Here is a 115834-nt window from a genome sequence, read left to right on the forward strand (position 1 = left end):
TTTTCTGACAACTGATTCCCAGTATTTTATCTTAACTTAACAGTAACAGCTATTTACTTGTAATACTAGTTGGCAAAGCTGAAATCTGTTATAATTCATTCTAGATTGTGTCTCTTGATAAATGCTTGTTTTGGTAAGTCATTTTATATACTCTAATTTCAGCATTGACTTAACTGTTTGAATTCAGTAAGTGCTACTTGTTGGGGTAGTTGAACATGGCAATGCTAAAAATCTAACTGAAGATGGATGTCATTGTAATCACATTCAGATCACCTCAAATGGAGACACTGATGATTATGTGTTCATAAGTGCTTCTCTTTGGGGTTGTCTTGGTAGTGAGTTCATCATCTGTCATATATCTGAACAAATGCAGAGACAGGCTATTTCACAATTCTTCCCAACACTAGTAAATGCATTTATCTGGCACCAGAACTACCCAAGCAATAAGCACTGACTTGAGTTATGTATGCAGTAAGTGCTATTGTTAGGGTAGTTTTGCTGACCTCTAAAGTGCAGGATTTCCTCCATAAAGAAATGTTTAAAAGGGATATTCTCCTTGGTTACTGGTTAAACAATGCTGAAATTTTTCTAAGTCATTCCTATTACTCTAACTTTAGCATTGACTTGAATGTTGAATTCAGTAAGTGCTACTTGTTGGGGCAGTTAAACATGACAATGCTACAGACTATAAATGAAGATGGATGTCATTGTTATCATATTCAGATCATCTCAAATGGAGACACTGATGATTATTGTGTTCATAAGTGCTTCTCTTTGGGGTTGTCTTGGTAGTGAGTTCATCATCTGTCATATATCTGAACAAATGCAGAGACAGGCTATTTCACAATACTTCCTAACACTAGTAAAATGCATTCATCTGGCACCAGAACTACCCAAACCCAAGCACTATACTACTACATACTATTATGTCGAAATATTCCTAAAAATTCCTAAAAGTCATAAAAAGTCATAGCATAGTATGTCGAAATATTCCTAAAAAGTCGTAGTGTAGTATGTCGTAACAAGTCCAGATTTATAAATCTTGTTGTAAAACAAGAAGAATCTAAAGTCCTCTGGAGAATGCGGGCGCTGATCCCACTACCTCTCGCATGCTAAGCAAGCGCTCTACCATTTGAGCTAAGTCCCCTTTTCAAATAAAGCCATAGTATGTCAAAAATTCATAAAAAGTCATAAAAAGTTATAGTACAGTATGTCGAAAATTCATAAAAATTCATAAAAAGTCATATTATAGTATATCAAAAAATTCATAGCATAGTATGTTGAAAAAATTCATAGTATAGGATGTCAAAATATTCATAAAAAGTTATAGTATAATATGTCAAAAATTCATACAAGCCATAGTATAGTATGACAAAATATTCATAAAATGTCATAAAAAGTCATAGTATAGTATGTCTAAATATTCATAGAAAGTCGTAGTGTAGTATGTCATAAAAAGTCCAAACTTGTAGTTCTTGTTGTAAAACAAGAAGAATCTAAAGTCCTCTGGAGAATGCGGGCGTTGATCCCGCTACCTCTCGCATGCTAAGCAAGCGCTTTACCATTTGAGCTAATTCCTCTTTACATAAAAGCCATAGTATGTCAAAAACTCATAAAAATCATAAAAAGTTATAGTATAGTATGTTGAAAATTCTTAAAATTCATAAAAAATCATAGTATAGTGTGTCAAAAATTCATAAAATTCATAAAAAGTCGTAGTATAGTATGTCAAAAAATTCATAGCATAGTATGTTGAAACAATTCATAGTATAGGATGTCGAAATATTCATAAAAAGGTATAGTATAACATGTCAAAAAGTTATAGAAGTCATAGTATAGTATGACAAAATATTCATAAATTGTCATAAAAAGTCATAGTATACTATGTCTAAATATTCATAAAAAGTCGTAGTGTAGTATGTCATAAAAAGTCCAAATTTGTAGTTCTTGTAAAACAAGAAGAACCTACAGTCCTCTGGAGAATGCGGGCATTTATCCCACTACCTCCCGCATGCTAAGCAAGCGCTCTACCATTTGAGCTAATTCCCATTTTCAAAAAAGGCCGTAGTATGTTGAAAAAAGTCATAGTATAGCATGTAAAAAAATTCTTAAAAGTTATAGTATAGTATGACAAAAAATCATGACAGTCATAGTTTAGTATGACAAAAAATGAATAAAAGTCATACCCTGATCTGTAATTTAAGTAAGTTTTATCTTGAAGCTTTTGATTGTTCTTTAGGTTTTTATCTGCTTTAACTATTACCGGTAATGGCTCTTTACAGTGAATATGCAAAAGAAGATGTTCACAAGTTTAGACCAGGTAAATGGTAAATGCTCAGCCCATATTCAAAAACACCGAAACGTACTCACTTAATGCTATTACCAATTTTCTAATAATCAATGCCAGAGAAAAATGTCAAAGTGTGATAACATATTTAATAAAGTATTGGCTTTTCCTTGCAAAGGTTTTTTTCCCAATAACATTTACAAGCATACCGTTAGTTACGGTCCCTGTGTTTGTCATGATGTGGAAAGTTGACAATTGCAGGTAGTGTGGCCAAGTGGTCTAAGGTGCTGGATTAAGGCTCCAGTCTCTCTGGAGGCGTGGGTTCAAATCCCTCCACTGCTATAGGCATATGGAAGCCAACCAGTGTGGTTACAGCTGTGTCATTTGGACTGAACTGGGTGAAGTAAATAGAATCATCCATCAATCACTGGGATGGGTGTTGGGATTGCTCCTTTTTAACCTGAGGTTCAACAATTTGTCATTATCATTTTGGCCATAACCATGCTACTAAAAGAGATTTTATCAAACCAGGTTGGGCAAGTAACCTTTCAGCTGACTTCTTGTAAAAAAAGCAACTCAACTCAAAGAAAGCTACTGCAATGGCTGGGAATCGAACCAGGTCAACTGCTTGGAAGGTAGCTACGCTCACCACTTTACCACCATCACTTGGCAATACAATGTTTACTTCAAATCTTGTAATACATCTGGGCGTTGAGACTGAAAACGCTCTCTATCACTGAAAGTCCCTCCAGGGGGTCCTGTGTTATCACATTCACAAGAATAGGAAGTGTGTGTATATGTCCTATCTCCCTTCGATAGCTCAGTTGGTAGAATGGAGGATTATAGAGGCATCAAGCTGAAATCCTTAGGTTGCTGGTTCAAATCCGGCTCGAAGGAGAAGGTTTTTTCCAGAGTTTCCCTTCAGGGATCAATCAAGAATTTCTGATTCTGATGTAGAGATGGACGGACGACCCAAAAGCATAATACTTCTTGCCAAGACATAACAAGAAACAAAAAAACAGGCGGCGGAGATAGAGTTAAGCCCTGACAGAATAGAGAACTACAGACAAAAGATGTGAAATAGTGCCAAGTGTGACCAGAAGAGTTGGAAAAAAACTAGAACTTTAAAGTACAACATTTCTTCAAGAACTCTTTATTGTGCTCACATTGAACCTCATTTATGAAACGTGCATACGACCTAAAACTGGCGTAGGACGGGCGTATGCCGATTCCTACGCAAAGTTTGGCAATGTATGTGGAGTACATAAGTCTCCACATACTCAGTCTCATAATCTGAAGGTCGTGAGTTCAACCCTCACACGGGTTAGGTGTTTTAAAAACACAACTGATGCTGTAAATACAGCGTCTGTCAGGTGGTTGAATACTGGCACAAGTACATGAATGAAAGTTGTGATTCTGTGGTTATTTCTGAGATTGAGACAACGAAAGGCATTCTTTAAGGGTGCTAGCATACCAATGACTCATCACAGTATAAAAAAACGCAGATGTGCCTTCATTAACAATATTGTGTTATCTCATAGGTACAGGAAGCCACCTGTCTCCATGAATGTATTTCTTAACATTTATTTCAGTCTGAGTTACAAGATTTGCAGTGAACGTTGTATTGTCCAGCAGAAAGGCAACAGGTGTGTTACTTTTCGACTATGATTTATATCGTAGCAGTGCAATCATTTTGCCTAGGTTTGACTTCCAGCCACCACAGTTGCATTTACAGGTTTTGAAGCTATATACAACAACAACATTACATGTTTTACCCAGGTTTCTTCTTTTATTCAGTGATATTTCAATTTCCTTGCGGGAGTCATCCCAAAAGGATTAATAAAGATAAGTCTATGTCTATCTCAAAAAAGTAGTACAAATCTGAAAATCTTCAGGGGATGTAGCTCAGTGGTAGAGCTCATGCTTTACATGTATGAGGACCCGGCATCTCCAGCAGGTATTATGGTAGAGTCTTTAAAAGAGCTGCAGCAGATATTACCTCCTGTGGTAATCTGACTGGTAGGGTTATGGAACGTAGTGGTAGACTAAGACCTCCTGTGACACAAACTAAGCGGTCAGCTCTGTCTTTTATACCTCAGACTATCAGACAGCAAAACAAGCACTTTAAATGTACATTTTTTACAGTTTCTATTTTACCGTATTTATGTACTTGCACTGTAGTATATTTGTTGTATTATACTCTGGTTTTTATGGGTGTTACGGCGGGTATGAGCACTGTAGTTTCCATTTTTATGGACGAAATAAACTTGACATGCCATTAAGTTTATTCTACAGCAAGCGGAGACATTTCACGTCAGACACTTGCAGCAACAGACACTTTGTTAGACATCAACAGACTGGAAATAGACTTAAGTTTGCCAGTGATTGTTGCTTTTTTCATCTTTGTTGTTATTTTTGTGTGCCTTTAATGTCACACATGTGGATATTATGAAATAAACTGCATAGAAAACCTTTCTAGCAAGTTTAAAGGTTCCATGGTGTAATGGTTAGCACTCTGGACTCTGAATCCAGCGATCTGACTTCAAATCTCAGTGGAACCTGGTTTTTAAGCCACAGCACAGGTGAAAAAGATCAACCTTTCAACTTTCCACATCTAGTTTAAAGTGAGCTTACAGGTTTAATGTCCTTGGCCATTTAGACTGTAAACAGTACATTAGTGGGGGCATGTTGAGGAGTCACCTGGTTGTTAATGTAATCGGACGGAGCGCCAAATTTGACAGTATTGACTGGAAGTGATAGGCTTTGAGTAACATGGGGGATACACACTTTGCATTCAGTCTCGTAATCACTATAAAAATTAGGGATCACTGAAATTTGAACTTGTGTTGCTGCAGTCAGAGTATACAGTGCTCATCCTGAATGGGCCAGTATAGTGCATCAGAACTGCTTGTTGAATGGTCTATTAGCTTTGGAACCCCCCTTTCCCCACAGCTTTCAATTGTCAGATATGGATGGGGGAGTGGGCACTGTGTCCAACCTTTTCTGTGTAAAAAAAAACACTAAAAAGTCTCTTGGATTAAAGACAAAACCTCTGCGGAGAACCTTTTACCAAATCCAGGTGCCCTTGGCATAGTTCTGATCTTTTGGGGTTTAGCATGGATCAGGAACCAACACATCTGGACTCAATGTGGGCATTGTACGGCAATATTTGACACATTTAGACCATGAAGACAGTTATCAGTTTATTTCCCATCTGGCAGGTGTAATTGTGGACACAGTTGGACTTCGAGAGCCGAACCTAATTCTGATTCCTAGTACTAAAATATCATTAATACAGATCATAGTGATATTTACGTTGATACCTCAAGTTACGGAAGTTACAAAGGGTAAAAGGACTTATGTGTCAACAGGATTTGGAAAAACCGGTCCATGCTTTCATCTTCAGTAGACTTGACTACTGTAACGGTGTCTTTACAGGTCTCCCTAAAAAATCTATCAGACAGCTGCAGCTGATTCAGAACGCTGAAGGCTGAAGACCTTTCTTTTTGATGTTGCCTTTCTTTAAATGGTTGTTAATTTCTTTAATGTTTGATTTTGTATACTGCACTGTAACTTTTATTCTTGTGTTTTATCTATTTTTATTTTTAACTATTTTTTTAACTATTTTTGTGTAAAGCACTTTGAATTGCCCTATGGCTGAAAGGTGCAATACAAATAAAGCTTCCTTGCCTTGCCTTGAATAGGATATCACTATTAGTGGAAATCGGTATTTCTCTGCTTTTTAGGTTGCCGTGGCGGAGTGGTTAAGGCGATGGACTTGAAATCCATTGGGGTCTCCCCTCGCAAGTTTGAATCCTGCCGACAAAGAAAGCCATCCTTTAATGGTGGTCACACATCCTTCTATGGCAGATGTACCTTCATACAATATTGTAATACCTCATAGGTACTGGAAGCCACTGTTGCATCTCTGAGCATTTATTTTCAGTCTCAATGACCAGATGTGTTGCAAGATTTGCAGTGAACGTTATATTGTCCAGCAATGGTGGTATAGTGGTGAGCATAGCTGCCTTCCAAGCATTTGATATGGCTTTGATTCCAAGCAGGTATTATGGTAGTCTTTTAAAAGAGCTGCAAAAGTTATTAATTTGTACTGTAGTATATTTATTGTTTTATGCTCCAGTATTTAGGTGGAACCATTTCATTTCAGAAACTGAAATCCCTGAGGCCTGACAGACTCCATTACAGATGGTACCATCAATCAGAAAAAAAAGAGCCTATTTCACAAGTACCTTGGGCAGTTCTGAATGACTGATGGGGATTCCTAAGCATTTCAGTCCCATGTGTACAGACAAGATTAACAACAACATCGCCACGTCAGAAAAGTTTCTGGTGTGCAAAGACCAAGAAAATGCCACGCTAACGCCACACAGGAGGCCTTACCCCTGACTTCCACCAGCTGCAGATCCACTCCGCTTCGTGTCTGCTCCATGATCACGCGATATAACAGGATGTAGTTTCTATAAACAGAACCAATAAACCAGATGAATGAACTAGATGAAACTTGCATTGTTCTGAATTTAATGTGTTTTAATGTATCATCTTAAGCCTGTATTAATGTAGTGTTTCTGTGTAAATGCAACATGCCTTTTTCATTTGCTACCAGGGCTTAATGAGTGGCATGGGAAAGACATGATGATGGGATGCAAACAGAGGTAATCGCTGCAACAACAATGTGTTGCTGGATTTGAACCCATGATCACCTGTTTACCAAACAGGCAGTTTAACCAACTAAGCCACAGCACCCCCTTGAGAAATAAAAAACAGAACAGGGACAGAGGTAGTTTTTATGTGATGTAGGCTATGATCGGTATTATGCAAATCACACACTATAAATATGGTAGAGAAGCAGAAACAGATAATGTCAGTAAAGTCAGATATTTTAATAAGTGGAAGAAACAATATGATTATATTATTAGAGTCTACTTGAAGCTTTTTATATTTGTCTCTCTCTCTCACCCACACACACACACACACACACACACACACACACACACTGTACTACCACGTTGTTCTGCTTCCATCTCCTCCCAGCCCTTGACATTTTGCAGTCCCACTCCCAACACACACAGACACACACACACACACACACACACACACACACTAGGGCTGCACGATATTGACAAAATGTGATATTGCAATATTGATTATGAATACTGCAATATTGATATATTTTCTGATATTTTTATCATATGTAAAATTACTAAAAAGATTCATAACAAATAAAACAAGTTTTCTCACATCAAAATGTTTATTTCTACTGACAGTCTGCCATTGCGCCACAAGGTCTACTTAATAATGCATATACACATCAACTTTCTTTTTGATTAATGCAAATACACATCAACTTTATTTTAAGCTGCAGTTCTGGAATGTTAAGTTGCAGTTCTAGAACAATAGGTTGAAGTTTTAGAATTTGAACATACATTGTCACCAGACTTTAGTGTGATGTGAGGAACAGGAGGTCAGCACAGGCCATGATCGTAGAATGCAGGCACATTTTAGTCTGGTAAATTTCAGGGATTTTTACACTGGGATGGAACTGCTAATCTTGCGATTGACAGACGATCTTCCCCAATACAGCCACATTATACAGTTCAGAACTCAGGCATTCACACTCACTAAAACACCACCGCCCAACGTGGGGCTCTAACCCACGACCCTGAGCTTAAGAGTCTCATGCTCTACCGACTGAGCTAGCCAGGCCTTTCTTAAGTTATGAGTTGCAGTCCAAAACCTTTACTTAAAACGTCTGAAATGTTACAGTTCTAGAATGTTACTTGGCAGTTCTAGAAAGTTAGATTGAAGTTCTAGAATGTTAAGCTGCCATTCTACAATGTTAGCTTTAAATTCTAGAATGTTAAGCTGCAGTTCTAGAATGTTAGGTTGAAATTCTAGAATGTAAAGATGCAGTTCTAGAAAGTTAAGCTTTCATTCTAGATATTTGAGTTACATTTCAAGAACAATAGGTTGAAGTTTTAGAATTTTTATAAGTTGCGTTCCCAACTGATAATCTTGTAATTGACAGCCGATCTACCCCAATACAGCCACCTGATACTAAAATAATAATAATAATACATTTTATTTAAAAACGCCTTCCTTGGTACTCAAGGACGCCGCACAGGAAATTCATAAATTAAGAACAGCAAAACAAATACTATACAGCAAAACAAATACTATACAGCAAAACAAATACTATACAGCAAAACAAATACTATACAGCAAAACAAATACTATACAGCAAAACAAAACCAGTACTATACAACAGCAAAACAAATACTATACAACAGCAGAACCAATACTATACAGCAAAGCAACAGAAAAGGCAGAGCAATAGACATTTAGGTGGAATAGGCAGTTTTAAACAGATGTGTTTTTAGTTGAGATTTGAAATGGGGGAATGAATCAATGTTTCTGAGTTGGGGGGGTAGTGAGTTCCAGTTACGGGGAGCAGAGCAGCTAAATGCTCTGCCCCCCATGGTGGTGAGACGGGGGGGGACAGAGAGGTTTATGGAGGAAGAGGATCTGAGGGAGCGGAAGGGAGTGGGACACTGGAGGAGATCAGACAAATATGGGGGGGGGCGAGGTTGTGGATGGCCTTGAATGCTAATAGAAGGATTTTGAATTTGATACGGAACTGGACTGGGAGCCAGTGGAGCTGGTGGAGGACAGGAGTGATGTGGGTGATGGAGGGGGGTTCGAGTTATGATGCGGGCAGCTGAATTCTGGACCAATTGAAGTTGTGGAGGGATTTGTGAGCGAGACAGAAGAGGAGAGAGTTGCAAAAGATCGAACCCCGATCTTCCGCGTGACAGGCGGAGATACTGTCCATTATACTAACGAGGAATGCCCAAGCTTAATATTTGGCACATCAAGAAATAGGTGCCGCTATTCCAACATTTAGGCCACAGTCAATGCATGTAGAAATATTTATGTTTACTACATATTTGCTGTCGTTCAAATACATGACAAAGCATCTGTGACTGAATCTAGTTTAAAATCTCTATTTTGTAGCATTTTGAACATTTGCAGTAAAATAAAAATGGTGCATTTTCCCACAAATATGCCAAATAAATTTGTTTTGTCAGTTTCCGTAGTGTAGTGGTTATCACGTTCGCCTAACACGCAAAAGGTCCCCTGTTCGAAACAGGGCGGAAACACATTTCTTTATTTGTACTGACTTTGCACAATCAAACTCTGCGAAGTTAAACTCTCCTTAACCTTCACGGAAAAATCTCCCTGACGTGAAATCGTGGCCAGGCCTACCGAAGTTTCCCCAGTGCAGTAGTCATCACATTCAGAGATTCAGGAATATCCTGTCTAAAATTGATGCAGAAAAACTAGTCCACGCATTTGTTACTTCTAAGCTGGATTACTCCAATTCTTTATTATCAGGTTGCTTAAAAGAGTCCATAAAGATTCTTCAGCTGATCCAGAATGCTGCAGCACGTGTTCTGATAGGAACCAGGAAAAGAGATCACATCTCTCCGGGTTTAGCTTTTCAGCATTAACTTCCTGTAAAATCCAGAATGGAATTTAAAATCTTTCTTCTCACCTAAAAAGCTCTTCATGTTCAAGCACCATCTTGTCTTAAAGAGTTCATTGTACCTTATTACCCCACCAGAGCACTGCGCTCCCAGAATGCAGGGTTCCTTGTTGTTCCTAAAGTCTCCAAAAGAAGAATGGGAGCCAGAGTGTTCAGCTATCAAGCTCCTCACCAGGTTCCCGTTTGGGTTCAGGAGGCAGACTCCGTCTCCACATTTAAGAGTAGGCTTAAGACTTTCCTCTTTGATGAAGCTTATAGGTAGTTCTGGCTCAGTTTTTCCTTGCCTCTTTTGCCTAGTGATTGGTCTTGGTGGGAATTTTCGGGTTTCTGTAAATAACATCACAGAATATGGTCTGGACCTGCTCTTTTATGAAAAGCGCAATGAGATAAGTGTTGTTGTGATATGGAGCTACGTAAATAAAGAAAGTTGATGTGTATATGCATTTATTATAAAGAAAGTTAATGTCATAATGAATTGTGATGATAAATCAAAAATGATTGATTGATGTGTGTATGCATTAATATCAAAGAAAGTTGATGTGTATATGCATTAATATCAAAGAAAGTTGATGTGTGTATGCATAAATGAAAAAGAACGTTGATGTGTATATGCATTAATATAAAAGAAGGTTGATGTGTGTATACATACATCTAAAATTAAGTTGATGTGTATATGCATTAGTCTAAAAGAAAGTTGATGTTTATATGCATTAATATAAAAGAAAGTTGATGTGTATTTATATTAATAAAAAAGAAATGTGATGTGTTTATGCATTTATTAAAAAGAAAGTTGATCTGTATTTGCATTAATCAAAAATTAAGTTGATGAGTACATGCATTAATCTAAAAGAAAGTTGATGTCATAATGAATTTTGATGAAGACAAAAGGAATGGTGATGATATAATAAAAAGAAAGTTGATGTGTATATGCATTAATGAAAAAGAAAGTTGATGTTTATATGCATTTATTAAAAAGAAAGTTGATGTGTATATGCATAAATATAAAAGAAAGTTGATGTGTATATTAGTGGTGGTCCGAGTATCCGGCTGAAACGAGTATCCGGTACGGATAAAGCACTTTTGCCGAGTACAAGTATAATACGAGTAATATGAGTCAATATCCGTGCTCGGATTGAATAAAACTCCTCAACTGGCCGCGCAGCGTTCTGTGATAATCACAGCACCCCCCCCCCCCCCGCCTACAAACCCGCTCGGATCAATCACACACACAGAACATGGAGAAATGTGCTCCCTCGGCCTCTCTCTCTCTCTCTCCCTCTCTCTATCTCTCTCTCTCTCTCTCTCTCCTGCTCCGTCAGTCAATTCGGTCTGCGGATCTGTTCCGTTAACGTTTAGGGTTTCTTCAGCTTCAGGTTTTTTTTAACTTCGTTTGTAGTCCTTACATAGTAACCAGTAGATTTCTGGTGAACGTGGGGTTTGTAGTCCTTACATAGTAACCAGTAGATTTCTGGTGAACATGGGGTTTGTACTCCTTACATAGTAACCAGTAGATTTCTGGTGAACGTGGGTTTGTAGTCCTTACATAGTAACCAGATTTCTGGTGAACGTGGGGTTTGTAGTCCTTACATAGTAACCAGTAGATTTCTGGTGAACGTGGGGTTTGTAGTCCTTACATAGTAACCAGTAGATTTCTGGTGAACGTGGGGTTTGTAGTCCTTACATAGTAACCAGTAGATTTCTGGTGAACGTGGGGTTTGTAGTCCTTACATAGTGACCAATAGATTTCTGGTGAACGTGGGTTTCAGACATGCTGCTTGTTTTAAATGCAACTCCCGTTGCGTCTCTGCCATCGGAGATTTTTTTTTTACTGTCAGCTGCCCCCGCCCTATCTCTCTTTCTCTCTCTCTCTCTCTCTCTCTCTCTCTCTCTCTCTCTCTCTCTCTCTCTCTCTCTCTCTCTCTCTCTGTGTCTCTCTCTTACTCACACACACACACACACATACCTGGTGTGGAAATAAATAAATAAAAAAGAACCAAAACCAAAAAAAATCACACTGATCATAAAAAATTTTAAAGTTAAAAAAAGAAAGTTATATTGAGTATGAAAACTCTTGTTCATTACATTTTACTTCATAATTGCAACCCCATGTGTTGTATTCATTGTTGCAAAACGTTCTGTATATAGTTTGTTTGTTACCATGACAACACCATTGATCTGAAGCTCGATGCTGTCATGTAAATAGTTTTCAAATCAGCAATAAATATAACAATTTCTGATCAACTCATATCAATTGCATGCTTAAAATAACATGCCGGTTAATAAATGCATATAGACATCAACTTTCTTTTTATTATATCATCACAATTCATTATGACATCAACTTTCTTTTATATTAATGCATATACACATTAACTTTCTTTTTGATTTATCATCACCATTCATTATGTCATCATCACGATTCATTATGACATCAACTTTCTTTTTAATAAATGCATATACACATCAACTTTCTTTTAGATTTATGCATAAACACATCAACTTTTTTTTAAATAATTGCATATATACATTTTGATTGAAAGACAAGAACTCATCAATAAAATTTGAAATAAGTTTGCAAAATTCTTTGTCTGCCAATAGAAGAGAGTTAAATCTCCAAAGACGTGGGCTACGTTTATAGGTAGAAAGTTGCATATCTAATAATAAAGGTGAATGGCCAGATATTACAATACCTAAATAGTCAGAGGAAAATACACCTGCATTAGGCGTACTGTCAATAAAAAAGTAATCAATCCTAGAATATGAATGATGCACCTGGGAAAAGAAAGATAATTTTTTAATGGTGGGGTTAGGAGATCTCCATGGACCAACAAGACCATTCCGTCTCCTAAAATCAGAGAATGTTATAGACATAGCAGATTGAGTCAGATTTTGAGGATTAGAACAATCCAAGATTGGGTCAAAAACACAAATTAGATCCCCACCGAAGATCAGCAGGTGTGTATTCAAGAAGGGAATGTTACTCAGCAATCTGTTGGCATATTCAACATCATCGAAGTTTGGGGCATTTACATTTACAAACAAAACCCTCTTTTGTGAAAAAGTACCAGCAACCATGAGGTATCTGCCATTCCTATCAGCAATAACATCAGTGGATGAGAACTGAACTTTTTTGCTAACTAAAATGGCGACTCCTCTAGCTTTTGAATTAAAATTTGAGTGGAAAACTTGAGCCACCCAAGGGCAATGTAACCTACGGTGATCTTTGAAACATTCTGTAACAATGAAATCTGCACACAATGGCTCGTGGACCATCACCAGGCTTGGGTTTGGGTTGGAGGGTCCGGTGGGACCTGTCCAAAAGCGGCTCTTTTTCCAGACCCAACGCTTCCTTCAGTAAGGCGGCTACACATAACTGCACATATACATAAAATCTATTTTTGATTAATGCATATACACATTCATTATGTCATCATCACTATTCATTATGTCATCATCACTATTCATTATGACATCAACTTTTTTTTATAGATTAATGCATATACACATCAACTTTCGTTTTAATTAAATGCATATACACATCAAATTTCTTTTTTATTAATGCATACACACATCAACTTTCTTTTAGATTAATGCATGTACACATCAACTTTCTTTTTGAATTATGCATAAATACATCAACTTTTTTTAGATTTATGCATATACACATCAAATTTCTTTTTAATAAATGCATATACACATTCATTATGTCATCATCACTATTCAATATGACATCAACTTTTTTTTATAGATTAATGCATATACAGATTAACTTTCTTGTTATTATATCATCACCATTCATTATGTCATCATCACTATTCATTATGACATCAACATTCTTTGATATTAATGCATATACACCTCAACATTCTTTGATATTACAGTATTTCTGAGCTGCTAAAACACATTTTTTGAACATTTCTCTCGCTTTCCCAAAACCTTAAACACAAATCACCAAACTTAAGCTACACTGTCAAAACCTTTGACTTGTCTTGCTATATCAAACAATTGCTTCAGAACTATGTTATCTTTACCCAAAACCAAACACTGTTTTCAGATATCACACACATCCAGCTAATGCATAAACACTACACAGCAGTCATTACACACTACAGAGATAAATGCAAAACACTGCACTCAAAGCAGAGCAGGGGAAAAATTTGATATATTATGAAGTGCTTGCACAATCCTGCACACAAATAGTCACAAACAAAATATGTAGCAGATCGATAGCAATGTCTTGGAATCATTCTGCCTCAGCATCATGCCTCTGGGCATGGTCAGGCCACAGGACCTCATCAACGTCACAGGCAATCCTGTCCCTTGCTAAACAACGGGGAAAGAATCCTTTAGCATGACGAATCCAACCTTGAATCGATTCCACTCCAATGTTGTCACATGCTGCATCCATTGACTGAAGGAGATTTTCCTGTGCATAAGGAGTTCTGTCATAGACCTTCCACCTCCATGCAGAAAAAAATTCTTCAATGGGATTAAGGAAGGGCGAGTATGGTGGGAGGCACACATTTATAAAACGTGGGTTATTTTCAAACCACTCACGGATTCTAGGACCACGGTGAAAGTTCACATTGTCCCAGATTACCACGTACATGGGATGCTCTGCCTGCTCATCACCTCTCTCTTCACGTCTCAGTAATGCTTCCTGTAGAGCATACAGAAACGTTATAAGATGGGCAGTGTTGTAAGGTCCTAAAGTCACATGGCGGTGAATAACCCTGTAGCTGCTGATGGCAGCACATATGGTCACGTTGCCACCACGCTGCCCTGGCAACTCTACAATGGCTCGTTGACCAATAATATTGCGGCCTCTCCTTCTCCTCTTGGTGAGATTGAAGCCAGCTTCATCCAAGAAGATGCACTCATGAGGCCTCTCCATGGAATCCAGTTGAAACATTCTCTATAGAAATGAGAAAAAGTTCATTTTTGATATAACGTAAATGACATAGCATTCCAGGCTTCATGACTCTGTATACATGTGCTGCATTACATTCAACACAGTAAAGATGTACAGTAACTCAATAGTGCTTTACAATCTCTGGACATTACGTATTACTTACTTGTACATATTGATATCGTAGCTCTTTTACCCTCTCAGAATTTCTCTCAAATGGTACTCTGTAGACTTGTTTGAGACTTATCAGGTTGCGTTTCAGGACACGGTCAATTGTGGAGAGACTCACACTGTTGATTCCTTCAAAGTTCTCGTTGTCTTCCTCAACTCGCTGTTGTATTTCTCGCAGACGAATGAGATTATTTTGAAGGACCATATTGACAATAATGGTCTCCTGCTCTTGTGAGAATATACCTCTCCTTCCACCGGCATGTGGCAGTCTTTCAATTCTAGCAAATAAAACATCTTGTTAGAATTGTACAGACAGACCTAATGCAATGTAACCAAATATGTAAAATACATAAAATATATATTTTTATGTAATACTATTATTAGTTTTACTGTAATACTGCAAGAAAAGGGCCAATTTTTAGAGATGTTACAGTAATTTACTGAGACATTCCACAACTGTACATACTGTACTGTAAGTTTGAGGGACCACAAATGATAGTACACTTACCGGTTGTGTTCTCTGAATGTCCTGACAATGGAGGCCACAGAGAACCTGCTTATATTGGTTGAACACGTAGTCCTGCTTCCCTCATACTCATTCCATGAACCAGAACATGGTGTATGATTGTTGCTCTAATTTCATTGGAAATGATGGCTCTTGTTCTTCCTCCTCCTCCTCCTCTTCCTCCTCGTCTCTTCTTCCTCCTCCTCTTCCTCCTCCGTTCTTCTTCCTCCTCCTCCTCCTCCTCCGTCTCTTCTTCCTCCTCCTCCTCTGTCTCTTCCTCCTCTGTCTCTTTCTCCTCCTCCTCCTCCTCCTCTTCCTTCTCTTCCTCTTCCTTCTCGTCCACGTCCACGTCCACGTCCACGTCCACGTCCACGTCCACGTCTACTTCTACTTCTACTTCTACTTCTACTTCCACCTTCTCTCCTGCCCTCCATTGTGAAAATCACACATCCCATTTGGATTTGACCTGGCTTTATATCCCCATTACTGATTGGGTGCAACACATTACTGATTTGAAACAGGTGTGTTAAATTTTGAGTGCTTGTGTGTTACCGATGACAACAGTGTGTTACTTTTGGGGTTGTGTTGTGCCATTCTGAGTTGAAGTGCACCAAAATGCTACATGTGCTTTTTGAATGACAATGTGTTTACAGTTTTGCACAAAGAGCGATTCCGATTTGCTAGCTGTGTCTAACCACATGAGAAGTGTTTAAAGTTCTACAAACTGTGTGCTTCAATCAATAAAGTGGTTTGTACACTTGCAACTTTGGTTTTGCGAATGGATTTTAGTGTTTTAGCAACTCAGAAATACTGTAATGCATGTACAAATCAACTTTCTGTTCATTGTATCATCACCATTAATTATGATATCATCACTATTCATCCCTTCTCTCCAAAGCCAGGAGCATATCTGGCCATGTTCATTGCTCAAGCAAAGCCAGCAACAGATTACATGAGCTCCAAACACAGTAGAACCTCCCCCAGCACACGCTCATAACAGATGAAAAAACAAGGTGGAACAATACTTTCTACATGCTCCAGCGGCTGTTGGAGCAGCGCAGGGCTTGGCATTCTAACATGGGTAAAGATTCTACAATCATCTATCCAAATGAGTGGGGGTTAGCATCAGACATGCTCACTGTTCTTAGTCCTTTTGAGGAGGTCACACGGGCGCCCTCAAAACCCAGCGCCTCCATCTCTGAGGGCATCCCCCTCCTTTTTTTTTCATAAACTGTAGATTCTATAAAGCTACTCTGAGATAGTCATTTATTTTTTAAATTTGAATTTTTTCAACAAAAGAAATAAAATGCATGTGCAAAACACAATCTATGATCAATACAGTATACTGTCTATTGTGTAAGGGCATACCTGACACATCTAAAATATTGCAGTTTCTGTAATTTCAGCTGATGATAGAGTTTTTTTTGTCATTGTGTTATGATTGACTAAATGTTCCTGTTGGAAGAGAACGTGTGTTAGTGTTTGGAATAATTATTGTATTTTGAAACATGTTTGCAGTGTTTTGTTAGACATAGTGTGTAGTGTTACTGTATTATTGTATTTTGAAAATTAGTTTTGGAGTTTAGTTTACAATGTGGGATTTTGAGCACGAAATTAACTGTTTTACCAGTTGTGTGTTTTGGGTGTGTTGGTGTAATCTATAAAAAAAGTTGATGTCATATTGAATAGTGATGATGTCATAATGAATAGTGATGATGACATAATGAATAGTGATGATGTCATAATGAATAGTGATGATGACATAATGAATAGTGATGATGACATAATGAATAGTGATGATGTCATAATGAATAGTGATGATGACATAATGAATAGTGATGATGACATAATGAATGTGTATATGCATTAATCAAAAAGAAATTTGATGTATATGTGCAGTTATGTGTATCTGCCTTACTGAAGGAAGCGTTGGGTCTGGAAAAAGAGTCGCTTTTGGACAGGTCCCACCGGACCCTCCAACCCAAACCCAAGCCTGGTGATGGTCCACGAGCCATTGTGTGCAGATTTCATCGTTACAGTGACTGCGTTGACATTCTGCGCCGCGCTAGAGAGCTCCGACAGATGAAAGTCAGAGACTTGACCGTCTCACTCTTCCCGGATCACACTGCCAAGATAGCTCGGGCTCGGGCTGCTTTCAACGAGGTCAGACGCCAACTTCGTGGCATTGTCGGTGCTCGATATGGTCGGATTCATCCAGCGCGACTTCGCATCACATACAACGGTGTTGAGAAGGACTTTGTTTCTGCGGATGAAGCCAGCGACTATGTCAAAACTTTGATTTCTGGGTGAGCTCTAGTAGCTTTTCAGATTTTTGTTCTATTATTCCTTAGTTTGTGGACTCACCAGCCTTATTTATCTACATGTTCAGTATTTGTTTTCAGTAGATTTTCAGGTTTTCTGGCTTGCTACACTAACTAGGTTAGTGTCACTGTTTGTTTATAGCAGGTATTGTTTTTTTCCGTCAATCTTACTGTATGTGATTAACATAATATATATATTTTGTATTTTGTACTTCAGATATGATCAGCACTACCTCATTTTATGCTTTCTCCATCTGATAGTACAGGACTGAGGGCCTACTATTATTTGTCATTTTGCATTTTTACGTGCTTTACCATATTCATGTGCATACTGTTAAACAGTGTTGAGATCGGCGGGAGTTTTTTTTCTCTCTTACCTTTGTCTATTCTGCATGGTCTCCGGGTTTTCAACGCTATTGTGGACAACTTTTGGTTATTGTGGGAAACACAAACGCTGTCTCCTTTGTTCTATGGTTATATGGGGACTTTGGGGTATTTGTGTTGGGGGTATGTTGGGGGGTGGGTGTTCCACCTGGCTCACTATGACCATTTTCTTTTTTTTATGTTATTTGTTTTATTTAAATGGGTTAATGGCATTATAGATCCCAGCATAGCTGGGTCAGGCACACCTCTCAGATTTATCAGTTGGAATATCAGAGGTATGGGAATCCTGTTAAGAGATCTAAGGTTTTTGCACACTTGAAACGTTTAAACTCTGATATAGTATTCTTGCAGGAGACTCACCTTCGCGTCAAAAATCACCGTAGGTTACATTGCCCTTGGGTGGCTCAAGTTTTCCACTCAAATTTTAATTCAAAAGCTAGAGGGAGAAACAACCTCACATTGCCATGAAGATCCATCTCGACCTGAGGTCATAACCAGGGAACACATTGGGCAGTGGTGCATTGTGAATTATGATGGCGATGCCTATCCAGGAGTTATTATTGAGGTTGAGGAAGATGTAAAAGTAAAATGCATGCACAAGAACGGCACAAATAAGTTCCGCTGGCCGACTCTAAGAGACGACATTAGCTGGTATGGAGAAGATCAGATTGTGTGCTTCATGACAGAGCCACAACCTTTGAATAAGAGATCTATGCAACTGGAGAAGACGGTGTGGAATTTTGTTGAAAAACACCTGGGTTGTTGGTCTGCTTAGCTTTGCTATGAAATCAAAAAAATGTTAATGCTGTTTCTTTAAAGTGTAATACATCTCATGATTGAAGGTGGGGTGAGGGTGAGGTAAATGAGTTACTTTTCAAATTTATTGTCCAGGGGTTTCATGACCACTCATTTGTTCTTTTAAATATTGTCCACCCTGTTACCAACATTGTTACCTGTGTTTTTTTATATTCATGAAATAAAATCAATAAATATTTTGCATATCTTTGTTGCAGAAAATGAACTGGCAAAATCAAATATCATAAACATTTGACCAAATTCCATAGTTTCCTATTTTCTTCTAAAATAATTGTGTGGACATTCCCATCTAGTCTGAAATCAGAGCATGTATTTTATATACAGTGTGTGTTTATTAAAACCTTTTTAAACTAACTTTTCAGGGGCAAGGTGAGGGACACTTGAGCTCTTAGAAAATGTAAATATTATAATAACTGTCCATTAAAAACATTCATTAATAGAGATGGAAATGTCCAGTAACGCGGGGGGACATGTGTGTAAAAACGTGCAACAAATCTGATTAAAATTCTGATATCATAACATCCTGAGCTGGCCCAATATATTTTTCTCATAGTTGAACATGTCCTTCATCAGATGAAATTATAAAATCAATGAAAATATTGTATTTTTTTAGGCAAGGTTACCACCCTCAAATGGCACCATTTGCTAAGAATGACCCATATACACATCAACTTTCTTTGATATTAATGCATATACACATCAACTTTCTTTGATATTAAAGCATATACACATCAACTTTCTTTGATATTAAAGCATATACACATCAACATTCATTGATGGACAACCTTTTCTTTGGGAACACTGCAGCAATCAGCCTAACATCCATTTCTCGGACTCTAGCTAAACACAGAGTCCGAATGAAACAACTACACAAAGTTCCTTTTGAAAGGAACAGTGAACGCATCAAAGAACTCCGTCACCAATACGTCCAGGTAAGGTTATGCAACACAGTCATTACTGTAAACTACTCTTTAAACCTGGAGTACATTAGGACATACAGTAGATATACAGTACAGCACAGCAGTTACATACACTGTGTCTAATTTCTTTCAGAGTCATGGAGTTGGAGGCCAATCAAGTCCCATATGAAATTATCTATGGTGACGAGGCTGGCTTCAACTTGGCGAAAAAGGCGTTTTTTTTTTCTTTTCAACAAAAGAAACAAAATGCATGTGCAAAACACAATCTGTGATCAATTCAATATATTGTCTGTTGTATAAGGGCATCCTTGACACATCTAAAATAATGAAGTTTTTGTAATGTCAGCTGATGATAGTGTTTTTTTTTGTCATTGTGTTATGATTGACTAAATGTTCCTGTTGGAGGAGAACATGTGTTAGTGTTTGGAATAATTATTTGATTTTGAAACATGTTTGCAGTGTTTTGTCAGACATAGTGTGTTGTGTTAGTGTATTATTGTATTTTGAAAATTAGTTCTGGAGTTTAGTTTACAATGTGGGATTTTGAGCATGAAATTAACTGTTTTGCCAATTGTGTGTTTTGGGTGTGTTGGTGTGTTAAGAGTTTAGGAAACTTGTTAAATGTATTGAAAAATCTGTCATAGCAATTGTAAAAAAACTGTAATATAAAAGAAAGTTGATGTGTATATGCATTAAAATAAAAAGGTGATGTGTATATGCATTAATCTAAAAGAAATTTGATGTGTTTATGCATTAATCAAAAAGAAAGTTGATCAGTTTATGCATTAATCAATAAGAAATTTGATATGTATATGCATTTATTAAAAGAAAGTTGATGTGTATATGCATAAATCTAAAAGAAAGTTGATGTATTTATGCATAATTCAAAAAGAAAGTTGATGTATATATGCATTAATATCAATGAAAGTTGATGTGTATATGCAGAAATCTAAAAAAAACTTGATGCATATATGCGTTAATCTAAAAGAAAGTTGATATGTTTATGCATTAATAAAAAATTAAGTTAATGAGTATATGCATTGATCTAAAAGAAAGTTGGTGTGTGTATGCATTAATAAAAAAGAAATTTGATATGTATATGCATTTATTAAAAAGAAAGTTGATGTGTATATGCATTAATCTAAAAGAAAGTTGATGTGTATATGCATTAATCTAAAAGAAAGTTGATGTCATAATGAATAGTGATGATGACATAATGAATAGTGATGATGACATAATGAATAGTGATGATGACATAATGAATGTGTATATGCATTAATCAAAAAGAAATTTGATGTATATGTGCAGTTATGTGTAGCCGCCTTACTGAAGGAAGCGTTGGGTCTGGAAAAGGAACCGCTTTTGGACAGGTCCCACCGGACCCTCCAACCCAAACCCAAGCCTGGTGATGGTCCACGAGCCATTGTGTGCAGATTTCATCGTTACAGTGACTGTGTTGACATTCTGCGCCGCGCTAGAGAGCTCCGACAGATGAAAGTCAGAGACTTGACCGTCTCACTCTTCCCGGATCACACTGCCAAGATAGCTCGGGCTCGGGCTGCTTTCAACGAGGTCAGACGCCAACTTCGTGGCATTGTCAGTGCTCGATATGGTCGGATTCATCCAGCGCGACTTCGCATCACATACAACGGTGTTGAGAAGGACTTTGTTTCTGCGTCAAAACTTTGATTTCTGGGTGAGCTCTAGTAGCTTTTCAGATTTTTGTTCTATTATTCCTTAGTTTGTGGACTCACCAGCCTTATTTATCTACATGTTCAGTATTTGTTTTCAGTAGATTTTCAGGTTTTCTGGCTTGCTACACTAACTAGGTTAGTGTCACTGTTTGTTTATAGCAGGTATTTTTTTTTCCGTCAATCTTACTGTATGTGATTAACATAATATATATATTTTGTATTTTGTACTTCAGATATGATCAGCACTACCTCATTTTATGCTTTCTCCATCTGATAGTACAGGACTGAGGGCCTACTATTATTTGTCATTTTGCATTTTTACGTGCTTTACTATATTCATGTGCATACTGTTAAACAGTGTTGAGATCGGCGGGAGTTTTTTTTCTCTCTTACCTTTGTCTATTCTGCATGGTCTCCGGGTTGTTCAACGCTATTGTGGACAACTTTTGGTTATTGTGGGAAACACTGCTGTCTCCTTTGTTCTATGGTTATATGGGGACTTTGGGTGTATTTGTGTTTGGGGGTATGTTGGGGGGTGGGTGTTCCACCCCGGCTCACTATGACCATTTTCTTTTTTTTATGTTATTTTTTTTATTTAAATGGTTAATGGCATTATAGATCCCAGCATAGCTGGGTCAGGCACACCTCTCAGATTTACCAGTTGGAATATCAGAGGTATGGGGAATCCTGTTAAGAGATCTAAGGTTTTTGCGCACTTGAAACGTTTAAACTCTGATATAGTATTCTTGCAGGAGACTCACCTTTGCGTCAAAGATCACCGTAGGTTACATTGCCCTTGGGTGGCTCAAGTTTTCCACTCAAATTTGAATTCAAAAGCTAGAGGAGTCGCCATTTTAGTTAGCAGAAAAGTTCAGTTCTCATCCACTGATGTTGTTGCTGATAGGAATGGCAGATACCTCATGGTTGCTGGTACTTCTTCACAAAAGAGGGTTTTGTTTGTAAATGTAAATGCCCCAAACTTCGATGATGTTGAATTCGCTAACAGATTGCTGAGTAACATTCCCTTCTTGAATACACACCTGCTGATCTTTGGTGGGGATCTAATTTGTGTTTTTGACCCAATCTTGGATCGTTCTAATCCTCGAAATCTGTCTCAATCTGCTATGTCTATAACATTCTCTGATTTTATGAAACGGAATGGTCTTGTTGATCCATGGAGATCTCGTAACTCCACCATTAAAAAATTATCTTTCTTTTCCCAGGTGCATCATTCATATTCTAGGATTGATTACTTTTTAATTGACAGTACTCTTAATGCAGGTGTAATTTCCTCTGACTATTTAGGTATTGTAACATCTGACCATTCACCTTTATTATTAGATATGCAACTTTCTACCTATAAATGTTGATGTGTACATGCATTAATGAAAAAGAAAGTTGATGTCATAATGAATTGTGATGATGACATAATGAAAAGTGATGATGACATAATGAATGGTGATGATAAATCAAAAATTAAGTTAATGAGTATATGCATAAATCAAAAAGAAAGTTGATGACATAATGAATGGTGATGATATAATAAAAAGAAAGTTAATGTGTATATGCATAAATCTAAAGAAAGTTGATGTGTATATGCATTAATATCAAAGAAAGTTGATGTGTATTTGTATAAATCAAAAAGAAAGTTGATGACATAATGAATGGTGATGATATAATAAGAAAGTTAATGTGTATATGCATAAATCTAAAAGAAAGTTGATGTGTATATGCATTAATATCAAAGAAAGTTGATGTGTATATGCATAAATCTAAAAGAAAGTTGATGTCATAATGATTTGTGATGATATAATAAAAAGAAAGTTGATGAGTATATGCATTTATTAACCGGCATGTTATTTTAAGCATGCAATTGATATGGGTTGATCAGAAATTGTTATATTTATTGCTGATTTGAAAACTATTTACATGACAGCATCGAGCTTCAGATAGAGAGGGGGCGGGGGGCGGGGGGGCAGCTGACAGTAAAAAAAAAAAATCTCCGATGGCAGAGACACAACAGGAGTTGCATTTAAACCAAGCAACATGTCTGAAACCCACGTTCACCAGAAATCTACTGGTTACTATGTAAGGACTACAAACCCCACGTTCACCAGAAATCTACTGGTTACTATGTAAGGACTACAAACCCCACGTTCACCAGAAATCTACTGGTTACTATGTAAGGACTACAAACCCCACGTTCACCAGAAATCTACTGGTTACTATGTAAGGACTACAAACCCCACGTTCACCAGAAATCTACTGGTACTATGTAAGTACTACAAACCCCACGTTCACCAGAAATCTACTGGTTACTATGTAAGTACTACAAACCCCACGTTTACCAGAAATCTACTGGTTACTATGTAAGGACTACAAACCCCACGTTCACCAGAAATCTACTGGTTACTATGTAAGGACTACAAACCCACGTTCACCAGAAATCTACTGGTTACTATGTAAGGACTACAAACCCCACGTTCACCAGAAATCTACTGGTTACTATGTAAGGACTACAAACCCCACGTTCACCAGAAATCTACTGGTTACTATGTAAGTACTACAAACCCCACGTTCACCAGAAATACTGGTTACTATGTAAGTACTACAAACCCCACGTTTACCAGAAATCTACTGGTTACTATGTAAGGACTACAAACCCCACGTTCACCAGAAATCTACTGGTTACTATGTAAGTACTACAAACCCCACATTCACCAGAAATCTACTGGTTACTATGTAAGGACTACAAACCCCACGTTCACCAGAAATCTACTGGTTACTATGTAAGGACTACAAACCCCACGTTCACCAGAAATCTACTGGTTACTATGTAAGGACTACAAACCCCGTTACCAGAAATCTACTGGTTACTATGTAAGAACTACAAACCCACGTTCACCAGAAATCTACTGGTTACTATGTAAGGACTACAAACCCCACGTTCACCAGAAATCTACTGGTTACTATGTAAGGACTACAAACCGAAGTTAAAAACAAACCTGAAGCTGAAGAAACCCTAAACGTTAACGGAACAGATCCGCAGACCCGACTGCCTGCCTGACGGAGAGAGAGAGAGAGAGAGAGAGAGAGAGAGAGAGAGAGAGCGCATTTCTCCATGTTCTGTGTGTGTGTGATTGATCCGAGCGGGTTTGTAGGCGGGGGGGGGGCGCTGTGATTATCACAGAACGCTGCGCGGCCAGTTGAGGAGTTTTATTCAATCCGAGCACGGATATTGACTCATATTACTCGGATAATACTTGTACTCGGCAAAAGTGCTTTATCCGTACCGGATACTCGTTTCAGCCGGATACTCGGACCACCACTAATATACACATCAACTTTCTTTTATATTTATGCATATACACATCAACTTTCTTTTTAATAAATGCATATAAACATCAACTTTCTTTTTCATTAATGCATATACACATCAACTTTCTTTTTATTATATCATCACCATTCCTTTTGTCTTCATCAAAATTCATTATGACATCAACTTTCTTTTAGATTAATGCATGTACTCATCAACTTAATTTTTGATTAATGCAAATACAGATCAACTTTCTTTTTAATAAATGCATAAACACATCACATTTCTTTTTTATAATATAAATACACATCAACTTTCTTTTATATTAATGCATATAAACATCAACTTTCTTTTAGACTAATGCATATACACATCAACTTAATTTTAGATGTATGTATACACACATCAACCTTCTTTTATATTAATGCATATACACATCAACGTTCTTTTTCATTTATGCATATAAACATCAACTTTCTTTTAGACTAATGCATATACACATCAACTTAATTTTAGATGTATGTATACACACATCAACCTTCTTTATATTAATGCATATACACATCAACGTTCTTTTTCATTTATGCATACACACATCAACTTTCTTTGATATTAATGCATATACACATCAACTTTCTTTGATATTAATGCATACACACATCAATCAATCATTTTGATTTATCATCACAATTCATTATGACATTAACTTTCTTTATAATAAATGCATATACACATCAACTTTCTTTATTTACGTAGCTCCATATCACAACAACACTTATCTCATTGCGCTTTTCATAAAAGAGCAGGTCCAGACCATATTCTGTGATGTTATTTACAGAAACCCGAAAATTCCCACCAAGACCAATCACTAGGCAAAAGAGGCAAGGAAAAACTGAGCCAGAACTACCTATAAGCTTCATCAAAGAGGAAAGTCTTAAGCCTACTCTTAAATGTGGAGATGGTGTCTGCCTCCTGAACCCAAACGGGAACCTGGTTCCACAGGTGAGGAGCTTGATAGCTGAACACTCTGGCTCCCATTCTTCTTTTGGAGACTTTAGGAACAACAAGGAACCCTGCATTCTGGGAGCGCAGTGCTCTGGTGGGGTAATAAGGTACAATGAACTCTTTAAGACAAGATGGTGCTTGAACATGAAGAGCTTTTTAGGTGAGAAGAAAGATTTTAAATTCCATTCTGGATTTTACAGGAAGTTAATGCTGAAAAGCTAAACCGGAGAGATGTGATCTCTTTTCCTGGTTCCTATCAGAACACGTGCTGCAGCATTCTGGATCAGCTGAAGAATCTTTATGGACTCTTTTAAGCAACCTGATAATAAAGAATTGGAGTAATCCAGCTTAGAAGTAACAAATGCGTGGACTAGTTTTTCTGCATCAATTTTAGACAGGATATTCCTGAATCTCTGAATGTGATGACTACTGCACTGGGGAAACTTCGGTAGGCCTGGCCACGATTTCACGTCAGGGAGATTTTCCGTGAAGGTTAAGGAGAGTTTAACTTCGCAGAGTTTGATTGTGCAAAGTCAGTACAAATAAAGAAATGTGTTTCCGCCCTGTTTCGAACAGGGGACCTTTTGCGTGTTAGGCGAACGTGATAACCACTACACTACGGAAACTGACAAAACAAATTTATTTGGCATATTTGTGGGAAAATGCACCATTTTTATTTTACTGCAAATGTTCAAAATGCTACAAAATAGAGATTTTAAACTAGATTCAGTCACAGATGCTTTGTCATGTATTTGAACGACAGCAAATATGTAGTAAACATAAATATTTCTACATGCATTGACTGTGGCCTAAATGTTGGAATAGCGGCACCTATTTCTTGATGTGCCAAATATTAAGCTTGGGCATTCCTCGTTAGTATAATGGACAGTATCTCCGCCTGTCACGCGGAAGATCGGGGTTCGATCTTTTGCAACTCTCTCCTCTTCTGTCTCGCTCACAAATCCCTCCACAAACTTCAATTGGTCCAGAATTCAGCTGCCCGCATCATAACTCGAACCCCCTCCATCACCCACATCACTCCTGTCCTCCACCAGCTCCACTGGCTCCCAGTCCAGTTCCGTATCAAATTCAAAATCCTTCTATTAGCATTCAAGGCCATCCACAACCTCGCCCCCCCCCATATTTGTCTGATCTCCTCCAGTGTCCCACTCCCTTCCGCTCCCTCAGATCCTCTTCCTCCATAAACCTCTCTGTCCCCCCCGTCTCACCACCATGGGGGGCAGAGCATTTAGCTGCTCTGCTCCCCGTAACTGGAACTCACTACCCCCCCAACTCAGAAACATTGATTCATTCCCCCATTTCAAATCTCAACTAAAAACACATCTGTTTAAAACTGCCTATTCCACCTAAATGTCTATTGCTCTGCCTTTTCTGTTGCTTTGCTGTATAGTATTGGTTCTGCTGTTGTATAGTATTTGTTTTGCTGTTGTATAGTACTGGTTTGTTTTGCTGTATAGTATTTGTTTTGCTGTATAGTATTTGTTTTGCTGTATAGTATTTGTTTTGCTGTATAGTATTTGTTTTGCTGTATAGTATTTGTTTTGCTGTTCTTAATTTATGAATTTCCTGTGCGGCGTCCTTGAGTACCAAGGAAGGCGTTTTTAAATAAAATGTATTATTATTATTATTTTAGTATCAGGTGGCTGTATTGGGGTAGATCGGCTGTCAATTACAAGATTATCAGTTGGGAACGCAACTTATAAAAATTCTAAAACTTCAACCTATTGTTCTTGAAATGTAACTCAAATATCTAGAATGAAAGCTTAACTTTCTAGAACTGCATCTTTACATTCTAGAATTTCAACCTAACATTCTAGAACTGCAGCTTAACATTCTAGAATTTAAAGCTAACATTGTAGAATGGCAGCTTAACATTCTAGAACTTCAATCTAACTTTCTAGAACTGCCAAGTAACATTCTAGAACTGTAACATTTCAGACGTTTTAAGTAAAGGTTTGGACTGCAACTCATAACTTAAGAAGGCCTGGCTAGCTCAGTCGGTAGAGCATGAGACTCTTAAGCTCAGGGTCGTGGTTCGAGCCCCACGTTGGGCGGTGGTGTTTTAGTGAGTGTGAATGCCTGAGTTCTGAACTGTATAATGTGGCTGTATTGGGGAAGATCGTCTGTCAATCGCAAGATTAGCAGTTCCATCCCAGTGTAAAAATCCCTGAAATTTACCAGACTAAAATGAGCCTGCATTCTACGATCATGGCCTGTGCTGACCTCCTGTTCCTCACATCACACTAAAGTCTGGTGACAATGTGTGTTCAAATTCTAAAACTTCTATTGTTCTAGAACTGCAACTTAACATTCCAGAACTGCAGCTTAAAATAAAGTTGATGTGTATTTGCATTAATCAAAAAGAAAGTTGATGTGTATATGCATTATTAAGTAGACCTTGTGGCGCAATGGCAGACTGTCAGTAGAAATAAACATTTTGATGTGAGAAAACTTGTTTTATTTGTTATGAATCTTTTTAGTAATTTTACATATGATAAAAATATCAGAAAATATATCAATATTGCAGTATTCATAATCAATATTTTAATATCACATTTTGTCAATATCGTGCAGCCCTAGTGTGTGTGTGTGTGTGTGTGTGTGTGTCTGTGTGTGTTGGGAGTGGGACTGCTAAATGTCAAGGGCTGGGAGGAGATGGAAGCAGAACAACGTGGTAGTACAGTGTGTGTGTGTGTGTGTGTGTGTGTGTGTGTGTGGGTGAGAGAGAGAGACAAATATAAAAAGCTTCAAGTAGACTCTAATAATATAATCATATTGTTTCTTCCACTTATTAAAATATCTGACTTTACTGACATTATCTGTTTCTGCTTCTCTACCATATTTATAGTGTGTGATTTGCATAATACCGATCATAGCCTACATCACATAATAAACTACCTCTGTCCCTGTTCTGTTTTTTATTTCTCAAGGGGGTGCTGTGGCTTAGTTGGTTAAACTGCCTGTTTGGTAAACAGGTGATCATGGGTTCAAATCCCAGCAACACATTGTTGTTGCAGCGATTACCTCTGTTTGCATCCCATCATCATGTCTTTCCCATGCCACTCATTAAGCCCTGGTAGCAAATGAAAAAGGCATGTTGCATTTACACAGAAACACTACATTAATACAGGCTTAAGATGATACATTAAAACACATTAAATTCAGAACAATGCAAGTTTCATCTAGTTCATTCATCTGGTTTATTGGTTCTGTTTATAGAAACTACATCCTGTTATATCGCGTGATCATGGAGCAGACACGAAGCGGAGTGGATCTGCAGCTGGTGGAAGTCAGGGGTAAGGCCTCCTGTGTGGCGTTAGCGTGGCATTTTCTTGGTCTTTGCACACCAGAAACTTTTCTGACGTGGCGATGTTGTTGTTAATCTTGTCTGTACACATGGGACTGAAATGCTTAGGAATCCCCATCAGTCATTCAGAACTGCCCAAGGTACTTGTGAAATAGGCTCTTTTTTTTCTGATTGATGGTACCATCTGTAATGGAGTCTGTCAGGCCTCAGGGATTTCAGTTTCTGAAATGAAATGGTTCCACCTAAATACTGGAGCATAAAACAATAAATATACTACAGTACAAATTAATAACTTTTGCAGCTCTTTTAAAAGACTACCATAATACCTGCTTGGAATCAAAGCCATATCAAATGCTTGGAAGGCAGCTATGCTCACCACTATACCACCATTGCTGGACAATATAACGTTCACTGCAAATCTTGCAACACATCTGGTCATTGAGACTGAAAATAAATGCTCAGAGATGCAACAGTGGCTTCCAGTACCTATGAGGTATTACAATATTGTATGAAGGTACATCTGCCATAGAAGGATGTGTGACCACCATTAAAGGATGGCTTTCTTTGTCGGCAGGATTCAAACTTGCGAGGGGAGACCCCAATGGATTTCAAGTCCATTGCCTTAACCACTCGGCCATGGCAACCTAAAAAGCAGAGAAATACCGATTTCCACTAATAGTGATATCCTATTCAAGGCAAGGCAAGGAAGCTTTATTTGTATTGCACCTTTCAGCCATAGGGCAATTCAAAGTGCTTTACACAAAAATAGTTAAAAAAATAGTTAAAAAATAAAAATAGATAAAACACAAGAATAAAAGTTACAGTGCAGTATACAAAATCAAACATTAAAGAAATTAACAACCATTTAAAGAAAGGCAACATCAAAAAGAAAGGTCTTCAGCCTTCAGCGTTCTGAATCAGCTGCAGCTGTCTGATAGATTTTTTAGGGAGACCTGTAAAGACACCGTTACAGTAGTCAAGTCTACTGATGATGAAAGCATGGACCGGTTTTTCCAAATCCTGTTGACACATAAGTCCTTTTACCCTTTGTAACTTCCGTAACTTGAGGTATCAACGTAAATATCACTATGATCTGTATTAATGATATTTTAGTACTAGGAATCAGAATTAGGTTCGGCTCTCGAAGTCCAACTGTGTCCACAATTACACCTGCCAGATGGGAAATAAACTGATAACTGTCTTCATGGTCTAAATGTGTCAAATATTGCCGTACAATGCCCACATTGAGTCCAGATGTGTTGGTTCCTGATCCATGCTAAACCCCAAAAGATCAGAACTATGCCAAGGGCACCTGGATTTGGTAAAAGGTTCTCCGCAGAGGTTTTGTCTTTAATCCAAGAGACTTTTTTAGTGTTTTTTTTTACACAGAAAAGGTTGGACACAGTGCCCACTCCCCCATCCATATCTGACAATTGAAAGCTGTGGGGAAAGGGGGGTTCCAAAGCTAATAGACCATTCAACAAGCAGTTCTGATGCACTATACTGGCCCATTCAGGATGAGCACTGTATACTCTGACTGCAGCAACACAAGTTCAAATTTCAGTGATCCCTAATTTTTATAGTGATTACGAGACTGAATGCAAAGTGTGTATCCCCCATGTTACTCAAAGCCTATCACTTCCAGTCAATACTGTCAAATTTGGCGCTCCGTCCGATTACATTAACAACCAGGTGACTCCTCAACATGCCCCCACTAATGTACTGTTTACAGTCTAAATGGCCAAGGACATTAAACCTGTAAGCTCACTTTAAACTAGATGTGGAAAGTTGAAAGGTTGATCTTTTTCACCTGTGCTGTGGCTTAAAAACCAGGTTCCACTGAGATTTGAAGTCAGATCGCTGGATTCAGAGTCCAGAGTGCTAACCATTACACCATGGAACCTTTAAACTTGCTAGAAAGGTTTTCTATGCAGTTTATTTCATAATATCCACATGTGTGACATTAAAGGCACACAAAAATAACAACAAAGATGAAAAAGCAACAATCACTGGCAAACTTAAGTCTATTTCCAGTCTGTTGATGTCTAACAAAGTGTCTGTTGCTGCAAGTGTCTGACGTGAAATGTCTCCGCTTGCTGTAGAATAAACTTAATGGCATGTCAAGTTTATTTCGTCCATAAAAATGGAAACTACAGTGCTCATACCCGCCGTAACACCCATAAAAACCAGAGTATAATACAACAAATATACTACAGTGCAAGTACATAAATACGGTAAAATAGAAACTGTAAAAAATGTACATTTACAGTGCTTGTTTTGCTGTCTGATAATATATGTCTGGTATAAAAGACAGAGCTGACCGCTTAGTTTGTGTCACAGGAGGTCTTAGTCTACGACTACGTTCTATAACCCTACCAGTCAGATTACAACAAGAGGTAATATCTGTTGCAGCTCTTTTAAAGACTCTACCATAATACCTGCTGGAGATGCCAGATCCTCATACATGTAAAGCATGAGCTCTACCACTGAGCTACATCCCCTGAAGATTTTCAGATTTGTATTACTTTTTTCGAGATAGACATAGACTTATCTTTATTAATCCTTTTGGGATGACTCCCGCAAGGAAATTGAAATATCACTGAATAAAAGAAGAAACCTGGGTAAAACATGTAATGTTATTGTTGTATATAGCTTCAAAACCTGTAAATGCAACTGTGGTGGCTGGAAATCAAACCTGGGCAAAATGATTGCACTGCTACGATATAAATCATAGTCAAAAAGTAACACACCTGTTGCCTTTCTGCTGGACAATACAACGTTCACTGCAAATTTTGTAACTCAGACTGAAAATAAATGTTAAGAAATACATTCATGTATTTCCTGTACCTATGAGATAACACAACATTGTTAATGAAGGCACATCTGCGTTTTTTTATACTGTGATGAGTCATTGGTTTGTTAGCACCCTTAAAGATTGCCTTTCGTTGTCTCAATCTCAGAAATAACTACAGAATCACAACTTCCATTCATGTGCTTGTGCCAGTATTCAACCATCTGAAAGTCACTGTATTTCCAGCATCAGTTGTGTTTTTAAAACTCCTGCCCCGTGTGAGGGTTGAACTCACGACCTTCAGATTGTGAGACTGACGCGCTGCCTACTGCGCCAACGAGGCTATGAAAACACTTTCGATGGTTGGGAAGATTTCGTAAAAACTAACAATTTGGTCTTCAATCTTAATAAAAACAATGTATGTGGAGACCTATGCACTCCACATACATTGCCGAACTTTGCGTAGGAATCGGCGTACGCCCGTCCTACGCCGGTTTTAGGTCGTATGCACGTTTCAGAAATGAGGTTCAATGTGAGCACAATAAAGATTTCTTGAAGAAAGGTTTGTACTTTAAAGTTCTAGTTTTATTCCAATTCTTCTGGTCACACTTGGTACTATTTCATAACTTTTGTCTGTAGTTCTCTATTCGGTCAGGGCTTAACTCTGTCTCCCCCGCCTCTTTTTTTGTTTCTTGTTATGTCTTGGCAAGAAGTATTATGCTTTTGGGTCGTCTGTCCATCCGTCAGGCCAAAGAAACAGATACTAGCATGTAACTTTGCAAATCAGTGGCTCACCCTGGCCGCCATTAAAGATGCCATTTGGACCTCCAGAAACTTCCTGGTAAGAAAGCACATGCAGATCCCATTCCCTCAAAACCTGAATCACAGATTTTCCAGCACCTGGACTTGATCAGACTGGGAATATGCCAAAGAGATGTTCACAAGTTCAGCCGAGGTAAATGCTCGGCCCACATTCACACAGACCTAAAACTACTCATTTAACGCTGGTCACAATTTTCTAAAATAAACAATGTCAGAGAAAAATTGCAACGAGTGAAGGGTGTTGATAACATTTTTTAACAAGGTATTGGCTCATTATTGCTTCAGTAGTCTCCTTCAAGATTCTTCGAGGTAAGCAGGAAGCTCACATAAATGATAGTTGCAAGGTCTACCAAATGTTTAACTTTGCAACCCGAAAACTGTCCCTCAAAATGTGAATCTCAGAATTTTCCTTCCCCTGAACATAAACAGCAGAGCAGAGTGGCGCAGCGGAACCGTGCCGGGCCCATAACCCAGAGGTCGATGGATCAAAACTATCTTCTGATAATTCCTATGCTTTGTTTCAGCATCAAGTCTATTTCCAGTCTGTTGATGTCTGGCAAAGCATCTGTTGCTGCAAGTGTCTTGAGTGAATTGTCTCTAGCTGCTGAAGAGTAAACTTTATGGCATGTCAAGTTTAAAATGGAAACTGCATTGCTGATACCTGTCGTAACACCCATTAAACTGGAACATAATACATTTGATATTTATACAAATATTTATTTTGCACATTTACGTAGGTGAAACGATTCCTCACAGTGGTGCTGGAGGCCAGGGTGATGCCATCCAGAGTAACTATATCTTTGGATAATGTGTCACGGAGGTGCTTGGGCCCCAGAGCAATAACTTCAGTTTTATCTGAGTTTAACATTAGAAAATTACAGGTTGTTTGTCTCTACAACTCTCAATAAGTTATTTACACTGCTGAAAAGCATGTCACATTTTTAAATTACCTTCACTGCTAAAAGCATAATAAAGAAAATGTAAAATATTTCTATAAAATGAAATAGTGTAATTTTATAGAGATGTTTTTATTTTTCCATCTTATTTCTATGCTTCTATAACATGAACTAACAATTTTATTCACCTACAGTAGCACTACTGCTGTTGTTTTACAGCAGACTACGGCAAATTCAAAAAATACAGTAAATAAATGTAAATTAAATGTTCCTACCCATAATTCAATTTCAATTTTTATTTATAGTATCAATTCATAACAAGAGTTATCTATTCAATTTCAATTCAATTTTATTTATAGTATCAATTCATAACAAGAGTTATCTCAAGACACTTTACAGATAGAGTAGGTCTAGACCACACTCCAGAATTTACAAGGACCCAACAGTTCTAGTAGTTTCCTCCAGAGCAAGCAACAGTGCGACAGTGGCGAGGAAAAACTTCCTTTTAGGCAGAAACCTCGGACAGACCCAGGCTTTTGGTAGGCGGTGTCTGACGGGCCGGTTGGGGTTAGAATGAAGAGTGGCAATAAAAATAGAAAAAAATTAGTAGTTTGTAGAAGTTCTTTGTAGTAGTTCATGGCATAGCAGGACGCTGTGCGGCATTACAAGGCACAGCAGGACGTAGACACTTATCTCAAGACACTTTACAGATAGACCACACCCCAGAATTTACAAGGACCCAACAGTTCTAGTAGTCTCCTCCAGAGCAAGCAACAGTGCGACAATGCAATGCATATTACAGTAATGAACCGGAAAAGAAAGTTATCGTATTTTACGGTAAGTAACTGTAGAAATTACAGTAAAGTCTAACCGTGTTGGGTACGTAACTACAGCTCTAATTTAGGACCAATGTTGGACATCATACAGATCTTTCTGCAGACCTTAACCAGCTAAATACCAATTCCCATACCGGGAGTTGAACCCGGGCCACCTGGGTGAAAACCAGGAATCCTAACCGCTAGACCATATGGGACTGAGTCCACATTAATAACAGGGATTTAATGAATCAATTCATAGTCTGGCTGGAAACAGGGCTTCTCTTGAATGTGAACAAAGACAGTCAGGATTCAGGTTTTCCCAGCCACCCTGTCTAGTTATAGTTTTATAATGTTTAATTATAGAGACGCATATCATGTCTAGTTATTAGCATTATATGGTTTTTGACACATGCATATCAGGGCATAGGGTAAGTATGTAACTACAGCTCTGATTTAATAAAGGACCAATGACACAGATCTTACTGATCTTGCCGCAGACCTTCACCGGTTAAATACCGCTTTCCATACCGGGAGTTGACAGGTCTCACAGGCCTTCTCTTGAACGTGAATGAAGAAGCTTCTTAAGAAAGTTTTATCTTGAAGCTTTTGAGTGTTCTTTAGGTTTTTATCTGCTTTAACTATTACCGGACAGCGGGGGCACGGAGCAGAGCAGAGAGGCCGTTAGGGAGGAATCCTCCTCCGTGTTCAGCTCTTTTTGAACTGGCAGTAAAAAACTTAACGTTGGAACTTTATGACAAATAGAAATGTTGACAGGTTGATTTCTGTTAATAACAAACACAACTATAGTCAATAGAAAAAGAAAATATATATATGAAAAGCAGTCTTGGTTCATCTTTCCACTGTTAAATGCACCTCTCCATATTTCCTGACATTTCCCCCCCCCCCCCATTGTTTTGCTTTGGTTCCACTTTTGTGCGCTCCCCGGGTCATTGGGGCCAACTTGCATGGGGGGGGGGGGGTTTGGACCCGTCATAACTGTTGGCAGTTCTAGTTATTCCTGACTTGTATTTCGGTTAACCCTCTGGGGCCTGAGGTTATTTTCAGAGACAGGATATTAGCAGCATTTTTTTTCCTCTGAGAGATGTCCCTAAGATTGAGTAATCAAAAACAAAATGGTGTCTTACAAACAATAAGTGTTGCTAGGTTACAACCCTGTCTATATATTTTCATCTAGCAAGCTAAGATAACTCGAGCAGACAGTGTTGAATAAGTTTAATAAACAACTTTGATTTGATTCTTTGATACTTGTTGGCACATTGGTAATTACAGATAATGATTTTCATTTTCATTGAAAGATTTTTTACAGATAATTTTTAAAATCTGCTTATACACATATCAGTAAACTAGCACATTTATCGGAACATTTGTATTCTTCATTTCATTGTTTATTGATAAATATACTTGATTAAAATCTACTAACCAGGAGAGAAGGGGGGGGGGGGTATATCATTTTTTACCCAGATCCCAGTCCTAACATTCAGAAACAGAGTTGGATCTGATACATATATTTACCTAAGTGTTAAATGATGAAAAATATGCAGAAAGCACCTACAATGGAATTTGATATTAGTACTGATGCATTATGCGGAAACTTAATGGGTTAATTTAATGAAGCTGAATTTGAACAACTTAATAGATGTTTTATAATCTCTTTAACAGTTATTTTTATTTTAGAAACTTAAAATTTGTTAATGTAAATTCTGAAAAGCATAGAATTTGTCAAAGTAGCATAAAATAGGGCTGTTGGTGAGTTTGCAGGTGCAGTGAACATTTCCATGGTAACAGGGAGTTCCACCAATCAGAAATGTCACATCAAAGGAATGCTTTTGATCCTTTAATGCGGATCAAAGGTGCTTACGATGTTCCATCTACACCATTTAATGCATATGCACATCATCTTTCTTATTGATTAAAATAATTTAATGATCCTCAGTGGGGAAATTACAATTTACACTCTGTTACTAATCACACACAGGGCTGAAATACACACCCACAGGACCTGTTCATGCACACGTGAGAGAACTGCAGTAAGGGCATTTGACCCCGATGTGATTTGAACACGCAACCTTCTGATCTGGAGTCAGACGCGCTACCATTGCGCCACGAGGTCTGCTGATTAATGTATGTACACATCAACTTTCCTTTTGATTAATGCATATCTGTTCTTTATATATATACACATATGCATATATGCCTATACGTTATACGCCTATACGTTCTTTTTGAGTAATACATACACACATCATCTTTCTTTTTCATTAATATAATTTAATCTATAATATTTATTAATCCCTAGTGGGGAAATTACAATTTACACTCTGTGTACACTTTGTTAGTAATCACACACAGGCCTGAAACACACTAACACACACAATCAGGATCTATTCAAGCACTAATGGAGAGATGTCAGAGCGAGTGGGCTACCAGCTGGACCAGCGCCTTGAGCGGTTGGGGGGGGTACCTGGCAGTTCCCAGGATGTGAAGTGGCATCCAACCACACTCTGTAATTTGGTCCGCATGGGGACTTGAACCGGCGACCCTCCGGTTCCCAACGCAGCTCCCTACATGTGCCAACGTTCTATTTTTTACAGTGACATATCTGATTGTAACGGCAAATGTCAGGAAATATGGAGAGGTGCATTAAGACATCTTTTTAAAGCAGATGGACTTTTCCTTAAAGGAGAATTCCAGTCAATTTCAACACGTAGCTCTGTAGTTTGTACATTAGGAGGTCTGTCAGTGGAGAGAGAAATGAAACCAATCGGTGGTGTCTACCCCGTGTTATCCTCCTGCTAGAGTTAGCACCCAACAGCCTTAAACAGGGACAGTTAGTTTAAACTTGTTTTTAGCCTCTAAACAACCAATCAACCTCACTGAATACCAAACTGATTTTCACAAGTTCTTTTGCTGCAAAGGTCATACATGTAGCTATGATACAGGACACATGGTTAGGCGTATTTTAATATTCATAGTGGGTAGTAATAGAATATTCTGATATGATATAAAGTCACCAGACGTCTGAGATCAAAACTGGGAACATAATCCCTGAAAATGGAGAAACACGGGGACATTTCCAGTTTGACTATCAATCTGATTGAAAAACCTAATGTTGTGTCTTTAAAAACAGAACAGGGACAGAGGTAGTTTTTTATGTGATGTAGGCTATGATTGGTATTTTGTAAATCACACACTATAAATATGGTAGAGAAGCAGAAACAGATAGTGGCAGTAAAGTCAGATATTTTAATTTTAATTATAGAAACAAAATGATTATATTATTAGTCTACTTGAAGCTTTTTTTATTTGTCTCTCTCTCTCACTCATACACACACACACACACACAGACACACACTTTGCTACCACGTTGTTCTGCATCCATCTCCTCCCAGCCCTTGACATTTAGCAGCCCCACTCCCAACACACACACACACACACACACACACACACACACCCACACACACACACACACCAACACACACACACACACACACACTAGGGCGGCACGATATTGACAAAATGTGATATTGCAATATTGATTATGAAAACTGCAATATCGATATGTTTTCTGATATTTTTACACGTGTAAAATTACAAAATAGATTCATAACAAATTAAACTATTTCTCTTACAACAAAAGGGTTATTTAAACTGACATATCGAAGTGGTCCAACACCCTGAGCGGTTTGGGGGTTCAGTGCCTTGCTTCAGAGCACTTGGCAGTGCCCAGGAGGTGAAGTGGCATCTCTCCAGCCACCAACCCACACTTTGGTCCACATGGGGACTTAAACCAGCAACCCTCTGGTTCCCAACCTAATTCCATACAGACTGATCTACTGCCCCCCCTAAACATTTGATCCCGACATAATTTGAACACACAACTTTCTGATCTGGAGTCAGACACGCTACCGTTGTGCCACAAGGTCTACTGATCAATAAATATACACATCAACTTCCTTTTAGATTAATGCATAAACACTAACTTTCTTTTTAATTAATGTATATACACATCAACTTTTGTTTTGATAAATTTATAAACATCAACTTTTGTTTTGATAAATGCATATACACTAGGGATGAGCGAGTACAGCATTATCTGTATCTGTATCTGTTTACCACATGAATTATCTGTATCCGGATCCGTACTCGGACTGGGCGGGGCCTAAACCGGAAATGGTCAGATTTAACCCGGAAGTGGGTCGGGTTCTCTTGAAATGGGCGGGGCTTTAACCGGTATGTTATTTAAGCATGCAATTGATATGAGTTGATCAAAAATTGTTATATTTATTGCTGATTTGAAAACTATTTACATGAGAGCATCAAGCTTCAGATCAATGGTGTTGTCATGGTAACAAACAAACTATATACAGAACGTTTTGCAACAATGAATACAACACATGCGGTTGCAATTATGAAGTAAAATGTAATGAACAAGAGTTTTCATACTCAATATAACTTTCTTTTTTTAGCTTTTTATTTTTTTATGATCAGTGTGATTTTTTTTTGTTTTTGGTTCTTTTTTCTTTTTTTTTATTTCCACACCAGGTATGTGTGAAATGTGTGTGTGTGTGTGAGTCAGCTGACAGTTAAAAAAAAAAAATCTCCGATGGCAGAGACGCAACTGGAGTTGCATTTAAACCAAGCAGCACGTCTGAAACCCACGTTCACCAGAAATCTACTGGTTACTATGTAAGGACTACAAACCCCACGTTCACCAGAAATCTACTGGTTACTATGTAAGGACTACAAACCCCACGTTCACCAGAAATCTACTGGTTACTATGTAAAGACTACAAACCCCACGTTCACCAGAAATCTACTGGTTACTATGTAAGGACTAAAAACCCCACGTTCACCAGAAATCTACTGGTTAGTAGGCTCGTTCGAGATGAACTGCGCCTCGCCTGTAAAGTGGACGAGAGCAGGCGGCAGCAGCGGGGGGCGGTGACAGAAAGCTGCGGTAAAGTCGGACAGTTTCCAGCCGATTCCAGCCGCCTTCAGGCTGGACAGGAAGTGACAAAAACACTGTGGTGCGATTCCGATTTAATAAAATATAATCAGACCCACATATCACCTTGTACACAGTCTCCAGTTGTTTTAATTATGACAGAGTAGCTGGCAAAGTGCTCTACATGCGATCTGTTGCTGATTTTAATGAACAACACACTGTAGATGATACATGATCTTATCAGATTAGTCTGTCTGACTTCTAAACGTCTCTATCAGCCACACAACATGTGTTCTGGACAGAATACGTCTTTAAATCAGACAAATAGTAATTAAAATCCCTCCGATTCAAAAACGATAAAAAAGTTTATATAAAACGTCATCATGTTGTAAACCAATCAGCTGTTAAATCAGCTGAGAAGCCGGCGTTTCCCAGCATGCTCTGGGTCCGCCTGGGTCCGCCTGGCTCTTGCAGTCGGTGAAAAGCAACTGCGCCGCCTGCGTCTCAGAACTGCGGACGCCTTGCTCTCGTGAGATTTCCGTTGCCCACGTGTGCATGACGTCAGAGCAAGTCGGGATCAAGTCGGACACAAATCTAACCGGCATGCAACGGGCGCTGATCGCCGGTGATCGATTCTGCGCAGACCTGGCTCATCTCGAACGAGCCTACTATGTAAGGACTACAAACCCCACGTTCACCAGAAATCTACTGGTTACTATGTAAGGACTACAAACCCCACGTTCACCAGAAATCTACTGGTTACTATGTAAGGACTACAAACCCCACGTTCACCAGAAATCTACTGGTTACTATGTAAGGACTACAAACCCCACGTTCACCAGAAATCTACTGGTTACTATGTAAGGACTACAAACCCCACGTTCACCAGAAATCTACTGGTTACTATGTAAGGACTACAAACCCCACGTTCACCAGAAATCTACTGGTTACTATGTAAGGACTACAAACCGAAGTTAAAAACAAACCTGAAGCTGAAGAAACCCTAAACGTTAACGGAACAGATCCGCAGACCTGAGTGACTGACGGAGAGAGAGAGAGAGAGAGAGAAAGAGAGAGAGAGAGAGAGAGAGAGAGAGAGAGAGAGAGAGCGCATTTCTCCATGTTCTGTGTGTGTGTGATTGATCCGAGCGGGTTTGTAGGCGGGGGGGCGCTGTGATTATCACAGAACGCTGCGCGGCCAGTTGAGGAGTTTTATTCAATCCGAGCACGGATATTGACTCATATTACTCGGATAATACTTGTACTCGGCAAAAGTGCTTTATCCGTACCGGATACTCGTTTCAGCCGGGTACTCGGATCACCCCTAGTATATACCTTCACAAAAGTGCTTGTTTTGCCACTGAGAGGCTCTGATTATTATTCTAAATTTTTGACAACTTTATGGAAAGGATTTTAAGGAGGTTGACCTTTTGGTTGAAGAGTAAGATTCTTTTTTAAACATAAAAAAATCCACGTAATTAAAATTGCTAAATCCATCAGACTCCATGTGAATAAACAGTAATTTTAGCATCGTAAAACACGCACTTCATTCAAAGTCGAAAGAAACTAAATAAAACTATGAAAAGCCGTTTTGGGTCGTCTTTTCACTTCTCCAACCATCACAGCTCTAGTTTTGGTTTAATAAACTCCTAGTTACCGACCTACAGGTGAAAATATCTCTGCTCTAAACACGTTAAATTAATTTACACATTTATAGTGTGATGTGTATATTCTCATAATGTATTACAATATATTTTGTTTTCATCCCTCAAAAATAAATAAAATAAAATGATAAAGTCTTATAGACTGGAATTGTCTACGGTGTATGACATCACAGCATTCTATAACACATCAAAAGAACTACTGGCCAATCAGCTGTGAGTTCACAATGACCTCATCAGTGAGGTCACAAAACGTCCATAGAGGACCTTATAAGTACAAGCCATGTTGAGTCTTTAAGTTCAGGGTCCTGCTCCGGGTAGCTGGAGGCCAGCGGCTTCGGCAGAGACTAGGCGCTGCGAAAGCAGTTGGTCTTTGGAGGCCTCGCTGCCAGAAGACTAGGACCAGATGCTGCTAAAGCAGTTGGTCTTTGAGGCCTCCTCGTCTGAATCCGCCGACCTCCAGTCAGCCAGAGCAGAGGGCCCGACCTGCTCCGCTGAGGAACAGATACCAGCTCTGGGGGCAGGGGCCAGGGACCAGGGTAAGTGGTTTAGAAAGGTATTAGGGATCATGAATGTGCTTCAGCAAAACTAAAAACAAGTCTGAAAAAAAAAGCCCATAGTGTCACACCACCTTGTGTGTGTGTGACCTCTCAGGTCATCTGGGACAGGTCTACTTTCTGTCCCCAGAGTCAGAACTAAACAGGGTGAAGCAGCTTTCAGTTTCTATGCTCCTCATATCTGGAATAAACTCCAGAAACCTGTAGATCCGCTGCTACTCTCAGTTCTTTTAAATCAAGGCTGAAGACCTTTCTTTTTGATGCTGCCTTTCTTTAAATGACTGCTCATTTCTTTAAATTTCTTATGCTGCACTGTAACTTTTATTCTTGTGTTTTATATGTCCTAATGTTTCTATTTTGTTTTTAACTGTCTATTCATGTGTTTTATTGGTTTTTAATGCTTATGATTTTTAACTGTTTGTACTTGTGTTTTATCTGTTTAACTGATTTTATGTAAAGCACTTTGAATTGCCCTGTTGCTGAAATGTGCTATACAAATAAAGCTGCCTTGCGTGTGTGTGTACTAAACTATGACTTTTTATGACATTTTATGAATTTTTGTCATACTAAACTATGACTTTTATGAATTTTTGACATGTTATACTACAACTTTTTATGAATTTTTGACATACTATACTCTGACTTTTTGAATATTTGTCATATTATACTATGACTTTTTTTGAATATTGTCATATTATACTATGACTTTTTTTGAATATTTGTCATATTATACTATGACTTTTATGATTTTTTGACACGTTATAATATGACTTTTATGATTTTTTGTCATACTAAACTATGACTTTCATGATTTTTTTGTCATACTATACTATGACTTTTTATGAATTTTTCGACATACTATACTATGACTTTTTAATGACATTTAATGAATTTTTGTCATACTATACTATGACTTTTATGAATTTTTGACATACTACACTATGACTTTTATGATTTTTTTCAACATACTATGACTCTTTTTGAAAGGGGGAATTAGCTCAAATGGTAGAGCGCTTGCTCAGCATGCGAGAGGTAGTGGGATCAATGCCCGCATTCTCCAGAGGACTTCAGATTCTTCTTGCTTTACAACAAGCACTATAAATCTGGACTCGTTACTTATTAATATTGTTACTTGTTACTTGTTAATATTTCAACATATTATACTATGACTTTTTATGTTTTTGTCGACATACTATCCTATTACTTTTATGACTTTTTTGAGATACTATACTATGACTTTCATGATTTTTTGTCATACTAAACTACGACTTTTTACAGATATTTTGACATACTATACTATGCCTTTTTATGATTTTTTTGTTATACTAAACTCTGACTTTTAATGACATTTTATGAATTTTTGTCATACTAAACTATGGCGTTTATGAGTTTTCGACATACTATACTATGACTTTTTATGAATATTTTGACGTACTATACTATGAGTTACTACGAGGCTTTGAATTAATTAATTTGTGGATGAAAATATTTCAAACTGAATCATTGTTTTTTTTGACACACACACTCAAGCACACGCACACAAACAAGCACACTCTGTTCTCCAACAAGAAATAAGGAAGAATAAAAGGATCTGTCTCTGTCTTCATGATATCAGGTTGGCAATAATGAGCCAATCCCTTATTAAATTTTTTATCAACACCCTTCACTCTTTGCAATTTTGCTCTGACATTGTTTATTTTAGAAAATTGTAACCAGCATTAAATGAGTAGTTTTAGGTCTGTGTGAATGTGGGCCGAGTATTTACCTCGGCTGAACTTGTGAACATCTCTTTGGCATATTCCCAGTCTGATCAAGTCCAGGTGCTGGAAAATCTGTGATTCACGTTTTGAGGGAATGGGATCTGCATGTGCTTTCTTACCAGAAAGTTTCTGGAGGTCCAAATGGCATCTTTGATGGCGGCCATGGTGAGCCACTGATTTGCAAAGTTACATGCTGGTATCTGTTTCTTTGGCCTGACGGATGGACAGACGACACAAAAGCATAATACTTCTTGCCAAGACATAACAAGAAACAAAAAAAGAGGCGGGGGAGACAGAGTTAAGCCCTGAAAGAATAGAGAACTACAGACAAAAGATGTGAAATAGTGCCAAGTGTTACCAGAAGAGTTGGAAAAAAACTAGAACTTTAAAGTACAAACCTTTCTTCAAGAACTCTTTATTGTGGTCACATTGGCCCTCATTTCTGAAACGTGCATACTACCTAAAACCAGCGTAGGACGGGCGTACGCCGATTCCTACGCAAAGTTTGGCAAAGTATGTGGAGTACATAAGTCTCCACATACATTGTTTTTATTAAGATTGAAGACCAAATTTTACGAAATTTTCCCAACCATCGAAAGCGCTTTCGTAGCCTCGTTGGCGCAGTAGGCAGCGCGTCAGTCTCATAATCTGAAGGTTGTGAGTTCAACCCTCACACGGGGCAGGTGTTTTAAAAACACAACTGATACTGGAAATACAGCGACTTTCAGGTGGTTGAATACTGGCACAAGCACATGAATGGAAGTTGTGATTCTGTGGTTATTTCTGAGATTGAGACAAGGAAAGGCATTCTTTAAGAGGGTGGGGAGGCGTCTACCTCAACTGGTTGGGGGTGAGAGAAAGAGACAGAGAGAGAAGAGACATGGAGAATTGTAGCAGAGGGTGTCGAGCAGGGACATGGAGGCAGCAGGTGACTCTAACCACCGATCTAAACTCCTTAACAGTAGGAGTAGGGCAGGTCACCACTACATCGTAATGATTTGTGATTATGCAACACGTTACCCAGAGGCTTTCTCCCTCAGAAACACCAAGGCTAGACAAGTGGCCAATAGTTTACTTCAACATTTTTCCCGGGTAGGGGTCCCCATAGAAATCTTAACCGATCAGAAAACTAACTCAACATTGAAGGAGATATACCCCCTGTTAGGGATCCGGGGCATTAAAACAACACCCTACATAGTTTGTGGCTTCATAAACAATATTGTATTATCTCATAGGTACTGGAAGCAACCCGTCTCCACCAGTGCATTTCTCAATGCCCAGATGTGTTACAAGATTTGCAGTGAGTGTTGTATTGTCCAGCAGGGCAACAGGTGTGTTACTTTTCGACTAGATTTACACCATAGCAGTGCAAGTGTGACGGTTGTGGGACTACTCTAATGGTCCTCTACAGCCAGTCTCGCTGAGTTGTGTATGTGAGGCTGCGTCTGCGTCTGCACATGGGAAAATCAAGTGAAATCAGGGCGAGTACGTCGACACCACGGAGACACAAACCCACAGCAGTTATCAGAAGTTCTGCTCATTTATTCTTAAATGTCTGTGATCGTATAGTGGATTTTTTTACAAGAATTATAACAAAAATGGTTTCACAGTCATCTAAAATTAAATAAAATCCTAACCTCCCAAATTTCTATTGTATGCCAATACAATATTTTAAACAGTAGGCTACCGCATCTCCAACACCAGAATACAGCACCTACATTAACACTATACATTTTCATTTAACATTGCACATACATAAAAGTCAACAACAAATTCAATAACTGTTACCTGCACATGGGAAAATCAAGTGAAATCAGGGCGAGTACGTCGACACCACGGAGACACAAACCCTACACACACACACATTGAGTTAGCCAGAAGCAATGTAAAGTTAGCTAACTTAACATTTGGCTCTAAATTCAAAACGAATGCTTCAAACGACGACAAACTAACGGCATTGAGCGCTAAAGTACAATACAAAAATAATACAATAAAATTAAACATTGTGTAGTGGCTTTAAAACGTTTTTTTAGCTAATATTGTCTCTGCAGCGTGTAACATGCAACTTACCACAGCAGTTATCAGAAGTTCTGCTGTGGATTACCCATAATTCCCTATCTTCAACCCTGCGGCGCATTGAGAAAGTGACACCAGCAGGTGGCGCTGTTCCCATATATGCAGGAATTTAACAACCTATTTACAACCCTTACACAAGCATTTTGCCAAGGCTCACTTTCCAGCCACCGCCATGTTTTGAAACCATATACAACATTACATGTTTTACCCAGTTTTCTTCTTTTATTCTGTAGTATTTCAATTTCTTTGCGGTAAGTCATCCCAAAAGGATTAATAAAGATAAGTCTGAGTCTGTCTCAGAAAAAAGTCAACAAATCTGAAAATCTTCAGGGTATGTAGCTCAGTGGTAGAGCTCCTGCTTTACATGTTACATGTTACCCCTAAGTGCAAACAGCAGAGCAGAATAGCACAGCGGAAGCGTGCTGGGCCCATAACCCAGAGGTCAATGGATCAAAACTATTCTCTACTAAATCCTATAGCAGAGGATGGTTCCTTGAACTTTCCCTGCAGTATAGCGACCCCTGCCGACCTATTACCTAAAACTACTCATCTCTTCCCCATTGACTCCTCCAAATGACGCGTCTGCTTCTGAAGCATGAGTTTCTTGAATAAAGTAAAGATTGAGTATGCTGAGATCGAGTATGGTCACGTGACTGCACAACGACGTTTGATTGGTGAAACACAGTCATGTGGTAGAGCCTTCAGCGGAAGACTCTCTCTCTATAGCTCTCTCTGGAGCTGCTTGTCAAAGATGGATGGATGGTTGGAACCCTGGTCACTAGCTCATTGTAATCTTGCATGACAGGCAATCCTGTAGGAGGCGCTGTAGCTTAGTGGTTAAAGCACCTGTCTTGTAAACAGGAGATCCTGGGTCCAAATCCCAGCAGTGCCTCATTATCAGTTAATGTTTATGTTATCTGCACTACAAAGAGTGTATATATTTGTTATTTGTTTTTGCTATAGTGCTTAACAAGCATTATATAATTTTGCCCAATTGTGGCGTGTTGAGGGGCAATAAATATCTAAAGTGAAATGGATTGGACCCATTTTTTAATGCTTTTAAACCTTGTTGTTGGGGCTGAACGTGGCCCAGGTGTACACCATGACCCTGTGACATCACTGTTGGGTGGGGTTTCAGGTGCATGTGATGCTGACTGAGGTCAGAGGTGAAATGAACATGAACTTTACAGGCCAAGGCACTTTGGGCGCTGACTGTGTGATTTTAACATCTTCGATGCTGCTGTAATAAAAATTAATACATTTATTATTTGATATTAGTTGACTATATTGGGATATGCAACTGAAGGAAGAATCTTTATGCCTTTGCATTTTGGATGCTTTTCTGTTGTTTAGATATGGCTACATTCACATAAAGTATCCAAAGAGTACAATACTGCACTCTGTTCAGTTGTTTACACCAAGTTCCTCGTAGCGGCTAATCCAAGTTTATCCCCAGAGGAGATGTTGACACACCAACAGAGGTAATCTCTCCAACAACAATGCTGCTGCTGGGATTTGAGCCCAGGATCTCCTGTTTACTAGACAGGCACTTTGACAAACTAAGCCACAGCACCTCCACGAGTACCAACCGTGTTAAGTCTTAATTTATTTGGTGCAGAGACTACCTCTGTTTGCGTGTCATCATCATGTCAACCCAACTCCCGATAAGATACCCTGGTAGCAAATGAAAATGGCATGTTACATTTACACAGAAACACCAATAACATGCCCACAAGGTGTTCTATTTGCCTGATAACTAATGAAATTAATTAAAAAATGCACTACTTTGGCTCCACTACAGTTCTGTGTCAGTCAACTGCTCCATTTCACTCACCACAGAGTGAACTTTAACCAACTAAGCCACAGCACCTCTGGGGATGAACACGTTTCAGTAAACGTTTTAGACACCTCCCTATTTGTTATCTCTTCTTCATGCCGTTCATAACACCTATCACACAAGATCGAGTAATTTGATTAAATTTAGTACCCCTCTTACCTCTACTACCTTTGGACGTAATGCCTTCCGCTTTGCAGCAGTACATGACTGGAATACACTACAAAATACCCTGAAACTTACATCTCTTATCCAATCTCCACCTTTAAGCAAAACCTCCAAAATTACATTGTTGACTCTTGTTCCTGCTGACAATCATGAACCATATTTATACACACATATCTAAGCTCTTATTCTCTTTCTTTCTTCGTTGACTGTCTTTTTTTTATTCAGTTGCTTGTTTTATGTGTCATGTGTTTGACTATGTAAAGTTGTACAGTATGTTCATATCTATTTCTGTAGCCTCTTGGCCAGGTCATGTTTGTAAATGAGAATTGGTTCTCAAACAGTTTACCTGGATAAATAAAGGTTAAATAAAAAACAAACAAAAAAAAAAAACTGAACAGAGTACAGTGGAGTATTGTGCACTTCGGATACTTTAAGTGAATGTAGCCATGTTTAAACAACAGAAAAATATCCAAGATGCAAAGGCATATAGGGAAGGATGATATTTTGAGAAATTACAGTTTATTGGCGGTTGACCTCAACTGAGGAGGTAATAGAGCGGTGGAAGGTGATTCTTCCTTCAGTTGCATATCCCGATATAGTCAACAATATCAAATAATTAATTTATTAATTTTCATTCCAGAAGCATCGAAGACGTTAAAATCACACAGTCAGCGCCCAAAGTGCCTTGGCCGGTAAAGTTCAAGTTTATTTCACCTCTGACCTCAGTCAGCATCACATGCCTGAAACCTCACCCAACAGTGATGTCACAGGGTACTGGTGTACACCGGGGCCACATTAAAAATGCCCAAAGCATTAAAAAATGGGTCCAATCCATTTCCCTTTAGATATGTATTGCCCATCAACAGGCCACAACTGGGCAAAATTAATTATGGTTGTTAAGCACTTTAGCAAAAATAAATAACAATATATACACTTTGTAGTGCAGATAACATAAATATTAACTGATAATGAGACATTGCTGGGATTTGGACCAAGGATCTTCATTAAGTGAGAACCAGGCACTGTTGGGATTTGGACCCAGGATCTCCTGTTTACAAGACAGGCGCTTTAACCACTAAGCTACAGCACCTTCTACAGATAAGCCTGTCTTGCAAGAATACAATGAGCTAATGAACAGGGTTGCTTCCATCCATCCATCTTCGTCCAGCAGCTCCAGTAGAGGACCCCTATGAACTCCAGCAAATTAAAACAGCTGAACGTGTCCTTGAGCGACGCCTCAGGACTCACTGTTGATAGGCAGGCCTACCGAGAACAACAGAAGTCTTATGCAAGGACCTTGAGAGATGAGAGACCCTTTCCCATCATGCCATTTCTCATGGAAAGCCATGGAAAGCTTAAAACACAGTCCTAATTTAGTCCTCCTCAACAGTTAACATAGCGTTTGCTGTGTGGCGTGTCTGTTTTTATTTCTCTCATGTTAACAGTATTGACCAATACGGTAGGCCATCTAACCTCAGCTGACACTCTCACGCCATGCAGGCAGTGTGCAGGAGCCCTAAGCTTCCAAGGTAAGACTGAAATTCATGATAATAAAACCTTTATAACCTTCACACTAAAGTTGCAAAAACACCTCCAATAAAAGGCTTTTATTCGCTTTACATGGACACATGTAATGTTAGGGTACAATACAACATCACATGTCACTTTAGTGATCTAAAAAAATCAGGCAATAACTGGGTTGCACATGTTAAGTATCGGCAACCATGTGGTAACACTTCATACCGTGATAACCAGGCACTGCTGGGATTTGGACCCAGGATCTCCTGTTTACGAGACAGGCGCTTTAACCACTAAGCTACAGCGCCTCCTGCAACTAAGCCCGTCTTGCAAGAATACACTGAGCTAGTGAAAAGGGTTCCCTCCTTCCATCCATCTTAGTCCAGCAGCTCCAGCAGGGGACCCCAAACTGCCCTTTGCCGAGCCACATAAACCAGCTCCGACTGGGGGATCCCGAGGCGTTCCCAGGCCAGGTTGGAGATGTACTTCCTCCACCTAGTCCTGGGTCTTCCCCGAGGCCTCCTCCAAGCTGGACGTGCCTGGACCAGCTCTCTACGGAGGCCCCCAGGAGGCATCCTTACCAGATGACCCAACCACCTCAGTTGTTTACACCGAGTACCTCCATAATGGCCATGCATCCGTGTTCATCCCCAGAGGTGCTGTGGCTTACTTGGTTAAAGTGCCTGTCTAGTCAGCAGAAGTACCTAGGTTCAAATCCCAGCAACACCTTGTTGTTGCAGAGATTACCTGTACTTGTTTTTAAATTGCCTACTAATCAGATTTTGTTGTGGGCGGGGCATTAAGTCTAACTCAGTGGTGAGTGAAATGGAGCAGTTGACTGACACAGAACTGTAGTGGAGCAAAAGTAGCGCATTTATTAATTCATTTAATTAGTTATCAGGCAAATAGAACACCTTGTGGGCTTGTTATTGGTGTTTCTGAGTAAATGTAACATGCAATTTTCATTTGCTACCAGGGTACTTTCACAGGGATTGGGCTGACATGATGATGACACGCCAAAAGAGGTAATCTCTCCAACAACAAGGTGCTGCTGGGATTTGAACCCAGGATCTCCTGTTTACTAGACAGGCACTTTAACCAACTAAGCCACAGCACCTCCATAAGTAGCTACCCTGTTAAGTCTTAATTTGTCTTTTACCTTGTATAAGCTAAACATACAGTATACTGACTGGCAGTATTGGGAGTAATGGCTCAGCTCGCCTAGGCTTGGCGGATCAATCCTATCCAGTCAGTCTGCAGAAGAGGTAGAAGTACCTGGCAGGTCTCTCCCTTCAGCAGTTTGAGAACGCCAGCCCACTCCTTCCCATTGGTGCTGATCATCCACATCTCACCCCCATAGAGCCAGTGAAGCTCGGTCCACCAGATGGAACACTCAACATTTGAACCAGACTGGGGGGGAACGTTTCAGAGCCCAGCACGGATCGTGGAGCAACAGCTACGGCAGCAACAGTACCTTTTGACGTCCACTGTTCCTTCCAACATGGAGCTCTTCCAGATTGTTGAGAATCTCTTGCAGCATGTCTCTTGCAGCTGGATGTTTTTTTTATTTCGGATTCTGATGTAGAGATGGACAAACGACTCAAAAGCATAATACTTCTTGCCGTGACATAACAAGAAACAGTAAAAAAAAAGGTCGGCGAGATAGAGTTCAAGACCCTTTTTTCAGGACACCCAAACTTTGTCGCTCAATATGGCAGGAATTCTATGCATCCAGGGCCAAATGTTTTACCATTTTATCCACTACAGGCCCCTAAGGAACTTTACATGTGTTGACAATAAAGATGCTCACAAAACGCTGCACTTGGAATTGCGTTTCTCATGCACATTCATGTCCTCTTAAATACAAAGAACTGCTAAGTTCTTTATTCCCAATATAAACTCTTAGACATTAGTTCCAAATGAAAATACTAGTTGTCAGAACTGGGATTTGAACCCACACCTCCAGTGGAGACTGCGACCTGAACGCAGCACCTTGGACCACTCGGCCATCCTGACTGATCCAACAGATCTTCAGTAGGACCTGTCTCAAAAATCATAATATAGTAAATTAAACATGTCATGATATAGTAGGTTCTCAGTCATGAGAACCTGCTATATCATGACATGTCTGACGGGGCGCTACCTATACCATCCAAAGACTGAGACTGCAGCAATATGTTCAATGCCCGTATATGTTTAATGTATTCATATTTTCGTTATTTTCACAATGTTTATTCTTCTCATCGGGTAGGATTGCATTTTTCTTAGGCGGCAAATTCCCCTGGGCCTGGTGGTATCTGGCTGCACCAGAGCACCTGGGATGTCAGGCTTTAAATCCCCACCTTTGAAAAGTGCCGCTTCTTAGCCGGATTATGTCTGGCCTTGTCATAAATAATAGAGGCGAGGCCTCAAAACTGAGAATATATTGGGGCGTGATATTTAAATTACAATCGTTTCCAGCCGCTGCATTTATCAATGTACGATCATTCTTACGCTCTGATTGGTGTGATACAAACGTTTCATGAATCTCACGTGAAGCCTGTCGTACGTTAGGTTAATAAATGAGGGCCATTAGCTCTAAGGATGTGCTTCAATACATAACTGAAGTGGACACACTAATGAGTAGTACAATGGTGCAATCTGTTTACCTTGTCATAAGCTAAAGCCTTTGTCCAAGCTACAAGAAAACAAGGCGCTCTTCTGCAAACGCACAGCTGGGAGTGCTTGAGAGTCCTTTGAGGTGCAGCGTGATTTTAGGCTGAGATGCTTCGGGTGTGTTAAGGTGTGAGCCCAAATAGTCGTCGAACGACAAAGACAAGACAGCGATCAGGTGATAGAACCGGGGTATTGATGTCCCATCCATGCAACCGATGGATATGATCAAAACCTGTAAACAGCCCAACCACATCACTGGAAAGTCAGCATTACTATAGGACAGGGTAGTGGATGTCAATTTTTTAATCTGCCAGAACATGACTTGCCACTTTTCATGGGCTGTCAACAACTTTTCCAGCAGTTATATCATCTCACCATGGAAATCAGAGTTAGCAGAGGATGGTTTCAATCCATCGACCTTTGGCTCCATTGTGCCACAAATTTAAAGTGCTTCCCTCTAGGCGTTCAGGGATATTGCATTCACAAGAATCGGATGGACAGACATGAGGACACAGTCACCTTGACATTGAACCTTTGACCTCCAAAATCTCATCAATTGATTTGCGAGTTCAGATGAATGTTTTTGCAAACTTTGAAGGAACACAAACATGGGCGTTGTGATAAGATGGTGTTGTCTATCGTTGTTTCTGAGATCAACAATACCTTCTAAAGTTGAATAGCTATTGCATAACCGGTATTATTAGAGAAGAGCTCTTGTTGGCACTGTAGGCGGACAATTTAGAAAATTAAGTTACTTTAAACTTTAAACTGTTACATCTCCTCTGAATCACCATCTGCAAATTTCCAAGCCTCGTTGGCATGCCGACCACCATCTACAGCAGGTAAATCGCTGGTTAGCTATGCATGAGTACCTCATATCTTTTACCAGGTTCAAGTGGTTAATAGTTATGGTCAATGAAGCTTCATTAAGCTTTCTGAACAATGTTCTTCATTTTCTGAACTTATTCACTCAGTAGTGTTTTATTATTGGTTGTGCATCTGTGATTGCCCTAGAGGTGCTCTCAGTCCAGCACCTCTCCCCCTCATCTTTGTTAGTTTTACACTGTCCAGCATAAATTGCTGACACCATACCTCACACTCATCCATGCATACACCTTGCATACATGTATGCAACCTTTGCACACAGTCTTTTGTCTCCCCTTTTCATGGGGTCATTACAAAGCATCTAGTGTTGATCTTAGCCTTTGTGTGAGTACATAGGTCTCCACATACATAGTTTTTATTAAGATTGACGACCAAATTGTTAGTTTTTCTTAAATTTTGCGAACCATTGCAATGCCTTTCAAGTGTTTTAAAAAACAAAAAAACACTACTGCTGCTGAAAATACAGTGACAGGTGGTTGAATACCGGCACAAGCACATGAATGGAATTTGTCATTCTTTGGTTATTTCTGAGATTGATACAATGAAAGGAATTATTTAAGAGTGGTAGCAAACCAATGAAAAGGGTTATAGAACATAAATGGTATGTCCTTGGACATACAAGAGCTCAGGTATGTCAAATGGACAATTCATCTAGTAAAATGTGCAACTCTACACCTGAACAGGGACTTGAACCCTGGACCCTCAGATTAAAAGTCTGATGCTCTACCGACTGAGCTGCCCAGGCTTCTGAAACAGAAAACTGTGGGAAAAACAATCTCCTGAATTACGAATTAAAGTGCAAGTAAATGAAGACCATTCTTTCTTTTTCGCTCAACACGACACCAGCACCACAGCACTTAGCCCTCGTGACAAGAAAAATGCACCAGATGACCTTCTATCCAAGCAGGGAGATGAGTACAGAGATTTGGGTGCTTGCAAGATGGACGTAGGTTGCCTATTGTACATTTAGACTTACCAGCAACATTATTATGATGCAAACCTGCTTGAAAAACAGCCACAATTCTTTTTTAAAGACTTATGGATGGAACACAAACAATATGGCAGTATCTGAAGTGTTCAAGAACCTCAACTCTACACCTGAACAGGGACTTGAACCCTGGACCCTCAGATTAAAAGTCTGATGCTCTACCAACTGAGCTACCCAGGCTTCTAAAATAAAGGACTGTGGGAAAAACGATCTCCTGAACTACAAATTAAAGTGCAAGTAAATAAAGACCAAAAAGCTGCTGCCATGATCACGGTCTTCTGGACAGCAGGAGGGTAGACCATAATTTGCACATTGCCTGAGAACACCAAATGTTATTGCACAAACTGGTTGAAAATTGGCTAAATTGGCCAAAACGATTAAAAAACTCAAAGTCAAAACTCATCATGGCCACTAGCAGACTGTGAACATCCTGCAAACCTGCATGACAGATGACAACAGTGAGCACTTCATACATATCCCAGAATCAAGCTGTTGCCTTACCAGGGACTTGAGCTGTGGTATTCTTTTTTGTCCAAAATGTTGATAACCTAATGCAATTTTACGGCTCTAGACAAATAAACTTTATTGCTAGTGGTTACAATAAAACAACTCTCCCTCTGGTTCCGCTTCTATACTCTTAGTGTCCTCATGCGGAAGCACTATACGTAGTTTGATCAAAAGCCCTCGTGACTGAAAAAATCCACCAGATGACTTGCCATCCAATCAGGGAGATCAGCACAGATATTTGGGTGCTAGCAAGATGGATGTAGGTTGGCCATTGTTCATTTAGACGTACCACCAACATTGAGCTACCCATGCTTCGAAAACAGAGGTCTGTGGAAAAAACAATCTCCTGAACTATAAATTGAGGTGCAAGTAAATGAAGAAGATTAAGCTGTTGCCATGGAAGGAAAAATCCACCAGATGACTTGCCATCAAAGCATAGAGATCAGCACTTCATACATATCCCACAATAAAGCTTTGGCCATACCGAGGACTTGAGCTGTGGTATTCTTTTTCACTCAAAACATTGATAACCTAATTAAAACAACACAGCTTCAGACAAGTAAACTTTACTGCTGGTGGGTACAAAAAAACAACTCTCCCTCTTGTTCCACTTCTATACTCTTAGTGTTACGGTTAGTAAGACCCAGAACCATAGAGATACAAAAGGCACGCAGACAGGATAAGGTTCAGGTAGTTTAATGAGTGCGGAGGGGTTCGAACACCGGTGTAGACAGGTGGCTGGTCGGCGTGAGGGAGGAAGGCAGCTCGGAGGGACAACGGATGGATCTAAGGAGAGGCAGAGTTAGTACTAGAATACAACAAGAAACAACAACACAGGCGCAAATGACTAGGAGCCCAGTTACCACAATAGTGCATGTAATGATCTGGCGTTGAAGAGGCGGTCAGCCCGGGTTTATGTATTGCAGTGGGTGATGAGTGTTGAGGAACAGCTGAGTGGATGACGGAACGTAGATGGAAAGCCACGCCTCTAGATCCCCTGGAACGCCCTCACGGCAAGACAGACAAGACACACAGAAGAAAGGGAAGACACGACACAGGTTGGGGAATGCACCAGACCACAACACTTAGCCCTCGTGACAAGAAAAATGCACCAGATGACCTTCTATCCAAGCAGGGAGATGAGTACAGAGATTTGGGAGCTAGCAAGATGGACGTAGGTTGCCTATTGTACATTTAGACTTACCAGCAACATTGTTATGGTGCAAACCTGCTTGAAAAACAGCCACAATTCTTTTTAAAGACTTATGGATGGAACACAAACGATATGGCAGTATCTGAAGTGTTCAAGAACGTCAACTCTACACCTGAACAGGGACTTGAACCCTGGACACTCAGATTAAAAGTCTGATGCTCTACCGACTGAGCTACCCTGGCTTCTAAAACTACTGGCTGTGGAAAAAATAATCTCCTGAACTACAGATTGAAGTTTAAGTAAATGAAGACCATTGAGCTGTTGCCATGATCACGGTCTTCTGGACAGCAGGAGGGTAGACCATAATTTCCACAATGCCTGAGAACACCAAATGTTATTGCACAAACTGGTTGAAAATTGGCTAAATTGACCAAAACGGTTAAAAAGCTCAAAGTCCCAACTCATCATGGCCACTAGCAGATTGTGAACATCCTGCAAACCTGCATGACAGATGACGTTAGCGAGCACTTCATACATATCACACAATCAAGCTGTTGCCTTACCAGGGACTTGAGCTGTGGTATTCTTTTTCGCTGAAAACGTTGATAACCTATTGCAATTTGTGGACAAATAAACTTTATTGCTGGTAAAAACAATAAAACAACTCTCCCTCTTGATCCGCTTCCTCTTGACGGGAAAAATCCACCAGATGACTTGCCATCCAAGCAGGGAGATCAGCACAGAGATTTGGGTGCTAACAAGATGGATGTAGGTTGGCCATTGTTCATTTAGAGATAGCACCCGCATTGTTATGATGCAAACCTGCATGAAAAACAGCCACAATTCTTTTTAAAGACTTGTGCATGTTACTTACATGATACAACAGTGTCTGAAAGTGTTCAGAATTGCCAAAGTGTACAACTCATCCAGCTCATCCAGAACTCGGACAATTTTGCTCAATTTGGCCTTAATTGTTTCTGGACATCTGTTCTTTTTAAACAGTTAAAAAGCAGGCCGGTTAGCTCAGATTGTTTGAGTGTGGTGCTAAAAATGCTAAGCACCGGCAGACACTTTAGGGGTTCTAAAATCACCTAACCCTACGCCCAAGAGCATCTGTATCCACTTTTTTTATGCACAAATTGGCCATCAGCGCAAAACAAGTCTCAATCTCTATAGCTCTACTTTCCACGTCTTTTGTAGGAAGGCCAAAAACATACAGTTGTAAGGTTGTCTGCTCAGTAAGTGCAAATATGAGTCACAGGTAACTGATGTGCCTAGCATTCAATCTATTTCCTTCAACAAAAGCTAACTGGCCACCTAATTAGTCTGCTGTGCGCCTTCAATATCATATCATATCAATATTATGTGGATATTATGAAAGAAACTGTCAAGCAAACACTTGCAACACTTTTAAAGGTTCCATGGTGTAATGGTTAGCACTTTGGACTCAAATCTCAGTGGAATGTGTTTTTAAGCCACAGTATAAGTGAAAAAAATCAACCTTTCAACTTTCCACATTTAGTTTAAAGTGAGCTTACAGGTTTAATGTCCTTGGCCATTTAGACTGAAAACGGTATGTTGGTGGGGGCATGTTGAGGAGTCACCTGGTTGTTAATGTGAAGGAGCTCCACATTTGACAGTATTGACTGGAAGTGATAGGCTTTGAGTTACATGGGGGATACACACTTTGCATTCAGTCACCATAAAAATTAGGTATCACTGAAATTTGAACTTGTGTTGCTGCAGTCAGAGTATACAGTGCTCATCCTGAACGGGCCAGTATAGTGCATCAGAATTGCTTGTTGAATGGTCTATTAGCTTTGGAACCCCCCTTTCCCCACAGCTTTCAATTGTCAGATATGGGTGGGGGAGTGGGCACTGTGTCCAACCCTTTCTGTGTAAAAAAAAAACACTAAAGAAGTCTCTTGGATGAGAGACAAAACTTCTGCGGAGGACCTTTTTACCAAGTCCTGTTGCCCTTCAAGGTTCAAGGAGTCTTTATTTTCAAGATGGCGGCTTAAGGGACAGTCGGGACGAGGGGCGCTGGCGCTTATTTTTGCCTATTTCTCCAGTTTATACTCTGCAAAAAGCGACAAGGCAGTCTCTTCTCGTCGGCTAAACTTGCGATGAGTATTAGTGATTATTTTTTAAGACCGTCTGAGAACATGCCACGAAGGAAAAACGTTGTGACGGAGACGACAGGGGAATCGAGCGGAGAAGCTAATAAGGCTACTGGCGGTTTGGCTAGCGAAAAGGTTTGCGACTCTGAGAGGATGGACCCAGCTCTTCAGGAGGTGATTCGTGCGGTAACCGACAACCTTACGAAGGTTTTCGAAGACAAATTAAGGGACCAACTTGACCCGATATCGAGATTTATGCATGATTACCGAGAGCAGCTTCAAGAACACGAGAGGCGCATCGCAGAGGCAGAGTCCCGTATCTCCACCGTGGAAGACGAAACAGCCCCTGTCGTTAATAAGCTGAAGTCACTGGAGAGACAGGTGAAAGAGCTCACGGATCACATTGATGACATGGAAAATAGGGGTAGGAGACGAAACATACGCATAATTGGGCTCCGAGAGTCTACGGAATACGCGGAGGGAATGATCCCGCTTTATTCTTTGAGAAGTGGCTCCCAAAAGTGCTGAACATCCAAACGGAAACCGGGAAGCTAAAAGTGGACAGAGCTCATCGCACCGGAGGTCCAGTTCCCGCCGCTGGCCAAAGGCCACGTCCAGTCCTGGTTAGGCTGCACAACTACCGCGACAAGGAGAGGATCATGCGTGCGTCTTTGGAAAAGGGCAAGAATGGGCAACCCCTGGAGCACGACGGTGCCTCTGTGATGATTTTTCAGGATTTCTCAGCGGCTGTTGCACAGAAGCGTAAAGGCTTTGATGGCGTTAAGAAACGTCTGAAAACCGTGGATGCCAGCTACAGGCTCCTCTACCCCGCCAAGCTTAAAGTCACTCACCGTGGTACTACAAGTATGTATCAGACCCCAGCTGAAGTTGAACGATTTCTGGATATGCTTAAATAAGCCCCGCTGTCAGCGCCATGGGACACATAGGTACTTCGTTTTACTGTTTTATACACCTATGTGAATTCAATTATTGTGATGAATAGTATTCTTATGCGGAGACATTATGCTTGTCGTTATATATTACTTTTTGTAAAATGGGTAAATAATGGTTCTTATTATCCAAGCGCCGGCCCCCCCTTTTCTTTTTTTTCTTTTTTTGGTTGTTGCTCTTGAATTAGCTAAACAGGTGACTGTTTGTTGTCAGAAGACCTACACACTTGTTGGCAGTTAGCTAGTTTTACTGTTTGTTACATGTTATTCCAGCTCTTTTTGAAGTATGGAGGAGGAGGGAGGAGAGAAAAATGTTCGACCTCATTATACCAAAGAAACTATGTCAGAGTCCACGCGCCTTGTTTTTATAGCTAAATGCTATTATGTCAGCACTTAATATTTGTACATGGAATGTTAATGGCATTCACACACCTCTTAAACGGAGAAAGGTCTTAACATATCTTGAGAGGGCACAGGTTCAAGTAGCTTTTTTACAAGAAACCCATTTGGATGCGAAAGAACATGCAAAATTGCAACAGGGTGTTTTCAATCAGGCCTTCTTTTCCTCCTTTACATCTAGAAGCAGAGGTGTTATCATTCTGATCCGGAAAAATGTACCATTTAAACTTATGGATTGCATAAAAGATGCCGGTGGGAGATATATTATTGTGAAGGGTATTCTGTTTGGGGAGGAGATCGCCTTTATGAACGTCTACTTCCCCCCTGGTCAACCAGGCAAATTTCTAATGTCTGCTTTTACAAAACTGGTGGAATTGAACATCAAGAATACAATTGTGGGTGGAGATTTTAACTGTCATCTCTCCCCCTTGGTTGATAAATCCCCATCTGGCAAATGTCGTATTTCATCTCAGGCCCAATTGGTTTTGACTTTGTGTGAGGAGTTGGCATATATTGATGTGTGGAGAACACAACATTTAACAGATAAGGAATTCACATTCTTCTCCAAAGTACATTCTTGTTATACAAGAATTGATTATTTTTTTGTCCCCAGGCAGTTCCTACCATCAGTCATTTCTAGCTTAATCGGTAACATAATATCAGACCATGCGCCTGTGTACATTAAATGTAACGTTGGAACTGTGGCCAGTTGATCAAGACGGTGGCACTTTGACTCCTCTATTTTGTATGATGGAAAATTTAAAACTTATTTTGCAGAGGAATTCAAGCATTTTCTCTCAGTTAATGCAGCATCCACCGATGATCCATCATTACTGTGGGAGACCTCCAAAGCTTATTGCAGAGGCCTCATTACTACTTTTACAAATGGTAAAAGACGCAGGCAAGCAGAACAAAGATTCATTTTGGAAGCCAAATTGAAGAAGGCTGAGCAAGTCTATCAAGTTAGACCCTCCACAGAGAAACTCAAAGAAATCCAGACTCTCCGCTCTGCGCTAAACTGCCTGCTAACAAATGAAGCAGAGAAAAAAATGAGATTTGCAAAACAAAAACTACATGAACACGGTGACAAGCCTGGGAAATATTTGTCATACGTGATCAAAAAGAAATCAGACTCTCAAAATATAGCATTCATTAACGACAGGAATGGCAAACAACTCTTTGACTCAGATGATATTAACAACACCTTCAAAAGATTTTACGAAAATCTCTACGAGTCTCAGATCTCTAATGACACTACAGAGCTAATGGACACCTTTTTTCCAACTTTAACCTTCCTTGTTTGACAGAAATCCAAAATCAACATTAGACAGTCCTATAACCATTAAGGAAGTCACGGAAGCCATTGGAGGTCTGCAGTCTGGAAAAACAGCAGGGCCTGACTCTCTTATTGTAGAATTTTACAAGGAGCTCATCACCCTACTGGTCGAACCGCTGCTACACATGTTTAACGACTCTTTTCGAAAAGGTCACTTGCCCATGTCATTGAGGGAAGCCAACATATCTCTAATACTTAAAAAAAATAAACCACCGGAAGATTGTGCCTCGTACAGGCCAATTTCCTTATTAAATGTAGACTTAAAGATCCTTTCAAAAATATTAGCGAAACGTTTGGAGATCCTACTCCCAACACTTATCAATGAGGATCAAACTGGCTTCATTAAGGGACGTTGCTCCTTTAATAACATGCGTAGGTTGCTCAACGTGATCCAGTTCTTCAATCAAAGTGCAATGCCTGGTCTAGTTGTTTCCCTAGACGCCGAAAAGGCATTTGATCGCGTTGAGTGGTCATATCTTTTCTACACTATGAGAAAGTTTGGCCTGGGGATAAATTTTGTTAATTGGATCAGAATACTTTACAGCGAGCCTTGCTCAGCTGTTATTACTAATGGTTTACGATCGCCAAATTTCCGGGTGCAAAGGAGAACACGCCAAGGCTGCCCCCTATCGCCCCTGCTTTTTGCTCTGGTTATGGAGCCTCTGGCAGAGGCGGTGCGGACCCATGGGGGGATATGTGGTCTGACCATTGGGGAGAGACAACACAAGATTACTTTATATGCTGACGACGTGCTCATATTTCTATCTCAGCCTGAGGACTCTATCCCGCATCTCATAGAGACCATTAACAGGTTTGGGGACTTTTCGGGCTATAAAATCAATTTCAACAAATCTGAGGTCATGCCACTAGGCACATTAAAACGTCAACCATCTATACCTGCTCCATTTCCTTTCACTTGGTCCCCAGAAGGATTTTCATACCTGGGAATAAGAATTACCCCCTCATTTGACAAAATGTATAAGGCCAATTTCATCCCCTTATTTGAACGGATTCGGTTGGACCTTGAAAGATGGAGAGCGCTGCCTCTCTCGTGGTTGTCTCTTCTAAAAATGAATGTCTTGCCCAGACTTCTATATCCCATACAAATGATTCCAGTTCTTTTTCTCCGTAAAACAATTAAGGCTCTAAATGGGTGCTAAGTTCTTTTATATGGGCAGGAAGGAAACCACGCTTAAAAATTTCTACACTGTGCCTCCCGTCCACGAGTGGAGGCCTTGATCTCCCGGACATACGAAAGTATCAGATCAGTGCTCACATGCGTGCTGCTGCTGATTGGACAGGGGGCCTGCTTCTCTGTGGCTTGATATAGAAAGCTCTATGTCCAGGTTCCTTTAAAAAACTTACTTTTTTTGGGAAAAACTATACTATAAAAACGTACTGCAGTAACCCCATTACTATTAACACTGTGAGGGCATGGCAAATGGTCCAAAAACTTGAGGACAGGTTCCAAATTATATCTCCTCTTACACCTATTTGTGATAACCCGATGTTTCTACCTGGCGCCATGGACTCTGGCTTCAAAATATGGTCAATAAAGGGAATTCGTACGCTTTCTGACTTGATGGAAGGTAACACATTATTATCATTCTCCCAACTATTGGATAAATATGATATTGGGAGGCAGGATTTCTTTCGTTATTTGCAAATTAGAGATTTCATACAGAAAAAAAAACGCACTCGATGTGGACCAAACAATTTCAGTGTGTGAAAAACAGCTTTTTTCCCCCAGGGTAAAAACTTCAAAGTCTTTTACAACTTGCTGAAAGAGCACCCCTTACCAAATACATTTCACCTAAAAGAAGTTTGGGAAAAGGAATTGCAGTGGGCAATAAATCAGGAGGGATGGGATGAGGTTTGGAAGAATGTAAAGTCTTTAAGTATTTGCAATCGGGTTAAGTCCATACAATTTAAAATTTTACACCGTGCGCACATTTCTCCTTCTCAGCGAAGTAAATTCAATGCAAGCCTCTCACCATTTTGTCTAAAATTTAAAGTGGATATTGGTAGTCTTACACATTGTTACTGGTCCTGCAGGGAAATTCAACATTTTTGGCATATAATTAAATGTGAATTAGATAAGATTTTCTCTGTTTGCACACAATTTAACCCATTGTATTTACTACTTGGTTTAACCGACGCCGGTATTACTGCTAAATATCAGCGTCAACTCTACAGAATGCTTACTTTTTGTGCAAGAAAATGTGTGGTATTGAATTGGATTTCTGACAAAGTACCAAGTAAATCACAATGGCTAAATATAGTACTGGACTATATATCTCTGGACTACTTGACGAGCAAACTGCACGATAAAGAAAATAACTTTTATAAAGTTTGGGAACCTTTTACTTCTTATGTAGGTTTTGAAACTTCGGTTCTTCTGAGAGGATTTGTAATTTGAGGATGACCGAATTGTAAACATCTGAAATGTTTTGGTATAGACCATTTGTTTTCCATTGCTGTCTTTTTTTTTTTCCTTCTTTTCTCTTTGGTAGGTATGTATATGTGTACGCATATGCTCGTATAGGTATGTAACTTTAAGAGCTAGATTGTTCTCTTGTTCTTGTACTGTATTTGTTTGTCAAAACGTTGAAAACCAATAAATATATAAAAAAAAAAAAAACTAAAATTCATAAATTTAAATCATAAAATTTTAAACCCAGGTTATTTTTGTTAATAGAAACTCATTTCTGATAAAGAAACTTAACATGTAAAATTTGAAGTGTTGATCCCAAAGTGATCACCTTTTTGTGCAATTGTTTTAGTTTGGAGGCATGCATAAAGTAATGGCAAAAAGAAACAGTTGTGCTTCCAGGCAGATTAAATCATTCATAGCTTAGAATTTATCAGAGAAGTATGGTAAAATCAGTTCAGTTTAATATCACCACAGATATAAGTAGGTACATGCAGAAACATGTCAAATCAGGTTGACAAGGTAACAGGCGTCAGGTTGGCGGCCTGGTCGCCCAGCGTCAGGTTGGCGGCCTGGTCGCCCAGCGTCAGGTTGGCGGCCTGGTCGCCCAGCGTCAGGTTGGCGGCCTGGTCGCCCAGCGTCTGGTTGGCGGCCTGGTCGCCCAGCGTCTGGTTGGCGGCCTGGTCGCCCAGCGTCTGGTTGGCGGCCTGGTCGCCCAGCGTCTGGTTGGCGGCCTGGTCGCCCAGCGTCTGGTTGGCGGCCTGGTCGCCCAGCGTCTGGTTGGCGGCCTGGTCGCCCAGCGTCTGGTTGGCGGCCTGGTCGCCCAGCGTCTGGTTGGCGGCCTGGTCGCCCAGCGTCTGGTTGGCGGCCTGGTCGCCCAGCGTCTGGTTGGCGGCCTGGTCGCCCAGCGTCTGGTTGGCAGCCTGGTCGCCCAGCGTCTGGTTGGCAGCCTGGTCGCCCAGCGTCTGGTTGGCAGCCTGGTCGCCCAGCGTCTGGTTGGCAGCCTGGTCGCCCAGCGTCTGGTTGGCAGCCTGGTCGCCCAGCGTCTGGTTGGCAGCCTGGTCGCCCAGCGTCTGGTTGGCAGCCTGGTCGCCCAGCGTCTGGTTGGCAGCCTGGTCGCCCAGCGTCTGGTTGGCAGCCTGGTCGCCCAGCGTCTGGTTGGCAGCCTGGTGTGTATCCCCCATGTAACTCAAAGCCTATCACTTCCAGTCAATACTGTCAAATTTGGAGCTCCTTCTGATTACATTAACAACCAGGTGGCTCCTCAACATGCCCCCACCAACATACTGTTTACAGTCTAAATGACCAAGGACATTACACCTGTAAGCTCACTTTAAACTAGATGTTGAAAGTTGAAAGGTTGATCTTTTTCACCTGTGCTGTGGCTTAAAAACAGGTTCCACTGAGATTTGAACTCAGACAACTGGATTCAGAGTCCCCACCCATTTCATGACAACCTAACCCACTTCCAGGTTAAATCCTGTCCACTTCCGGGTTTGGCCAGATACAGATACAGATAATTCATATGGTTAACAGATACAGATACAGCTGTACGTGCTAATCTTTATTAAACACTTCTTGAGTTAACCTTCCACTTTTTTTTGCCTTTTTACGTACATAACTACAGCTCTGATTTAATACAGGACCAATGTCAGAGATCGTGCAGATCTTTCACCAGCTAAATACCAATTCCCATACCGGGAGCTGAACCAGGGCCTGGGTGAAAACCAGGGTTTTCCTTACTATTAGAAGTCTTTAAGAGCAGCAACCAAGACCTTTTGGACACCACTTAGGCCAAATGAATGTAAAATCAAACCAACTGAACGCTTTCTCAGATCTACTGATTGTAGTTTCCAGAGGACTCCTTAAGAATGCATGTAAAGGTTATTTAGGCAGAATCCAGACTTCTAGACCATATGGGACTGACACGTTGAATAATAACAGTGATTTTATGAATACATCCATAGATATGCCAGGAACAGGGCAAATACATATAAATACAATGATACATATATCATTGCATGAGTTAGATTCGGGGAAATGCATATCAGGGCATAGGGCTAATACAGCTCTCATTTAATACAGGACCAATGACACAGACCTTGCTGCAGACCTTCATCGGCTAGACATCGATTCCCATACCGGGAGTTGAACCCAGGCCACCTGGGTTAAAACCAGGAATCCTAACCGCTAGACCATATGGGACATTAATAACAGGGAAATGATTACATGAATCAATTCATAGGCTGGCTCGAAACAGGCCTTCTCTTGAACGTGAAGAAGCTTCTTAAAAAGTTTTATCTTGAAGCTTTTGAGTGTTCTTTAGGTTTTTATCTGCTTTAACTATTACCGGACGGCGGGGGCACGGAGCAGAGCAGAGCGGCCGTTAGGGAGGAATCCTCCTCCGTGTTCAGCTCCATTTTGAACCTGTAAGCTCACTTTAAACTAGATGTGGAAAGTTGAAAGGTTGATCTTTTTCACCTGTGCTGTGGCTTAAAAACAGGCTCCACTGAGATTTGAACTCAGATCGCTGGATTCAGAGTCCAGAGTGCTAACCATTACACCATGGAACCTTTCAAAGTGTTGCTAGTGTTTGCTTGGCAGTTTCTTTCATAATATCCACGTGTGATATTGAAGGCACACAACAATCACAACAAATCAGAGAGCATTTAGGGGATATAGCTCAGTGGTAGAGCGCATGCTTTGCATGTATGAGGCCCCAGGGTTCAATCCCAGGCATCTCCAACAAATGTTGTCCTGACTGTAAGAGAGCTCGAAGAGCTCTTATCGCGATATGAAATAATGCAGCATGAATTAGAAAACAATAAATTGTATGTTTAACTTAACAAGTGTCTACCAACTCTGCACTTTACCCATGTCCTGCTTTACTCCTTTGACATTGAGCAAATTTGTATAGCACAGTGTTGTGGGTTGTAGTGACCTCCTTGTGTTCATGGTAATTAATGAAAAAATCTGTCTCAATGACCAGATGTGTTGCAACTTTGCAGTCAAAATTGCATTGTCCAGCGATGGTGGTATAGTGGTGAGCATAGCTACCTTCCAAGCAAATGACCGGTGTTGGATTCCCAGCCATCGCAGTAGCTTTCTTTGAGTGATGTTACTTTTTAACTTTGATTTATACAATAGCAGTGCAAGCATTTTGCCATTGTTTGATTTCCAGCCACTACCAGGTTTTGAAGCAATATACAACATTATCATTACATATTCCACCCAGGTTTCTTCTCTTATTCCGTGTAACACAAAAAAAGTTTAAAAAATCTGAAAATCTTCAGGGGCTGTTGCTCAGTGATAGAGCACATTTTCAGTCTCAATGCCCAGATGTGTTACAAGATTTTCAGTGACTATTGTGCTGTCCAGCGATGGTGGTATAGTGGTGAGCATAGGTGTCTTCTAAGCAGTTGACCTGGGATCAATTTCCAGCCATTGCAGTAGTTTTCATTGTGTGGTTACTTGCTTTATTTGTGAAGATTAGCCAGAAAGGTTACTTGCCCATCCTAATTTGATAAAATATTAGATCTCTGTTATGGTATAAATAAGGGCGCATATCAATCAATCAAGCTGCCTCCATGAGGATCCACAGACACAGTCAGTGCACTACGATTTGCACTTTGCCCTTGTCTGGTAACTACTACTAACCAATTGAAAAGTTTATGAACATTTGTGCTAACAGATATATGCGTTTCAAGTTGTCGTGGCCGAGTGGTTAAGGAGATCGACTAGAAATCCATTGGGGTCTCCCCGCGCAGGTTCGAATCCTGCTGACATCGAATGGCATTCTTTTAGAGTGAGAGCAAACCACATCACAGTAAACCTAATTTCCTTGTGGGAGTCATCCCAAAAGGATTAATAAAGATAAGTCTATGTCTATTTATGAAAAAACCTGAAAATCTTTAGGGGATGTAGCTCAGTGGTAGAGCTCATGCTTTACATGTATGAGGACCCGGCATCTCCAGCAGGTATTATGGTAGAGTCTTTAAAAGAGCTGCAACAGATATTACCTCCTGTGGTAATCTGACTGGCAGGGTTATAGAACGTAGTGGTAGACTAAGACCTCCTGTTACACAAACTGAGTGGTATGTGGAAGCTTGCTGGGCCCTCTTTTATACCTCAGACTATCAGACAGCACAACAAGCACTTTAAATGTACATGTTTTACAGTTTCTATTATACTGTATTCATGTACTTGTACTGTAATATATTTATTGTATTACGCTCCAGTTTTTATGGGTGTCATGGCGGTTATGAGCACTGTAGCTTCCATTTTTATATTTATTGAAACTTGACATGCCATTAAGTTTACTCTTCTGCAAGTGGAGACATTTCACATCAGACACTTGCAGCAACAGATGATTTGTTAACAGACTGGAAACAGACTTAATGCTGATAGCATAACAAATAATAGAGAATGGTTTTGATCCATAAACCTCTGGGTTATGGGCCCAGCACGCTCCCGCTCTGCTCTCAGGGGTTAGAAAATCTGTGATTGACATTTTGAGGGAAGGTGGCCACCAAGGTTCCAACAGCTTACGGTTGTAAAGTTAAACATTTGGTAGACCTTGCAACTATCTTTTAAGTGAGCTTCCTGATTAATCCTACATTGATCATTCACATGCAACACTTCTGATTGGCTGGTGTTTAATGCAAAGAAAGTCTGGAGCATTTATTGTAGAGAATAAGAAGGCTGACACTGAAGTATTGAGACAACAGTGACTGAAAATCTAATTCAATCTACATATCGGTCTTCTTAAAGATCTAAATAGATTTTCTCACCTCAGAGTCATCTGGAGCACGTAACGATTAGCTTCTGTCCCTCTGAACCCTGAGTGACAATCACTCTGCAGTGAATGAGATGCAGTTCCCCCCCCCCCCCAGTCTAATCAAGACTATACTTTCAGGGATCATTTTAAGAGTTTTTGACTTGAGGAATGTGTTTCTAAAGTGTTTGGTCTCGCTGACCACGATGATGAGTCGTGATATTCCTTTCTAAGCGTGAAGCTGACAGAGAGTAATGATTCATTTCATATGCTCTCTGTCATTGATGATCGTTGTTAGCTTCTTTATGGAGTATTGAGGAAGGGAATATAATCAGAGTGGTATTGGTAGATATGTGGAAATTAACGGTAATACACACACAGTAGGCATCCACTAAAGGTTGTGTCGTTGCTGCTGACAGATTCAGATCATTATTCTAAGTGTGTGATAACATTACGGGTTTCACCAATTGTTGAGCCTCAGGTTAACAAGGAACAATCTAAGCAAGGTGATTGATGGATGATCCTAGTTACTTCACCAAGTTCAGGCCAAATGACACAGCTGTAAGAGACCACATGGGTTAGCTTCAAGCTTTGTAATATATGCAAATGGCAGCTGTGGGATTTGAACCCACGCCTCCAGAGAGACTTAAGCCTTAATCCAGCTCCTTAGACCCCTCGGCCACACCACCTGCAAGTGTCAGCTCTCCACATCGTGACAGATACAGGCACTGTAACTAATGGCATGCTTGTTAATGTTATTGGAAAAAAAACCTTTGCAAGGAAAAAGCCAATACTTTATTAAAAACTGCAAATACTTTAGTACAAAATGTTATCACACTTTGCCATTTTTCTCTGGCATTGATTTTAGAATATTGTAACCAGCATTAAGTGAATAAAAAAACAAACATGCAAAGCATGCGCTCTACCACTGAGCTACATCCCCTGAAGATTTTCAGATTTTTCTTTTTTCTGAGATAGACGTAGACTTATCTTTATTAATCCTTTTGGGATGACTCCCGGATGGAAATGGGAGCCCAGATTCCTCTCGGGCGTGCCGCTCACGGACTTGCCCGTGTAGAGCTGCATGTGCCGTGCGTAGCTGGAGCCGGCGTCGCAGGCCACCCAAGACTTGAGTCTGTACCTTGCGGGCTTGCTGGGCATGTTACGGTGGCCGGGAAGTGCAAAACAACATTACAAAGTCTGAAACACTTTTACAAAGATCAAGACAAATTTACATTTAAAAAACAAATTAACAAAACGCAAAACACTTTTACAAAGAACAAAACAAATTTACATTTAAAAAACAAATTAACAAAACGCAAAACACTTTTACAAAGAACAAAACAAATTTACATTTTAAAAAACAAATTGCTCCTCTTTATTGTGGGGTGCCCCAGGGTTCAATTCTTGGCCCTATCTTGTTCTCTTTATATATGTTGCCATTAGGAGCTATAATCGAAAAGCACAACCTGTCATTTCATTGTTATGCAGATGACCTGCAAATTTATCTGCCTATACAACCCAATGACAGTGTTGCACTAAACTGCCTCCTAAATGGCATTAATGATATCAAGTTGTGGCTATCTCGCAATTTCCTGACCCTGAATGAGGACAAGACCGAATGTATTATCTTCAGTACTAAATACATGTCAAACAATCAAACTTTAAGTCTGGGAGCTCTGACTTCATGCGCCAAGCAAACTGTAAAAAATCTGGGTGTGACATTTGATTGTAGCATGAAATTTGACAAACAGATAAGCAATGTTGTCAAAACAAGCTTTTTCCAACTTCGTCTCCTGGCTAAAGTAAAGCCTTTTCTTAACAGGCACGATTTGGAAAAGGCTATTCATGCCTTTATTAGTTCACGTCTCGATTATTGCAACGCTCTTTATGGTGGCCTCAATCAAAAATCCATCGCACGTCTGCAGCTTGTGCAAAATGCCGCTGCTCGCTTTCTCACAAATACTTCTCGGAGTGCACACATCACTCCCGTTCTTTTTACTCTACACTGGCTTCCGGTGCGTTTTAGAATTGATTTTAAAATTGCATTGTTTGTTTTTTAAGCCCTAAATGGCCTTGCCCCAAAGTATTTGTCCGAGCTTTTAACTTTGGGTGGGCAAAATCGGTTGTTGCGGTCTTCCAATCTGCGGACTCTAGAAGTCCCGAGGTCGAGGTACAAGCAGTGGGGCGATCGGGCTTTCGCTGTTGCTGGCCCAAAACTCTGGAACAAGCTCCCGCCAGACATTCGCATTATAACGGATGTTGTTCATTTTAAATCAAAACTTAAAACTTATTTATTTAGAATGGCTTTTAATACACAGTAGTGGTGTAACAATTCTTCTTCTGATGATTATAGGTTACTTAATCTGTCTGTTTTTTTTATGCTTTGTCTGTTTGTTTGTTTTGTTTGTTTGTGTCTCACGTGAATGTTGTGTTTGTTTTCTTGATGATGTAAAGCACTTTGGACACCTGCTGGTGCTGTAAAGTGCTATATAAATAAATGTTGATTGATTGATTGATTGAAATTAACAAGACTCAAAACACTTTTACAAAGAACAAAACAAATTTACATTTTAAAAAACAAATTAACAAGACTCAAAACACTTTTACAAAGAACAAAACAAATTTACAAACGACAGATTCTTCACGGAAAGGGAATGTTCCACACACCGGAAGTGACACGAAGTAATACGGAAGTGACACGGTGTTGTTGGTGAGCGCGGGCAATTCGCGTTGTAGTTGTGGAGTAAATGGCGTAAATGAAGTTTATGGTGACCGAGCATGGACTGCGACCGAGGGATATTTTGCCCGTTTTGTGGCAAACACATTAACGCGGTTTTGCTTCACGTGTGGCCGGTGTTTGGAGTTTCTAAAGGACGCGGACCAGACGGAAACACTTGAAACGCAGGCGTCGTCTCGACAGCCGGACAGTGTTAATCAAAGTAAGTGTAGCAAAACAAAAAATGCTATCTATCTGGGGCCATGTGACTAAAAGTCAGTAATGCTATGATTTTCTTGAGCGGCTGCTGACTTTCTATTTTGAAACGGAACTCTGTCCATTTCAGCCGAACATCCATGCCCATCATACAAACAGTTCATGGAGTACAGAAGCTCCAAGTCTAAAGAACGACAGGCTTTTAACTACGGGCCAAAACGAAGAAATAGGCCTAAAGAAAGAAAAAACGTCCAGGTAAGTTTGACCGTCCTATACAATTTTGCAAAGCTCTATATGTATTTGTGTGTATGTGTATATTTATTTTACCTACGTATAAATTATTTATATATTTATTTTACTAGATAAACGTAGGATTGATGGTGCCACATGGAACTGATTTAAAACCTCTAAGAGGGAAAACGCTCCCGGTATTTACAGACCCAGAAGTAGCAGCACCCGATCTACTGAAACAAGCTGTGCAGAAAATGAGAACATTTAACAAGGACATGCACGAAGGACCTTATGTCCTTTTGTATCCAGACTGCTCAGAGGTGGTCCATGTGCCCGGGTCAGAAAGGCCATTCAAATTGGCAGAATATAAAAAGGAAATAGGAAAGGCATATTCCAGGATCACTTTTTTCATTTGCCTAGAAAAACACTATAAAGGAGGTTAGTGGATCTCATGATTTCATATTTTTTTACATATTTAGATACTCTGCTGGAGAATAGATAATGGTTGTTTGATTTATTATTTTGAGTGGATGATACCTCAGACTCTGATTCTGAAATTGTCATCACAACAAGGAGCAGAGCCGAATTCAATCAAGCTGACACTTTGGTACATGAGTTACTTCTCTTTTTTAAAATATGTATGTATTTATGTAAATATTTGTATTGTATTACTTTATTAGATGTACATTGGATTTTAAGCATAAAATATGTCCTGGTCTATATTTCAGTGGTAAAAGTGGCTTGTTTTGATTATTTTGCGGTACTATTATACAGTAACACAGACAACCATTCAGCATTGATTTATGGTGTATGTGGTAATGGAACAACAATAGAAGCTATTGATAATTTTATCAATTTCCTCTCAGGTTTTTGAACCAAAAAATCGAAGTACTCCTAAACACAAACTAGAAGATGAAAGGTAGGTGTTGCACGCTTGGACACAAAGAAACTTTCTGGCTTGCATGGGTTGAAATTATTTCTTTAGTTCTTGACTGGAAATAATAATTAATTTTATTGGGTTACAGTGCTTTCAACCAGCAGATATTTCACTACTCATTCACATACACATTAAACATTTATATTGCTATTTTTGGAGATGTATTGTTCCACTTTTGCTCACCTGGAAATACAGAAACCCTGCACATGAGCTCAACGTTGCTACATGCTATTGACTGTTTCTGTAACTTGCTCCCTACCTAAAGGACACACAGCTGCCTGTCTGAGCTTTACTTAACAGAATAAACCTACAGAAATACAGTTTCTCTTTCAGGTGAATAAACACAAATGACACAAATTAACCAAACTATTAAAAATATGAGAATGATCCAGACCTTTATTGAATTGGCGCAGTCAACCTGAACCAATTAAACAAACTTTTTTTCTGAACTTTGTCAGGGAGTCAAATAGATGTAATGAGAGACAGTGTTTTGTATCTAGTGATAATCAACCAATAGGAATTTGGGCTGCATACATAATGTTTACATGATTTGACTATTGTATGCTGGAAGGACACTTGCTGGTTTTAAGATGTCCACAACACCCACTCTAGCCCAAAGCACCCTGGCCACTAGAAAAGACCCACCTACTACTATGTGTTACTCAAAACTACATTATAGTCTTTATCATGGAGCTAATCATTTTGTGTTTTTATCATGTTTCAGACAAGCACCAGGACATTCAACAATTCAGCCAGGACAGGTAATAAGGGAGACTGTGGCTGCATGACATTTCTTGCTTCCAATGTTGTTGTTGTTTCAGACATTTTAATCTGTTTTTCAGATAGTAATATCTGATGCTGAGGATCTGGATCAACCTGAAACAAATCCAGAAAAAATTCTTGCTACAGGTAAGTAAAAAAATAAAAATAATGACTGACATAATTTATATTTACTGATTACACGGGGAAGGCATTTTTGTTTGTAAGATGTTTTGACATGGAAATGGTCATTACCAACAGTAAATACACAGACCTGTTTTCACCCAATGTTGAGCCAGAGGATGAAGAGCCTGTTGCTGTCAATGTGAAGAATATCCAACACACAGCAATGTAATATGACAGCTTTTGACTATAGCACTCCATTATTTTACAGTGCAATAGTTCTGGTATATCTGGAATATTCACAAATGAAGTCACTTTTGTCATTACAGGGAGGAGACGGACATTTCATTACCTGACATCGTGGCAAACCTGTCGCTTCCTATTGATCATAAAAGAGTCAGTCGGTTCAACATCTCAAGGGCTAATGTTTGGGATGGGGCAGTCAGAGGTTTCAAGCGTACAACATATTCTGAAACCTGTGACATGCTGGTCAAATTCACTGATGATACTGGTGTTTTGGAAAAGGGAATTGACACGGGTGGTCCAAGACGAGAGTTTTTAACTCTACTAATGAAACACCTAAAACAGTGATTCCCGAAGTGGGGGTCGCGACCGCCAGAGAGGGGGGGTCGCGAGTTGATTTCCAGAAATAAAATAAAAATTTAAAAACGATTAGAAATAGCATGTTAGCCATGATTTTAACACAAGATAAAACTAGTGGATACATTTAAAATAAAACCAAGCAACTAAATAAAAAGGGAACAGCTGTTTTGATTTTCTTTCTTTCCGAGTAGCGGTCTCCAACATTAACACTACAACTGCCGGGATTCCAAAAGTAGGCTACTGGAACCGCAAGACTCTAAACTCTATAATCTGTCATGATAAATACCTAATTGCAATTTTAATGCAGGTACTGTGTTAGGATATCTTTAGAAAAACGAAATAACACCAAAATGTACAATTTAACGTGTTTAATTATACACTTGAGTTGCCCAGGTACTTCAATAACTCATAACATGGCATAGTAGTAAAACGTAATTATTCCATTCACATCTGAAAAATATGGTATGTAAACATGCAAATAACACCTAAAAGTATTTTCTTTGAACATTTATAACCTAACCTAACCTGTCACTGCCTCCGTGTTGGTGTCTGCCGTAGTGCGCATTGCTCCTCGGACCGCGTCCCCCCCACCCCGGGGTTCGGACCGCGCCCCGCTCCCTTTCCTCCTCTAAACTCGTGTCTCAGCTCCTCTGCCAGTTGCTGCCTGAACTTCCTCCAGACAATGTCCCTGCTGGTGCCCTCCTTGGAGAGGATGTGTGTGATTCCAGGCAGTTTGAGGATGTATAAAGTTGTATAAACACGTAGGCAGCCACCGGCCATCTAGCTCCGTGTCCCGCTCCGTCCACAGAGCGAGCGCCCGGCGCTGCCTCCTGGTCCAGAACGGAGTCCATCCCCGCCGTACTCACGGTGGTAGCAGCGTTACCAACCCGGGCTTTACCTTCGCCCCATCGCTGATGCCCACAGTTGTTACTCCAGACCGATTAAAACCAACACCACGAAATGCCGAATACTGTAAGGCCGAAATAGGTAAAAGGGATTTTTCTTTTTTTTGGCCTAGTGTGTAATGTATATAAAAACTATTTTAAATTAAAATATAGAGCTTTTTAACTTGCTGTGCTCCAAACATACTGCACATCCACCTCATTAGGTGAGATTAAGTTCAAATTAAAGTAATGAGTAAATTACTGTAGAATAATGTCATGGCTGTTGTGTTATTTTGTGTTGTCAATATGCTCATGTTTGGATACGCCTGTAGTGCGTGCGCGGTTGCGCGCAATGTTTATAGTGGGGGGGTGGGGGGGGGGGGGGGGGTCGCGAGTCACTTGCACCGTTACTTTGGGGGTCGCGGGCTGAAAGTTTTGGGAACCCCTGACCTAAAAGACCGGCCCATTTTTGATGGACCAGAAGGACATCGGTTCTTGGTCTACAATGCAAATGGTATGCATATGGGTTAGATGTGTACTATAGGCTACTAATGGTTGGTTAATGATCATTGACCATATATATCACATGACATATGCTTGTATATTACAGTATATAATGCATTTTGTTATAATTTTGCATTATGACTTCATTCACAGCTGTTAGGGAGGATGAGTACTACCTGGCAGGAAAGATGATTGCTGTGTCAGTTGTGCATGGAGGTCCAGGACCCCATTTCCTGTCAGAAGATCTTGTACATTATCTTTCAGGCCAGCCTTCATTCAAAGCACCAATTAATTTAATAACTGATGAAGACATAGGGAAAGCTTTGCAAGAGGTGAGAATAGCATAAGGGCTACAGTATGGTATGGCAGAGTTTTACATAGTTCCTGCAGTGTTTTGAGACAATGTTTAATTCCTATATCACGTGCAGAATTTGTTTCATTGATTTATTAGTCTTTGATGCTGTAAAATTACACCATGCTATGTATGTCATTAAAAATAGGCTACGAGATATAGTGCATACAGTTATTGACTGGGGTGTTTGTCTTTTCATGTCTTTCAGATTGAGAGTGCTGCTTCATTGGATGCTCTGCAAGAATGCATGATGAGACACAGCACAATGTTACAGACAGCAGGTTGTCTGAGGCACGTGGCTACTGTCGAAGAAAAGAAAGAAATCGTGTCCGACTACCTTCAGTGGTATATTATTGACCGCAACTCATCTGTAATTGACAGGTAAGATTCTTTTTATAAATGTTATGTAAGATTTTTTAGTTAAATGCCTCATTGTCTCCATGTTTGGTTTATGCAAACATGTATATCTGTTATCAATTTGTCACTGTGACAGAATTTGTACCTTAGTGTATTTCAACTATGTGATGTCGCTTCCTTCTGTCTTGTGTCACACTACAGTGCCTTCATTAAGTCTGCACATCTTATATATTCAATTAAAAATAGATATTAATCTTTTTCCTCATCAATCTACACACAAAACATCATAATGACAAAGCAAAAACAGAAATTAGATTCTCTTCCTGACTAACTCCATAAAGTTCAAGAGGAAAATAAGTCCAGTTACCCCTTAAAGTTATCCATCCACATCTGCTACACATCTGGCTGCAGAGTGATGGTTTGAGGCTCACTTGATCCATCAAACCCTTGATGACTGCTGCTTTTTATCCAACCACCTGCTCAATACTGTACCAGTGTCACTTACATCTGAATCTATTCCTGCCCTCAGTTCTCATAGAGATCCAGTCACACGCAGAGGTTTTAGTGTACTTGTCCATGAAAATATATACAGATATAAAGAGTGTGGGGATGTTGATGGGTGTGTAAAGGCTGTAGCTTCATACACGAGGAATCCAGGCTGGAATTACTTCCATAGGTGCTCAATACTGTACCAGTGTCACTGAGAAAAGGCTCACTAACTTCTGCAAATGTGATATTTCAGTTTTTTTCTTCTTTTTTTATTAAATTTGCTACAATTTTCTCAAAACCTGTTTTTGCCTAGCTTATGATGTATTGTGTGTAGACTGATGACGAATAATATTTTAAATGAAATCTCTAACTCAAAGTTTTGAAACATTGCATGGGCTGTGTAGACTTTCTGAAGGCACTGTATAAGTGCTCAAGCCACATAGCCATTCCAGTCTTTGTCGTTTAAAACTTAGATTGTAACAATTAACTTTTAATGTGCAATGCAAAAATAGTTTTTTTTTTAATTCAATGGTCAACAGAACAATTTCCTCCCAAATGTTTAAGGTAGATAGTAATTGAAGAGAACATTTGTTTTCTTAGGTAATTTAAATTGGCACTATACAACAGTGAATCAATGTTTGTGTTCACCATGTAGATTCAGAGATGGTCTTTCAACCCTGGAGTTTTTGACTGCACTACAGCAACACCCTACTTTGCTGGCCCCTGTTCTGTGCCACTCTGAAAAGCGACTCACTGCTTTTGAACTTGAGAAACTCTTCAAACCTGACCTCAGTCCATCAGGGAGTAATCGACGACTTAAAGAAAGTCAACCCATGGCCTATTGGGCAGATTATCTCCTTGATTGTGAAGGTTTGTTAGTTTGTTTTTTATAACAAGTTAAGAAAACGCATGCCAAAGATTTATCTGAATTGTTTTTCTTTGTAGAAGGCCAGGCTGCTGTGTCTGTGGAAGATGTTTTGATGTTTGCTACTGGGCTGTCTTCACTTCCCCCATCTGGCTTGGAACCACCGCCACAAATAGAGTTCCTGAATGACTCTGCGTTCCCCATGGCAAACACATGTTCAAACTCCTTGAGATTACCACTCCTAGACTCATTCACTTTGTTTAAGTCACAAATGGACTTTGGAATTCAAAATAGTCCAGGATTTGGCTGTTTCTAAGCTATATGATGAATGACTCAGAGTTAAAGCTGTTGTTAAAGGTGCACTTTAAAGTGAAGTTGCCAAAGTTGATTTTATAATGTAACAGTATGTGAGCATGTTTTTTTTTTCTCAGTTAACATTTTAAAAATGTTTTAGATATGTGACTGGGATCCCTTAATTTGTCACTGTTTTAGATGAAGAAGTACTTAAAAGAAGTTGTTCTTTACTACAAAATTTTAATAAATATTCATTATTATTTTTGATTAATTTACTTTACACTTGAACAGCAAAGCTGTGGGTGACAGATTCGTAAACATTATGTTCAGACAGGGTTCCACCACTACAATAAAAACTCCCTTTTTGATCCTTTCATAGCTGAGCAATTTCTTTTAGATTCATGTACAGTTCTGATGCAGACTCCCAGTTTTCTGGCTTCAGTAACTGATTGTGGTCCATGGCAAAGTCCAAGTACTCCTGCATGTTTGGGTCCCCACAAGGAGTAATGAACAGGCTAGCCTCAGGAAGGGCATCCAATTCAGCCTGTTGAATTGGAAATGCACAGTCTCTGGAACCAAACCTATGTTAAATAGAAAACATAATTGCATTTGTTTTCATTTAAACTAAAACGTTAGATTAATACTTTTACCTATTTATCACCAATGTATCACCTGTGTGGTAAGTAGTAGAGTTCATTGGGCACTCCTCCTGGACATGCTGCTGTTCTGGAAGGGCGAATCCTGTGACTGTTCCACAGTCTCACACACTCATCTAAGTCCTTCTGAATAACCTCACCGAAGCAGTATCTCAAGAGACACTGGTGCTCATGACTCCCGTTAAAGTATCCGGCATCTCTAAGGTCCGTAAATAACTCCATCCAGAACTGAGACCTATAGAAACGGATAGACATTTTAGTTAAACCTTTAAGTGTATACACGTTGGAATAATAAAATCAAAGATTAGTTGTAATTAAATTTATGGGTTGTGCATCTTTTGGTCATTCAATTTTCTTTTCAGAAACTACCTTCCTTATATTTTTTCAGATATTTTTATTGTGCTCGTTTTTTCTTTTTCTATTACTCGTTCCAGAGAAGAAAATCGAATGACCAAAAGATGCAATGAGCCTTTATGAACGTTCACTCATCTCCCCTTTCTAAATATAGACCACCAGGACTCAATACGCTGGTTATTTATAGATGAGCCGTACATGTGACTGGACGCTCCAGAGTAGTAGTCACTGTGATGGTAGCGTAGGGTACATTGAATTGCAGCCATTATGCCGTTCTCAGTGCCGCAATCAGTCCTCAGTCTCATGGGGATGACACCGAGGTTTTGCACACATGACATGAAATAGTGAGCAATCACCGTTGGGTTATTATTTGTTGGTCCACATTCAAGCCACAGTACTTTACGTGAAAATCCATCTATGCATCCCAAATGGCCACACCGAATGGCTTAAGTTTATCATAACCATCTGCGTGCCACATATAGTTAGGTCCCATTGAGTGGTAGGTTCTTCTTGTAAACCTTCTGCGTGTTCTGCTCTCACACCCTCGAGGATTAAGCTCCCGGAGCAAATTCATCACATCATCTCTCTTCACTCGAAGATTGTACTTTTGTTTAAGTACCTGCCACATCGTGCGGTAGCCAAATAGTTATCCAGGTCCACGAAGTTCCAATCTGATGGCGTTACTCACGGTGTTTGGAGAGGAATAATCCTTTCGGCGGTACAACCCGGCTTCGTTCAGTTTACTTTTAAGAGTCCTCAAGCTGATGTTTACACCGTGTAGGCTTGACATCATGTCCACGATTACAGCGTAGGAATGGCCCTCGTTAAAATACTGAACGCAATGATGCAGTATGTCCGGTGTTTCCGTCTGGTCCGCGTCCTTTAGAAACTCCAAACACCGGCCACACGTGAAGCAAAACCGCGTTAATGTGTTCATGTGTTTGCCACAAAACGGGAAAAATATCCCTCGGTCGCAGTCCATGTTCGGTCACCATAAACTTCATTTACGCCATTTACTCCACAACTACAACGCGAATTGCCCGCGCTCACCAACAACACCGTGTCACTTCCGTATTACTTCGTGTCACTTCCGGTGTGTGGTACATTCCCTTTCCGTGAAGAATCTGTCGTTTGTAAATTTGTTTCGGGACTTGTAAAAGTGTTTTGAGTCTTGTTAATTTGTTTTTTAAAATGTAAATTTGTTTTGTTCTTTGTAAAAGTGTTTTGAGTCTTGTTAATTTGTTTTTTAAAATGTAAATTTGTTTTGTTCTTTGTAAAAGTGTTTTGCGTTTTGTTAATTTGTTTTTTAAATGTAAATTTGTCTCGATCTTTGTAAAAGTGTTTCAGACTTTGTAATGTTGTCTTGCACTTCCCGGCCACCGTAGCATGTACTGACAGAAGACGCATCGACCTTGTGGAAGTAGCGTGTCCAAACAAGAAGATGGAACATGATGGAACGAGATGGAAGAATAAATTAAAATTTTTTAGATAACACAAACACACACACACACACAAAGAAAGACAATTGTACGGCAATGGTACAAAAAACAAAACGAAAACAACAACAAAGCAACAAATACAACACCTTGAAATGGCACCAGCTGCTCGTCCACCTTCACGTCGGTGCCCGGGTTGTAGAGGCGAGGCAGCTGCCGCGTCCACTCGTCCCACACCTCTCGTTCGGCCGCCAGTTTGTCCGAGGCTCGGCGGGCAGCTCTCGACTCGCGGTCGTCGAATCGCAACAGTCTAGAGTACGCGTGGAACTGCTTGATTGGCATCGTGGCGCGGAAAATGGCCCTGCCGCTCTCCTCGTGCCACAGGCTCTCCAAGGCCCTGTTGCGGGACCGGTACACGCCCGCGAGGAGCAGCAGCTCGAGGTAGGCTTGCAGGTCCGTGACGTCCATCACTTTCCACTTGCCGGCTGTGGCACATCTCCTTTGACCCTCGAGGTTCGTGACGGCCACAACCATGTCTTCGATTTGCCGCGTGACAAACAGGCCAAACGCAGACACTATGTCGTGGACGTGTTCCGCGGCGTACTCTGTGGGTTCCGGGCGCTGTAGCAGCGCGGTAGCCGCGTCTGTCGTGTCCTCTTCTTGGTCGGGTTTGTCCTTTTCGGTGGTGTGGCAATGAGGTCTAGGGACACTGGGATGACACGTTTTTGAGGACCATTTGACTTTGCCATCTTTTGACACAAAGGTTTCCTCATCCTTCTCTTGCCCTCGTCTTCAATACCCTCTTCTTCTTCTTCTTTTTCTTCTTCTTCATCGTCTTCTCCTACTTGTACTTCTTCATCTCTGTCTTCTTCTTCTTCTTCTATTTCTTCTTCTTCTTCTTCGTCCCTTGCATGTCCACCCTCTTCTTCTTCTTCTTCATTCACTTGTTCTCCTTCTTTGTCTATACTTCAACGTCCACTTGGCCTTGGTCATCATCTTTGTCATCGTCGTCGTAGCAGCAGTAGTCTTTTTCTCTGCTGTGGTTGTGTGTGTGTTGGTCCTCCTGTGACGCACACCCGTTGCCATCACAGTCACGGTGGTGGTTGTCGTCGTCGTGTTTGTCGCGGGCCTCTTGTGGGTTTTCTCCTTTTTGTACCTTGGCCTCAGCGGGGACATTGCGAGCGGCACCGCTGCTCACGAGAATCCGATGCAGCTTCAACTCCAGAGTGAAACGACGGGCCATGCTGCAGCTGCTCCCCCGGCTGTGCCGAGCCACGTGCAACAAGTGCACAGGTCCAAAACAAGATGACGTGAAAAAAAATGACAACAACAAGAAGACAAATGTGTCTAAAGTGTATATTGTGTGTGTGTGTGTGTGTGTGTGTGTGTGTGTGTAATAAAAATAATTAGAAGACTAATGTCAAGCCTTTAGTTTTCTTTTTTTAACCTCCCTTTCCACTTGCCTTTGCCTTTCCTGTTTTTACTACAACTACAAGCCACTGGCCAGAATTTCAGGGACTCAAAGGCAGGACGATGCGAGGGTAGCAGAACTAATACGACCGATTGAGTGTACCACGGGTCCCTGGGACCCGAAGGACAATGTCAAGGGTCCCCGTGTCCTGAAGGACAATGCCACGGGTCCCTTGGACCCGAAGGGCAATGTTGCGGGTCCTAGGGACCCGAAGGACAACGCCACGTGTCCCCGTGACCCGAAAGGACAATGCCACGGGTCCCTAGGACCCAAAGGACAACGTCAAGGGTCCCCGGGACCCAAAGGACAATGCCACGGGTCCCAAGGACCCATAAGGCCAATGCCAAGGGTCCCTGGAACCCGAAGGACAATGTCATGGGTCCCCTGGACCCGAAGGACAATGCCACGGGTCCTTGGGACCCGCAAGGCCAATGCCACGGGTCCTATGGACCCGAAGGACAACGTCAAGGGTCCCCGGGACCCGAAGGACAACGTCAAGGGTCCTATGGACCCGAAGGACAATGTAAAGGGTCCTATGGACCCGAGGGACAATGTCAAGGGTCCTATGGACCCGAAGGACAATGCCACAGGTCCTTGGGACCCGCAAGGCCAGTGCCACGGGTCCTATGGACCTGAAGGACAATGTCAAGGGTCCCTGGGACCCGAAAAGGAACGTCAAGGGTCCCCAGGACCCAAACGATAATGTCATGCGTCCCAACTAGGACAACAAAAGGGTTAAGAAGTGCCTGGCTAGCTCAGTCGGTAGAGCATGAGACTCTTAATCTCAGGGTCGTGGGTTCGACCCCCACGTTGGGCGGTGCTGTTTTAGAGAGTGGGAATCACTGAGTTCTGCACCGTATAATGTGGCTGTATTGGGGCAGATCGTCTGTCAAGATTAGCAGGTCCATCCCAGTGTAAAAATCCCTGTAATTTACCAGACTAAAATGTGCCTGCATTCTACAATCATGGCCTGTGCTGACCTACTGTTCCTCAGATCAAACTAAAGTCTGCTGACAATGCATGTTCAAATTCTAAAACTTCAACCTATTGTTCTAGAACTGCAGCTTAACATTCCAGAACTGCAGGTTAACATTCATATTCGTAAAAAGGAAATGCAGCTTGAGTCAGTTTCCCAATATCTTTTGCCAACAGGAAACATTTGATACAAAATATTTTTACCAAAACACAGACTTGATTTTGCCAGTAAAAAGTAATAGTAATATTGTGATGAATTTGCCAAATAGGTGACACTCTCTTCTCCATCACACTCAATAAATAAACCAGATTATTCAATCCATACCTCCACCTCTATGCAAAGTAGTCTCATCCAGGAACTATCGCACCCTAAGCAAGAATCATAAACCTAGACCAACGAACAAGGAGAGTCCTGTCCTGCTCGTTTGTTCCTCACATTTTTTCCCAGTTTTTTCTATTGCGTGCAGTTGAAACAGGATATGAAAAATTGCCAACACATTGCTTGCTCCTAATCTGTGTTAAATTAACGATAAACTGGATTTTAAATTACAGATTAGGATCGTAACAGCTCCTGCCATCAGGGCTTGTCCGGAAGTTGAACCCGGGACCTCTCACACCCAAAGCAAGAATCATGCCGCTAGACCAACTAGCCACTTAAAAGCATCTTATTAGCAATTTTCCATCAAGTAAATGTGATCAGTCAGTGACTTGAAAGGCAATTGCTAAGTAGTTTGTTTGGCATGTAGTGTTTTTATGGCAACACTGCCAGATTGAGCTTTCTGATTATATTGGATGAAAGACTACTTTTGAAGCAAAATATTTTACCAAAATTCAAACTTGATTTTTTCAGTCAAAAGTGACAGCAGATAAGCCTAGTTTCCACCATCTATTGGACAACAGACTACTTTAGCCAAAATTGGAACTTGAATTTGGTAGAAAGAAAAGCAGTTTAAAAAGGAAATGCAGCTTGGATTTGTCACTGACTTGAAAGGCTATGGTCAGGTAGATTGGCGTGGGGTCTTTTCATGGCTCCACTGCCCGATTCAGCTTTCCAATATCATTTGACAACAGGAAACATTTGATACAAAATATTTTTACCAAAACACAGACTTGATTTTGCCAGTAAAAAGTAATAGTAATATTGTGATGAATTTGCCAAATAGGTGACACTCTCTCGTCCATCACACTCAATAAATAAACCAGATTATTCAATCCATACCTCCACTTCTATGCTAAGTAGTCTCATCCAGACCCTATCGCACCCTAAGCGAGAATCATAAACCTAGACCAACGAACAAGGAGAGTCCTGTTTGTTCCTCACATTTTTTCCCAGTTTTTTCTATTGCGTGCTGTTGAAGCAGGATATGAAAAATTGCCAACACAATGCTTGCTCCTAATCTGTGTTAAATTAACTGGATAAACTGGATTTTAAATTACAGATTAGGGTTGTAACCGCTCCTGCCATCAGGGCTCATCCGCGAGAATCATACCACTAGACCAACGGAAACAACAGGAAACATTTGATTTGATTTTTACCAAAATACAGACTTGATTTTGTCAGTAAAAAGTGACAATTTAGAAAATTAAGTTACTTTACACTTTAAACTGTTACATCTCCTCTGAATCACCATCTGCAAATTTCCAAGCCTCATTGGAACGCCGACCACCATCTACAGGAGGTAAATCTCTGGCTAGCTATGCAGGAGTACCTCATACCTTTTACCAGGTTCAGGTGGTTAATAGTTATGGTCAAATGAAGCTTCATTAAGCTTTCTGAACAATGTTCTTCATTTTCTGAACGCATTCACCCAGTAGTGTTTTATTATTGGTTGTGCATCTGTGATTGTCCTAGAGGTGCTCTCAGTCCAGCACCTCTCCCGCTCATCTTTGTTAGTTTTACACTGTCCAGCATAAATCGCTGACACCATACCTCACACTCATCCATGCATACACCTTGCATACATGTATACAACCTTTGCACACAGTCTTTTGTCTCCCCTTTTCATGGGGTCATGACAAAGCATATAGGGTCAATCTTAGCCTTTGTGTGAGAACATAGGTCTCCGCATACATTGTTTTTATTAAGATTGACGACCAAATTGTTAGTTTTTCTGAAATTTTGCGAATCATTGCAATGCCTTTCATAGCCTCGTTGGCGCAGTAGGCAGTCTCATAATCTGAAGGTCGTGAATTCAACCCTCACATGGGGCAGGTGTTTTAAAAAACAAAATAACACTACTGCTGCTAAAAATACAGTGACAGGTGGTTGAATACTGGCACAAGCACATTAATGGAATTTGTCATTCTTTGGTTATTTCTGAGATTGATACAATGAAAGGAATTATTTAAGTGTGGTAGCAAACCAATGAAAAGGGTTATAGAACATATGTGGTATGTCCTTGGACATACTATCCAAGCAGGGAGATGAGTACAGAGATTTGGGTGCTAGCAAGACGGATGTAGGTTGCCCATTGTTCATTTAGACTTACCAGCAACATTGTTATGATACAAACCTGCTTGAAAAACAGTCACAATTCTTTTTAAAGACTTGCGCATGGAACACACATGAGATGATAGTGTCTGAATTTGTCCATGTCCATACAAGCATGTCAAATGGACAACTCATCTAGCAGAACGTGCAACTCTACGCCTGAACAGGGACTTGAACCCTGGACCCTCAGATTAAAAGTCTGATGCTCTACCGACTGAGCTACCCAGGCTTCAAAAGCAAGTGACTGTGGAAAAAACAATCTGCTGAACTACAGATTAAAGTGCAAGTAAATGAAGACCATTGAGCTGTTGCCATGATTACAGTCTTCTGGACAGCAGGAGGGTAGACCATAATTTGCACAATGCAACACCAAATGTTATTGCACAAACTGGTTGAAAATTGGCCAAAAAGGTTAATTAAAAAGCTCAAAGTCACAACTCATGGCGACTAGCAGACTGTGAACATCCAGCAAACCTGCATGACAGATGACAATAGCGAGCACTTCATACAAATCCCAGAATCAAGCTGTTGCCTTACCAGGGACTTGAGCTGTGGTTTTCTTTTTCGCTGAAAACGTTGATAACCTAATGCAATTTTATGGCTCCAGACAAATAAACTTTACTGCTAGTTGGTACAATAAAACAACTCTCCCTCTTGATCAGCTTCCTCTTGATGGAAAAAATCCACCAGATGACTTGCCATCCAAGCAGGGAGATCAGAACAGAGATTTGGGTGCTATCAAGATGGATGTAGGTTGCCCATTGATCATTTAGAGATAGCACCCGCATTGTTATGATGCAAACCTGCATAAAAAACAGTCACATTTCTTTTTGATACAGTGTCTGAAAGTGTTAAGGATTGCCAAAGTGTACAATTTATCATGGCATCAAGCAAAATGTGCAACTGCACGCCTGAACAGGGACTTGAACCCTGGACCCTCAGAATAAAAGTTTGATGCTCTACCAACTGAGCTACCCACGCTTCTGAAAAAGAGGGCTGTGGGAAAAAGAAGTGCCGTTATTGCTTCCTAAACCCAACCGTCCAATTGTTGTCCCACATGTCATGGTTAACACAAATATGCCCGTTTCGTTATTTTGTTAATTATTTGGCTGCTGGCTTTTCCTCCTCTTCCTCATCCCAGTCAGTCGCCGTAGTTCTAGTGCCAGGCTGAGACTTCGCTCCCCAGTGTGACGTCATCGCCGAATTGACTTAATAAACCAGCGAATACTAAAAATTACCAAAAACTAACTTTTAACATTATTTGGAGACATTTAAAAAATGATATAAATACATATATCTTGAGTGCTTTTGTACCCAATAATCAACAGTGGTGGTTAACCTGCAACATTCTGAGACCAATTAATGCAAAGAAAGGACTGGAGCATTTATTGGATAGAATAAGTAGGCTGACACTGAAGTATTGAGACAACAGTGACTGAAAATCTAATTCAATCTACATATCGGTCTTCTTAAAGATCTAAATAGATTTTCTCACCTCAGAGTCATCTGGAGGACGTAAAGATTAGCTTCTGTCCCTCTGAACCCTGAGTGACAATCACTCTGCAGTGAATGAGATGCAGTTCCCCCCCCTCAGTCTAACTAAGACTATACTTTCAGGGATCATTTCTAAAGTTTCTGACTTGAGGAATGTGTTTCTAAAGTGTTTGGTCTCGCTGACCACGATGATGAGTCGTGATATTCCTTTCTGAGCGTGAGGCTGACAGAGAGTAATGATTCACTTCATGTGCTCTCTGTCATTGATGATCGTTCTTTGCTTCTTTATGGAGTATTGAAGAAGAGAATATGTTCAGAGTGGTAGTAGCAGATATGTGGAAAACTAACACGTGTGAAAGTAATAAAACATACTAAGCTTTCTATTTAACTGAAGTTATAGTCAGGCTTGAAGAATGTCCAGTCCATGCTGGACAAGGTTACTTGAAAGGGTTAACACCTACTTTCTTGACTTTGTAATGCCTTATGTCCGGTGTAAAAACGTAAACTGAGTTAAGCCATAATTCATTTTTATTTCTACCTTTGCTTTTCCTACTTTGACATGTATAAAAATTTGCATTGTTTGAAAGCCCATCTGTACACAGTCATGTTCCACTCCCACAGGTGTTTCCACTTGACTAATCAGACTGTGTGGCCTTTACAGGCTCAGCTTGATTGACATGTATAAAAGGGGTGGAACGGTACACTGAAGTCCAGGTGGACGGGATGGCATGTTGGAACGAGGTTTGAGTACATACAGCAAATACTTGAAGCCAGGTTACTCTACGAGTGGATACGGGGCTTTGAAGGTGACGTGTAAATCCTGATTGATTCAGTGATTTTTTGGCCTTATTTGTATTTGGATCTAAAGGCTGGTTAACCACTGTAGGGAGGAGACGTTGGACAGTTTTTTTGTCTCGTTCCAGTGATTGGCATGTCTGGGTGATGGCGTTGGATATGTTGGATTTATTCCAATAACGTACCAACAACGCCGACCCACAGTCCTCGTTTTATCTACCACTTTCTCACCTGTACTACTGGAACTGACTGGGAAACCAAAGTTTCCCCGTGGGTCGCCACCACTCGCCGTAGGAGAGGCTGCTCTTCCTTAGTGCTGCTGGCTCTGACTCATATGAAGGGAAATATGGGGCAAAAGGTGAGAGCTTGCAGAACAAAAAAATCTGAATTTATATATTTAAATTTGCACTTGTAAAAATAAAATTTGCACTTGTAAAAATACACACGTGTGATCTTAATTTGATGTCACACAATGAAAAAAAACACGAGAGCTTGTAGAAAAAATCTGAATTTGTAATTTGCACTCGTAGAAAATATTCACACACCGGTATTCTGAATGTGAAGTCACAGAAAAAATATTCACAAATGTGTAGATTGACATTTCCATGAACAGAATGACAGCTGCAAGCGTGTAGTGCAACATTCACTCGTGTACTTGTTTTTAATTCTGGTTCATTTTCCATCACAACCACAACTCAGTGATTACAACGTCTCAAACTAATTAGTACCTGTGGACTGAGTCTGTGAAGCTCTGAGCCAACAGGACGGGGGGGAATCAGGGTTCTATCACCAGATGAGGGACAACTCTGTCTGGCTTATTTATGTAACATTGAAGCTACCATAATCTGGAGCACGTAACGATTAGCTTCTGTCCCTCTGAACCCTGAGTGACAATCACTCTGCAGTGAATGAGATGCAGTTTCCCCCCCCCTCAGTCTAAACAAGACTATACTTTCAGGGATCATTTCTAGAGTTTCTGACTTGAGGAATGTGTTTCTAAAGTGTTTGGTCTCGCTGACCACGATGATGATTCGTGATATTCCTTTCTGAGCGTGAAGCTGACAGAGAGTAATGATTCACTTCGTATGCTCTCTGTCATTGATGATCATTCTTTGCTTCTTTATGGAATATTGAGGAAGGGAATATGATCTGAGTGGCATTAGTAGATGTGTGGAAAACTAATGTGAATAAACATAATGAAACATGCTAAGCTATTTACTTAGCTACAGTTATTGCCAATCTTAAGTATTTATCTTGTCCATGTTGGACAATGTTACTCTAAAGAGGTTAGGGTTACCTCAGCGACCTCCATCAGGGAAATTGACGACAATCCCCCATTATCCTTCACCTCTGTCTCTACCACAGAGACCATGTCAGCTGGATTTAGGAGTTCCTCAAAGTGCTCCTTCCACCGCTCTAGTACTTCCTCAATTGAGGTCAACAACGTCCCATCCTTACTGTACACAGCTTGGATGGTTCCCCGCTTCTCTCTCCTGAGATGGCGAACAGTTTTCCAGAAGCACCTTGGTGCTGATCGAAAGTCCTTCTCCATATCTTCTCTGAACGTCTCCCTTGCTTTACCTCTGTCACGACAGAGGCTGCAGTCCTTTGGGCCCGTCGGTACCTTGCCACTGCCTCCAGAGTCCGCTGGGATAACATATCCCGGAAGGACTTCTTCAGTCGGACGGCTTCAATGACCACTGGTGTCCACCAGGGTGTCCGTGGGTTACCGCCCCTTGAGGCACCTAAGACTAGGGCTGCACAATTAATCGAATTTTAATCGCGATCACGATTTGGACTTCCCACGATCAAATTTGCGTGATCGAGCGATTATTTTTTATAAAGCGTCATTTCATAGAACGCTCCGGGTTTTTTGCAAAGCCAATCTCCCGCTCCGTAAAGCCGTCTGCTCATGAGCCAGTCAGAGTAGTTCACTGCACCATGTGCAGCTTATTTTCTAGATGTAGACAGTCCCAGAGGACAGAGTAGCTTGAGGAAAACTCAACAGATAGCAGTCGGTTATACGTCAGTCTCAAGGTTTACCAGTTTACCAGTAAACGCAACATTATGTCCCGTGACCCCGTCTGTTGTTTTTCAGACAACAGCAGTGACCAGAGCTAGTCGGTGCTAGTAGCGTCTGTTAGCTGTTAGCTCCTCTAGGACGCACCGGTGCTAATGTCCTCGCATCCGCTGCAATGCTGTTTATATTGATATGGTTTAATTTTGCGTTACATGACCCATTTCGTCTGTAAAGCCGTGCCTGTGTGGGATCTTTCTACGCTCTCTCGTCCTACTCTCTCTCCTCTACTCTCCGCGGCCGCCGGTTCAAACTTCTGACATTTGTCTACAAATTTAATTTTTTATTAACACAGCTGTATATTGTTAAATATGAGGGTTAAACCTGTATTTGTACCAGTGTTTCCATGGTAACTCTGCTATCGCGGCCGCCACGGCAAAGAACACAGGAGAAGTTATTGAATGCAGCTAACTTCAGTTGGTAGAGTAACAGCGTGAGACGGAGCTGCTGGACCTGGACCTGGGCCAGAGATGTGACCCATGGCCAGAATATCATAGTTCATAAAAATGCAGCGCAGTGAAGATACAGACGTTTCATACACACGCCGTGTTTATCCGCCATTCGACCCGTGCGGGACCCGTTCATGATGAGTCAGCCGTCTCTCTGTGAGTAGCGTCCATCACACTCCCTCTTGCAGTTATAAATAGCCTATATGACAATACAATTTGTTTTGGTTAAAATCAACAAATAATCGTGAGAATAATCGCGATCAAAATTTTGATCAAAATAATCGTGATTATCATTTTGGCCATAATCGTGCAGCCCTACCTAAGACCCTAAGACCACAGCTCGCCACCACAGCTTCAGCAATGGAAACTTTGAACATTGTCCACTCAGGTTCAATGCCCCCAGCCTCCACAGGGATGCACGAAAAGCTCCGCCGGAGGTGTCAGTTGAAAGTCTGGGGCCTCCTCCAGACGTTCCCAATTTACCCGTACCACCCGTTTGGGCTTACCAGGTCTGTCCAGAGTCCTCCCCCATACCCTGACCCAACTCACCACCAGATGGTGATCAGTAGACAGTTCCGCTCCTCTCTTCACCCAAGTGTCCAAAACATACAGCCTCAGATCAGATAAAACAATTATGAAATCGATCATTGATCTTCGGCCTAGGGTGCTCTGGTACCACGCACACTTATGAGCACCCTATGTTTGAACATGGTGTTTGTTATGGACCATCCATGACTAGCACAGAAGTCCAACAACAGACAATCACTCTGGTTCAGATCAGGGTGGCCGTTCCTCACGTGTGCGTTGAAGTCCCACAGCAGAACTATGGAGTCCCCTACTGGAGCCCCATAGAGGACTCTATTCAAGGTCTCCAAGAAGGCCAAATACCCCAAACTCTTGTTTGGTGCATATGCACAAACATGTGGAAAAAATAATGTTCCTTAATAAAAATCGATGAGTGGTCCCTGTCCCACATACCCCCCGGCCATAGTTACACAAGCATATCCTCTGTTTCCCCAAGCACTCATTACCTAATACCCAATAATACATTACACAATCTTTATTTTAAAAAAAATGCTATCCCATTGTTAGTACACGTCAGTGTCACTAGTCTAAAGCCTCCTGTCCACTATCTTGTCGGGATCATTTGGATGCAGCCTTGGCCCTTCACCAGGCGAGGTCGCTGTTACTGAAGCTTCTAGTAATGAACCCATTTTCAAACCAATTCCTCTAAGTGGTTCAGTGCTTCACCAAAGCTTCATTTGCCCTTCACTATCAGCACCTAGTTTCTTGACTTTGTAATGCCTTATTTCTACTGTAAAAATCTAAATTGAGTTGAGCCATAATTCATTTTTATTTATACCTTTGCTTTTCCTACTGTGACATTTCAAAATGTCAAAAGGTACATTGTTTGAAAGCCCATCTCTACACATCCATGTTCCACTCCCACAGGTGGTTTCACACGTGCTAGTTGTCCCTTAAATTCACAGTTTATTTTTGTAATTTATTGGTGTTTTTCTGTATTTAAAAAAAAACAACAGAAAAATTCTGTAAAGTTAACATGAAAATGTATGTAAAAGTACAGATCTGCTTTAGAGTGTATCGAGTCCTGACCATTCCCTGACCGGGAATCGAACCCGGGCCGCGGCGGTGAGAGCGCCGAATCCTAGCCACTAGACCATCAGGGAGTCATATATTCCAAATTTATCTTTGTAGATGTGAGTTTCCTTTTCACTTACTGGAATAACTCATTGTTTTAGGCAAGGAATGGCTCCTGGCTAGATCTTCAGAAGGCAGGACATGACAGATTACACATCTGTCACATAGTCAGTTTGTACTCTTAAATACCAAGTCTCTTGCTGTTCCTTGACTAGTTGGCCACCCCTGCTTTGCATCGCTCCAGGTAAGTAGAAAGCAATCTGTTATGCACCTTTGCATTGCACTAAAATGTCAAAATTTGGACCTGAATCCAAAATAACATTACTTACTTGACATTCACAGACATTGTTTTTTTGGGAAAAAAATGTTGGTTAGGGGTTTAGTTACTGTTTGAAAAATGAAAAGAATTGTTATTGAAATGGAGGCAGATTAAGTATTTATGATCAATGATGTCAACAGGATACATCCGCTGTCGGGGGTTTGATTTAAAGGGAATGGAACTCTTTAAAAGTGTTGGGGTTCAGCGTTAAACTAATGAGGAAGAATTTGACAAATCTAAATCAACCAAAAAAAAGTCTAGGAACTTAGTCTTTCAAATGTTATACCTGTATCTGTCAAGTCCTGACCGGGAACTGAACCCGGGCTGCGGCAGTGAGAGCTCCAAATCCTAGCCACTAGACCATCAGGGAGTCACATCCGTCAAATTTTATTTTTGTAGATGTGATTTTTCTTTGTGTGTAATTTAGCATCTTTCTCATCTTTTCTCTCATTTCCTCCCTCTTCCCCTTTTTCCTCTTCTCCCCCCCCTTACAGACTATTGTTCCCCAGCTTTGACGCAATGGATAATGTGTCTGATTACAAATCAGAAGATTCTAGGTCTGATTCCTGGCTAGCTCGTAGTGCTCTTTAGCGACTAAAGCTCTTGTCCGTCATTTCCAACTTCACCCCCCAGGACAAACTCTACAAATAAAATGTACATCTACAAAGTGCCAAATGATGAGTAATTATCTTTTCAACATGTGTGTAAAGTCATCTAAGCCTCTTGGTGTCAGTCAACTACACCAATAATCAAGCTTTTGTTGTTGGTTTTCTGTTTTTGCTTGCTAATCATTTTTCCTTGAAAATAAAAATTGTCCCTGAAGGACAGAATCAGCAGTGCTAGATAAACCATCCATGAAATTTTCATTTCTTAGTCAACAATCAGGGAAAGATGGGAAAATATCAGTAGAGTTGATATTCAGAGTTCCCACTATGTTTTCTCTGTACACTTGCCAACAAAGATCAACACTGTTTGCATAGAATTGTGTGAGAAGCCAGGTACTCTCAATGCTCTCTGAACGTAGGGCTAGTGGGGCAATGGGTAATGCGTCTGACTACAGATCACAAGATGTTAGGGTTGACTCCTGGATAGTTTGTTCTGTTCTTTAGCTATTAACTTACTTGATCCTCATTTCCAAGTTTACTCCTGTAAAAACTGTCTATCACAGTAAATCAAATACACAGTAAAAAGCCAAATGATGCGTAAATATCTTTTCAACATGTGCTAAAACAGCTCTAAATCCTTCAATTTAACTGAAACACAGCTATAGTCAAGCTTTCACTGTTGTTGTTTTTTTAGAATCAGCAGTACTAGACAAACTGTCCCTGGAATTGTCAGTTGTTACTCATCAATTAGGGGAACCTAGAAAATAGCAGCATAATTTTGGATCTGATTTCAGACTATGCTATCACAATGATTTTAATACCAAATGGTCGTGATCTTATAGTGCTTGGTACTCTGCGTTGCGGTGGCTGCAGCAACCTCGGTAGGAATCTGGGTCACGGCACCTGTGAGAAGCTACTTTTCTGTTGTTTCTTTGAATTACTACATCTTCTGCTTTACTTTACATTGATAGAAACTAGACAGCTTAGCCTAAAAGTCCTGCAAGAGTCCCCAAATTTTGGACTGTAACAAACGGTTAACTGGCCTTCTATACACTTGCCAACAAAGATCAACCCTGTTTGCATACAATGGTGTGAGAACGTAGCTATTGCTAATGCTGAACGTAAGGCTAGTGGCGCAATGGATAACGCGTCTGATTAAGAATCAGAAGATTCTAGGTTTGAATCCTGGCTAGTGTGGGAAATTATATTCAGATATAGGGGAGTGGTGGGAAATTATACTCAGGTATTGTGATTATTGTGAGAAATTGTACTCAGGTATTGTTATCATATTTAGACACTGTGAATGAACTTATGCATAAGTTAATGAAACAAAACTCATGTCAGACACTGAATGAAAGAGAAGTATATTGTTACTTGTACTTGGCATCCAGGTGGGAGCGACATCTTATTGTTAAGCATTAGCCACGACTAGCAGGAAGACAACACACAGAGTAAGGCTAGAAGCCATGTGCTCATTAACAATGGAGGAGAACAAAGGGGTCTTTCACAGGAAAGACCCCCAACACACACACACACACACACCCACACATTGCCGAAGAATGTAAACAGGAAGTCGCGCCCACCCAGCCAATAGAAATACTGTTGCTAAGGCGCTATGACCCGCCCAGTGACGCTTTTAACCAATAGGGCTCCCTAAAGGGAGCCCTTATAAGCCGTTGTACACCTTTGCTGAGGGCCTTTTTGAGAACCTCTGAGCTAGTCATGTTCCATTCAGGTCCGTGCACGTATTTTCTGTCCGGAATGCATTGCTCTGTTTTATTAATAAATCTTTTTGGTATACTTAATCAAAGCTAGAGTGATTCCTTAGCTAATTGAGTCCCGACGTTTGGACCCTCCAAGTGGAATTCGCAACAAATTTGGTAGCAGAGGATGGTTTCGAGTAGTGGTTAAACTTAGGAATTCCACGGAATCAGGATTAGAAGTTGTTAAACTCCAGGTCCAGATTCCACGGACAGTCCACGTCTGAAGGAACGGGAAAAAGGAGGCATTGTGTGCAAACCTCAGAAAGCTGGTCACGAGCGCTCTTACAAAAAGAAGGTAAGCAGAACCTATTTGATTAAACTCTGCATATTGTATAATAGTATAAACTAAATTAAAGTGACCAGAGCTACTGAGTGTGAGTACATAATGTAATGAGCAAAAATAGACTAAAAATTATTAAGTGTTTTGTGGACATTGAGCAATGCATTCCGTTTTTCTGTTGAAGAATGAGTGTGGGAAGTGTGAAATGAGTTGATAAATATGATTCCATAATTGTTTGGAGCTACGCTGTGTGTTGAGGTTCGATAAACCTATCAGTAGACTTGCTTTAGTAGGATTACTGATAGGAGAAGGCCTGAAACGCGATAGCGAGCCAGTGTTCATAGACGATTCCAATTTTTTTTGGAGCTGTGTTCTGTGGGAGGTTCGATAAAACTTGTCGGTAGATTCACTGCAGTAGTATACTGATGGTGGAAGGACGCGACGCATAGCCAGCCAGCGTTCGTCGTAGTGGCTTCATCCATAAGGTGGGCCAACGCGTGAGAGTGTGTGAGTGTGGAAACATAGAGAGATGAATGAATGAGCGAGAGCGATTGAAGTGAAGAAAAAAGATGATTCCATAATTCTTTGGAGCACGTGACGTGAGTGATACGATAAACCTGCAGTGGTACTGTTAGGGGAAGTTTGCGGCGCGCTACGGGTCAGTGTTCGTCTAGGGAGAACCGGCCCATAAGGCAGGTCTCAACGGATGTAGGGAGTGAGTGAGAGTAAAAAGAAAGAGATAAGAGAAGAATAAGAGTAAAGAGATAAGAGATAAGAGAAGAATATTGTTGTTGAAAAAGTAATGTATTTGTAAAGAGAATTGTTGTTGAAAATGTAATGTATTTGTCAGAGATAAAATTGGAAAGTTTGGAAAAGAATGACTGTGTGAGCCCGAGTGAAGCGTTGACAATTGACCAAGCCTCTGGTCCGTCTGTGGTGCTGCCGTTGAAGAAAGATATACGTAGGTTAAAATTACACGTAAAAATACTGTTGGTGGATCTTGTAATAAGTTCGATAGGGTGCTTTGTGGGTTATTGAAAGTAGAAGGAATTTGGAGGGAAAAGAGAAAGGGGGGGAGCAGACGCGAGCAGAGTGAGTGAGAAGGGAGGGGCTGTTGGATAAGAGTCAGTTAGAAGTGAAAGGGAGAGACAATGGCGATACCATATGGAGAAAAGCTGGTACAGGCATTAGGAAGAAAGTGCAGCAAGGGTAATTTGGAGGAGAGAAAAGAAAATTAATATAGATTATACAGATATGGGAGCAGACAATGTAGTGCAAGGGAAAAGATATTTGCTGGTAATGGTAGACAGATTTTCTAGGTGAGTAGAAGCTATCCCATCTAGACATGAAGATGGAAAGATCGTAGTAAAATGGTTAAAAACTGAACTGATACCACGGTACGGCGTTCCAAGACGAATCAGATCAGATAATGGCACCCATTTTAACAACCAGATGTTGAGAGAAGTTCAGGCTGCCTTGGGCATCACACACTCATTCGGGTCGGTTTACCATCCACAGTCCCAGGGACTGGTGGAGAGGGCCAACCAAACATTCAAGGCTAAGATAGCCAGGGTCTGCCATGAGAGCCACAAAAGGGGGAGAGACGCACCTCTCACCCCAGGAGATCTTGACTGGCAGACCAATGCCAGGTCCACCCAATGATGGAGGTCATATGCCATTATTGGATGTAAAACAGGTAGAAATGTCTGCCTATATGAATGAACTAACCTCTTTGGTCTCAGTCCTCTCTACCCAGGTGGAGAAAGCCTACCGGAAGCCAGCACCCACTCAGAACGAGAGGCAGACCATTAAGGTAGGAGACTGGGTCAGGGTTAAGGTCCACAAGAGGAAGTGGGCCAACCCCAGGTGGACTGGTCCGTACGAAGTGAAGGAGGTTACTTCACACTCGGTCCAGGTCAAAGGTAAATCAGGCGCACCTTGGCACCACCTGACACATTGTGCCCCAGAAGATCCTCCAACCCGCATTTTAGCGGACACACAATTTGATTCAAAAAATGCAGGAATTACTTAAGCGCTGCTTAGGAAGTCCAGACAGTCCTCAGTCTGGACAGAGGGCACCAAGCCTAAAAGAAATGGGGCTTGGGAGAAGAATAGTAGTGATAAATTGTGTCATGCTGGGAATAGGGGCGGGACTGATAATGTGGGGAATAGAATCAAATTACAGGATGATATAACTGAATTAGAGGACAATGCCAAAACCGTGGATCTCATATTCCAAATTGAGAAATAAAATAATGATTGTAGAAGATAAACATGCTGTTCTCCACGGTCTTTGAATGCTCATACAGGGAGCAGCACACCCCATAAGGGACACAAGGTAAGGAAGACAGGGTTGATAAAACACAGGGACAGAAAAATTATCAGTCATTTCCAGTAAATCTACACATAAGACTGCCACAATAGTCTCCGGTTGGCACACATGGCATTTAACCAGCAGTAAACATACATAAAAAGGCAGTGACTGTGAGCAAAGATACCACCGAGTTGATAAATGGTTCAGAGGAAGAAGAGAAAATGCGTGTCCCAGTGCCTCAGAGCCCTCAGCCTCTCTTCACTCACAGACAGCTGCTGCAAAGCAAGGGACAGTAAAATATCAGGATTCTGCATTGAGACAACAAATGCAGCCAGGCTCAGAGGCTAGCTCATTCAAAAGAAAAAAAAAAAAGAAAAAAAACATACAGAAAAGAGACAAAGAGAGAGGGTGTTGTAAGAATGAGGGAAAGAAGAAAAAAGTGGGTTATATAGAAGCAAGGGTATAGCTACAGAGAGAAGAAAGCAGAAGAGAAGTGTTGACTCATGTAGTAATTAAACTATTGTTGCAATATAAGTATTTGAGTAAGCGGAAATAGGTGTTTAAAGGTAGTAGATGAGATTATGTCTGAGATCTGGTAGATTGAAGGAAAAGAAATGTGAAATTTATGATTTCACAAGGAAAAAGTAAGAAATAAGAAATAGAAAGTTTAGTGCATTTTATGGAGGGACATAGCTGGTGAGAATTCAACACTAACTATTAATGACTCACTTTTCAGATTGGGTATAGTTGGTATATGTTTAAATGTATGTCTGTATGTCTTGTCTTGCTTTATTTGTTGTATGTCTGCAATTAGGAGATGGATCAAAATTATAGTAATATGTTCTATCAGACCCTAGTCTCCCTAAAGGAGGCTGAGAAAGTCCATCTAGGGAAAAGAGGGAAATAGTGTAGCCTTAAAAAAAAAAAAAAGATTTAGTTTTAAATGAGGGAACATTTGGTTAAAAAAAACAAAAAAAAACAAAGAGATAAAAGTAGTCAATCCAATGTGAGATCCATGCATTGATCTAAAAATATTCACATGAAAGTGGTAATTGATTCAATTACTTAGTTGATTGATAGAAAATGGCTTTGATGATTTCAGGTTAAATAAAAGAAAAATGTGAGACTTCCTATAGTGTTACCTTTTCATACCTTAAGTACATGCAGTGCTTTTGTGATACTCTTCTTAATTGGGCAATATTTTAGGGGAATTTTGTTTGAAAACAGAAATACAAAGATATTTACAGTTTGGAAATGGGACTTTAAACTTATAACAGTGAAATGATGATATTTCTTTCTATTACTATGACTGACCCTACTGTAGTAACATTTTTTACATTAATGTCATAGATTAAGACTTCTTTAAAAGTAAAGTGAAAAGAAAAAAAAAAAAAGAGAGAAAATCCTTTCTTTATAGAGATAGAGAACAGCTAAAGTGTGGGTTCTTTCAAGAAAACACACAACCACAGAGAAGGATAAGGTAGAATAGAGTTGTGCATAAAGTAAAGAGAGGTTGCGGTAGACCTGCAGCTAAGTGAAGATTTTGATCATAAATTAGACAGTATAATGTTCTCATATCAGGTAACAAATTGGATAGATTGAACCACTAGGTGATAAAGTGGGTTCCACTGTTACTAGAACTACAGGTCATAAATAACACATTAGACATTAGTTAGTATAAATTTTTGTTGCAACTTAAAAATAGAAAATTAAAGAAACATTCTTTTTGTTACAAGTCATCTAAGTTTATTGGTTGAGATAAGATTAAAACCAATCCAAGCTGATATGAGATTCCATTCTATGTGTATTTGATGTGGTGTTAAAATGAGCTTTTAGTGAAGCTTAATTTTGTTTGTGGATTTTGTTTGTATTTTGAGTTTTTACATGACAAACTGTTTAAACTATTGAGTTGATGTGGAAAATATTTTATTTGGGTGATTCTTTTCTTTTTCTTTTTTGGACTTTCTGTTTTGTTGCTTTTAAGATCAAGATGCAAGACAGAGTGTTAATGGCTAAAACTATTACATAATTAGGAATAGGAATGCTGAAGGAGACATAACTCAAAAAGAGGGTTATAGTAGCAATAATACAGTGTCCATAGCATTAAGGATATTAAGACTACCCTACGATTTTGTTTTAATTTATGCAGAAAACATGACCCGTAATGTACACTGAAGCTTGGAGGAGATAAGTACCAAAAACTAGTTTTTCTCATTAGAATGTTTGTAAGGATTTTATAGAGTTCAACCAGCAAGAGGGAAAGAAATGTTATTTTACAATAATGAGTGACATGCACTAAATGAGTATTGATAAAAGAGAAGATAATGCTTTTTGGAGTTCTGTTTTGTGCCACACAGAGCCTCGTGTCAGAACCAGGTCCATCTCGCTCCTCCAGCTGCGGGATCAGTCACAAACTGGACCAGAAGAACGACAACAACCATCACAGCACCTCAGATCACAGCACAGCTAAAATCCATAAAGGTTTATGGTCTGGCTGCGATTTTTGGCCCAAAGTGACTTGAAAGTGGACCAGGGCCAAATGTTTGATAATAATTGCAACATCTGTAAGTGTGCTGTGCTGGACCACAGAGCAAGGAGTGAGGCCCACATGCTCTGTCGGGGGCCTTGCTGATGCTGAGGTGAGAGGGCTCTCCAGGGGTCAACCATGTGGCCGGCCACACCATTAACAAAGACTGAGGTAAAGACCAACGATCAGCAGATGGACTGATAAGGAGAAGGGGGGAGCGAGAGACCATCCTGGTTCTGATACTTCAGATGCACACGTGGAAGGAGATTTGTCACTTACAGACTCACATACTGAACACACATACGATACTGGGAACAACTAATACTTTAGAATTACTTATTCTAATTCCACAAAAGAAGGTACCTCAAAAATATAGCAATCTGGAGTGGGAAATTACCTTTTGTAGGGTCTTGTGAATTTTGTATCATTTGCATTCAATTTCCTGTTATAGTTTCAAGCAAGATCGGTGACAACTATGTTAATACAGATGGATTAAACATAATCCTCACATTTTCAATGAAGTGTTAAAAGATGATTTGGTAGGGATAGATCCGGTATTGCAAAGTACTGTGATTTAATATGTAGACATTGATCTGTTCACAGGATGAGTAAACATGTAGGTGGTAATCTCACAGTGTGAGATAAGAAAGGGGGAGTGTAAAACTCCATGCTTTATTCCGGGGTGCTCCATGATTAATGCTGGGACGATTTCATTGTGCTCACTGTATAGGATCTCCATAAAGGTGGTGTTGCAAAAGCTGAGACCAGAAGAGGGAAATGTTGAAATGCTTAAAACATTGTGTGCGATTTGCATTATACATTCAAGTCAAAAGGTAAAAGCATTATTTCAGCATAAATGAAGACATGTTGGTCATGCTTTAAGTTTGTTGTCATAAGTATATAGTTTGTTGTTTGTTACATTGAGATGTTTTGCAATACTTCTGTTTTGTAATATAAGATGTTCTGTTGCATTTTGTTATAATCCAGCTCTACAAATATGTCAGAAGCAGAATTGATTGTTAGGGATTGTTGAGTTTTAAAAAGTTAAAATGTCTGAAGGAACCAAGTTAGAAAATTATGCATCCACTGCCCACATTTTCCCCCCACCTTCTGACTGTAAAGAGTTGATCAGGTCAAGTCTGGCAATTAACGTATGGAAAGGAGCTTCCTGCTACGCCACAAAGGGTGGTCCCCTGTCTCCTGTCCCCTGGGGTTTTTAGTCTAGGCTAAAACAATACAATGTTGATTGGACTATGTTGATAGAGTTTCACCCCCACTGATCCTTCCTGAAATGAGGGTCATAAACCCTCAGCCACATTCCAATTGAGAGACTGCAACCTGGTTGATTTTGTATCAGTTCATATGTGTGTGCGTGTGTGTTTGTATGTTACAGTAGGGAGAGTAAGATGATATCAGAAGATGAAGAGATGGAGGATTATTATCTTGTATATTGTAAACGAATAGACACACACACACATGCACACACACACCACTGTGGCCAAGAGACCTCACCCTTTGTGAATCAGATATAGGGGAGTGGTGGGAAATTATACTCAGGTATTGTGATTATTGTGAGAAATTGTACTCAGGTATTGTTATCATATTTAGACACTGTGAATGAACTTATGCATAAGTTAATGAAACAAAACTCATGTCAGACACTGAATGAAAGAGAAGTATATTGTTACTTGTACTTGGCATCCAGGTGGGAGCGACATCTTATTGTTAAGCATTAGCCACGACTAGCAGGAAGACAACACACAGAGTAAGGCTAGAAGCCATGTGCTCATTAACAATGGAGAAGAACAAAGGGGTCTTTCACAGGAAAGACCCCCAACACACACACACACACACCCACACATTGCCGAAGAATGTAAACAGGAAGTCGCGCCCACCCAGCCAATAGAAATACTGTTGCTAAGGCGATATGACCCGCCCAGTGACGCTTTTAACCAACCCTAAAGGGAGCCCTTATAAGCCGTTGTACACCTTTGCTGAGGGCCTTTTTGAGAACCTCTGAGCTAGTCATGTTTCTTTCAGGACCGTGCACGTTTAAATGCGCGGAATGCATTGCTCTGTTTTTATTAATAAATCATTTTGGTATACTTAATCAAAGCTAGAGTGATTCCTTAGCTAATTGAGTCCCGACGTTTGGACCCTCCAAGTGGAATTCGCAACAAATATGAAGAAGTGTGTACTTACTCAGGCAGAATGACAGCTCGCTTAGCGAGAGAATCCAAGATGGCGGTAGTTGGAACAAAATGAGCCATCTGATTGGTGGGCTAAAAACGTGTCTCGTGTGATTGGTGGAGAACTTGGAATTCGGAACAATTGGAACAGACGCACCGTTCTGTGATTGGTTGAAGTTGGAACAAGTTGGAACATCGGAACAGAGAGGATCCAGCTCACACGCAAATTCGTGAAGCGTTACCACATTTTAATCTGCACGCGTGTGTCCCCCCCCCGAGCTGGTAAAGACAGGACACCCTGCTCTAAAGACTGACTGGCATTGCCGAGCGTGGAACTCTCTGTGCTAGGACGTTTGGGCCATTCTACGGAGCTCCAGGGTGAAGTAGGACAGGTCCGCGCACCTCCGTGCACCGCGCGTTTACTGGCGGGCGCCGCTGCTTGCAATGACGTGACCAAAGGCAAAGGAGCCTTACTGCTGAGTTCAATGATACGTCACGCAATAGTCTATCTTAAACGGTGCAAAGTCATAAAGGTGCATGGTTAGAGTGTAGCGGCTGGCTCAGTATCACAAGTAGACCACACATTATAAGTTTCACGTAAATGGGACGATGTTTGTCAGATAAGGCTGATTTCCTGCTGCCACCAGGGGTCGCTATAGCCAAAGGTACATTTTTGCTCATAGGTCTCCTCAAGCCTGGACTCTTGTCAATTGCGAGAATTTCCGGCCAAATGTGACATCGTACACTCAAGTTACAACAACTTCTTTGTTCGCCGATAAATGCTCAAAATTGTGCCACGCCCACACCGTCGAACGAAAACTCGAGCTCATAATAACTTTTCATCGTAAAACGAATTTCAGGTCGATCGGATGAAATCTCTAAGAGAAGACTGTCAAATTGTAGCACCTTGACTTTTAGGCCTACATCCTGTTGCCACTAGGGCTCGCTGTAGCTTTGAATCAATCTCGGCCTGTAGATGTTGTCAGGGTTGGAAATTACTGAAAAGTTTCGAGCCAATTGGTCAGTGTACACTCAAGTTACACCCACTTCCTTTTTTTGCAAAGGAACAGGAAATGAGGAAGGGGGCAAACACTTTTTCACACCACTGTATGTGCTCTGGGGTGATTGAGTGGTGGGAGGTAGTCAAGGAGCGCGTGAAGTTGTTTTGTATCCGGTATTGTAGAAGAAAGGTGAGGGTGGCGAGGAGGGAGCTGCTTCGCCTGCTGTACCTTCTCGAGCTTGAGTATGCCAGGGGAAATTGTGGTGGCATTGTGAATCAGGGTGTTTGTGGCTCCCTAAAGGAGCGATTGAGGGTGATTTATGAGGGTAGGGCACGAGCATACTAACTGCGTGCTCGTAGTGCTTACCTTGAGGGTGCCGAGACATGTTCTGCAGCGTTCTTTTCCTCTATAAGGGCTGACAGGGCGAAGAAGGTGGTTATTGGGGTGAGGTACGGGCAGGGCAGGGTTGTACACGGTGACGTTGAAATGGTGCTAGCGGCCACTGGCTATTTCCGCACGCATTTTCGGGAACGGGAGATAGAGGTGGAGGGGGGTGAGGTCTTTTTGGATGCACTGACCCAACGGGTTCCTTCTGACATTGCGCAGGCTATGGGGGCTCCGATTACCCTTGTAGAACTTGAAGGGGCTCTGAGGGGCATGAACAAGCGGAAGGTGCCGGGTATTGATGGACTTCCGGTAGAGTTTTATCTCAGGTTTTGGGATTTACTCGGTCCGGTTGTTTTGGAGGTGTTGGCTGAAATGTTTCGAACAGGTGTGATGGGACGGTCGATGGCCACGGGGGTGATTTCCCTTCTGTATAAGAAGGGGGATCGCACCCATCTGGGGAATTGGAGACCACTTACAATGTTGTGTGTCGACTATAAACTCCTGGCTAAGGTACTGGCAAATCGGCTGGGGTTGGCGCTTCCTCATGTGGTCCATGTGGACCAGACATGTGGGGTCGTGGGGCGCTCTTTGAGATGGAATCTCCAGCTCATCCGGGATGCTGTTGCTTGGGCTGAGGACAGGCGGGTGCCACTTATGGTGGTTGCGCTTGACCAGGTGCAGGCTTTTGACAGGGTGCAATGGGGTTTTATGTTCAGGGTGTTAGAGAGGTTGGGTTTTGGTCAGGGTTTTCTTAGGTGGCTGGGCATATTGTACAAAGGGGTGGGGAGTACGGTATCTGTTAACGGTCATCTTGGGGATGTGTTCCGGGTGTTTTCTGGGGTGAGGCAAGGTTGTCCTCTCTCGCCTCTGCTCTACATTCTCTACATGGAACCCCTTGCAGCAGTCATTCGGGCTGATCCAGGTGTGAAAGGGTTTTTGGTACCAGGCAGCGGGGGACTTAGGGTGAAGCTGTCTCAGTATGCGGATGATACCACTCTGCTGTTGGACAGTGAGGCTTGCCTGATTAGATCCCTGGAGATTCTACAGGGATATGGTCAGGTGGCAGGGACGACACTGAATTGTGCTAAGTCTGCTGTTAAGCTTTTTGGCCGTTGGGTGGGACAGATGAATGTGCCAGGAGGGCTGACAATCTGCACGGGACCTTTGAAGGTGCTCGGGGTCAGTTTTGACAGGGCTCAAAGTGCGACGGCCAATTGGTCTGGGCGATTGCTGGTTGTCCAGAGGAAGCTCGCACTCTGGAAGGGACGGTGCCTGACTTTTGTGGGGAAGGTACTTGTTCTGAAGATGGATGTATTGCCTTCTCTCTTGTTTTTGGCGTACATCTACCCGCTGCCGGTTGGTATGAGGAGGCCACTCATGCAGCTTGTTTTCCGTTTCCTTTGGGGTGGGAGTTTTGAGTATGTGGCAAGGGCACGTATGATGGCTGGTGTAGACGCTGGGGGGAGAGGTGTGCCGCACCTCCCGCTGAAACTGGATTGCATGTTTGTGTCATTTTTGACTCAGGAGTTGCTGCTCCGGTGGTGCATCTTTCAGGTTACTTCCTGAGGCTCTATTTCGCTTATCAGACTAGAGGTCTGATGGTTTGGAGCAATCTGGCACCCCGGGTGGAGCAGTTGCCATGGCACTACCTCCATGCGGCCAGGTGGTTGAAGGCTCATCCTGAGGTTTCAGATCCAGCATTGAGGCTGGATCACAGGGTTCTCTACGGAGAAGTAAGTCAGAGAGTGATTGCCTCACTTGTGGTTGGTACCCCATCTCCGATTTGAAGGGGTATCCAGCCGAGAGGGCTTGACAATGGTCTTAAGGATTTAAATTGGTTGTGCCTTCACAGGTGCCTGCCGGTGCATGATATAATGTACAGGCATGGTTTGCCGAGGTCTCCGGTCTGTCCTAGGTAGGGGTGCACAGAGGTGGAGACAGTCAGACATGTCATGTGGGGCTGTCCGTTTGCTGGTAAGGTTTGGGGCAGGGCTGGGGCGATGTGGGAACAATTGGTTTCTGGGCTTCGGCTGACATGGGAAATGGTGGACCGTGGGGTAGGTTTGGGGAGTGCAAATTTCCTTCCGTGGTTGATTGTTAGTATTGTGAAGAGGGGCTTGTGGTGGGCTAGGCAAGACCTGGTTAGGAAGAACAGGGATGATGGGGTGGTGGGGGTTACAAAGCGGGTTGAGTTTGATTTGAAGAGCAGAATCAAAAGGGACATTGAGAAGTGGGGGAAGCATGCTGCCTTGGAGAGGTGGAAAGGAGGGTTAGGGTGGGAATGGTAACATCATGCAGTTTTTGGGTGTCTGGTTTGTTTTGTTTATGGTTTGGTATGGGTTGTGTGGGGTTGAGGGTAGGTTGTGCATTGTATTATTTATTGTATTGTATGTTCTGTTGAAGCTTGTGTTTTGAATGTTAATAAACAAAAAAATGTTAATAAAAAAAAAATCCCCCTCTATCAGGGGACAACATATTAAATGGATTTTTAGCAATGGGAGTTGAAAAAGGGGCTTGCTCCATTCACTCCACGCATCGACCCGGTATTGCAGCGTCACCGGGAACGGTGCACCCATCTTCTGTTTTATGGAAAAACAATTAACGATGCACGTTGAGCTGCCCGTTGCCCAAACTGTCAACGGACCTGAAGAGACATGGCTGGCAGATGTTACCGCCAGACGTTGTCGCAAAAAACTGAATGATCTGTGAAACCTCGTTGGGTTCCTGGTATCAAAACGTTGTTATAATACTTGGCAAGATAAAGCCATACAAAAGTGTAGCAAGATTTGCACTAGTTATTGGCGGAAAAACAGCAAGGACAAAATATTGGCCCTGTGACAGTGTGGCAATAGGCCAGGCCTTGGATTTGGAAAGCGGCACACCAAGTGAGAATCACCGCAAGGGTTGGGACTGGGAAGACTGGGCATTTCGGCTGCTCTCGAGAGTGGGCTGCACTTACTCTGGTTTCTCTTCATAACGCACAAGTCTTTCGCCTTTTACTAAAGACTTCCGTGGAGAGGAACGCCTATGAGTTGAAATTATTTTTGGTGGGCTTTGCTGTTTGGCTAAGCCTTTTGTACTTGTGAAAAACAAATATGCTCTCCAAAAGGAAACTCAGATTCTTAAACGTAGCCAAAATGTGACAGCATGGGAATATTGCACGTTGGCAGGAGCTTGACCAATTGGGAAAACCAAAATTGCCGTCTTTAACTAAAACTTTTTGTGCTTCCCCATGAAGCGCTTGGACGGGGGTGCTAAGCAGCAGCTGTTATGTCCATTTAAAATTACTGGACCGTGACAACTGAGAACCGTCCGGGGAGGTCGCATCTGACAGCATAGAGGTGATGGTCATCGCTTCTCGGCCTTTTGGCTAAGATCAAGTGTAGTATCTGTTCTTATCAGTTTAATATCTGATATGTCCTCTATCAGGGGACAACATATTAAATGGATTTTTAGCAATGGGAGTTGAAAAAGGGCTTGCTCCGTTCACTCCACGCATCGACCCGGTATTGCAGCATCGCTGGGAACGGTGCACCCATCTTCTGTCTTGTGGAAAAACAATTAACGATGCACGTTGAGCTGCCCGTTGCCAAAACTGTCAATGGACCTGAAGAGCAATTGATATGAGTTGATCAAAAATTGTTATATTTATTGCTGATTTGAAAACTATTTACATGACAGCATCGAGCTTCAGATCAATGGTGTTGTCATGGTAACAAACAAACTATATACAGAACGTTTTGCAACAATTAATACAACACATGCTGTTGCAATTATGAAGTAAAATGTAATGAAAAAGAGTTTTCATATTCAATATAACTTTCTTTTTTTAACTTTTTATTTTTTTATGATCAGTGTGATTTTTTTTTTTTTTGGTTCTTTTTTATTTTTTTTATTTCCACACCAGGTATATGTGTGTGTGTGTGTGTGTGTGTGTGTGTGTGTGTGTGAGTGTGTGTGTGTGTGTGAGTAAGAGAGAGACACAGAGAGAGAGGGGGCGGGGGGGGGCAGCTGACAGTAAAAAAAAAAAAATCTCCGATGGCAGAGACGCAACTGGAGTCGCATTTAAACAAGCAGCATGTCTGAAACCCACGTTCACCAGAAATCTACTGGTTACTATGTAAGGACTACAAACCCCACGTTCACCAGAAATCTACTGGTTACTATGTAAGGACTGCAAACCCCACGTTCACCAGAAATCTACTGGTTACTATGTAAGGACTACAAACCCCACGTTCACCAGAAATCTACTGGTTACTATGTAAGGACTACAAACCCCACGTTCACCAGAAATCTACTGGTTACTATGTAAGGACTGCAAACCCCACGTTCACCAGAAATCTACTGGTTACTATGTAAGGACTACAAACCGAAGTTAAAAACAAACCTGAAGCTGAAGAAACCCTAAACGTTAACGGAACAGATCCGCAGACCGAATTGACTGACGGAGCAGGAGAGAGCGAGAGAGAGAGCGAGAGAGAGCGCATTTCTCCATGTTCTGTGTGTGTGTGATTGATCCGAGCGGGTTTGTAGGCGGGGGGGGGGCGCTGTGATTATCACAGAACGCTGCGCGGCCAGTTGAGGAGTTTTATTCAATCCTAGCACGGATATTGACTCATATTACTCGGATAATACTTGTACTCGGCAAAAGTGCTTTATCCGTACCGGGTACTCGTTTCAGCCGGACACTCGGATCACCCCTAGTGTATATGCAGTAATATAAAAGAAAGTTGATGTCATAATGAATTGTGATGATGACATAATGAATAGTGATGATGACATAATGAATGGTGATGATGAATCAAAAAGAAAGTTGATGTGTATATGCAGTAATGTAAAAGAAAGTTGATGTGTATATGCACAAATCTAAACCCCACGCATCGACCCGGTATTGCAGCGTCACCGGGAACGGTGCACCCATCTTCTGTCTTCTGGAAAAACAATTAACGATGCACGTGAAGCTGCCCGTTGCCCAAACTGTCAACGGACCTGAAGAGACATGGCTGGCAGATTTTACCGCCAGAAATTGTCCTAAAAACTGAATGATCTGTGAACCTCGTTGGGTTCCTGGTATCAAAACGTTGTTATAATACTTGACAAGATAAAGCCATACAAAAGTGTAGCAAGATTTGCACTTTTGATTGTGTGGGAAAATAATACAATGACTGAGGTGGTGATGAACAGGGCACTCAGGAACGGCCACGTAAAAGCTGGCTTAAAGTATATGCTGAATTAACCAAAGACTAAATAAGAGTGTGTGTGTGTGACATATATACATTATGCTTTGCAGCTGGGGTACGGCTAGGAGGGAGAGAACAGGAGGGCTATCTTAGTCAGATAAGCTACAGTGAGCACGAGAAGAGGAGATGGTGAGGCCAAGGACACTGAAGTTCGAGGACGGTCTGATAACTCAGAGAACAGGACGTACAAACTAAGAAGGGAGTGAACATAGCTGTCTTGTGAAGTAAATGATAACTGAAAATAATAGACAGGCAAGAAGGAAGAGGCAGAGCAGGGATTGTACCCCAGCAACAGTATAGCTGACCAATCAGGCCCCACAAGGGGAACCAATATAACCCTGAGCACGCTATTGTTTAAGTGCCTTTTTGGGAACCTCTGTACTAGACAAGTTTCCATCTGGTCCGTGCACGTTTAACTGCCCGGAAACGCATTTCATCTGTTGACCACAAGAATAAACGCTGTGTTAATTCATCATGGAGTCAGTTGTCAGTTTATAGAAGGATTTCTCCAACAAATTTGGTGACCCCGTACGTGATAACGTAATTGGACAGGAGAATCCAACTGGACCTTGGCATTGTGTCCACGGTCCGGTTCAGCTCAGCCACCGGACTGACATCCCGCAGCCCGTGAAGGGGACTGAGCGGCGATACTGCGATTCGTTGGTGTGATCACTGAGAGCTCTCAACAAAAAAGGTAAGCAGAAGCCTGTTTAAAATCAAAATTCTGTTATTGGCTGAAAACTAAATTGATGTGATCACATTTCAACTGTCGTAAGTGTTGTTTTAAGCGAAAAGTATTGATTGAATGTGCTGTAATTAAAGGGATACAAACAGATGAAATGTTGGGGCATGTGATGTGATTAAACAGAGAAAAACAACTAGAGAGTTGTGAGAGAATTGTTGAATAATACGGGTGGCGGTAGGAGAGGAAAAGGGACAAATAGTCAGAGGAAAATACGTCCAGATGGTTGACGAGGTAGGAGACTGCTAAGGACAGATAGTTCAGATGAGTGATTGTGAATTGCCACCCTTGGTTCTGTGTGAACAACCTGAAAAGAATTGCAGTTAACAGATTGTCATTGTAATATTACGAGTCCACCGCGAGTGTATTTGTGCAAAGGAGTGAGAGGTCACTTTTTAAGTTGTAAAGATTATAGAGATGTACATAAAAAGGCTCTAGATGGAGTCTTAATGAAAAAGTTGTTTGTTGTTGCATGTGTGATTTTTGTTGTGGTTTGGCTTGTTGGATTTTTTCTCACTGCTTATTTGTTGTAAAATGACGACCCCTTATGGTAAAGTGTTAGTAGGGGCAGTGAAAAAGTATGGCAATAAAGGAGAGGAGAAAGTAGCAAAAGAGATTGTGAAAGAATGGGAGAGAGGAGGATGGATTGAGGGAGAAGGGGCCCGTCCCCGGAGAAAGTGAATGAAATAGTGAAGTATGAAAAAAGTAAGTTGGAGTATGCGGAAAGGCAGGCAGAGGAGGAAAGAAAAGAAAATGGTTTAAATTGACTAAACCAAAGCAGAAGGAGTATGAAGCGCAGAAGAGAAATATGGGGTGGGGTTGAAAATGACAAATGCAATACAGAAACAATTGGGATTGACAAAACAAGATGACAAAAGTTCACCAAAAACTGAGACAGAAGCTGAACAGAATAAAACCGCTAGCGCAGAGAAACCCCGCTGCCCGCTGAGGCGCCCCCGCCAACAAACCCTTTTTATCCAGACATAAGAACCTAAGAATTTCCGCTCCACCGCCGCCGTATACAGGTCCAACGGCATCAAACCCACAGTCCAAGCCCCAGTGGTAACTGCCCATTTACAGCCAAATGCATTACAAATAGACGTACCACAGGACCCATTGATACCGGCATTAGAGGGCCGCGTACAGGATTTAGAATGTTATCTAAATTTAATGGTACAGTCAGCGTCAGGGGGAGCAGCAGCGGCTCCACCACAACCAGCGGCTACAGTCCCAGCCGGCCCAAGCAAAGCTAGTACCCCATATTCAGCGTCTTTTTGCCAACAAAATCCAGAGCATTTTCACATGTCAGTAAAAGGACCCAGTCCACCTCACCATAGTACCCACAAGACTCAGGAAGTAAGGAAGATAGCGAACAGTCAGACAGCAGCAGGGAAAGTGAGCAAACAGACAGAAGCTCTAGCTCTAGGAAAGGACTAAAAAACGACATAAACGCAGGCCCAGATCTAGATCACAAGTCCTCAAGACGTTTTTGTAGCAGGCACATTTAAAGGTAAATTTACCAACGAGGACCCTGACGAAGTTATGCTGCGAAGATCAACTAGAATAAGGGAAAGACTTAACAAAGAGTTCAGAGAGATAAAAGAGCAGCAAGAGCAGCTGCGTCGAACAGTGAATGAGCTCAGTGAGGAAGAGCAGACGCGCCACACACCAGAGGCGGGGCTACAATGCCCACTCCGCCCAGTAGGAGGAGGAGGAGGACTGTTGATGTACACCCCTTACAGTTTTGGTGACTTAGATGCTCTGTGTGCAAAACTCCCCTCCCTGACAGGAGGGGCTGAGCATTTCCTCACAGCTTTCAATAGTCTTACAGCAGGAGTGCAGCTGTGTTTGGGAGATCTCAGAGCAGTATTGGGTAGAGTAATGGGAGCAGATGAAGCTAGTGCTGCCCTCACCAGAGGGGGAGCTGGACCCACTGTTCCCGCATCAGTGCCTGCATCAGCAGTAACCCCTGGCATTTGGGCTGAGCTGCACCGCATGTATCCCACAGTTGGGGATCATGCAGCATGGCATGATTTAAAAAGACTAAGTGATGAAAATTTTGATGCCTATGCAGATAGAGCAAAAAGAGATTTGGCAGCGTGCTATGAGGGAACCGTGGGACCAGTCCGCCGCCACAGTGGCGCTGTTCCGCCATGGGTACTAGGGGGATTACCCACAGCAGTTCAGACACAGTTAGGAGGAGTAGTAGGCCTGCAAACAATGACCGATGCAACATGGGCGAAGAATGTGCGTCATTTCCTGTCAAAACACCAAAAAGGAGCAGAGCAACAAGAAGATGAATTAAAAAACTACAAACTCAATTGTTAAAGAAACAACTGGAAGAATTAAACAAGCCCAAGCCCAGCAAAGCTAAACAAATGACAGTCTCACAGAACCCCCAACAGTCAGAAGCCCCAGTGTTGGAAGCAGTCACTCACTCTTACAGAGAGCACAAGCTTCCTGGCCACCACCCCCACAACCACCATGGCCAGCGAACACGAGCCAGCAAAATTGGCCCACAAGAGGAAGAGGGCGAGGTTTTCAGAGAGGAGGAGGAATGACTAGGTCCAGGCCTGGAGGAAGGACCTCTCAGCCCTACTTCCTTTGCTACAACTGTGGTCAGCAAGGCCACTATGCAAGAGAATGCCAAGAGCCCCCAGCACAGCCCCCTAGAGGGCCAGGGAGAAATCCCTCACCCCAACCATACCCCGGTGAGCCATGGCCACTGTCCCCCGCTAATCAGGCCCTACAACAGCAATGGTATGACCAACAGGGTCCACAATGAAGGTGTCCTCCCACTGATTTTCATTTTGGTCTGACCACAGAACCCCTCATTACCCTCACTATTCAAGGTAAACCACATGTAATGCTGGCAGACACAGGAGCAACGTTCTCCTGTCTAAATTCCACCTACTTCCCTCCTTCAGCTCAAACTCAGTCAGTTATGGGAGTCAGTGGGACCCCTATCTTACAGCACTTCACACAGCCATTGTTAACCGAATTTAACTCACAAACACACACACATTCTTTTTTGCTTTCCCCTGCATGCCCAGTAAATTTATTAGGAAGAGATCTTATGTGTAAATTGAATCTGTGCATATGGATGAATGTGGATGGCATTCATGTCACTCCTGTTCCTCCAGTATCCACTCCTGATTCCCCAGTCACCATTCTCTCCCTCACACCAACCCCAGTGTCAGAACTACACCAATATGTATATGGTTACGCCTGCTTCCCACAGGCCCTGACACACCCTCCATTCAACATGCATTCAACATCCTGAAACCAGCCATATACAGACTGCACCCCTACATGTCCCCACTCCCACAAGTACACTGTACTCTACATGTAGCTGACGACCTGGACACCCCATATCAAGATGACTGGGAGACAAACATGCAAGGACAGCACCCACTTCTCTTATGCAGAGGCATATATTGTGGTAAAGAAGGGGTGGCTGCTTCTGTGGTCTTAACGCACTCCTCTGAAGACTGGTACACACTCTGGGACTCTTCTTCCCCGCATGTCACACTCGCAGTAGGATTTGGCCAGCAGGCCAGATCCCTGGGCCCTATGATAAAACGTGCACTAACATTTAAATGGCTCCCCACCTCCACACCTGGCCTTCTAAAAGCTGACACTGACGCTGAAGACATGTGGTGCTTTAAAGGGCCTCACACAACAGAGAAAACATTGCCTGAAGTTCTCCCACTCCCCAGAGAACATGGACTCCCCTGCACTGACCATCCCAGCGCAGCTACCGCCCTACTAACTCTTCCCCAGCATCTGTTCACCACCGGCCCATATGACACTGGACTCTTAGAAACACATCCTGTGACTGTTACAATCAGACCGCAGCACCACACAGTCATTCACAGACCACAGTATAGACTCACCCCTGACCAGGTCCAAGGCATAGCTCCAACCATTCAGGGACTCTTAGAAGCTGGTGTCATATATCCCACTCGTTCTCCCTGGAACACTCCCATTTTACCTGTCCCCAAAGCTGGAGGAAAGGATGGCGCATGGTGCAGGACTTCAGACCCATTAATGACATTACTGTCCCAGCTGTGCATCCTGTCCCAGACCCACATGTCTCTTTGACATCACTTAACCCCTCCTTCACCCACTTCACAGTGGTTGACCTGGCCAATGCTTTCTTCTCTGTGCCCCTACACCAAGACTCACAGGAGTACTTTGCATTCACTTTCAATGGTCAACAATACACGTATTCCAGGTTGCCACAGGGATACAGAGACTCACCTGGACTGTTCAACAGGATCCTCAAATCTCATCTTCTGCAGCTGCAACTCCCCACAACTGTGGTCCTCATACAGTATGTGGACGACCTTCTGCTGGCTGCTACAGATCCCCTCACCTGTGTGGAACAGACAATAGCACTGCTGACATTCCTAGCCTCAAAAGGCTACAAGGTCAAAAGGGACAAAGTACAAGTTGCTAGGAGACAAGTCCTCTTTCTGGGCAGACAAATTTCATCAGCAGGCCTTGGGGTGTCTCCCAGCCATAGACAGGCTATTCTGCATCACCCGCTTCCCCTCACAGTTGCAGACATGCTGTCTTTTCTGGGCCTCACAGGATACAGCCGCTCACATATCCCTGACTATACCAACAGAACTACATCGCTCAGGGAACTGGTGGCTGCTGCTGGTCATCGCTGTCTCACCGCCCCCCTCCTATGGACAACAGAGGCCGAGGCCGCCTTCTCTGACCTCAAAAGTGCCCTAGCAAGGGCAGAGACACTCACCTCCCCAGACTACTCACTCCCATTTCATATGGATGTTTCTGAAAACAATGGCTTTCTCAATGCCATTTTATTTCAGAAAAAGGGGAGACAGACATGTACTGATGTACCACTCATCAAGGCTGGATACAGTGGAAAAAGGACAGACAACCTGTGCCCGCTATGTAGCGGCGCTGGCAAAATCCATTGACAAAACAGCACATATTGTAATGTGCCATCCAATAACAATCCACACCACACATGGTGTCACAGCTTTTTTGGCCAGCAAGGAATTTGCATACAGTGCCACAAGGAGAACAAAACTGCAGACTGCCTGTACCCAACCGCACATCACCTACTCATCAGAAGGAATAAACATGGCCAACAGTATGAGTAGACAGGGAGTGCCACATGTTTGCGAGGAAGAAGCAGCCCAAGAAAGCAGAATAAGGTCAGATCTGGAAAACGTACCAGACATGTCGGCTGACATGTGGCTCTACACAGACGGATGTTGCTACAAAACAAAGGATGGGACTAACAAAGCATCATATGCAGTAGTCCAACAACACCCAGATGGAACACATCAGACATTGGAAGCAGGAATAATAAACCAACCAGCGTCAGCACAGAAAGCAGAAATAAAAGCTCTGATCGCAGCCCTTCTGCTAGCCAAAGGAAGAACAGTGAACATTTTTACAGACTCTGCTTATGCTCATGGAACAGCACACTTGGACGCGATCATGTGGAAAAGGCGAGGATACGTCACCTCTGCAGGAATGCCCATAAAACATCAGAAGAGATAATGGAGCTAGTGGAGGCTATTGCCGCTCCACTAAAGGTGTCCATAATGAAATGCAAAGGACATGACGCAGGGCAAGGAAGAGTAAGTGCAGGAAACGAGGCAGCAGATTCTGCAGCCAAAAGAGCGGGAGGATACTCCCCAAACAGATGGTACTATCGAAAGAGATAGAATCACAACCAATGGCACTGGAGCCTAAAGACATTCTAGAAATGCAGAAAAGGCAGGAGCCTATGAATGGAATCAGTGGCAGCGGAGCGGCGCCACAAAAGACAAAGATGGGATATGGAGGTCTCATCAAGGAAAGATAGCAGCATCAGCCGAGATGTGCAGAATGTTGCTACCTGAGGCACACAGACCAACACATGAAGGAAGAAAACAGACTCTCCTGAATCTGTCTGAGCTGTGGTGGCACCCCAATTTGAGGGACATGGTGACACATTTTTGTCAGGAATGCAGGGTGTGTGGAGAGCATAATGTTCAGAAACCATACACCACACTAAAAGGAGCGTACCCAGTCCCCACAGCTTGTTTTCAAGATATCAGTATAGATTATACTGATATGGGCGCAGAAAATGTGGTAGGGGGAAAAGGTATCTTCTGGTGATGGTAGACAGGTTCTCTAGGTGGGTAGAAGCCATTCCCACCAGAAAAGAGGACGCAAAAACAGTGGTGAAATGGCTCAAAACTGAACTCATCCCGAGGTATGGGGTCCCCAGGCAAATAAGGTCAGATAATGGCACACATTTTAACAACAAACTACTAAGAGAAGTAGAACAGGCCCTGGGAATCACTCATGCCTTCGGATCAGTTTATCATCCACAGTCACAGGGAATGGTGGAAAGAGCAAACCAGACATTGAAGGCTAAGATAGCCAAGGCATGTGCAGGAAGCAAGTTAACATGGGTAGAAGCGCTCCCATTGGCCCTCATGGCTATGAGGTCCTCAGAAGGACGAGAAACACATTTGACCCCACATGAAATAATGACAGGGAGAAAAATGCCAGGACCTCCACTAGATGGAGGCCACATGCCAATGTTAGATGTTCAGCAAATAGAAATGACAGACTATATGAAAAAGCTAACATCTCTGGTTTCAGCCCTTTCTACGCAGGTCCAGTTGGCGAACAGGAAACCGCAGGAGGAAGCAACACTACCTGTCAAGGTAGGCGACTGGGTCAGGGTCAAAGTTCACAAGAGGAAGTGGACTGACCCCAGGTGGTCCGGGCCTTACGAAGTGAGGGAGGTTACTTCACACTCGGTCCAGGTTAAAGGTAAAAAAGGAGCACCTTGGCACCACCTGACACATTGTGCCCCAGCCGCACCTCCTAGCCGCCCATTGGCAGAAATTAGAAAAGCAATCCAAATGTATAGATGGAAGAGATGTTTTGGCGGGGAACAGCCCCCGCATAGTACACCATAACTTGGAAGGCAATGGGGTTTGGGAAAAGACAACAGTTGTCCTAGCAGTAGTAGTAGTAGTGGGAGTTGCAGCATTAATTCTGGGGTTGGAACATGCGTATGGGGACCGAGACCACAAAGAACAATCACCCGGTAGTGTCCAACCACCTCTCAGTAACAAGGAAATGAAACTAGACGAGAGAAAGAAGAGCAGTTTGGGCAGTAGTGAAGCAACACACTAAGGGCCCATCCCCAAGGTGCGGTGCCAGATTGACTCTCCCCTATGTGAGAGACTCAACCACGTCATTTACCTTTGATTTGTGTCAGGCTATAGACTGCGGGGGGTATAATAGTTTCTACAAAACACAGATGTGTACATCTGTGACGACTATCAAAAGGTAGAGGACTGTGAAAGGAGCGCTTCCGGACAGGTGAAAGGTAGTCTCTGTAACAGCTGGTATGACGCGGGTTGGACAACAGGAGGGTGGAAACCATGGGCGAGGTTGACAGACAAAAGAGATTGGTGGGTACACAAGATGAATGGGAGATATTATCTATACAGCGGGACTATAGTTCAGACCCCACGAAAAAATCCCATACCCTGTCAGTAATAGAGCAATTGGGAGCAGGAACGGTCAGGATGTGTGGATGTTACCATAGGTGTATGGATAGCAGGAAGTGACCAAAAACCCCCCTGCAGATAATATTTTGGATCCCCTCACGCACACACAGAATGACACTGACATGGCAGAGACTACAGTAAAACCCCCCTGAAGGAGGAAGACGTATAGTGCAGGACTTCTCTAAAATGAGGGTGGAAGATTGTGTTGAGTTATCAGCAGGTGCAGGCCAGGACAATTTATGGATCAGGTGGCTAATACAGAATGCCAAAGAACAACACCTGAAGGGTGCGTGGCCTGTGCCACAGCTAGACCATCATGTTCACTAACCCGCCCCGTTGTTTCCTAATGAGGACCCAGCAGGATATGCATGCTATGTTGAACTTCACACACTCTAAGACAGCTTCCCGCAATTGTACTACCCTAGCATCC

General features: G+C 41.2%; 2 protein-coding genes, 21 non-coding genes and 1 pseudogene across 23 annotated transcripts; 12 read left to right on the plus strand and 12 right to left on the minus strand.

Annotated features, from left to right (window-relative positions):
• The first annotated feature begins 3096 nt into the window (after positions 1–3096).
• Positions 3097–3184, plus strand: trnay-aua (transfer RNA tyrosine (anticodon AUA)). Its single transcript is given in 2 exon segments — positions 3097–3133; positions 3149–3184. It is a non-coding gene; the product is annotated as a tRNA-Tyr (tRNA).
• A 6208-nt stretch (positions 3185–9392) lies between these two features.
• trnav-aac (transfer RNA valine (anticodon AAC)) lies at positions 9393–9465 on the plus strand. The gene has a single exon. It is a non-coding gene; the product is annotated as a tRNA-Val (tRNA).
• Positions 9466–14077: 4612 nt separating this feature from the next.
• Positions 14078–15282, minus strand: LOC116674788 (uncharacterized). Its single transcript, XM_032507047.1, has 2 exons — positions 14927–15282; positions 14078–14766 (listed from the first exon to the last, which is right to left on the minus strand). Exons 1-2 carry the CDS (start codon positions 15134–15136, stop codon positions 14095–14097), a joined length of 882 nt encoding a protein of 293 aa, XP_032362938.1. The 5' UTR covers positions 15137–15282; the 3' UTR covers positions 14078–14094.
• An 11163-nt stretch (positions 15283–26445) lies between these two features.
• On the minus strand, positions 26446–26518 carry trnav-aac (transfer RNA valine (anticodon AAC)). Its single transcript has one exon. It is a non-coding gene; the product is annotated as a tRNA-Val (tRNA).
• A 5763-nt stretch (positions 26519–32281) lies between these two features.
• On the minus strand, positions 32282–32354 carry trnav-cac (transfer RNA valine (anticodon CAC)). The gene has a single exon. It is a non-coding gene; the product is annotated as a tRNA-Val (tRNA).
• A 2336-nt stretch (positions 32355–34690) lies between these two features.
• trnae-uuc (transfer RNA glutamic acid (anticodon UUC)) lies at positions 34691–34762 on the minus strand. The gene has a single exon. It is a non-coding gene; the product is annotated as a tRNA-Glu (tRNA).
• A 1844-nt stretch (positions 34763–36606) lies between these two features.
• On the minus strand, positions 36607–36678 carry trnaw-cca (transfer RNA tryptophan (anticodon CCA)). The gene has a single exon. It is a non-coding gene; the product is annotated as a tRNA-Trp (tRNA).
• Positions 36679–44100: 7422 nt separating this feature from the next.
• trnam-cau (transfer RNA methionine (anticodon CAU)) lies at positions 44101–44173 on the plus strand. Its single transcript has one exon. It is a non-coding gene; the product is annotated as a tRNA-Met (tRNA).
• A 2213-nt stretch (positions 44174–46386) lies between these two features.
• trnat-ugu (transfer RNA threonine (anticodon UGU)) lies at positions 46387–46459 on the plus strand. The gene has a single exon. It is a non-coding gene; the product is annotated as a tRNA-Thr (tRNA).
• Positions 46460–48586: 2127 nt separating this feature from the next.
• On the minus strand, positions 48587–48659 carry trnat-ugu (transfer RNA threonine (anticodon UGU)). The gene has a single exon. It is a non-coding gene; the product is annotated as a tRNA-Thr (tRNA).
• Positions 48660–49322: 663 nt separating this feature from the next.
• On the minus strand, positions 49323–49395 carry trnat-cgu (transfer RNA threonine (anticodon CGU)). Its single transcript has one exon. It is a non-coding gene; the product is annotated as a tRNA-Thr (tRNA).
• Positions 49396–50130: 735 nt separating this feature from the next.
• Positions 50131–50204, minus strand: trnat-agu (transfer RNA threonine (anticodon AGU)). The gene has a single exon. It is a non-coding gene; the product is annotated as a tRNA-Thr (tRNA).
• A 3518-nt stretch (positions 50205–53722) lies between these two features.
• trnak-uuu (transfer RNA lysine (anticodon UUU)) lies at positions 53723–53795 on the minus strand. The gene has a single exon. It is a non-coding gene; the product is annotated as a tRNA-Lys (tRNA).
• An 11217-nt stretch (positions 53796–65012) lies between these two features.
• Positions 65013–65084, minus strand: trnaq-cug (transfer RNA glutamine (anticodon CUG)). The gene has a single exon. It is a non-coding gene; the product is annotated as a tRNA-Gln (tRNA).
• Positions 65085–67410: 2326 nt separating this feature from the next.
• LOC116674794 (small nucleolar RNA U3) lies at positions 67411–67626 on the plus strand. The gene has a single exon (XR_004328214.1). It is a non-coding gene; the product is annotated as a small nucleolar RNA U3 (small nucleolar RNA).
• A 2486-nt stretch (positions 67627–70112) lies between these two features.
• Positions 70113–76640, plus strand: LOC116674787 (G2/M phase-specific E3 ubiquitin-protein ligase-like). The gene is made up of 11 exons (XM_032507046.1): positions 70113–70227; positions 70351–70475; positions 70583–70889; positions 70979–71058; positions 71318–71370; positions 72600–72847; positions 74206–74271; positions 74415–74593; positions 74822–74994; positions 76115–76329; positions 76405–76640. Exons 2-11 carry the CDS (start codon positions 70383–70385, stop codon positions 76638–76640), a joined length of 1650 nt encoding a protein of 549 aa, XP_032362937.1. The 5' UTR covers positions 70113–70227; positions 70351–70382.
• Positions 76641–81279: 4639 nt separating this feature from the next.
• On the plus strand, positions 81280–81352 carry trnak-cuu (transfer RNA lysine (anticodon CUU)). The gene has a single exon. It is a non-coding gene; the product is annotated as a tRNA-Lys (tRNA).
• Positions 81353–84157: 2805 nt separating this feature from the next.
• trnak-uuu (transfer RNA lysine (anticodon UUU)) lies at positions 84158–84230 on the minus strand. Its single transcript has one exon. It is a non-coding gene; the product is annotated as a tRNA-Lys (tRNA).
• Positions 84231–85602: 1372 nt separating this feature from the next.
• On the plus strand, positions 85603–85818 carry LOC116674792 (small nucleolar RNA U3). Its single transcript, XR_004328212.1, has one exon. It is a non-coding gene; the product is annotated as a small nucleolar RNA U3 (small nucleolar RNA).
• Positions 85819–87232: 1414 nt separating this feature from the next.
• On the plus strand, positions 87233–87448 carry LOC116674793 (small nucleolar RNA U3). Its single transcript, XR_004328213.1, has one exon. It is a non-coding gene; the product is annotated as a small nucleolar RNA U3 (small nucleolar RNA).
• A 2984-nt stretch (positions 87449–90432) lies between these two features.
• Positions 90433–90504, minus strand: trnae-cuc (transfer RNA glutamic acid (anticodon CUC)). Its single transcript has one exon. It is a non-coding gene; the product is annotated as a tRNA-Glu (tRNA).
• A 13723-nt stretch (positions 90505–104227) lies between these two features.
• LOC116674791 (uncharacterized) lies at positions 104228–104437 on the plus strand (annotated as a pseudogene).
• Positions 104438–104815: 378 nt separating this feature from the next.
• LOC116674790 (U5 spliceosomal RNA) lies at positions 104816–104932 on the plus strand. Its single transcript, XR_004328211.1, has one exon. It is a non-coding gene; the product is annotated as a U5 spliceosomal RNA (small nuclear RNA).
• Positions 104933–105210: 278 nt separating this feature from the next.
• Positions 105211–105400, plus strand: LOC116674789 (U2 spliceosomal RNA). Its single transcript, XR_004328210.1, has one exon. It is a non-coding gene; the product is annotated as a U2 spliceosomal RNA (small nuclear RNA).
• Positions 105401–115834: the final 10434 nt, after the last annotated feature.

The sequence above is a fragment of the Etheostoma spectabile genome, unplaced genomic scaffold (assembly GCF_008692095.1).
Source record: "Etheostoma spectabile isolate EspeVRDwgs_2016 unplaced genomic scaffold, UIUC_Espe_1.0 scaffold00001037, whole genome shotgun sequence".
Taxonomy (NCBI): domain Eukaryota; kingdom Metazoa; phylum Chordata; class Actinopteri; order Perciformes; family Percidae; genus Etheostoma; species Etheostoma spectabile.

What these genes read in the sequence shown, in the direction of transcription:
- LOC116674788 (XM_032507047.1), bottom strand. Translation starts at nt 15,136, where the DNA reads ATGGTCCTTCAAAATAATCTCATTCGTCTGCGAGAAATACAACAGCGA. An exon ending in TACGATATCAATATGTACAA is followed by an intron (nt 14,767 to 14,926) that starts GTAAGTAATACG and finishes TCATTTCTATAG; the next exon opens with AGAATGTTTCAACTGGATTC.
- LOC116674787 (XM_032507046.1), top strand. Translation starts at nt 70,383, where the DNA reads ATGGAGTACAGAAGCTCCAAGTCTAAAGAACGACAGGCTTTTAACTAC. An exon ending in AACTCATCTGTAATTGACAG is followed by an intron (nt 74,995 to 76,114) that starts GTAAGATTCTTT and finishes TTCACCATGTAG; the next exon opens with ATTCAGAGATGGTCTTTCAA. An exon ending in TTATCTCCTTGATTGTGAAG is followed by an intron (nt 76,330 to 76,404) that starts GTTTGTTAGTTT and finishes TTTTCTTTGTAG; the next exon opens with AAGGCCAGGCTGCTGTGTCT.